Source organism: Triticum urartu, chromosome 3A (genome assembly GCF_056163025.1).
Source record: "Triticum urartu cultivar PI428250 chromosome 3A, HENAU_Tu73, whole genome shotgun sequence".
In the NCBI taxonomy this organism is placed as follows: domain Eukaryota; kingdom Viridiplantae; phylum Streptophyta; class Magnoliopsida; order Poales; family Poaceae; genus Triticum; species Triticum urartu.
This window is the reverse complement of record NC_141875.1, coordinates 483,586,573-483,730,751: the sequence shown is the minus strand read 5'-3', so window position 1 is coordinate 483,730,751 and position 144,179 is coordinate 483,586,573.

Below are 144,179 nucleotides of genomic sequence, written 5' to 3'. Positions count from 1 at the left end.
AAACAGTGTGGACTAAATTGTTTTAAATTGCAATGATGTGGAAAACTAAAAAGCCAATTTATTACATCACCAATAACATCAAAAGAGAAGTATTTGAACTGGCAACGAGGCTGAATATAAATTTGGAATTTGTATATGTTATGAAAATTTATATTCTTACATCTACTTTTTACCTGATCCCTTTTACTCAAAGGTAAAACATGCTACAAAATTTAGCATGTACATTTGCACATGCAGTTAGGGGCTAGGGGCAAGCTACAAAATTATTCAGTCTAGCTTTAGTATATATTCATCTAAACTATGATTCATTCACAACCACATCAATTTGTCATACTGAGAAAGAGAAAGCTCTAATGCTTAATGCTTATATTTCTGAAAAATTGGTGGTCCAACACAGCATGAAACAACGATACAAGATGTAACACGAGACAGAAATCAAGGTTCTCCCTTGCCATGCTATAAGCTCCATATGAAATTCATCAATGCCCATCAGCCTTATCCACCACAATATAGCCCTGACACACAAACAATAGAGATGCAGATTTAGGGATATGTCATTAGCACACACCAAAAGAATCTGTATTAACAAGTTCATTCAATCCCAACCGCCAATTCCCGAAGTCAACTTATCAAATCAAATCAGTAAGTTGGCATGCTCAATAACAAATTAGTAAGAGAGCCCGACGAACACGGCAAGCCAAAGAACAATGTGGACTAAATTATTTTAAATTGCAATGACATGGAAAACTAAAAAGCCAATTTATTATATGACCAATAACATCAAAAGAGAAGTAATTGAACTGGCCATGAGACTGAATATAAATTTGGAATTTGTATATGTTATGAAAATTTGTATTCTTACATCTAATTTTTACCTAATCCCTTTTACTCAAAGGTAAAACACGCTACCGAATTTAGCATGTACATGCACACATGCAGTTAGGGGCTAGGGGCAAGCTACAAAATTATTCAGTCCAGCTTCACTATATATTCATCTAAACTATGATTCATTCACAACCACATCAATTGTATGCTGAGAAAGAGAAAGCTTTGATGCTTAATGCTCATATTTCTGAAAGTTTGGTGGTCCAACACAACATGAAACATTACCGGTACAAGATGTAACACGAGACAGAAATCAAGGTTCTCCCTCGCCGTGCTATAAGCTCCATATGAAATTCATCAATGCCCATCAGCCTTATCCACCACAATATAGCCCTGAGACACAAACAATAGAAATGCAGGTTTAGGGATATGTCATTAGCACGCATCAAAATAATTTGTATTAGTAACTTTATTCAATCCCAACCGCCAATTCCTAAAGCCAAATCAGTAAGTTGGCATGCTCAATAACAAAATAGTAAGAGAGCCCGACGAACACGACAAGCCAAAGAATCTTCGAGAACTTGTCCACTTCTTTTACAGCCATCTCGCCCGACGGAGCTTCATACCTGATGTACCTTCCGCTTCGCTCCATCTGTTCGAGCTACGCCTGCCCAAGCATGACCCAACCTAGCTTCGCCTTATTACAAGGTGTGTCAGCGGATGGGAGACAACCACCTGAGCTGGGCGGATGAGAGGCCACTACTGGATATCCGGATGTCGTTACAAGCCTCTCTCCATCACCTCTCGTTGTTCCAAGATGCCACTGGATCCCGTTCCTCGGTTGCCGTGAGGCTGCCGGTGGAGGGACATGCAACGGCTAGGGCATCGCGGAAGGGGGCATGCTTAGGTTTAATGGTCGTCATGTGTTAGGCCGCCGGGGTCACCAATGGGGTGGTGGTCCATTTGGTGGGGGCGTCAGCATCACTGGCGTGGAGGCGGCGTGGCGGGGGTGGGAGAAGGCGGCGCTCCTTTTTTCTTTCACTCCATCGTGGATTGTTATGCAAAGAGATTGCATTATTACCCGAAAACGGGGAGATAATATGTCGATTATTCCATCAGGAGAGACCTGGGCGAAGGAAAGAGATCTGATGTACGATTGGAAGCGAAACAATCGAAACGAACGACGTACCATGACCTACCATCACGACCGCAGACTCCTCTTTAGGAGTAGAGATTGGGAGGCGGGGATGGGTGTGATAACCCACAAGTATAGGGGGTCAATTGTAGCCTCTTTCGATAAGTAAGAGTGTTGAACCCAACGAGGAGCTAAAGGGAGAACAAATATTCCCTCAAGTTCTATCAACCACCAATACAACTCTACGCACGCTTAACGTTCGCTTTACCTAGAACAAGTATGAAACTAGAAATACTTTGTAGGTGTTGTTGGATAGATTTGCAAGATAATAAAGAGCGCATGAATAAAAAGTAGGGGATGTTTAGATAAAGACACAACTAAGTTAGGTTTAGTAGAGAGTTTTTTGTCACACAAGAAACTTATTTGTCCCTAGGCAATCGATAACTAGACCGGTAATCGTTATTGCAATTTTATTTGAGGGAGAGGCATAAGCTAACATACTTTCTCTACTTCGATCATATGCACTTATGATTGGAACTCTAGCAAGCATCCGCAACTACTAAAGATCATTAAGGTAAAACCCAACCATAGCATTAAAGTATCAAGTCCTCTTTACTCCCATATGCAAACAACCTGCTTACTCGGGTATGTGCTTCTGTCACTCACGCCACCCACCATAAGCAAATCATGAACGTATTGCAGCACCCTACAGCGGGGATCCCTCATGCTTGCGTGACACGGAGAGCACCATAGGATAGCACCAATAATAAAACATGCAACTCAAACCAATCACGATCATCAATTAAAGCATAGGACAAAACGGATCTACTCAAACATCATAGGATAGCCATACATCATTGGGAAATAATATATAGCGTTGAGAACCATGTTTAAGTAGAGATTACAGTGGGTAAAAGAGGGGTTACACAGCTGCATAGAGGGGGGAAGAGTTGGTGATGACGGCGGTGAAGTTGTTGGTGAAGATTGCGGTGATGATGATGGCCCCGGCGGCACTCCGGTGCCACGGGAAGCGAGGGGGAGAGAGCCCCCCTCCTTCTTCTTCTTCCTTGACCTTCTCCCTATATGGGAGAAGGGTTTCCCCTCTGGTCCATGGTCTCCATGGTGTGGGAGGGGCAAGAGCCCCTCGAGATTGGATCTGTCTCTCTGTCTCTCTCTGTTTCTGCGCTCCCTGATTCTGCCCTTTCACCGTTTCTTAAATTCCCGGAGATCCGTAACTACGATTGGGCTGAATTTTGGACACGATCTCTATCCGGATATTAGCTTTCTTGCGGCAAAAGAAGGCACTAACTGCCTTACGGGGTGGCCACGAGGGCCCAGGGCGCGCCCCCTGCCTCGTGGCCCCATCCGGCATCGTCTCGCGTTGATTCTTCTTCCCAAAAATCACATATATTACAAAAAATTCTACGTCAGTTTTTATCCCGTTTGGACTCTGTTTGATATGGATTTTCTGCGAAACAAAAAACATGCAACAAACAGGAACTGGCACTGGGCACTGGATCAATGTTAGTCCCAAAAATAGTATAAAAAGTTGACAAAAGTATAGGAAAGTTGTATAATATTGGTATGGAACAATAAAAAATTATAGATACGACAGAGACGTATCAACATCCCCAAGCTTAATTCCCGCTCGTCCTCGAGTAGGTAAATGATAAAAAAGACAATTTTTGATGTGGAATTCTACCTAGCATAATCTTGATCATGTAATCTAATCATGGCATGAATATTAAGACACGAGTGATTCAAAGCAATAGTCTATCATTTGACATTAAGACAATAATACTTCGAGCATACTAATAAAGCATCATGTCCTCTCAAAATAACATAGCCAAAGAAGGGTCATCCCTACAAAATCATATAGTTTGGCCATGCTTCATTTTCGTCACACAAAATGCTCCCATCATGCACAACCCCGATGACAAGCCGAGCAATTGGTTCATACTTTCTAATGGGCTTCAGCCTTTTAAACCCTCACGCAATACATGAGCGTGAGCCATGGACATAGCACTATAGGTGGAATAGAATATGATGGTGGAGTTTGTGTGGAGAAGACAAAAAAAAGAGAAAGTCTCACATCGACGCGGCTAATAAACGGGCTATGGAGATGCCCATCAATTGATGTCAATGTGAGGAGTAGGGATTTCCATGCAACGGATGCACTAGAGCTATAAGTATATGAAAGCTCAAACTGAAACTAAGTGGGTGTGCATCCAACTTGCTTGCTCATGAAGACCTCGGGCATTTGAGGAAGCCCGTCATCGGAATATACAAGCCAAGTTCTATAATGAAAATTCCCACTAGTATATGAAAGTGATAACTCAATGAGACTCTCTATATGAAGAACATGGTGCTACTTTGAAGCACAAGTGTGGTAAAAGGATAGTAACATTGTCCCTTCTCTCTTTTTCTTTCATTTTTTTGTTTTTTTCTCTTTTTTTGGTGGGTTTCTTTGGCCTCTTTTTTTATTTGGGCTTCTTTGGCCTCTTTTATTTTGATAACCTCACATGGGACAATGTTCTAATAATGATGATCATCACACTTTTATTTACTTACAACTCAATATTACAACTCGATACTAGAACAAAGATATGACTCTATATGAATGCCTCCGACAGTGTACCGGGATGTGCAATGATCTAGTGTAGCAATGACATCAAAAAACGGACAAGCCATGAAAACATCATGCTAGCTATCTTATGATCATGCAAAGCAATATGACAATAAATGCTCAAGTCATGTATATGATGATCATGGAAGTTGCATGTCAATATATCTCGGAATGGCTATGGAAATGCCATGATAGGTAGGTATGGTGGCTGCTTTGAGGAAGATATAAGGAGGTGTATGTGTGATAGAGCATATCGTATCACGGGGTTTGGATGCACCGGTGAAGTTTGCACCAACTCTCGAGGCGAGAAAGGGCAATGCACAGTACAGAAGAGGCTAGCAATGATGGAAGGGTGAGAGTGCGTATAATCCATGTACTCAACATTAGTCATAAAGAACTCATATACTTATTGCAAAAGCTTATTAGCCCTCAAAGCAAAGTACTACTATGCATGCCCCTAGGGGGATAGATTGGTAGGAAAAGACCATCGCTCGTCCCCGACCGCCACTCATAAGGAAAGCAATCAAAGAACACCCCATGCTTCAAATTTGTCACACAACGTTTACCTTACGTGCATGCTACGGGACTTGCAAACCTCAACACAAGTATTTCTCAATTTCACAACTACCCACTAACACGACTCTAATATCACCACCTTTATATCGCAAAACTATTGCAAGGAATCAAATATATCATATTCAGTGATCTACAAGTTTTATGTAGGATTTTATGACTAACCATGTGAATGACCAATTCATGTCATCTCTCTAAATAGATATAAGTGAAGCAAGAGAGTTTAATTCTTTCTACAAAAGGTATGACCACGCTCTAACAAATATAAGTGGAGCAAAAGAGCATTCTATAAATGGCGGTTTTCTATGTGAAGAGAAACAGGCAATCCAAACTTCAAATGATATAAGTGAAGCACATGAAGCATTCTATAAAGTCATACTCAAAAGATATAAGTGAAGTGCAATGAGCATTCTATAAATCAACCAAAGACTATCTCATACCAGCATGGTGCATAAAAGAAAAGTGAAAACTAAATGCAAAAGATGCTCCAAGATTTGCACATATTGCACGAACGAAACGAATCCGAAAACATACCGATACTTGTTGAAGAAAGATGGGATGCCTTCCGGGGTATCCCCAAGCTTAGATGCTTGAGTCTCCTTGAATATTTACTTTGGGTGCCTTGGGCATCCCCAAGCTTGAGCTCTTGCCTCTCCTCCTTCTCCTCACATCGAGACCTCCTCGATCTTCGAACACTTCATCCACACAAAACTCAACAGAAAACTCGGTAAGACCCGTTAGTATAATAAAGCAAGTCACTACTCTAATATTGCTGCAAACCAATTCATATTTTGTTTTTCACTGTAGCTACTGTAATATAACTTCTCCATGGCTTAATCCACTAAAAGAAATCGATAGTTCCATCAAAACAAGCAAACAATGCATCAAAAACAGAATCTGTCTTAAATAGGACAGTCTGTAGTAATCTAAACATTCACCATACCTCTGGTACTCAAAAAATTCTTACAAAAATAGGAAAAATAAAAAATTTGTATATAAAGACAGTACAAAAAAATTTAGAACCGTTTGACATTCTAGTACAAAATTTAAAATCACGCACTACAGCCAAAGTTTCTGTTCTGCACCGCACAAACCAACAAGCAATGTAAACATCCTAAAGGCAAATCTTGGCACATTATTTTTATAATACAATGGAATTGTACAAGGGAATAATTATTTTTGTTGAAAAGTTTCTGTAATCAAGATTCACAAAGTTTCCGTGAGCATGAACAAAGTTCAAGGAGCTCCCCCACTTCAACAATGCTTGTCTCTCTCACTTTCACTTTCCTTTTTGAAAAGTTTTGGGTTCCCCTCTTTATTTTTTTGTTTTTAAACTATATAAAAGCACTCAAAAGAAATAAATGAATCTCTAAAACTTCTGGGTTGTCTCCCTGGCAGCGCTTTCTTTAAAGCTATGAAGCTGGGCATATAGTGCGCAAATAATGAATCCACCCGGATCCCAAGGTATATCAAAGCCAATTTTAATTAACAATGATTTGTAATTTAGTAGTGAGCACAAAGTAACATATATCATGCAACAACATAGTCTAACTCTCTTCCTATGCATGGCATGTCATAAAAGAACAATTCATGCACACATAGTAAAGGCCAATGCATAGTATAAACAGTTTCTTGCAATTTTATCATATTGGAAACATGGAGAGACGGATATGTAGTTCCTCTCTCATAATAATTGCAAGTAGGAGCATCAAGCACATGCATATTATATCTATCAAAATCATCATGTGTAGTAGTGAAACGCAACCCATCAATATAATCCTTAATAAGGGCAAACTTCTCCAATATAGTGTAGTCGGGAGAATTCAAAAAGATAATAGGACTATCATGCGTGGGTGCAATAGCAACAATTTCATGTTTAAAATAAGGAACTATAGCAAGTTCATCTCCATAAGCATAATTCATATTGCAATCTTGGACACAAGCATGGCAAGCATCATAAAAAAGGGATATTTCAAAAGAATCAACGGGATCATAACAATCATCATAGCATTCATCCTTCGGTAAGCACGAAAGAAAATTAAACAATGTATGAGTTGAAGAGTTAATCTCATTAGAAGGTGGGCACGTGTAGCTAATCCGCTCTTCCTCCTTTTGTTCTTCGCTCTCCTCATCATCTTTTTCATCCAATGAGCTCATAGTTTCATCAATTTCTTCTTCCATAGACTCCTGCAAAATATTAGTCTCTCCTTGGACAACGGAGGAGTCCTCAATATATGATTTAACATAGGCATTAGAAGCATAATTATCATAACAATATTTAATATGGCAAAATTTTCAGATTTGTAAAGAGTAGCATCATACTTTTCAATCAAATAAGCAATTTCATAAGCACCCTTAAAAGCAACAAATTCTTCAATTTGTTGAACATCATAGTAATTATAAACACCCTTAGCATACAAAGATACGATTCCATTATCACTAAACTCACATTGGTAGGGAAGGTGTTTCTTAGGGTTTTCAGAACAACAAGTAACATCATATATTTCACACAAATTCCAAGCATAGCATTGCAAACGATGAATTTGATCCAGTAAAAGTTTCCCTTTTTGAGATAAGTGATGTCGCACATAAGAAGCATGTTCATCTAAATATTTGCCATCAACTAAGCTAGTTGGGGTTTCAGCACGAGCACACAGGGATCGAAGATGATCCAAGTAAAAAGCTTCAGTAGTGTGATAGATTTTGAGTGGTTCTTCAACCATTGGTTTAGTAGGTACAACTAATTTTTTTGGTATTTTGCGTTTCCTACCCATAACTAAAGATATAAAACAACTAAGAACAACAAATAAAAATTACTTAGTGATAAAGCAAACAAGCACACATGAGAATAGTCACCCCATGCTATTGCTCCCCGGCAACGGCGCCAGAAAAAGGTCTTGATAACCCACAAGTATAGGGGATCAATTGTAGCCTCTTTCGATAAGTAAGAGTGTCGAACCCAACGAGGAGCTAAAGGTAGAACAAATATTCCCTCAAGTTCTATCGACCGCCGATACAACTCTACGCACGCTTAACGTTCGCTTTACTTAGAACAAGTATGAAACTAGAAATACTTTGTAGGTGTTGTTGGATAGATTTGCAAGATAATAAAGAGTGCGTGAATGAAAAGTAGGGGCTGTTTAGATAAAGACACAACTAAGTTAGATTTAGTAGAGAGATTTTTGTCACACAAGAAAGTTATTTGTCCCTAGGAAATCGATAACTAGACCGGTAATCGTCATTGCAATTTTATTTGAGGGAGAGGCATAAGCTAACATACTTTCTCTACTTGGATCATATCCACTTATGGTTCGAACTCTAGAAAGCGTCCGCAACTACTAAAGATCATTAAGGTAAAACCCAACCATAGCATTAAAGTATCAAGTCCTCTTTACTCCCATATGCAAACAACCTACTTACTCGGGTATGTGCTTATGTCACTCACGCCACCCACCATAAGCAAATCAACATGCAACTCAAACCAATCACGACCATCAATTAACCCATAGGACAAAACGGATCTACTCAAACATCATAGGATATCCATACATCATTGGGAAATAATATATAGCGTTGAGCACCATGTTTAAGTAGATATTATAGCGAGTAAAAGAGGGGTTACACCACTGGATAGAGGGGGGAAGAGTTGGTGATGACGGCGGTGAAGTTGTTGGTGAAGATTGCGGTGACGATGATGGCCTCGGCGGCACTCCGGTGCCACTGGAAGCAAGGGGGGGAGCCCCCTCCTTCTTCTTCTTCCTTGACCTTCTCCCTAGATGGGAGAAGGGTTTCCCCTCTGGTCCATGGTCTCCATGGTGTGGGAGGGCGAGAGCCCCTCCGAGATTGGATCTGTCTCTCTGTCTCTCTCTGTCTCTGCGCTCCCTGATTCTGCCTTTTCACCGTTTCTGGAGATCCGTAACTCCGATTGGGCTGAATTTTGGACACGATCTCTATCCGGATATTAGCTTTCTTGCGGCGAAAGAAGGGCACCAACCGCCTTACGGAGTGGCCAGGAGGGCCCAGGGCACGCCCGACCCCCTGGGGCGCGCCCCCTGCCTCGTGGCCCCCTCGAGCATCATGTCGCATTGATTCTTCTTCCCAAAAATCACATATATTCCCAAAAAATCTCCATCAATTTTTATCCCTCTTGGACTCTGTTTTGATATGGATTTTCTGCGAAACAAAAAACATGCAACAAACAGGAACTGGCACTAGGCAGTGGATTAATATGTTAGTCCCAAAAATAGTATAAAAAGTTGCCAAAAGTATATGAAAGTTGTATAATATTGGCATGGAACAATCAAAAATTATAGATACGACGGAGACGTATCAGGGTGCAGCCAACGAAGTCGCATAGGTCGTCATCTTCCAGGAAGACGGCGCCCCGCGGGAGGTCGGCATCGACCAGGAAGACAGCGGCGGCGCACAAGCCTAGCTTCTGAGCGGGCTGCCTATGAACGGAACCGTTCACTTGCCAAACAGGATGAAACAACCCGTGGACGAGGGTATTGGTGTGATGAAAAAAAAACGACAAAAAATCGCGAAACAAATAACAAATTAAATAGGTACACAAATGCTTTCATGATGAGGTTTATTTGTTTCTAGAAAACTCATTATTTGTTTCCTAAAATAAATTGCATTAATAATAGAGATCGATTGATTTGGATAAATTAGGAAAGTTTAGTCCGTGATTTTTTGCACGTTAGGAAAGTGCTGCTTTGCTAAAAAATGAAGGGAAAAATAAACCAACGTGGAGAGTGGTGGTGGGAGGGGAGATGAAAAAACTAGCGAAAAAAACGGTTGAAAGTGGCGGGACAAAAATAAACTGTACTATTCAACCAACTCAGATATTAGGAGTAGAGATAACAGAAGATACTAGATCAAATAGTACACCAGATAGATAGATAGATAGATAAATAGATGCTCCTCATGTCTAATATACCGTCACCAGAAAAGAAGAAAAATAATACTCCATCTAAACATGTTTACACCATCCACTACACCGTGAAAATGGAGTATATTTGCAAATGGACTAACAATAGTTCATCCACTATATTGCCATTATCTTTAGAACAAAACATAACTTGAAATTAACACTAGTTCATCCTCCTGCATCCACTACACTAGTACACCCTCCTACATATATTGCAACTAACTTTAGAACATAAATTAGCATTGTTCACCCTCCTGCATCCACTCCACTAATTTATCTAATCAAGCCACTATTAACTCCATTGTCATTAACTTAAGGATGAGAACAGTGGATGCACTAGTGGATTTACACTATGCAAATGGACTGGTTCATTGATAACCCACAAGTATACGGGATTGCAACAGTTTTCGAGGGTAGAGTATTCAATCCAAATTTATTGATTCGACACAAGGGGAGCCAAAGAATATTCTCAAGTATTAGCAGTTGAGTTGTCAATTCAACCACACCTAGAAACTTAATATCTGCAGCAATTGTTTAGTAGCAAAGTAATATGATAGTGATGGTAACGGTAGTAAAAGGTAACAGTAGCAAAAGTAATATTTTTGGTGTTTTGTAGTGATGATAACAATAGCAATGGAAAAGTAAATAAGCAAAGAACAATATATGGAAAGCTCGTAGGCAATGGATCGGTGATAGAGAATTATGCCGGATGTGGTTCATCATGTAACAGTCATAACCTAGGGTGACACAGAACTAGCTCCAATTCATCAATGTAATGTAGGCATGTATTCTGAATATAGTCATACATGCTTATGGAAAAGAACTTGCATGCCATCTTTTGTCCTACCCTCCCATGGCAGCGGGGTCCTAGCGGAAACTAAGGGATATTAAGGCCTCCTTTTAATAGAGTACTGGACCAAAGCATTAACACATAGTGAATACATGAACTATCACCGGGAGTGGTCCCGATTATTGTCACTTCGGGGTTGCCGGATCATAACACATAGTAGGTGACTATAAACTTGCAAGATAGGATCAAGAACTCTCATATATTCATGAAAACATAATAGGTTCAGATCTAAAATCATGGTACTCGGGCCCTAGTGACAAGCATTAAGCATAGCAAAGTCATAGCAACATCAATCTCAGAACATAGTGGATACTAGGGATCAAACCCTAACAAAACTAACTCGATTACATGATAAATCTCATCCAACCCATCACCGTCCAGCAAGCCTACGATGGAATTACTCATGCACGGCGGTGAGCATCATGAAATTGGTGATGGAGGATGGTTGATGATGACGATGGCGACGGATTCCCCTCTTCGGAGCCCCGAACGGACTCCAGATCAGCCCTCCCGAGAGAGTTTAGGGCTTGGTGGTGGCTCCGTATCGTAAAACACGATGAATCCTTCTTCTTTATTTTTTTCTCCCCGAACACGAATATATGGAGTCAAGGTTGAGGTAGATGGAGCTCCAGGGCGCCCACGAGGTAGGGGGGCGCGCCCAGGGGGCAGGCGCACCCCCCACCCTCGTGGCTAGGGTGTGGGCCCCCTGGCCCTGAAATTTTGCCAGTATTTTTTATTATTTCCAAAAATAATCTCCGTGAAGTTTCAGGTCATTCCGAGAACTTTTGTTTCCGCACATAAATAACACCATGGCAATTCTGCTGAAAACAGCGTCAGTCCGGGTTAGTTCCATTCAAATCATGCAGGTTAGAGTCCAAAACAAGGGCAAAAGTGTTTGGAAAAGTAGATACGACGGAGACGTATCAACTCCCCCAAGCTTAAACCTTTGCTTGTCCTCAAGCAATTCAGTTGACAAACTGAAAGTGATAAAGAAAAACTTTTACAAACTCTGTTTGCTCTTGTTGTTGTAAATATGTAAAGCCAGCATTCAAGTTTTCAGCAAATATTATGAACTAACCATATTCACAATAACTCTTAGGTCTCATGTTTACTCATATCAATGGCATAATCAACTAGCGAGCAATAATAATAAATCTCGGATGACAACACTTTCTCAAAACAATCGTAATATGATATAACAAGATGGTATCTCGCTAGCCCTTTTTGAGACCGCAAAACATAAATGCAGAACACCTTTAAAGACCAAGGACTGACTAGACATTGTAATTCATGGTAAAAGAGATCCAGTCAAGTCATACTCAATGTAAACTAACAGTAATGAATGCAAATGACAGCGGTGCTCTCCAACTGGTGCTTTTTAATAAGAGGATGATGACTCAACATAAAAGTAAATAGATAGGCCCTTCGCAGAGGGAAGCAGGGATTTGTAGAGGTGCTAGAGCTCGGTTTTGAAATAGAGATGAATAATATTTTGAGCGGTATACTTTCATTGTCAACATAACAACCAAGAGATGGCGATATCTTCCATGCTACACACATTATAGGCAGTTCCCAAACATAATGGTAAAGTTTATACTCCCCCTCCACCAACAAGCATCAATCCATGGCTTGCTCGAAACAACGAGTGCCTCCAACTAACAACAGTCCCAGGGGAGTTTTGTTTGCAATTATTTTGATTTGATTTGCATAAAGCATGGGACTGGGCATCCCGGTGACCAGCCATTTTCTCGTGAGTGAGGAGCGGAGTCCACTCCTCTTGAGAATAACCCGCCTAACATGGAAAATACAGATAGCCCTAGTTGATACATGAGCTATTCGAGCATACAAAACAGAATGTTTGTTTGAAGGTTTAGAGTTTGGCACATACAAATTTACTTGGAACGGCAGGTAGATACCATATATAGGTAGGTATAGTGGACTCATATGGAATAACTTTGGGGTTTATGGGATTGGATGCACAAGCAGTATTCTCGCTTAGTATAGGTGAAGGCTAGAAAAAGACTGGGAAGCGACCAGCTAGAGAGCGACAACAGTCATGAACATGCATTAAAATTAATCAACACAAAATGCAAGCATGCGTAGGATATAATGCACCATGAACATAAATATCGTAGAGGCTATGTTGATTTTGTTTCAACTACATGCGTGAACTTGTGCCAAGTCAAGCCACTCGAATCGTTCAAAAGAGGATACCACCCTATCATACCACATCACAACCATTTTAATAGCATGTTGGCACGCAAGGTAAACCATTATAAGCTCCTAGCTAATTAAGCATGGCATAAGCAACTATAATCTCTAATTGTCATTGCAAAGATGTTTATTCATAATAGGCCGAATCAGGAACGATGAACTAGTCATATTGACAAAAACAAGAGAGGTCGAGTTCATACCATCTTTTCTCATCTCAATAAGTTCATCATATATCGTCATAATTGCCTTTCACTTGCACGACCGAATGATGTGAATAATAATAATAGTGCACGTGCATTGGACTAAGCTGGAATCTGCAAGCATTCAATAAACAGGAGAAGACAAGGCAATATGGGCTCTTTTATCAGATCAACAATAATGCATATAAGAGCCACTTTAACATTTTAATTATGGTCTTCTCCTATCGACCCCCAAAGAAAAGAAAAGAAATAAAACTATTTACACGGGAAAGCTCCCAACAAGCAAAGGAAGAACATGAAATATTTTTGGGTTTTCTTTTTAATTACTACTACAAGCATAGAAATTAAAGCTAGCTAAAAGCTACAACTACTTTTTTTGGTTTTTCTTAAGGTTTATCAAACACACAAGAAGAAAGCATAAAAAGGAAATAAACTAGTATGGATGATACAATGAAAAAGTATGAGCACCGACAACTAGCAGTGAGTGTGTGAACATGAATGTAATATTGGTGGGAAATACGTACTCCCCCAAGCTTAGGCTTTTGGCCTAAGTTGGTCTATCGCCACGGCTGGCCTGGCGGATATCCAAAGTTGTAACTGGGGTTGTACTGTGATGCAGTAGTCATTGCATCGTGGGTTGCAGCTTGGAGGCGAGCTATCTCAGCCCTCGTCTTATACTCTTCCGCCTCCTCTCTGGTTATAAAATATCTCCCTTTTGCCTGAAAGTCAAAGAAAGTAGAAGAAGGGAGAGCGACGTGATAGGTGTGTCGTCTGTCAAAGATTAGTCGGTACTGACGGAACTGATCGTTCCTCTCAACAAAATGATGACGAACCATAGCCTCATAATCCAAATAAGCAGGAGGCAACTCAATATCATCCTCACGTATGGTTATACCAAGAAAATTAGCTATATGGGTTGCATAAATTCCACCGAAGAAATCTCCATTAAATCTATTATGATGCAACCTACGTGCAACAATGGCTCCCAAATTATAAGATTTATCTCCTAACACAGCACTCCTAAGAATACTTAGGTCAGGGACACACATATGGCATGCTTCATCTTTACCATTTATGCACCTACCTATGAAAGAGCAAAATAATGTATATCAGGAAAATGAATGCTCCCTATGGTAGCTTGTGCTATATCTCTAGATTCCCCCACAGTTATACTAGCAAGAAAATCTCTAAATTCAGATTTGCGAGGTTCACTAGCACTCCCCATTGTGGAAGTTTGCAAGAAGTGGTAAAATCCTCTAAGTCCATAGTATAAGAATTTTCATAAAGATCAAACAGGACAGTTTGAGAATTGCGTGAAGATGAAAATTCAAACCTCCTCACAAAGGAACTAGTGAGATAGTGGTACTGGCGGCACTTTTCCGCCTCGAAGCTCACAAGATCAGCTTTACGCAAATATGAGTTAAATTCTTCCTTAATTCCTACTCGATCCATGAAGTCCTCTAAAGGCCATTCACAAGGCCGCACTGGAGCGTCCCTTGGTGGCTCATCATCAGCATCACACATTGCAAGCCTGGGTCCTTGCTTCCTTGAAGAACCACCTTGGTACATTTTCCTAAACATATTTTTTCTTCTGAAAAATTTCTGAAATTTTTTAGTAACCTCAAAATAAAAGTAAACCAAACTCAACAAAATTGATAGCAACTACTCCTACAAGTGCCTAGAGCATATATCATGCATTAGAACTACTTGGAACCATATAAATTTGACATGCAAGCTCAAGAACATGGTCACCTAGGCAGCACAAATTTGCAATGAATAAAGTACTAGAACAAAAACTAATTGGACCAATGGAGGAGTCACATACCAAGGAACAATCCCCCAAAGCAGTTTTGTGAGAGGTGCTTTGAGCAAGGAGATCGAAAATCGCAGCAAAATGAGCTAGAACTCGTGCTTGAGCTGGATGGTGATTTTTTTGGGAGAAAGAAGTGTGTGGGTGCAGGAATAAGTGGAGGGGAGCCACCGTGGGCCCACGAGGCAGGGGGGCGCGCCCTGGACCCTCATGGCCAGGTGCTTGCTCCCCCTGCTGTGTTCTTGGTGCCAGATATTCTCAAATATTCCAGAAAAAATCATATTTAAATTTCAGGGCATTTGGAGAACTTTTATTTTTGGGGTATTTTTATATTGCACGGATAATTCAGAAAATAGACAGAAATTACTACTTTTGCTTTATTTAATATAAATAACAGAAAGTAAAAAGAGGGTACAGAGAGTTGCATTTTCTAACTTCATCCATCTCATGCTCATCAAAAGGAATCCACTAACAAGGTTGATCAGGTCTTGTTAACAAACCCATTCTGAATAACATGGAACCAGAGAAATTTCGAATAACACTAGGTTACCTCAACGGGGATATGGACATCCCCAACAATAAGAATATCATATTTCTTCTTGACAGTAGGTAGAGGAAATTCAAAACCTCCAAAAATAATCGATGGAATTTTTCCAATAGAATTGATACTGTGGACTTGAGGTTGTTTCCTCGGAAAGTGTACCGTATGCTCATTACCATTAACATGAAACGTGACATTGCCTTTGGTGCAATCAATAACAGCCCCTGCAGTATTCAAAAAGGGTCTTCCAAGAATAATAGACATACTATCGTCCTCGGGAATATCAAGAATAACAAAGTCCATTAAAATAGTAATGTTTGCAACCACAACGGGCACATCCTCACAAATACCGACAGGTATAGCAGTTGATTTATCAGCCATTTGCAAGGATATTTCAGTAGATGCCAACTTATTCAAATCATGTCTACGATATAAAGAGAGAGGCATAACACTAACACCGGCTCCAGGATCACATAAAGTAGTTTTAACATAGTTTCTTTTAATGGAGCAGGGTATAGTTGGTACTCCTGGATCTCCTAGTTTCTTAGGTATTCCACCCTTAAAAGTATAATTAGCAAGCATGGTGGAAATTTCAGCTTCCGGTATCTTTCTTTTATTAGTGACAATTTCTTTCATATACTTAGCATAAGGATTCATTTTGAGCATATCAGTTAATCGCATACGCAAAAAGATAGGTCTAATCATTTCAGCAAAGCGCTCAAAATCCTCATCATCCTTTTTCTTGGATGTTTTAGGAGGAAAAGGCATGGGCTTCTGAACCCAAGGTTCTCTTTCTTTACCGTGCTTCCTAGCAACAAAGTCTTTCTTATCATAACGTTGATTCTTTGATTGTGGGTTATCAAGATCAACAACAGGTTCAATTTCTATATCATTATCATTGCTAGGTTGAGCATCAACATGAACATTATCATTAACAATATCACTAGTTTCATGTTCATTACCAGATTGTGTTTCAGCATCAGAAATAGAGATATCATTGGGATTCTCAGGTGTGTCAATAACAAGTTCACTAGAAGCATGCAAAGTCCTATCATTTTTCTTTTTCTTCCTCTTAGAAGGACTAGGTGCATCTATATTATTTCTCTGAGAATCTTACTCAATTCTCTTAGGGTGGCCTTCAGGATACAAAGGTTCCTGAGTCATTTTACCAATTCTAGTAGCCACTCTAACAACATAGTCCTTATTCTTACTATTCAATTCACTGAGCAAATCATTTTGAGCTTTAAGTACTTGTTCTACTTGAGTGGTAACCATAGAAGCATGTTTACTAATAAGTTTAAGTTCACCTTTAACATTAGCCATATAATCACCCAAGTGTTCGAGCATATCAGCATTGTGTTTTATTTCTGTACCAAAATAAGCATTGAAGTTTTCTTGTTTAGCCATAAAGTCATCAAACTCAGTCAAGCATGGGCTAACAAACTTAGTAAATGGGATTTCAGCTTTATCATATCTATAGAGAGAATTTACCTTTACTACCTGTGTCAGGTTATCAAGACCATGTGTTCCTTCAATAGGCGGTAAATTAAGACCATGTATTTCTTCAATAGGAGGTAAATTCTTAACATCTTCAGCTTTAATACCCTTTTCTTTCATAGATTTTCTTGCCTCTTGCATATCTTCAGGACTGAGAAATAGAACACCTCTTTCTTCGGAGTTGGTTTAGGAATAGGCTCAGGAGTTGGCTCAGGAGCTGGCTCAGGAAGTGTCCAATTATTTTCATTTGTCAACATATTATTCAATAGAATTTCAGCTTCATCCGGTGTTCTTTCCCTGAAAACAGAACCAGCACAACTATCCAGGTAATCTCTGGAAGCATCGATTAGTCCATTATAAAAGATATCAAGTATTTCATTTTTCTTAAGAGGATGATCAGGCAAAGCATTAAGTAATTGGAGAAGCCTCCCCCAAGATTTTGGGAGACTCTCTTCTTCAATTTGCACAAAATTATATATATCCCTTAAGGCAGCTTGTTTCTTATGAGCAGGGAAATATTTAGCAGAGAAGTAATAAATCATATCCTGGGACTATGCACACAACCAGGATCAAGAGAATTAAACCATATCTTAGCATCACACTTTAATGAGAACGGAAATATTTTAAGGATATAAAAGTAGCGAGTTCTCTCATCATTAGTGAACAGGGTGGCTATATCATTTAATTTAGTAAGATGTGCCACAACAGTTTCAGATTCATAGCCATAAAAAGGATGAGATTCAACTAAAGTAATTATATCAGGATCAATAGAGAATTCATAATCCTTATCAGTAACAAAGATAGGTGAAGTAGCATAAGCAGGATCATATTTCATTCTAGCTTTCAGAGTTTTTTTTGTTTAAGCTTAGCTAATAATTTTCAGATCACTTCTATCATTGCAAGCAAGAAAGTCTCTTTTAGTTTCTTCATCCATAACATAGCCCTCAGGCACAACAGGCAATTCATATTTATTAGGAGAGCCTTCTTCATTACTTTCATCAGTATTATCAGTTTCAATCATTCATTCTCTCTAGCCCTAGCAAGTTGTTCATCAAGAAATTCACCAAGTGGCACAGTAGTATCAAGCATAGAAGTAGTTTCATCATAAGTATCATGCATAGTAGAAGTGGCATCATCAACAATATACAACATATCAGAATTAATAGCAGAAGCAGGTTTAGGTGTCGCAAGCTTACTCAAAACAGAAGGTGAATCAAGTGCAGAGCTAGATGGAAGTTCCTTACCTCCCCTCGTAGTTGAGGGATAAATCTTGGTTTTTGGATCTCTCAAGTTCTTCATAATGATAAGCAGATATAAATCCCAAGTGACTCAAAGAATAAAGCTATGCTCACCGGCAACGGCACTAGAAAATAGTCTTGATAACCCACAAGTATAGGGGATCGCAACAGTTTTCGAGGGTAGAGTATTCAATCCAAATTTATTGATTCGACACAAGGGGAGTCAAAGAATATTCTCAAGTATTAGCAGCTGAGTTGTCAATTCAACCACACCTAGAAACTTAATATCTGCAGCAATTGTTTAGTAGCAAAGTAATATGATAGTGATGGTAACAGTAGTAAAAGGTAACGGTATCAACAGTAATATTTTTGGTGCTTTGTAGTGATGATAACAATAGCAACAGAAAAGTAAATAAGAGAAGAACAATATATGGAAATCTCGTAGGCAATGGATCGGTGATAGAGAATTATGCCGGATGTGGTTCATCATGTATCAATCATAACCTAGGGTGACACAGAACTAGCTCCAATTCATCAATGTAATGTAGGCATGTATTCCAAATATAGTCATACATGCTTATGGAAAAGAACTTGCATGCCATCTTTTGTCCTACCCTCCCGTGGCAGCGGGGTCCTAGCGAAAACTAAGGGATATTAAGGCCTCCTTTTAATAGAGTACCAGACCAAAGCATTAACACATAGTGAATACATGAACTCCTCAAAATACGGTCATCACCGGGAGTGGTCCCGATTATTGTCACTTCGGGGTTGCCGGATCATAACACATAGTAGGTGACTATAGACTTTCAAGATAGGATCAAGAACTCTCATATATTCATGAAAACATAATAGGTTCAGATATGAAATCATGGCACTCGGGCCCTAGTGACAAGCATTAAGCATAGCAAAGTCATAGCAACATCAATCTGAGAACATAGTGGATACTAGGGATCAAACCCTAACAAAACTAACTCGATTACATGATAAATCTCATCCAACCCATCACCGTCCAGCAAGCCTATGATGGAATTACTCACGCACGGCGGTGAGAATCATGAAATTGGTGATGGAGGATGGTTGATGATGACGATGGCAACGGATTCCCCTCTCCGGAGCCCCAAACGGACTCCAGATCAGCCCTCCCGAGAGAGTTTAGGGCATGGCGGTGGCTCCGTATCGTAAAACGCGATGAATCCTTCTTCTTTATTTTTTCTCCCGAACACGAATATATGGAGTCAAGGTTGAGGTCGATGGAGCTCCAGGGGGCCCATGAGGTAGGGGGCGCGCCCAGGGGGGCAGGTGCGCCCCCACCCTCGTGGCTAGGGTGTGGGCCCCCTGGCCTTGATCTTTTGCTAGTATTTTTATTATTTCCAAAAATAATCTCCATGAAGTTTCAGGTCATTCCGAGAACTTTTGTTTCTGCACATAAATAACACCACGGTAATTCTGCTGAAAACAACATCAGTCCGGGTTAGTTCCATTCAAATCATGCAAGTTAGAGTCCAAAACAAGGGCAAAAGTGTTTGGAAAAGTAGATACGACGGAGACGTATCATTCATCCACTAGAATAGTACTCATGTTAACATTATCCTACTGATAACTTGCCATCCACTAGTACTATTAACTTGCAGTCGTTTGGAAAAAATCAGTTAACTAAAACTAACTAGCAAATATTCAGTTACTAGTAGACATTTCAGTTACTTGGAGTACTACAGTTAACTGAATTTTATAGTTTGGAGTATTGCAGTTAACTGAATTTTGGAGTAATGGTTAAATGAATTTGGATTGTTGGAGTATTTGCATTGTTGGAGTAAAGAAACTTGCTCCTTTTTCTCCTTTGAAGCTATTCAACGGCCAATAAGAAAAAAACTGCCAAATAAGCACATGCTCACTACATATATTGCTTTGAAAGTACTGAGCAAAGATGGAGAAGTTGAGAAAAAGGACAAAGATAAGGTTGTTGGCCTATTGCATACAAGTCTTAGAACTGTCGGGTCAATACAGAGACTTGCCCGTGATCGAATTGCACACGGCTCAGAAGTTGATGTCTCTAACCAAAAGAGAGGTAAAGCATGTCGCAAGAGAAAAGATCTTGACCTCCCTATGATATCTACAATTCCGCTAAATAGAAGGGAAACAAGTAGAGCTCTTTCTAGGTCTTTGGCTGTTATATAGCCCTTCACCAGCACCTTAAAGACTTATTGAAGCCAATTAACAAGATAGCTAGACTCAAGTTCTGCATATTCATGTTGGATCAAGCAACATTGGAGAATGCCAGGCCTAGATTCATTGATATGATCATAATTTTCCTCATTGATGAGAAGTGGCTTGATATGACTCAAAGGAAATGCACCTACTGAAAGTGCAATTATCACTCAATTATGATTTTTGGTGTTGATCACAATTCAATTTGCGAGAACTAATGTCGGTTATCAAGTTTATTATAACGCCCACGATGCGGCTATATCTCCCATGTGTCGAAGCACGACCTAGAGGCATAACCGCATTGTAAGCAATGTCGCAAGTGAGGTAATCTTCACACAACCCATGTAATGAATAAGAAAAGAGGTACATAGTTGGCTTACACTCGCCACGTCACACAATAGCATAAATAAATCATTACATTCATCCAGATACAATCAAGGTCCGACTACGAAACCAAAATGAAGATAAACCCAAATGCAACAATGTCCCTGATCGCCCCAACTGGGCTCCACTACTGATCGTCTGGAAAGGAAACATAGTATCGTCCCGAGTCCTCATCGAACTCCCACTTGAGCTGTTGGAAATATGCCCTAGAGGCAATAATAAATTGGTTATTATTATATTTCATTGTTCATGATAATAGTTTATTATCCATGCTAGAATTGTATTGATAGGAAACTCAGATACATGTGTGGATACATAGACAACACCATGTCCCTAGTAAGCCTCTAGTTGACTAGCTCATTGATCAATAGATGGTTACGGTTTCCTGACCATGCACATTGGATGTCGTTGATAACGGGATCACATCATTAGGAGAATGATGTGATGGACAAGACCCAATCCTAAGCCTAGCACAAAGATAGTGTAGTTCGTATGCTAAAGCTTTTCTAATGTTAAGTATCATTTCCTTAGACCATGAGATTGTGCAACTCCCAGATACCGTAGGAGTGCTTTGGGTGTGCCAAACGTCACAACGTAACTGGGTGGCTATAAAGGTTCACTACATGTATCTCCGAAAGTGTCTGTTGGATTGGCACGAATCGAGACTGGGATTTGTCACTCCGTGTGATGGAGAGGTATCTCTGGGCCCACTCGGTAGGACATCATCATAATGTGCACAATGTGACCAAGGAGTTGATCACGGGATGATGTGTTATGGAACGAGTAAAGAGACTTGCCGGTAAAGAGATTGAACAAGGTATCGGATACCGACGATCGAATCTCGGGCAAGTACAATACCGCTGGACAAAGGGAATTGTATACGGGATTGATTGAATCCTCGACATCGTGGTTCATCCGATGAGATCATCGTGGAACATGTGGGAGCCAACATGGGTATCCAGATCCTGCTGTTGGTTATTGGCCGGAGAGTTGTCTCGGTCATGTCTGCATGGTTCCCAAACCCGTAGGGTCTACACACTTAAGGTTCGGTGACGCTAAAGTTGTTATGGGAAATAGTATGCTGTTACCGAAGGTTGTTCGGAGTCCCGGATGAGATCCCGGACATGACGAGGAGCTCCGGAGGTGAAGATCAGTATATTGGACGAAGGGTATTGGAGTCCGGAATTGTTTCGGGGGTACCAGGTGATGACCAGTGTGTCCGAAAGGGGTTTCGGAGGCCCCGGCAAGCGTTGGGGGGCCTTATGGGCCAAGGGGAGAGGGCACATCAGCCCACTAAGGGGCTGAGCGCCCCTCCCACCCCATCTCACGTAACCAGGAGAGGTGGGGGTGCCACCCCTAGGGCAGCCGCCCCTCCCGGCTTGGGGGGCAAGTTTCCTAGGGGGTGGGGGCGCCCAAACCCATCTAGGGTTTCCCCTGTGGCCGCCGCCCCTCCCCTAGGGAACCCTAGGGCGCCTCCCCCTCGTCCCTTCCCCTATATATAGTGAGGGAGAGAGAGGGCAGCCGCACCCTTCCCCTGGCGCAGCCCTCTTCCTCCTCCAACACCTCATCCTCCTCCGTAGTGCTTGGCGAAGCCCAGCCGGAGAACCACGAGCTCCATCACCACCACGCCGTCGTGCTGTCGGAGTTTTCCCTCAACTTCCCCTCTCACCTTGCTAGATCAAGAAGGAGGAGATGTCTCCCAACCGTACTTGTGTTGAACGCGGAGGTGCCGTCCGTTCGGCGCTAGGATCATCGGTGATTTGGATCACGACGAGTACGACTCCATCAACCCCATTCACTTGAATGCTTCCGCTTAGCGATCTACAAGGGTATGTAGATGCACTCTCCTTCCCCTCGTTGCTAGATTACTCCATAGATTGATCTTGGTGATGCGTAGAAAATTTTAAATTTCTGCTACGATCCCCAACAGTGGCATCATGAGCTAGATCTATGCGTAGTTTCTATGCACGAGTTGAACACAAGTTGTTGTGGGCGTCGATTTTGTCAATTTTCTTGCCGTTACTAGTCTTATCTTGATTCGGCGGCATCGTGGGATGAAGCGGCCCGGACCGACCTTACACGTACTCTTACGTGAGACTGGTTCCACCGACTGACATGCACTAGTTGCATAAGGTGGCTAGCGGGTGTCTGTCTCTCCCACTTTAGTCGGATCGGATTCGATGAAAAGGGTCCTTATGAAGGGTAAATAGAAATTGGCATATCACGTTGTGGTTTTCGCGTAGGTAAGAAACGTTCTTGCTAGAAACCTATAGCAGCCACGTAAAAACTTGCAACAACAATTAGAGGACGTCTAACTTGTTTTTCCAGCATATGCCTTGTGATGTGATATGGCCAAAAGGATGTCATGAATATATATGTGATGTATGAGATTGATCATGTTCTTGTAATAGGAATCACGACTTGCATGTCGATGAGTATGACAACCGGCAGGAGCCATAGGAGTTGTCTTAATTTATTTATGACCTGCGTGTCAACATAAATGTCATGTAATTATTTTACTTTATTGCTAAAGCGTTAGCCATAGTAGTAGAAGTAATAGATGACGAGACAAATTCAAGAAGACACGATGATGGAGATCATGGTGTCATGCCGGTGACAACGATGATCATGGAGCCCCGAAGATGGAGATCAAAAGGAGCAAAATGATATTGGCCATATCATGTCACTATTTGATTGCATGTGATGTTTATCATGTTTTACATCTTATTTGCTTAGAACGACGGTAGCTTAAATAAGATGATCCCTCACTAAAATTTCAAGAAAAGTGTTCCCCTAACTGTGCACCGTTGCGAAGGTTCGTCGTTTCGAAGCACCACGTGATGATCGGGTGTGATAGATTCTAACGTTCGAATACAACAGGTGTTGATGAGCCTAGCATGTACAGACATGGCCTCGGGACACATGCGAAACACTTAGGTTAACTTGACGAGCCTAGCATGTACAGACATGGCCTCGGAACACGGAAGACCGAAAGGTCGAACATGAGTCGTATAGAAGATACGATCAACATGAGATGTTCACCGTTGATGACTAGTCCGTCTCACGTGATGATCGGACACGGCCTAGTCGATTTGGATCATGTTTCACTTAGATGACTAGAGGGATGTCTATCTGAGTGGGAGTTCATTAAATAATTTGATTAGATGAACTCAATTATCATGAACATAGTCTAAATTGTCTTCGCAAATATGTTGTAGATAAATAGCTCACGTTGTAGCTCCCTGTTTCAATACGTTCCTAGAGAAAGATTAAGCTAAAAGATATTGTAAGCAATGATGCGGACTAGGTCCGTAGTCCGAGGAGTGTCCTCACTGCTACACAGAAGGCTTACGTCTTTGATGCACCGCTCGATGTGCAAACCCCTACAACGTCATCTGTGGATGTTGTGAACACCTGACAGACACATCCTGATGACTACATGATAGTTTAGTGCACCATACTTTACGGCTTAGAATCGGGATTCCAATGACGTTTTGAACGCCATAGAACATATGAGATGTTCCAAGAGCTGAAATTGGGATTTCGGGCTCATGCCCGTGTTGAGAGGTGTGAGACCTCTGACAAGTTCTTTTGCCAACAAGATGGAGGAGAATAGCTCAGCTGATGAGCATGTGCTCAGAATGTCTGGGTGCTACAATCACTTAAAGCAGTGCGAGTTAAACTTCCAGATAAGATAGTGATTGATAGAGTTCTCTAGCCACTATCACTAAGCTACTAGATCTTCGTGATGAACTATGACATGCAAGGGATGGAGTTGATCCCGGAGCTGTTCGCGGTGCTTAAGACCGCAAAAGGTAGAAATCAAGAAGGAGCATCAAGTGTTGATGGTTTAACAAGACCACTGGTTTCAAGAAGGGCAAGGGCTAGAAGGGAAACTTCATGGATGGCAAACCAGTTGCCGCTCCAGTGAAGGAACCCAAGGTTGAACCCAAACCCGAGACTAAGTGCTTCTATTGTAAGGGGAACGGTCACTGGTGGCGGAATTACCCCAAATGCATGGTAGATAAGAAGGCTGGCAACTTCAACAAAGTATATACGTGTTATTAATGTGTACCTCACTAGTACTCCTGGTAGCACCTGGGTATTGGATACCGGTTCAGTTGCTATTATTGGTGACTTGAAGCAAAAGCTACGGACTAAACGGAGACTGGCCAAGGGCGAGGTGACGATGTGTGTTAGAAGTGTTTCCAAAGTTGATGAGATCACCATCGCACGCTCCATCTGCCTTCGGGATTAGTATTGAACCTAGATAAATGTTATCAGGTGTCTACGTTGAGCATGAATATGATTAGATCATGTTCATTGCAATACAGTCATTCATTTAAGTTAGAGAATAATGGTTATTCTGTTTACATGAATGATATCTTTCATGGTCATGCACCCTATGTGAATGGTTCATTGAATCTCGGTCGTGGTAATACACATGTTCACGCCAAAAGATGTAGAGTTAATAATGATAGTACCACTTTCTTGTGGCACTGCCGCTTAGGTCATATTGGCGTAAGATGCATGAAGAAACTCCATATCGATGGATGTTTGGAGTCACTTGATTTTGAATCGCTTGACACATGTGAGCCATGCCTCATGGGCAGGATGACTAAGACCCCATTTTCAGGTACAATGAAACGGGCAAGTGACTTGTTGGAAATCATACATGCTGATGCGTGTGATCCAATGAGAATTGAAGCATGCAGTGGATATCGCTATTTTCTCATCTTCACCGACGATTTGAGTAGATATAGGTATATTTACTTAATGAAGCACAAGTCTGAAACGTTTGAAAAGTTCAAGCGATTTCAGAGTGAAGTTAAGAACCATCATAACAAGAAGATCAAATTCCTACGATCTGATCAATGAGAATTTCTGAGTTATGAGTTTGGCAAACACTTAAGACATTGTGGAATTGTTTCACAGTTGAAGCCACCTGGAACACCACAGGGTAATGGTGTGTCCGGACGTCGTAATCGAACCTTATGAGATATGGTGCAATATATGATCTACCTCTATTATTTTGAGGTTATGCATAAGAGACAGCTGCATTCACTTTAGATAGGACACCATATAAGTCCGTTGAGACGACGTCGTGTGAACATTGGTTTGGCAAGAAACCAAAGTTGTCGTTTCCTAATGTTTGGGGCTGCGATGCTTAAGGCTTCAGCCGGAGAAGCTCGAACCCAAAGAGGACAAACACATCTTCATAGGATACCCAAAGGTGACAGTTGGGTATACCTTCTATCTCAGATCCGAGGGCAAATTGTTTGTCGCTAAGAACGGGTCCTTTCTCGAGAAGGAGTTTCTCTCAAAAGAATTGAGTGGGAGGAAGATAGAACTTGATGAGGTTGTCGAACCTTTACTTCAACCAGAGAGTGATGCAACACAGAAAGATGTTTTCTGTGGTGCCTACGTCTGTTGAATAGGAAGTTAATGATAGTGATCATAAAGCTTCGGATCAAGTTGCTATCGAACCTCGTAGGTCGACAAGGATATGTACTACTCCTGAGTGGTATGGTAATCCTGTCTCAGATATCATGTTGTTGGACAACAATGAACCTACGAGCTATGGAGAAGCGATGGTGGGCCCGTATTTCGACAAATGGTTAGAAGCCATGAAATCCGAGATAGGATTCATGTATCAGAACAGAGTATGGACTTTGGTGGACTTGCCCGATGATCAGTGAGCCTTTAAGAAGACGGACGTGGGCGGTAATGTTACCGTCTATGAAGCTCGACTTGTGGGAAAGAATCTTTTCACAAGTTCAAGGAGTTGACTATGATGAGAATTTCTCACCTGTAGCGATGCTTAAGTCCGTCGGAATCATGTTAGCATTAGCTGTATTTTTCGATTATGAAATCTTACAGATGGATGTCAAAACAATTTTTCTTACCAGTTTTCGTAAGAAAAGTTGTATGTGATACAATAAAAGGTTTTGTCGATCCTAAGGATGCTAAAAGGTATGCTGGCTCCAGCAATCCTTCTATGGACTAGAGCAAGCATCTCGGAATCAGAATATATGTTTTGATGGAGTGATCAAAGCTTTTAGGTTTATACAATGTTTGCTAGAAACTTGTATTTACAAGAAAGTGAGTGGGAGCACTACAACATTTCTGATAAGTATATGTGGATGACATATTGTTGATCCGAAATAATGTAGAATTTCTGGAAAGCATAAATGGTTGTTTGAAGAGTGATTTTCAAAGGAAGACCTGGATAAAGCTGCTTACATATTGGGCATCAAGATCTATAGAAATAGATCAAGACGTCTGATGATACTTTCAAAGAACGCACACCTTGACATGTTTTTGAAGGAGTTCAAAATAGATCAGTCAAAGAAGGGGTTCTTACCTGAGTTGTAAGGTGAAGTTGAGTAAGACTCGAAGATTGACCACGGCAGAAGAAAGAGGAAGGACGAAGGTCGTCCCCTATGCTCTTGTCATAGGCTCTATACGGTATGCCATGCTGAAGTACCGCACCTATTGTGTGCCTTGCCACATGTCTGGCAAGAGGGTACAAAGGTGATCTAGGAGTGGATCACTAGATAGCAGTCAAAATTATGCTTAGAGGAATAGGGAAATGTTTCTCGGTTATGGAGGTGATAAAGAGTTCGACATAAAGAGTGACGTCGATGCAAGCTTAACACCTATCCGGATAGCTTTGAGTAGAGATACCGGATACGTATAATGGAGCAATAATTTGGAATAGCTCCAAGTGGAACGTGGTAGCAGCATCTACGATATGACATGAAGTTTTGCGAAATACATAGGGATCTGAATATGGCAAGACCCGTTGACTACAACCTCTCTCACAAACATAACATGATCAAACCCAGAACTCATTGAGTATTAATCACATAGTGATGTGAACTAGATTAGTGACTCTAGTAAACTCTTTGGATGTTGGTCACATGGCGATGTGACCTGTGAGTGTTAATCACATGGCGATGTGAACTGGATTATTGACTCTAGTGCAAGTGGGAGACTGTTGGAAATATGCCCTAGAGGCAATAATAAATTGGTTATTATTATATTTCATTGTTCATGATAATCGTTTATTATCCATGCTAGAATTGTATTGATAGGAAACTTAGATACATGTGTGGATACATAGACAACACCATGTCCCTAGTAAGCCTCTAGTTGACTAGCTCGTTGATCAATAGATGGTTACGGTTTCCTGAACATGGACATTGGATGTCGTTGATAACAGGATCACATCATTAGGAGAATGATGTGATGGACAAGACCCAATCCTAAGCCTAGCACAAAGATCATGTAGTTCGTATGCTAAAGCTTTTCTAATGTCAAGTATCATTTCCTTAGACCATGAGATTGTGCAACTCCCGGATACCGTAGGAGTGCTTTGGGTGTGCCAAACGTCACAACATAACTGGGTGGCTATAAAGGTTCACTACATGTATCTCCGAAAGTGTCTGTTGGGTTGGCATGAATCGAGACTGGGATTTGTCACTCCATGTGACGGAGAGGTATCTCTGGGCCCACTCGGTAGGACATCATCATAATGTGCACAATGTGACCAAGGAGTTGATCACGGGATGATGTGTTACGGAACGAGTAAAGAGACTTGCCGGTAACGAGATTGAACAAGGTATCGGATACCGACGATCGAATCTCGGGCAAGTACAATACCGCTGGACAAAGGGAATTGTATACGGGATTGATTGAATCCTCGACATCGTGGTTCATCCGATGAGATCATCATGGAACATGTGGGAGCCAACATGGGTATCCAGATCCCGCTGTTGGTTATTGGCCGGAGAGTTGTCTCGGTCATGTCTACATGGTTCCCGAACCCGTAGGGTCTACACACTTAAGGTTCAGTGACGCTAGAGTTGTTATGGGAAATAGTATGTGGTTACCGAAGGTTGTTCGGAGTCCCGGATGAGATCCCGGACATGACGAGGAGCTCCGGAATGGTCCAGAGGTGAAGATCGGTATATTGGACGAAGGGTATTGGAGTCCGAAATTGTTCCGGGGGTACCAGGTGATGACCAATGTGTCCGAAAGGGGTTTTGGAGGCCCCGGCAAGCGTTGGGGGGCCTTATGGGCCAAGGGGAGAGGGCACATCAGCCCACTAAGGGGCTGAGCGCCCCTCCCACCCCATCTCACGTAACCAGGAGAGGTGGGGGCGCCACCCCTAGGGCAGCCGCCCCTCCCGGCTTGGGGGGCATGTTTCCTAGGGGGTGGGGGCGCCCAAACCCATCTAGGGTTTCCCCTGTGGCCGCCGCCCCTCCCCTAGGGAACCCTAGGGCGCCTCCCCCTCCTCCCTTCCCCCTATATGTAGTGAGGGAGAGAGAGGGCAGCCGCACCCTTCCCCTGGCGCAGCCCTCTTCCTCCTCCAACACCTCATCCTCCTCCGTAGTGCTTGGCGAAGCCCAACCGGAGAACCACGAGCTCCATCACCACCACGCCGTCGTGCTGTCGGAGTTTTCCCTCAACTTCTCCTCTCACCTTTCTGGATCAATAAGGAGGAGACGTCTCCCAACCGTACGTGTGTTGAACGCGGAGGTGCCATCCGTTCGGCGCTAGGATCATCGGTGATTTGGATCACGACGAGTACGACTCCATCAACCCCGTTCACTTGAACGCTTCCGCTTAGCGATCTACAAGGGTATGTAGATGCACTCTCCTCCCCCTCATTGCTAGATTACTCCATAGATTGATCTTGGTGATGCGTAGAAAATTTTAAATTTCTGCTACGATCCCCAACATGAGCTCAGTCGAATCTCCTGGAGCGGTATCATCGGTCCCTGCATCTGGTTTTGAAGTAATCTGTGAGTCACGGGGACTCAGCAATCTCACACCCTCGCGATCAATACTATTTAAGCTTATAGGTAGGGTAAAAGTAAGAGGTGGAGCTGCAGCAAGCACTAGCTTATATGGTGGCTAACATACAGAAATGAGACCGAGAAGAGAAGGCAAAGGCACGGCCGAGAATCTATGATCAAGAAGTGATCCTAGAACAACCTACGATCAAGCATAACACGAGACCGTGTTCTCTTCCCGGACTCCGCCGAAAAGAGACCATCACGGCCACACACCCTGTTGATTCATTTTAATTAAGTTTCAGGTTTTCTACAACCGGACATTAACAAATTCCATCTGCCCATAACCGCGGGCACGGCTTTCAAAAGATCAAATCCCTGCAGGGGTGTCCCAACTTAGCCCATCACAAGCTCTCACGGTCAATGAAGGATATTCCTTCTCCCAAGACAACCCGATCAGACTCGGAATCCCGGTTACAAGACATCTAGACAATGGTAAAACAAGTCCAGCCAAGCTACCCGAATGTGCAGACAAATCCCGATAGGAGCTGCACATATCTCGTTCTCAGGGCACACCGGATAAGTAATCCATACAACTAAAACCAGCCCTTGAGCTTCCCCGAGGTGGTGCTGCAAGGGGCTCTAGTTTGGACCAACACTCAGAGGAGCACTGGCCCGGGGGGGGGGGGGAGGGGTTAAAATAAAGATGACCCTCGGGCTCCGGAAACCCAAGGGAAAAGAGGCTAGGTGGCGAATGGTAAAACCAAGGTTGGGCCTTGCTGGAGGAGTTTTATTCAAGGCGAACTGTCAAGGGGTTCCCATTATAACCCAACCGTGTAAGGAACGCAAAATCAAGGAACATAACACCGGTATGACGGAAACTAGGGCGGCAAGAGTGGAACAAAACACCAGGCATAAGGCCGAGCCTTCCACCCTTTACCAAGTATATAGATGCATTAAAATAGACAAGATATAATAATTATATCCCAACAATAAAGATATTCCAACAAGGAACAAACTCCAATCTTCACCTGCAACTAGCAACGCTATAAGAGGGGCTAAGCGAAGCGGTAACATAGCCAAACAATAGTTTGCTAGGACAAGGTGGGTTAGAGGCTTGACATGGCAATAAGGGAGGCATGATAAGCAAGTGATAGGTATCGTAGCATAGGCATAGCAATAGAGCGAGCATCTAGCAAGCAAAGATAGAAGTGATTTCGAGGGTATGGTCATCTTGCCTGCAAAGTTCTCCGAGTTGACGTTAGCTTGATCCTCGTAAACGTACTCAACGGGTTCCTCGATCACGTACTCGTCTCCCGGCTCTACCCAAAGAAAGAACACAAGCAAAGGGATACACAATCAACCACGGTGCAATGCACAAGCAACATGATGCAAAACATGGCATGATATGCGGGATGTGATATGCGATGCATATGCATGTTTCGGAAAGGAAAGATTGAACATGGCCTCAACTTGGAAATCCAAGAGTGTCACTGGAAAGATGAGTTGATTTCGGTCGAAATTGATATAAAGATCACCGGAATCAGACGCACGGTTTGCAAATGACAAGCAAAACAAAATATGGCACCGATCTGACATTAACAGCACGAGGCCATCTAAATGCATCAAGAACAACAAGCTACTGCACTCTAACATAAGAACAAAACACATGGCAGGGATCCACTCAAGATGCTTGACAAAAGATGAACACTGATCTACGACTAATTCACTCAATAGCAGGTTCAAACAAGCATGGCAAAATTGCAAAAAATATCAGGTTACAGACTTAGTGAAAATAACATGTCAGGAATTTAACATCAGGAAGCAATGTTTAGAGCACAAAAACAACATGCTACAGGAACATAACATGGCAAATCAAGGAATGGCATGAAGCTACACAAAGCACATAACAAAAGTCCCTTACTGACCATAAGCCAAAAGGGATCAGAAAATACAATGGCAACCATGTGAACATAGCAATTATCGTTGACAGATTCAGACTTAGAAGAAAACTGGAACATGGCAAAACAGATATTAAGTAGGCATGTTAATGAGCTCGATGCACTCACCACAAGGCATTGCATGACAAACTAAGCATACACCCAGCAAGTAGACATGGCATAGAAGCTAAATATGGCAAGAACAACCTCATAGCATGCACGGATAAACTATAACAACCTCGGCAAAATTGCTTAACATGTAAACAATCTGCCAGGAACATTTTATAGCAAAAGTAGAGATCGATTGAGTCAAGCTAGGGTGCTCCATAATTACAAACAAAGACATGGATGGATAGAGCATAACATTATCTCAAAATGATCCTTACTGAACATGCTCAAAAGAGGTATGGATCATTCTGTAGCAACATGAATACATGGCATAAAAATATTAACAGAGCAAAGACTTAGAAGATTTCTAAGTCCCTGAAAACAGCAACATTACGAGAGCTACTTTGCATGCTTGTGCTAGTCACCACAAAGATCACAAAAATACATGGCATACACCCTTGTAAAGATGGCATGGCATACTTCAAAACTCATGTAGGGCTCAAGTTCATAGGAGGCACACATTAAACATGGCAAAAATGAAAAATGTCCAAATACTGATAAGAATCTGAAACTAATATAAACTAGCACTCTTGCAACAGCATTTAGGGCATCAAGATGAACTCAAATGAACATGGTGCAATGAGACGAAATGAAGTACTCGTCGAGGCGAACAATTCGACATGATACACGCCCAAAACGGAGCCACGGGTGCAGAGTTATGACACGATGAAAAATGCATAAAATATTGGGAATTAGGGCAAAATTCAACCCTAAACCGAACTAGATCTGGATCTGCACGTGGTTCGAGGCCGACCGGAGCTTCTCGCCGGAGTCGGCGCCGGAGTACGCCGTGGACTTGCCAGAGAGAAAAGGGGCGGCTGGCCGGAGCTTGGGACGACGCCGGGAAGGAGCTGCGTCCACTGCGGCGGCGAGCGGCGAGGGGGAGGACGACGGGCGGCGGCGACCAGTGATATGGTGGCGGGGACGGCGATGGCGAGGCGGTGGAGCAGTGGAGGTGCGGCACCGGGCGGCGGCGATCGAGGGCGCGGGAGACCCGGGCGGCGGGGCGGAGCGGATCGGGGGCGCGGGCCAGGAGGGCCGGCGGCGGAGGGAGGAGGCCGGGACAATGGGGAGGCGCCACGTGGCGGCGGCGGGGCAAGTCGGACATGTCCGGCCTGAAGCGGACGTGTCCGGCGGCGAGAGGTGGTAGGAGACTAGGTTAGGGTTGGAATGATCCGAAATTTCGGGGGGAGTGACCTTTTTATAGGTAGAGGGAGCTAGGAGGCTCCAAATTGAGCACGGTTTTCGGCCACGCGATCATGATCGAACGACATAGATGATGGAGGGGGTTTAGGTGGGTTTTGGGACACTTTGGAGGGGTGTTGGGCTGCAACACACACGAGGCCTTTTCGGTCCCTCGGTTAACCGTTGGAGTATCAAACAAAGTCCAAATGGCACGAAACTTGACAGGTGGTCTACCGGTAGTAAACCAAGGCCGCATGACAAGTCTCGGTCCAATCCGAAAGCGTTTAACACCCGCACACGAAAAGAGGTAAAAGGGGGCACCGGAGGACATAGGAGCGCCGGAATGCAAAACAAACAACGGGGAAAATGCTCGGATGCATGAGACGAACATGTATGCAAATGAGATGCACATGATGACATGATATGAGATGCATGACAAAGACAAAAACGAAACAAAGACAAAAAACCCGCCAACGAGGAAATAACATAACTTAGTGCCAGAAATGGCAAGAGTTGGAATACAAATATGGCAAGTTACATACGGGGTGTTACAACACTCCACCACTACGAAAGGATCTCGTCCCGAGATCTAGGACTCGAAAAACTCTAGGAATTCGGAACGGAGGTGGTCCTCGCGTTCCCAGGTGGCTTCACGGTCGGAATGATGTGACCACTTGACTTTCAGGAATTTGATAGACTTGTTGCGAGTCTTGCGCTTAGTTTCTTCAAGAATAGCAACGGGATGCTCATGATAAGGCAGGTCTTCCTGGAGATCAATCTCTTCGAAGTTGATGGTGCGGTCAGGAGTCTTGAAACACTTGTAGAGTTGAGACACGTGAAACATGTGGTGCACGTTTGCAAAGTTGGATGGAAGCTCAAGTTGATAGGCGAGATCACCTCTTTTGCCCATGATCTTGAAAGGACCCATGTATCTAGGGGCAAACTTCCCTTTGATACCGAAGCGATGAGTACCTTTCATTGGAGAGACGCGGAGGTAGACATGGTCTCCGATCTCAAAAGCCAAGTCACGATGCTTGCTATCATAGTAACTCTTCTGGCACGATTGCGCGGCTTTGAGATTTTCACGAATGACTTTGCACATTTCTTCAGCCTCTGTGACCAAGTCCTTGCCAAGAAGTTGGCGTTCACCAGTCTTTGACCAGTTAAGAGGAGTACATCACTTCCTGCCATAGAGAATCTCGAATGGGGCCTTGCCCGAACTCGCTTGAAAGCTGTTGTTGTAGGAGAACTCGGCATATGGAAGACAATCTTCCCACTTCATACCGAAAGAGATGACGCAAGCCCTGAGCATATCTTCAAGAATTTGATTGACTCGCTCGACTTGGCCACTGGTTTGAGGATGAAAAGCTGTGCTGAAGCGAATGTTGGTGCCCATGGCCTTCTGAAAAGAATCCTAGAACTTAGAGGTAAAGACGCTCCCACGATCTGAGGATATCAACTGCGGAATGCCGTGTAGAGAGACAATCCTGGAGGTATATAGCTCTGACAACTGAGCTACTGTGATAGATTCTTTGATAGGAAGAAAATGAGCCACTTTAGTGAGCTTGTCGATGACAACGAAGATAGCATCATTGCCACGCTTGGACTTTGGAAATCTAGTCACGAAGTCCATCTCAATATGGCAAACTTCCATTCTGGAACGGCAAGAGGTTGGATGAGACCAGCTGGTTGTTGGTGTTCTGCACTTGTACTTGGGTTGACTCTTGGCAATCCCAATCTTCACCTTCTTCACCATAGCATCAAAAAGTAGAGCCTCACGAATCTGATCTTCCAAAGTAGGAGAGACTTGGAGGTTGGCAAGGAATCCTTGAGGAACAACTTGGAGATTGAGTTTGCCTGGTTGGTAAGGCTTGATAATCAAACCGTTGCACTAAGCTTTCCCGCTCAATGCGTCAGCAATTACATTGGCCTTGCTTGGGGTATATTCAATACTCGGATTATACTCTTGAATCATTTCGACCCAACGAGTCTGCCTGAGGTTGAGGTTTGGCTGAGTGAAGATGTACTTGAGACTCTTATGATCAGTGAAGATGTCCACTTTTCTTCCCAATAAGAGATGTCTCCATGTTAAAAGAGCATGGACAACTGCTGCCAACTCGAGGTCATGAGTGGGGTAGTTCTTTTCATTGGCCTTCAACTGGCGAGAGGTATAGGCTACAACATTCTTCTCTTGCATCAACACTGCACCGAGACCTTGAAGGGAAGCATCACAGAAGACCTCAAACGGTTTGGGTTCATCAGGAGGAGTCAGAACTGGAGCAGTGACTAACTTCTCTTCCAGGGTGTTGAAAGCGATGTCACATTCAGGCGACCAGACGTACTTCACATGCTTCTGGAGAAGGTTGGAAAGAGGCTTCGTGATCTTTGAGAAGTTCTCAACGAACCTTCGACAATAGCTTGCGAGCCCAAGGAAGCCGCGGAGTTGCTTCGCATTCTGAGGTGGTTCCCAATTCACAATTGCAGACACCTTCTCAGGATTAACAACTATGCCCTTGGCGGAGATGATATGCCCAAGGTAGAGAACCTCATCGAGCCAAAACTCGCACTTTGAAAACTTTGCATAGAACTGATGTTCTCTGAGTTTATCCAGCACCAATCTCATGTGCTTGGCATGATCCTCCTTGTTCTTGGAAAAGACCAAAATGTCATCGAGATAGACTAAGACAAAGTCATTTGTGTAGGCGTTGAAGAAGAAGTTCATCATGCGAGAGAATGTTGGAGGAGCATTGACAAGACCGAAAGACATGACAGTGTATTCATATGAACCAAAGCTTGTTCTGAATGCTATCTTGGGGATATCTTCTTCACGAATGCGAATCTGATGATAGCCCATACGGAGATCAAGCTTGGAGAATACTTGAGCACCTTTGAGTTGTTCGAAAAGCTCATTGATGTTGGGAAGTGGGTACTTGTTCTTTATGGTCTTCTTGTTCAATGGATGGTGGTCGACACAAAGTCGGTCCGTTCCATCCTTCTTCTTGACAAAAAGAACACCACAACCCCATGGAGAAGAACTTGGTCGGATGAGACCCATACGCTCTTGTTCATCGAGTTGTTTCTTCAGCTCCTTCAACTCTTCTAGTCCAAGCTTGTAAGGACGTTTGCAAACAGATTCCGTGCCAGGCTCAAGATCGATGACGAATTCAACTGGCCGGTGAGGAGGCATTCCTGGAAGCTCTTCTGGAAAGATGTCTTGATATTCGCAAACGACTAGAATCTGAGAGATGGTATCCAACTCGCCCCTCTCATTGAGAGAAAATAGTCGAATGGTATCATCACGAGCGGCAAAGATGATTACATCCTTAGACGAATGTGTCAATTGAATCTGCCTGACAGCACAATCAAGCTGAGACTTGTGCTTAGAAAGCCAGTCCATTCCGAGAGTAAGATCAATATCCGAGTTATCGAGGACCATTGGAGATGAAAGAAACTTATAGTCGCCCAACGTGATAGAAACATCCGGAACCACGTAGCTTGCATGCAAGCATTTACCCGGTGAGACAACTGCTAACGGTCTATGCAAATCTTGGAAAGCCAACTCATGCTTAGATGCAAATGGTCTTGAGATGAAACAATGCGATGCACCAGTGTCAAAAAGAACTTTTACAGGAATATCGTTAACAGGAAGGTTACCCATTATCACATTTGATGAGTCCTCTGCCTGAGCTGCGTTCATCATGTTGACCTTGGCGTGCTTGGGATTATGCTTGACCACTGCAGTACTGGCAGATCTCACAGGAGGAGGAGGAGGAAGACGCCTCTGATTGAAGCATTTGTTGGCATAGTGACCTTTCTACTGACACATGTTTCACATGACCTCCGAGAGCGGACGGTGATACGGAGCACTTGATCTTGGAGCATGAGACGAAGTCTTGTTCTGAAAGCCTGGGTTGAGTGGGTGGGAAGATCCATTGCCACCTTTGCTCTTCTGCTGATAAGGATGATGGAACGGAGGAGGAGGCAACCAATACTTTTGCTGCTTAGTTGCCACTTGAGTTGAGGAAGAAGGAGTTGCATCCCTTACTCGCTTCTTGGAAGCCTCGCACTTGAGCTGAGCAGTCTCTTATTTCAGTGCCATGTTGTAAAACTCATCGTACTTCTTCAGCTCAAAAAGCACGAGAGCTAGTTGGAGATCTTCTGTGAGGCCACCTCTGAACTGATAAATCATGCTCTTCTCGTCAGGGACGTCTTGCTTAGCGAAACGAGCGAGCTTCTGGAACATGATGTTGTACTGGTAAACAGACAAGCTGCCTTGCTTCAGATTGCGGAACTCCTCACGCTTGCTCTCAACAACACTCTGAGGAATGTGGTGAGCTTTGAAGTCTTGATGGAATTCATCCCAGGTAGTCACACGACCTCCTATGGAATCTTTATATTGCTGATACCACTCTGCAGCTTGGTCTTTGAGTTGGAACGAAGCAAACTTGACAAAGTCCTCAGGTCTGACATTGCTGCACTCGAAATGTTTGCAGATATCCATGAGCCAATCATCAGCGTCTGTTGCCTTGACACAGTTACTGAAGGTCTTTGGCTGGTTTGCGAGGAACTGGTTGAGTGTAGCAAACTGATTCTGATTGTTGCCATGGCCTTGATTTCCTTGGTTGCGCTCTTGCAAGAGTTGCATAAGCATCTGCGTGTTGGCATTGGTAGCGGCCATCACAGCTTGCCATGCCTCCGGAGGTGGAGGTGGCGGTGGCGGTTCAGGATTCTAACGCATTGGAGGAGCCATCCTGAAGAGGGTGACATCCGTTAGCATCTTGACAGACATATATTCAAGCTGAATCAAATGGATCGAAATTGCAACATATAGTCTTAACATCCGAACAAAATGAACGAATGCATTCCAATTGAAATGGTCACACTTCCATAAATTGAGAAGCCACTTAGATAGAGGTAGATGAATAAAACAACAAGGTATGGACAAGAACAAATACTTGGTAAGGATTACCCAATCACAAACCAAATATTCGCGGATGAAATAATAGAGCTACATGAATTCCCACCTATGAAACTCCCGAAATTCTCCCGGTTATGCAATCAGGTGTTGGGGATACAGGGGAAGCATAATATCTCACCCAAAGCTAGCAAATCCTACATCCAGCTGTATCCATCCTTCAACACATAACCAAGAAACCTTCGGAAATCGTTTACCTCAACCTTCGAAAAGTATCTGTTATACGAGTTATGGCAATACTCCCGAACTCCCACCCCAGTACTGGGTGGCGTCGAGGTTATCTCACCAACAACTGCATAAAAGAGATTTTCGATGTCGGCGAAACTCAGGTATTCCAGAATTGCAACGATAAAATTGTGACGACAACACCTCAGAGCTCAACTCCCCGGGACACTACCACAACCCCTAAATGTCAGGAGGCACCAAGAACAATGTTCTCGTCACAAAACCATCGGAACGATTCCAAGATACCCAGCAAGTAGACATGGCATAGAGGCTAAATATGGCAAGAACAACCTCATAGCGCGCAAGGATAAACTATAACAACCTCGGCAAAATTGCTTAACATGTAAACAATCTGCCAGGAACATTTTATAGCAAAAGTAGAGCTCGATTGAGTCAAGCTAGGGTGCTCCATAATTGCAAATAAATACATGGATGGATAGAGCATAACATTATCTCAAAATGATCCTTACTGAGCATGCTCAAAAGAGGCATGGATCACTCTGTAGCAACATGAATACATGTCATAAAAATATTAACAGGGCAAAGACTTAGAAGATTTCTAAGTCCCCGAAAACAGCAACATTACGAGAGCTACTTTGCATGCTTGTGCTAGTCACCACAAAGATCACAAAAATACATGGCATACACCCCTGTAAAGATGGCATGGCATACTTCAAAACTCATGTAGGGCTCAAGTTCATAGGAGGCACACATTAAACATGGCAAAAATGACAAATGTCCAAATACTGATAAGAATCTGAAACTAATATAAACTAGCACTCTTGCAACAGCATTTAGGGCATCAAGATGAACTCAAATGAACACAGTGCAATGAGATTAAATGAAGTACTCATTGAGACGAACAATTCGACATGCTACACGCCCAAAACGGAGCCACGGGTGCAGAGTTATGACATGATGAAAAATGCATAAAATACTGGGAATTAGGGCAAAAGTCAACCCTAAATAGAACTGGATCTGGATCTGCACGTGGTTCGAGGCCGACCGGAGCTTCTCGCCGGAGTCGGCGCCGGAGTACGCCGTGCACTTGCCGGAGAGAAAAGGGGCGGCTGGCCGGAGCTTGGGACGACGCCGGGAAGGAGCTGCGTCTACCGCGGCGGCGAGCGGCGAGGGGGAGGACGACGGGCGGCAGCGACTGGCGATCTGGTGGCAGGGATGGTGTTGGCGAGGCGGCGGAGCGGCGGAGGTGCGGCGCCGGGCGGCGGGCAGCGTCGCTCGAGGGCGCGGGAGATCCGGGCGGCGGGGCGGAGCGGATCGGGGGCGCTGACCGGGAGGGCCGGCGGCGGGCTCGGCGGGCCGGCGGTGGAGGGAGGCGGCCGGGCCAATGGAGAGGCGCCACGTGGCGGCGGCAGGGAAAGTCGGACACGTCCGGCTCGAAGCGGACGCACCCAGCGGCGAGAGGTGGGAGGAGACTAGGTTAGGGTTGGAATGATCCGAAATTTCGGGGGGAGTGGCCTTTTTATAGGTAGAGGGAGCTAGGAGGCTCCAAATTGAGCATGGTTTTCGGCCACGCGATCGTGATCGAACGACCTAGATGATGGAGGGGGTTTTGGTGGGTTTTGGGCCACTTTGGAGGGATGTTGGGCTGCAACACACACGAGGCCTTTTCGGTCCCTCAGTTAACCGTTGGAGTATCAAACGAAGTCCAAATGGCACGAAACTTGACAGGCGGTCTACTGGTAGTAAACCAAGGCCGCATGACAAGTCTCGGTCCAATCCGAAAACGTTTAACACCCGCACACGAAAAGAGGTAAAAGGGGGCACCGGAGGACATAGGAGCGCCAGAATGCAAAACGGACAACGTGGAAAATGCTCGGATGCATGAGACAAACATGTATGCAAATGCGATGCACATGATGACATGATATGAGATGCATGACAAATACAAAAACAAAACGAAGACAAAAAAACCCGCCAACGAGGAAATAACATAACTTAGTGCCGGAAATGGCAAGAGTTGGAATACAAATATGGCAAGTTACATACGGGGTGTTACATTTATCTCAGGACATTGGCTTCTCCATTTGGTCTACGGACTTCGGTAACCCCACATATTCAAAAAGGGCAAAAGACGGTGTTCTTCGGTGTCTCGAAAAGTTTTCCGGTTACTTTTTGTGTCGTAGGAACATACATACTATGAACAGGGGTTGCAAAGATTAGGGACTTGGGAAACTCAATCAAATTCCATTTATACTTTTATCCCTAATTATTTCAGACTACAGAAGGGTTTCTCAAGTGTTATTGGAGTCCCACCCAGAGGACCGAGTACCCGCTCTTGTGGTCTGGGTGCCCGGAGGCACCAGAGGATTTTTCCTTTGCCTTGGACTTGTCAGGGTGCCTAAGGTCCCTGGACCCCCGGGTGCCCGGAGTATGTGCTCCAGCTCTGGATAGTCTGGGTGCCCAGGGTCCTGGACCCCCAGGTGCCCGGCCCTCTACAAGCTAGCGCAGCTGATCCGTTCGGGTGCCCGGCCCTCTGCATGCTAGCGCAACTGATCCGTTCGGGTGCCCAGGGTCTTTGACCCTCGGGTTCCCGGGGCAGGCCATGGCCTCTTTGGTGTGTCTGAGAGCCCGGACCCCTTTAGTCCGGGTACGCGGGGCTGCGGCTATGCAACGACTCCTTTCACTTGGAGGGTATAAGTAACCCCCTTCTTCCACCCTTTAATCCTAATCTACCTCAAGTTTTTCCCCTCCATTGCCAAACCAGAAAAAGCTCAAGATCTACTTACCCAACCACTCAAGCTCTCTCATACTTTGGGGATAGGAGGAGATTCACCCGATCTACATTCCTACCCAAACGACTTGTGTTCCTCGGCTCTTTCATCTTCATCAACTTGTTACTCTTGAGGTGTTTGGGTACCCTAGATGGAAGAGGTCACCGTGGAGCCACATTTATTGTGGTGATGTTGGGAGCCTCCCATTTAGTTATGGAGACTGCCTCAACCATTTGCAAAGTTCCCATTTCTGCCTTCAAGGCACACTAGTGGATTCACGACATCTTTCATTATGTGATTGTGAGGAGAATAGGGTGAGTACTTGGGATGCTCGGGGAGCATTGTGCTTCCACACCTCTTCAACAAAGATGTATCACATCCAAAGAAGGTGTGGGATCGAGAAGATAGGTCTAGAGGAGGGGGGTGAATAAACACTAACAAGGCAAAATGTGCAGTTTTTAATTTCCTTAGAGCTTAGGCAGGTTTTAGCACAAGGCAGTGACAAGCAATACAATCTACACATGCATATCTAAAGTATAGGCAGCGGATACAAGACAACATGCAAGTGCAAGAAAGTAAAAGGCGTAGAGTTTGGAAGATCAAATGCAATGAAGACATGGTGATTTTTGGCATGGTTTTGATACGTGGTGTTATCATACGTCCACGTTGACGGGGACTTCAACACACGAAGGGTAACGACTGTGCGAGTCCACGAAAGGCTCCACCCATGAAGAAGCAACCTTGTCTATGCCATCATGGCTTCTGTCCATGAAGGACTAGCCTTACTCGGGGTTGATCTTCACGAAGTAGGCAATCTCCTTGCCCTTACAAACTCCTTGCTTCAACTCCACAAGCTTTGGAGGATCCCAAGTGATACCCAACCAATCCAGGAGAAACCACTCTCCAAAAGGTAATAGATGTTGTTGTTGATGATGAACTCCTTGCTCTTGTGCTTCAAAAGATAGTTTCCTCAACACTCAGTCACTCTCTCACAGATTTGGCATCGTGGTAGGAGAAGGATTGGAGTGTAAAGAAACTTGAGGGGGCATTCAACACACATGTAGGTGGTTCTCTCTCAAAAAATGTATATGGGAAGTGGTAGTTTCGTCCTGGTTGTTCTCTCAAAAAGTTGGTGGAATGGGTGTGGTATATATAGGAAACACCAAAAACCTAACCGTTACACACCTTTATGTGCAATTCGATGGGACAGGATGGAATCACTCAGTGAGACCGATTAGTGCAAAAGGTTTGAACTTTAGGCTTTTCGGTGAGACTCGATGGAACAACTTGGAGAGACTAATGGGTGATGATCTAAGCACTTTCCACACTTCGGTGAGACCGATCGAAACCACTCGGAAATTCCGAGATGAAATTGATAGGTAACAGGAGGTTGGCACATGCACTCCGGTGGGATCGAATGTCATCTCGGCGAGGCTGAGTTGCTAGGGTTTAGGCAGTGGCTGTGTCAAGTGTATCTCAGTGAGTCTGGGTAGATGTGTACCAGTGGGACCGAGTTTAACTTTAGATTTTTGGACAGAGAAGAATGAGAGGGTGTGCCTGAGGGTTTTGGAGCAATATCTTTAATCACTTTGAGCAAATAGTCCATAATCAAAACCTTATGCCCTTTTAATAGTATTGGCTTTCCTATGCATGGACTCAATGTGATCTTGGATCACTTAATAAAAAATGTAGAGTCTTGAAGATTTGCCGAACATTGTTCTTTAGTAGCTTGAGGGGTCCACATCTTCATCCACATACTTGCCTAAGTTGAACTTTTCCTGAAATATACTAGAGGAAAACATTAGTCCAATAATATGCATGTTGACATGAATTACCAAAACCACCAGGGGAGCAATTGTGCTTTCAATCTCCCCCTTATTGGTAATTGATGACAACATACATCAAGGCTTTAAATAAGAACTAGCAAACATGCCCGTGCGTTGCAACAGGAGAAAAAACATCACACTCTTCTAACCCAGTAAGCATGACATAAGACCATTGCACACATACATAGTCTACATTCTCTATTTCAACATGGCATCCCATTCGTGTCGCCGCTTATCTTCTCTCTCCCTCTGTGCATCTGTGATGTAGTTGCAATGAATGACAACACATTATGTGCTAAATTGATAAAGATTACGAATCTTATTTGCAATACAAATACCAGTGTTACGATATATTAAATTTGCACATATATTGTATGTTTTGAGACATCCAAGTGCATATTAGGTATGTTCAAATGAGCGTTCTAGTATACTTATTAGAGAACAAGAGATTAATATTAATTTGCATAAAGATTTAATAACACAGTCATGCAAAACAACCATATATCAGCCGTTGCATCAAGAAAGAAGTGTTGAACTGGCTATGAGACCAGATAAAATTTGGAGGTTGGTACTTGTTAATAATGTATGCCAATTTATATTCCTCGATATATTTTCTTTTCCCTCTCGTTTGGGTATCATAGATTGAAGATGCAACCCTGCCTCAACTTAGAAGAGAACCTGACCGCCTGATATTATCAAGCTCACTTCTCAAGGGAATCTGTTCCAGTTTGGTGCTTGAAGAATTCTTCATTTTTTTTTCTGGAAGCAAGTCTTTTCGCCTTTTTTTGCCGAGTAGGATGCTGAAGAAGGTGGTTTTGATCCTTTTGCTACTGCTGCAGAGGTGCTAGTGCTACTCCTAAACCTATTTTTTGCGGGAAGTTACTCCTTGAACCTGATATGACTTCAGACTGAAGCGAGATGAGCTAGGAGCCCGAGACCTGATAGACATGTTCTACCACTGGACTAAGAATTCAGTATTTCCATGTAAATAATCAAAAGATATACATTAACGCAGCAGTGTTTGATGGCACAAAAATAGAATATACAAAGGGAAAATAGACATGCACAATAGGACCTTTAAGCCCAAGATATGCATCCATCATCTCGTCAGATATGCATGCATATCTAATCAGCTACTTCCTCCTTTACTAAATTTAAGTCCTTTTAGAGATTTGAATGTGGATATACATATGGATGTATATAGACATATTTGGAGTAGAATATAGCCAGAGCATTCAGCAAGCAATTAATTGGTGGGAATGAAACATGCGCAACAAGATACTTCATACAAGTCCGCACACTGTTGCATAATCAACATCGATCAAACATAAACATCACCTATGCTCAATTCTGAAGACATATGAAAACTTCTATATTTACCTTGGCAAAGCACCATACATCAGAGGTAGACTTGATCTGGGTCCTCGAGGTCCCGGATGAGGCTGCCGACCCTGCCCTCCAACACGGCCAGCCTCATCCGGACCATCTAGATGATGATCTTCACCACCATGTACGCGCAGTCGTCGAGGAAGCGGTTCTTCCTGAGCGTGCCGTGCCCTATGGTCTCCAACTCTCCACCGTGACATGCGTCTTCACGCCGTCCGCGTTGACTTGCACGCCCTTGTCGACCAAGTTGCCGTAGCCGCCACCCGCTCCTTGCCTCGATGAACCGCGTGAGCCCGTCGCCCGACCACGTGTCCGTCACCACCATTGTCCCCGGGTGCTCCCCCAGCACGATGGTGGAGATGAGCGCGATGATGCGGCCCCGAATGATGGCAGCCCCCGCGCCGTCCACCATGCCGCTTCGGTCCAAGCCCGTGTCGAACACCACGCCAAGGTCGGCGCCGCGGGTCAGCACCACACGGCGGGTCAGCAATATGGCCTCGCGTTCTCCGGGTTGGGCATATGGTTCGGGAACATGCCGTCTAGCTCCGGGTGCAGGCTGTCGGTCGTGTTGGTGCCTAGCTTCTCCAGCATGTCCCACGCAAAGAACGCACCGGAGCTGTTGCCGACGCTCACGATGACCTTGAAGCCCTTGAACTGGGTGTCGTAGTGTGTCGGGTGGGCCACACACTCCTTGATGATGTCCCGGAGGTGCTGCACGTAGGCGCTCATCAGGTGGATGCACATGACCATTGGAGGCATGCCGAGGCCAACACCGGCAAGGCCCAGGTTCCTCGCGACCACTACCTGAATAAAGCTCTAAGACGACGTCCTATTCTATGGCGACAGCTTTTTTGGGGCTAATGGCATAGACCGAGATATGCCGACAGCATAGGGAAAGCCATACTTGCATGCCGCGTGACCACAGATCGAAGTAAAACTTGCAACGGCACGCCATGACCGCAAGGCCGGACACAAACATTCGGCCAAACGATTCGCATGGGGTTGGCACTGAGGAGCCGCCCAGGTCGAACTCGTGCCTGGCCCACGGCAACGGCACAGACGGCGCACCGACGGCGTGGCAGTACCACGCGGTTGTGTCGCCCGACTCTGACTCTTATTAGCCGAGAAAGACCTTCGTGCACCGGGTCTTTCCAGGTGAATCTTGATGGTGTCAATTTTTCCATCGTGATTTTGTGAAGGCGAGCGAGGGCCCATCAAAATTGGTCAAAGACCAGGCAAAAAAGGAGACATGCTTCTATTAAATCTTAGCCGTTAATCTTTGTGGTAAACGTAAAATCAACGGATACAAAGGGATTACGTATGAAGAATTATGAAAGCTTCCTCCCTTTAATATTAGTAAATAAGAATATACCATAGAAGTACATGAAAATTTTGAAAAACATGTAACATGTATAAGCTCCCCCTCCCCCCCCCCCCCCCCCCCGGCCCGCCCACAAGTGTACATATTTGAAATTTTGTTTTTGGAATGCAAGTGCACACTTGAATAGGAAGACTATATATGTGTCGCGTGCATCTTGGCTATATGCGTCAAAGCAAAAGATATGAATGAAAGTGTTCATGCGTCCATGATGATTTCTTGCAAACAAGTATGTGCAATAAGCAAAAATTCATCATGCGCATTGATGTCTGCTAGACTACGTCGGTATTTCCCCAAAGAGAAAGGAATGATGCAGCACAGCGAGGGTAGGTATTTCCCTCGGTGATGAGACCAAGGTTATCGAACCAGTAGGAGAATCAAGCAACACTACGTAAACAGCACCTGCAAATAAATAACAAATACTCGCAACCTGACGTGTTAAAGGGGTTGTCAATCCCTTTCGGGCAACGACGCCAGAAATTGGCAAACGGCCATGAGAGAGTTGTAATAATTGATAGATCGAATGCTAAATAAAATAAAGTGCAACAAGGTATTTTTGTATATTTGGTTTAATAGATCTGAAAATAAAAGCAAATAAAATAGATCGCAAAGGCAAATATATTAAATAAGAGATCGGGGGGCGTAGATTTCACTAGTGGCTTCTCTCGAGAAAAATAACAAACGGTGGGTAAACAAATTACTGTTGGGCAATTGATAGAACTTCAAATAATCATGACGATATCCAGGCAATGATTATTATATAGGCATCACGTCCAAGATTAGTACACCGACTCCTGCCTGCATCTACTACTATTACTTCACACATCGACCGCTATCCAGCATGCATCTAGTGTATTAAGTTCATGGAGAAACAGAGTAATGCAATAAGAACGATGACATGATGTAGAAAAGATCTATTTATGTAGAAATGGACCCCATCTTGTTATCCTTAATGGTAATGATACATACGTGTCGGTTTTCCTTCTGTTACTGGGATCAGGCACCGTAAGATCGAACCCATCACAAAGCACATCTTCCCATTGCAACATAAATATATCAAGTTGGCCAAACAAAACCCAAATATCGGAGAAGAAATACGAGACTATAAGTAATCATGCATATAAGAGATCAAAGAAGACTCAAATAACTTTCATGGATAAAAAGATAGATCTGACCATAAACTCAAAGTTCATCTGATCCCAACAAACACACTACAAAAAGAGTTACATCATATGGATCTCCAAGAGACCATTGTATTGAGAGTCAAACAAGAGAGAGGAAGCCATCTAGCTACTAAGTACGGACCCGAAGGTCTACAAAAGAACTACTCACGCATCATCGGAGAGGCACCAATGGACATGATGCACCCCTCCGTGATGGTGTCTAGATTGGATCTGGTGGTTCTGGACTCTGCAGTGGCTAGAATTGATTTTCGTCGACTCCCCTAGGGTTTCTGAAATATTGGGGTTCTTATAGAGCAAAAAGTCAGTTCAGGAGGCACCCCCAGGCGCTTCTCCAGCCCACTGGATGTCTTCTGGTCCAAAAAAATCCATAAAAAGTTTCGCCGCGTTTGGACTCCCTTTGGTATTGATTTCCCGCGATGTAAAAAACATGCAGAAAACAGCAACTGGCACTTGGCACTATGTCAATAGGTTAGTACCAAAAAATGATATAAAATGATTATAAAACATCCAAAAATGATAATATAACAACATGGAACTATCAAAAAATATGGATACGTTGGAGACGTATCAGCATCCCCAAGCTTAATTCCTGCTCGTCCTCGAGTAGGTAAATGATAAAAACAGAATTTTTGATGTGGAATGCTGCCTAACATGTCGTCTCATATTCTTTTCTTTATAGCATGGACATTTGGACTTTTATATGGTTCAAAGCAATTGTCTAGTTTTGACATGAGACTTAAATACTCAAGCATATCAACAAGCAACCATGTCTTTTAAAATATCAACGCTAAAATAAGTTATCCCTAGCCCATCATGCTCAATCATTGAGCCATTCATGAAACACACTCGCATATTAGCTACACCCAATGCTCAAGTATGATCATAGTGCCCCCTAGTTGGTGCTTTATAAGAAAAGATGGTGACTCAAATTAAAAATAAAAATTACATAAAGTAAAATAAAGGCCCTTGGCAGAGGGAAGTAGGGATTTGTAGAGGTGCGAGAGCTCAAATCGAAAATTGAGAGATAAAAACATTTTGAGAGGTATACTTTTCCCACCAACGAAAACGACTTAGAGCTCCCAACACTTTCCATGCTAGATATATCATAGGCGGTTCCCAAACAGAAAATAAAGTTTATTCCTTTTTCCACCATACTTTCACTTTTCATGGCTAACCGTATCCATGGGTGCCCTCCATACCAACACTTTCCAAGGAATTTATTATTTGACAACATAAAGTAAATTCATTTTTCATTTCGGGATTGGGTATCCCTAATACCTTTGCCATACTCTCGTGCAATGACAAGTGAATAAACAATCATTGTGAGAATAACACATCTAGCATGGAAACTACCACCCCTCACCGCCTCGCAAGCGGTATGAGCACACAAAAGAGAAAATTATTTTGAAAATTAGAGACGGCACATAAAAATTTGCTTAGAACGGCAAAAGAATATCACATATATGTAGGTATAATGGACTCATGTGGCAAAACTGGTTTAAAGGATTTTGGATGCACAAGTAGTGATCATACTTAGTGCAAAATGAAGGCTAGCAAAAGATTGAGAAGCGACCAACCAAGAAACGAATAATCTCATAAGCGAGCATTAAGCATAATTAACACCGAATAATGCACCACAAGTAGGATGTAATTTCATTGCATGACTATTGACTTTCTTGCTTGCATAGGGAATCACAAAACTTAACACCAATATTATTACTAAAGCATAATTACTCATCAACATGACTCACATATCATATCATCATATCTCAAAATATTACAAGGAATCAAGTTTATTTTGTACAATGATCTTCATGAAAGTTTTTATTATGTCCTTCTTGGATATCTATCACTTTGGAACTAATCTTCATGTGTTGCTTTTGATAAGCTCAAACAAATATAAGTGGAGATCATGAGCATAATATTTCTTTTTCCCAAATTAATTTAAGTGAAGCAAGAGAGAATTTCTTGAAAATTTAACTAACTCTCAAATAAATCTAAGTGAATCAAGAGATCATTTCTTCAAAAATACTAAAGCACACCGTGCTAAAAAAGATATAAGTGAAGCACTAGAGCAATTCCATAGCTCATAAAAATTTAAGTGAAGCATAGATAGCAATTCTAACAAGTCATGGCATAATTTTGACTCTCTCAAATAGGTGTGTCCTTCAAGGAATCAAGACTTGAAACAAAAAGAAAAACAAGCAAAGACTCACGTCGTACAAGATGCTCCAAGCAAAACTCATAGTATGTGACGAATAAAAATATAGCTTCGAGTAAAATTCCGATGGTCGTTAGAAAAAAGAGGGGATGCCACTCGGGGCATCCCCAAGCTTAGTTGCTTGCTTCTCTTTGGATAATAGCTTGGGATTCCATGGGCATCCCCAAGCTTAGGCTCTTCTTACTTCTTATTCCTTCATTCATTGTAACATCACCCAAAACTTGAAAACTTCAATCACACAAAACTCAACAAAACCTTCGTGAGATCCGTTAGTATAAGAAAGCAAATCACTACTATAAGTACTGTCACAACCCATTCATATTTTATTCCTGCATTATATCTACTGTATTCCAACTTTTCTATGGAAAAAAATCTTCAAAGAAAACCATAGAATCATCAAAATAAGCACATAACACAAAGAAAACAGAATCTGTCAACAAAAGAACAGTCTGTAGTAATCTGGATATTTCGAGTGCTTACGAAACTCCAAAAATCCTGAAAAATTTGGACGATCTGAGAAATTTTTATATTAATCTTCTGAAAAAATAATTGGTATTTTATCACGCTCTGGTTAAAAATGAAAATTATTTTCGTGAGCGCGAAAGTTTCTGTTTTTCAGCAAGATCAAACAACTATCAGCCAAGAAGATCCTAAAGGCTTTACTTGGCACAAACACTAATTAAAACACAAAAAACACAATCATAACAGTAGCATAATTGTGCAAACACTCAAGAATATAAAGTGAAAGACAAAAATAAATTTTATTCATTGGGTTGCCTCCCAACAAGCGCTATTGTTTCACGCCCGTAGCTAGGCATAAAGCAAGGATCTAAGTTTTGTCATCCTTCTTCTTAATTTCCTTAGAGGTGTTCTTGTCATGGGGTTTTGTAAAAACACCATAAAATATATTATCCATAGATCATCATGCATATCATATTTTATTTTGCATTTTGGTTGATCCTAGAAATTCTACGCAACTCAATGACCCACGGAGAGAGTTGGGGATTTCGTTATTTTCATATTGAGTTCTCTCAAATTTTGAGAATAGGATCATTTGATTTTATTTATTTTATCATCAATTATTTCTATTACAAAAATATGAGAGAGGGAATAAAATGACTTTCCCAAAATAAAGAAATATTGAGGATTTAATAAAAAAATCAAATAAGATTTTATTTCGGAGTTTTTCAGTGTTTTATTTGAATTGAGGAAAAAAGTGCGTTTTTCAAAATTGCATTTAGGGCCCAAATAAATGTTCACCTTGTGCGGCTTGATTTTAGAGGCCCGTGAAAATTTATTTCGGAATTTTTGGAGTCCGTTTAGTATTTATTTTTTATTTTTCTTCCGAGCGGGATAATTAAAAAAACGAACCGACTTCGGGCCATACCCGAGCGGGACACCGCCCGGGGGCAGCCTTTAAATAGCGCCGCCCCAGCCCATCAGCCCCGCTTCGATCCGCGCGCGCCGCCGGAGCCGCCGCCGCCGACGATTCCGCCGCCCGAGGTTCGTCGCGCCTCGTTTTCCGTGCCAAAAAAAGGAAAAAAAAATTGGCGTTCGTTGTTTTTATTTTTCTCGGATTAAATCCGCGATTTTTGTGATCGCGATTCCTAATCCGATTTTCGTTTTAGTTTAACTTTTCGCTCGTTTATCGGAATCAGGCGATTCAAGCGCCTAGAGTTTCGTCTCGAAACCCTCTATCCGTTTAACCAACTTAAACAAGATTTTGCTACTGTAAAATTTGCCCTAGATCCAGATTACTAGAACGAAGTTGTTTTCTTTCGCCGTTTGTCTTTCGTTGCTTCGTTCGATTTGATTCGTTTTGCCAACCGGAGTTCTTAAGTTGAACCTTCTGGTTAGATCTCTTATTTGAGTTTTACCTATGCATTAGATGAGTAATTATTGTATGCTTGTTTGTTTGTCTGCGATAGAATACCCGAAGTGCGCCGCCTGTTACTTCGAATCGTTAGGTTTCACGGATCATCAGCAAGGCAAGTAACACTTTGATCATACCTTTTCTACTACCCAGTTTTATTGCATTAGATCAATCCTCACACATTACATGATTAGGATCTAATTAAATTGTGGGATGGGAAGTAGATGAGGTAGTACCTATTACCTGTTATTACCAAACCTTTGGGAGTTACTTCTACGTTTGCTTATTATGCCATGCTATGCTAGTAGAAGTGGATTGGGTGAGTGATATCCATGACAGATGTGAGATTGTTAATTAATGGTTTATCTAAGGTGGCAACTTAAACACACATCTGGGTGGATTGAGGCACCTGGGTATTCCAGGACTTGCCTGTTTTCTTTTGGACCGCCACCCAGGCTCAAAGGGATCATGAGACTATTCATACTAGAAACTTCCGTGTGCAGCCACAAGCTATTATGGGCTCTAGCATAGTTGATTAAGTTGTGCGAACTCTTACAGTGGTAGACTAGCAGATGTAGGGGATGTAGGTGGTATGGTCTACCCGATCGTAAGGTGCTAGCACTTCTGAAAGACTATGTCTCGGCCATCTGTCTTCTCAAACACCATGTAGTGCGAGAAACCAAACGGAGGCGATCAAGTCTTGTGGGGAAAAGCGCGCAAACCTCTACAGAGTGTAATAAACTAATCATGGTTAGCCGTGTCCCCGGTTATGGACATCTTGAGTATCTAGTACTTGTATTTTCATGTGAATCTCAACATGTTACTCTAAATAAATTTTGTTGGGTTATGTTTAATGATGATGCTTAATTGGGATTGAGAATGCTATCAACCATTCTCAATGTTTAACAACCACCATGATAGTAATTAAATTTTATTCCTTTGAAGTAGGGAAAAATTGGCTTTACACAAAACAGTAACCATAGAGCCTTTCCACCAGCGAAATATGCATATAGTATAGCTGTTTCATTCCATTACTCTCTATGTGTTACCTTGCCAGCATATTCCATGTGCTGACCCGTTTTCGGGCTGCAACGTTAATGTTGCAGGCTTTTCAGACGACGATTAAGGAGTTTTTAGGTCGTGGTCCTATACTCAGTGATGCCGTTGGAGTTGATGGACTCACTTATCTTCCAAGCCTTCCGCTGTTATCGTTATTAGATGGCCTTAAGCCATATTTATTGTAATAAGTTCTCTTTTGAGACACTTGATGTAATAAGTGTGTGATTGCTACTCTATTATAAATCCTCCGAGTACTGTGTGGTGTCAGCACTACTGATCCAGGGATGACACCGGAGCACAGAGATCAGACTGTTTGAGGTCTGGTCGCTACAGAGATGGTATTAGAGCACACGCTGACTGTAGGACACGACCACTAAGCACAAGACCTGGATCACTATTCACTCTCTTCTCTTCTGACCTCTCATCTTTTCTACTCTTTAGGATGGCGGATGCAAGGAACAAGTTCACACAACCGGATGAAGATACACCCTTTGGACATCACTTGATGGAAGTCACTAGATACCTGAATATAGGAGTACCAAGCTTCACAGGAACCTACAACGCCACTTTACCTGAAGAAGAGCGCTGGATGATTCAAGTTCAAGTTCCAGGAAGGACGTTCATGCCAGTCACTGAGCCCATAGAGTTTTCTTTTGATACACCAACTTGGAGTCTAGGAAAGAGCATGGCAGCTCACATCGCCATGGGACGCATTGGAGAAGTCTACCGCAAGGATCTCAAGGATACTATCTACCAGATTTGTGGGCGCCGAGATGAACACTGGGAGATGATCAGCACCAGGAAGGATAGATCAATCACAGCTTTTATCCAGGAGCTAAACTAGCACATTCGACGACAGGAGAACCAGATGTGCGCCGACATGATAGACCTGAAGAAGGCAAAGACTAGAATCAAGGAACTGGAGGAAGAACTCAAGGCTACACGTGAAGATTATGAAGAGGAAATTGAAGTATTGGTGGATAAGAATGACGACCTAATCAAGAAGATTGGAATATTTATGGGAGGCCCTACGCCAGTAGATGAAGATGAAGAACCTCATGAAATTAGCTCGGAAGACTACATCATCATCGACGGCACCGACTCGGAAGCAGATAGTAGTGATGATGACTATGTTGATGAAGCTGGAGCAGATATTATGGAGTCAACGACCATAGAATATTTCTAGTAGACCACCTCATCAGTAGTAGTAGTCCACCATGTAAATATAGTAGTCCGAGCACTTTTGCGATAGATAGATCGATTGTATGCCCTTGTTTGATTGATTGAAGTGAATTGTTTGCTTTTGCCTCATGTGCATATGGGTAGTGTTTTCTCTTTAGACCCCCTCTATTCTTATATCTCATCTTTTCTAAACCCTCAGATGCCTCCGAGACGTGACGCCGGATTTGCCTTTCCACCGGAGCTCACCCAGTTGATCCAGCAGCAGAACACGTTGATGCAGTTGCTAGTCCAGAATCAGAATCAGGGGAACAACAACAACAACCCACCACCACCACCACCTGTTGACCACTCAGCCCGTTTTCTTAGGCTGAATCCGCCGGTGTTTTCCAGTAGCACCGAGCCGATAGTAGCAGATGATTCGCTCCGCAAGACAGCTAGGGAGTTGACCACATCAGGATGCACAGATGCAGAGAAGGTGAAGTTTGCCGCACATCAGCTAGAAGGACCAGCAGCATCATGGTGGGAGAATTTCACAGCCACTTTCCCAGTAGACACTATCACATGGGACCAGTTTCAGCAGGCTTTTCGTACTGCACACGTTTCAGCAGGAGCTATGGCCATGAAGAAGCGTGAGTTTCACAACTTGCGCCAAGGAGGAAGGACAGGTGGCCAGTATGTGGAGGAATTTAGTAAGCTAGCACGTTATGCCCCAGATGACGTTGCTACGGATGCAGCTAAGCAGGAGAAGTTTCTAGAAGGACCGAATGATGAGTTGAGCATGAAGTTGATGGTAGCCACCTTCAACAACTACCAGGAGTTGGTAGATCGTGCTCTTATGATTGAAGGGAAGCAGCAGCAAATTGAGAAGCGCAAGAGGAAGTATGGACAAGGAAAGTACAATTCAGGAGCTCAGCAGAAGCCATGTTTTACCCCTAGACCGGGAGGACATTTTCAGCATACCCATGGAGGAGGTAGCTCGCACAATCACAATGGCACCAAGAATGGTAATGGCAATGGAGGAAGCAACGGCCAGAACCGCACCAACCCATCAACCCCAGCCAAGAAGGACCTAAGCCAAGTCACTTGTTTTAAGTGTCGGAAGACCGGACATTATGCCAATGAATGTCCTGAAGGCCAAAATGGCAATGGAAGTTCTGGGAAGAAGCCGAACCCTTTTAACAGGGGACAAGTGAACCACGTTAGCGTGGAGGAGGTTGAAGCTCAGCCCGATGCAGTAATAGGTAAGTTTTTGGTTAAGTCATTTGCTGCACTCGTTCTTTTTGATACTGGTGCATCGCATTCATACATCTCAAGGGGATTTGTGGATAAGTATAACCTACCAACCCAAGCCCTTAGGTCACCCATGTTAGTAACCTCGCTCGGAGCAGAGTATGTGGCTAGTCTATGATGTGATCGGTTACCATTAAGGATTGGTAACTATGTTTTTCCCTCAGACCTAATAGTATTGGAATCTCAAGGATTGGATGTGATATTAGGAATGGATTGGTTATCAAAGTATGAAGGGAATATTGAATGTGCTAGTAAGTCAATTTTGCTTACCACACCAGAAGGGAGAAGGATCAAGTATGTATCCCGACATGTGCCAAAGAGGACTCAAGTAAATTGCCTAACAGGAGTTGTGCAGGAGGAAGTACCAGTGGTAAGGGATTTCCCTGATGTATTTCCGGAAGAGTTGCCAGGCATGCCACCGGATAGAGATATTGAGTTTTTGATTGAGCTATTGCCAGGCACAGGGCCAATATCAAAGAGACCATATAGGATGCCAGCAAAGGATTTGGTGGAAATTAAGAAGAAGATTAAGGAGTTACTGGATAAAGGATATATTCGCCCAAGTTCTTCACCTTGGGGATCGCCAGTACTTCTAGTGGAGAAGAAGGATGGATCGTTAAGGATGGTTGTTGATTATCGAGGATTGAATGAAGTAACGATCAAGAACAAGTACCCACTACCAATGATCAATGATCTGTTTGACCGATTGCAAGGAGCTAAGGTATTTTCCAAGATCGATCTGCGATCAGGATACCACCAGTTGAAGATTCGAGAACAGGATATTCCGAAGACAGCTTTTACCACCAGGTATGGGCTGTACGAGTATACCGTTATGTCATTTGGTCTAACTAACGCACCTGCCTATTTTATGAACATGATGAACAAAGTGTTTATGGAGTTCTTGGATAAGTTCGTCATAGTGTTCATTGATGATATCCTGGTTTATTCGAAGAATGAGGAGGAGCATAAGGAACATTTGCGTTTGGTACTTGGAAAGCTCAGAGAACATCAATTATATGCCAAGTTCAGCAAATGTGAGTTTTGGTTGAAGGAAGTAGGATTTCTCGGACACGTTATATCTGGAGAAGGTATAGCAGTAGATCCCGCTAAAGTTGAAACCGTGACCAAGTGGGAAGCCCCAACAACAGTTGGAGAGATCCGGAGTTTTCTTGGACTCGCAGGATACTACCGGAGATTTATTGAGAATTTCTCAAAGATTGCGAAGCCTATGACTGAGTTGTTGAAGAAGGATACCAAGTTCATATGGACAGAGGAGTGTGAGGCTAGTTTCCAGGAGTTGAAGAAACGTTTGGTTACCTCACCAGTGTTGATTTTGCCAGACCAGACCAAAGATTATGAGGTGTATTGCGACGCTTCACGCCGAGGACTTGGAGCAGTGCTTATGCAGGAAGGCAGAGTTGTTTCATATGCCTCAAGACAACCGAAGCCTCATGAGCTGAATTATGCTACACATGATTTGGAATTAGCAACCGTAGTGCATGCTTCGAAAACATGGAGACATTTCCTCATTGGAAATCATTGTGAGGTGTACACGGATCATAAGAGTTTGAAGTACATTTTCACATAGAAGGAGTTAAATCTCAGACAAAGGAGATGGTTGGAGCTTATCAAGGATTATGATATGAAATTGCATTATCTTCCTGGAAAGGCTAATGTAGTAGCAGACGCATTAAGCCGCAAGAGCCATGTTAATACGTTAATGACGGGAGAAATACCAAGGGAGTTAGCCGAAAATCTTCGTGAACTAAGTTTGGAAATAGTTCCGAGAGGCTATGTAGCAGCATTGGAGATTCGGTCAACTTTGATGGATAGAATCAGAGAAGCTCAAAAAGCTGACAAAGAGATTGCCGCTATAAAGGAGAAACTGAGCAAAGGAAAAGCTAAAGGATTTCGTGAGGATGAGCACGACACCCTATGGTTTGAAGACCGCATTTATGTGCCCAAGAACCCGGAGATCAGGAAGTTGATTTTGCAAGAGGCACATGACTCACCGTATTCGATTCACCCAGGAAATACCAAGATGTATTTGGATTTGAAGGATATTTTCTGGTGGACCGGAATGAAGAAGGATATTGCGGAGTATGTAGCAGTTTGTGATGTATGTCAGAGAGTAAAGGCAGAGCATCAGAAGCCAGCAGGATTGTTACAACCATTGCCGATACCCGAATGGAAGTGGGATAATCTAGGCATGGATTTTATCACGGGATTACCCAGGACTCGTTCAGGCTATGACTCGATTTGGGTTGTAGTTGATCGATTGACGAAAGTAGCTCATTTCATCCGAGTAAAGACCACTTACACCAGTGCTAAGTTGGCAAAGATATACATGACCAAGATCGTATGTCTGCATGGAGTTTCGAGGAGTATCGTATCAGATAGAGGAACCCAGTTTACCTCAAAGTTCTGGAAGCAGTTGCACGAAACTTTGGGAACCATGCTAGAATTCAGTACAGTTTTTCATCCACAGACAGATGGACAGACCGAGAGAGTCAATCAGATTTTGGAGGATATGCTGAGAGCTTGTGCGCTAGATTACGGATCTAGTTGGGACGATAATTTGCCATATGCAGAGTTCTCTTACAACAACAGTTACCAAACCAGTTTAAAGATGGCCCCTTTCGAAGCTTTGTACGGAAGGAGGTGCAGGACACCATTGTCGTGGGACGAAGTTGGAGACCGCCAGTTGTTTGGACCTGACTTGATTAAAGAGTCTGAACAGAAGGTGAAGTTGATTCGTGATAGGCTCAAGGTAGCTCAGTCCAGACAGAAGAGTTATGCAGATTCTAAACGCAAGGAGACAGTTTACGAAGTTGGGGATAGAGCTTATCTTCGAGTATCTCCACTTCGAGGAACAAAGCGTTTTGGAGAAAAAGGAAGTTAGCGCCATGATTGCAGGACCCTATCGAGTTTTGGAGCATATGGGAGAAGTGGCCTACAAGTTGGAATTGCCCGAAGGATTGTCAGGAGTGCATGATGTGTTCCACGTTTCTCAGTTAAAGAAATGTCACACGGAGATGGCTGACATACCGTTGAAAGACACAATGCCTTTGGAAACTATTCAGTTGGATAACGATTTGACCTACGAGGAGAAACCAGTCAAGATTCTCGAGTTTGCCAGTCGAGTCACTCGCAACAAGGTTATCAAGTTTTGCAAAGTTCAGTGGAGCAACCACATGGAGGATGAAGCCACCTGGGAGCGAGAGGAAGATTTGCTCAAGGACCACCCTCACCTATTTTCTAGCCAACCCGAATCTCGAGGGAGAGATTCATCTTAAGGGGGGTAGGTTTGTAACATCCCAAATTTTCAATTTGGAATATTATACATTAGATCATCATACATATCATATTTTATTTTGCATTTTGGTTGATCCTAGAAATTCTACGCAACTCAATGACCCACGGAGAGAGTTGGGGATTTCGTTATTTTCATATTTGAGTTCTCTCAAATTTTGAGAATAGGATCATTTGATTTTTATTTATTTTATCATCAATTATTTCTATTACAAAAATATGAGAGAGGGAATAAAATGACTTTCCCAAAATAAAGAAATATTGAGGATTTAATAAAAAAATCAAATAAGATTTTATTTCGGAGTTTTTCGGTGTTTTATTTGAATTTAGGAAAAAAGTGCGTTTTTCAAAATTACATTTAGGGCCCAAATAAATGTTCACCTTTTGCGGCTTTATTTTAGAAGCCCGTGAAAATTTATTTCGGAATTTTTGGAGTCCGTTTAGTATTTCTTTTTATTTTTCTTCCGAGCGGAATAATTAAAAAAACGAACCGACTTCGGGCCGTACCCGAGCGGGACACCGCCCGGGGGCAGCCTTTAAATAGCGCCGCCCCGAGCCGCCCCAGCCCATCAGCCCCGCCTCGATCCACGCGCGCCGCCGGAGCCGCCGCCGCAGCCGCCGACGATTCCGCCGCCCGAGGTTCGTCGCGCCTCGTTTTCCATGCCGAAAAAAGGATAAAAAATATTCGGGTTCGTCGTTTTTCTTTTTCTCGGATTAAATCCGCGATTTTTCTGATCGCGATTCCTGATCCGATTTTCGTTTTAGTTTAACTTTTCGCTCGTTTATCGGAATCAGGCGATTCAAGCGCCTAGAGTTTCGTCTCGAAACCCTCTATCCGTTTAACCAACTTAAACAAGATTTTGCTACTGTAAAATTTGCCCTAGATCTAGATTACTAGAACGAAGTTGTTTTCTTTCGCCGTTTGTCTTTCGTTGCTTCGTTCGATTTGATTCGTTTTGCCAACCGGAGTTCTTAAGTTGAACCTTCTGGTTAGATCTCTTATTTGAGTTTTACCTGTGAATTAGATGAGTAATTATTGTATGCTTGTTTGTTTGTCTGCGATAGAATACCCGGAGTGCGCCGCCTGTTACTTCGAATCGTTAGGTTTCGCGGATCATCTGCAAGGCAAGTAACACTTTGATCATACCTTTTCTACTACCTAGTTTTATTGCATTAGATCAATCCTCACACATTGCATGATTATGATCTAATTAAATTGTGGGATGGGAAGTAGATGAGGTAGTACCTATTACCTGTTATTACCAAACCTTTGGGAGTTACTTCTACGTTTGCTTATTATGCCATGCTATGCTAGTAGACGTGGATTGGGTGAGTGATATCCATGACAGATGTGAGATTGTTAATTAATGGTTTATCTAAGGTGGCAACTTAAACACACATCTGGGTGGATTAAGGCACCTGGGTATTCCAGGACTTGCCTGTTTTCTTTTGGACCGCCACCCAGGCTCAAAGGGATCATGAGACTATTCATACTAGAAACTTCCGTGTGCAGCCACAAGCTATTATGGGCTCTAGCATAGTTGATTAAGTTGTGCGAACTCTTACAGTGGTAGACTAGCAGATGTAGGGGATGTAGTTGGTACGGCCTACCCGATCGTAAGGTGCTAGCGCTTCTGAAAGACTATGTCTCGGCCATCCGTCTTCTCAAACACCATGTAGTGCGAGAAACCAAATGGAGGCGATCGAGTCTTGTGGGGAAAAGTGCGCAAACCTCTGCGGAGTGTAATAAACTAATCATGGTTAGCCGTGTCCCCGGTTATGGACATCTTGAGTATCTAGTACTTGGATTTTCATGTGAATCTCAACATGTTACTCTAAATAAATTTTGTTGGGTTATGTTTAATGATGATGCTTAATTGGGATTGAGAATGCTGTCAACCATTCTCAATTTTTAACAACCACCATGATATTAATTAAATTTTATTCCTTTGAAGTAGGGAAAAATTGGCTTTACGCAAAACAGTAACCATAGAGCCTTTCCACCAGCCAAATATGCATATAGTATAGATGTTTCATTCCATTACTCTCTATGTGTTACCTTGCCAGCATATTCCATGTGCTGACCCATTTTCGGGCTGCAACGTTAATGTTGCAGACTTTTCAGACGACGATTAAGGAGTTTTTAGGTCGTGGTCCTATACTCAGTGATGCCGTTGGAGTTGATGGACTCACTTATCTTCCAAGCCTTCCGCTGTTACCGTTATTAGATGGCCTTAAGCCATATTTATTTTAATAAGTTCTCTTTTGAGACACTCGATGTAATAAGTGTGTGATTGCTACTCTGTTATAAATCCTCCGAGTACTGTGTGGTGTCAGCATTACTGATCCAGGGATGACACCGGAGCATAGAGATCAGACTGTTTGAGGTCTGGTCGCAACAAAACTTTAGCATTTTTAAATTGCTCATCATCATAACCCCTTTGACTTCTGTCAACAATCAAAGAATAATGTTGATTAACATTATTGAAAACTTGTTGGATTACATCTAGAATGGGGAATTCCTTTTTAAGATTCTCATCAAAGATTTTATTATCCCCAAGCAAATGTCTTAAAACATACTCCCTCCGTTCCAAAATAGATGACTCAACTTTATACTAAAGTTAGTACAAAGTTGAGTCATCTATTTTGGAACGGAGGGAGTAATAACTATTGTAAAAAAATCATCTATCATGGGATTTTCACGATTCATACCATAAAAATCAAAGATTTCCCTAGCTTCCCGTATTATGTAGTCAAACTCATTCGTAAGAACGAGAGTGGCCATCTTTTTAGCCTTAGGATTCTTTATAACGGGAAGCTCAAAAAACAATCTTTGCAAAGTAGGATGAGTACGGATAAATTTACTCTCAAGTTTTAGAACTAGTGCTGAAATAGCATCCACATAAGATCTAGTATTTCTGAGTATAGGAGCATCATCAAGACTTAAATTTCCAACACAATTGAAAAATTCTTGAATACGTTCTTTTCCCATAACATTCCCTTGCCCCAAGATAAAAGTTTTAGCATCCAGATTGCCCATACGTCCAATCTTAGGAGTTAGGCCATCATCTATTGCCGCCATACTGAAATCACTCATGATTGCAGGCAAAAGAATAGATCCGTCAAGAAAATGACGAACGAAAAAGAGGGCGAATAAAACGGCAAATTTTTGTGAAGTGGGGGAGAGGAAAACGAGAGGCAAATGGAAAATAATGTAAATTGCGAGGAGATGAGATTTCTGATTAGGAACCTGGTAGATGTTGATGATCCTCCCCGGCAACGGCGCGAGAAATTCCTTTTGATGTCTACTAGACTATGTTGGTACTTCCCCAAAGAGGAAGGAATGATGCAGCACAACGACGGTAGGTATTTCCCTCAGTGATGAGACCAAGGTTATCGAACCAGTAGGAGAACCAATCAACACTATGTAAATAGCACCTGCACACAAATAACAAATACTCGCAATCCGACGTGTGATACCTCCAACGTATGTACTTTTCCTAACGCTTTTCCTCTTGTTTTGGACTCTGATTTGCATGATTTGAATGAAACTAACCCCGGACTTACACTGTTTTTAGCAGAACTACCATGGTGTTGTTTTTGTGCAGAAATAAAAGTTCTCGGAATGGAACGAAACTTTGCGAGGATTTTTTATATCAATAAAGAGAATTTCTGGAGCCAAGAGTCACTTGAGGGAGGCACCCGGGTGGGCACAACCCACCAGGGCGCGCCTGCCCCCCAAGCTATAAAATCCTATTTTTCCAGAAAAAAATCAGGGAGAAAGAATTATCGCAATCCACGAGACGGAGCCACCGTCACCTCCTGTTCTTCACCGGGAGGCCAGATTTGGAGTCCGTTTGGGGCTCCGGACAGGGGGATCTTCGTTCTTCGTCATCACCAACCCTTCTCCATCGCCATTCCATGATGCTCCCCACCGGGAGTGAGTAATTCCTTCGTAGGCTCGCTGGTCGGTGAGGATTTGGACGAGATTCATCATGTAATCGAGTTAGTTTTGTTAGGTCCTGATCCCTAGTATCCACTATGTTCTGAGATTGATGTTGCTATGACTTTGTCATGCTTAATTCTTGTTATTTTGGGCCCGGGTGCCATGATTTAAGATCTGAACTGTTTATGTTATCACAATTATATCCATGTTCTAGATCTGATCTTGCAAGTTATAGTCACCTACTATGTGTTATGATCCGGCAACCACGGAGTGACAATAGTCGGGACCACTCCCGGTGCTGACCGTAGTTTGATGAGTTCATGTATTCACCGTGTTAATGCTTTGTTCTGGTTTTGTATCAAAAGGAGGCCTTAATATCCCTTAGTTTCCAATCGGATCCCGCTGCCACGGGAGGGTAGGACAAAAGATGTCATGCAAGTTCTTTCCATAAGCACGTATGACTATTTACGGAATACATGCCTACATTATATTTATGAACTGGAGCTAGTGCCGTATCACCCTAGGTTATGATTGTCACATGATGAATATCATCCAACGATTTACCGATCCAATGCCTGCGAATTTATCTTATATTGTTCTTGCTAAGTTACTACTTCTATTGTTACTGTTGCACTTGCTACAAAATTACTGCTATCACTATTACCGTTACTATTGTTGTTGTCACTACTGTCAAAACTATCATACTACTTTGCTACTGATCACGTCACTGCAGATAATTAATATCCAGGTGTGGTCGAATTGACAACTCAGCTGCTAATACCTTCAAATATTCTTTGGCTCCCCTTGTGTCGAATCTATAAATTTAGGTTGAATACTCTACCCTCGAAAACTGTTGCGATCCCCTATACTTGTGGGTTATCAAGACCTTTTTCTGGCGTCGTTGCCGGGGATCATAGCTATATTTGTTGAGTCACTTGGATTATTATCAATTTATCACCATGAAGAATCTGAAGGATTCTAAGACTAAGATTTATCCCTCTAAGACGAGGGGAGGTAAGGAACTGCCATCCAGATCTGCTTTAGATTCACCTTCTGTTATAAGTAAACTTGCAACACCACCACATGCTATTAATCCTGATATGTCGCAAGTTATTGATGATGCTACTTCTGCTATGAATGATACTTATGATGATGCCAGTACCTTGCTTGATGATAATGATGTGCCACTAGGTGACTTTCTTGATGAACAAATTGCTAGAGTAAAACAACATGATGTTGTCGAATCTGATGATGAGCTTGAAACTAAAAATCTTGAAACACCTACTAGAACTAGCCCTCCTAGATATGAATTGCCTAAGGTACCGAAAGGTTATGTTATGAATGAAGAGATAACTAGTGACATTCTTGCTTGTAAGGATAGAGATGATCTAGGAAATTATTGTGCAAGTATAAATAAAAAATCTTTGAATGCTAGAATGCAATATGATCCTAAGTACTTCACCTATCTTTATTGACGATAAGGATTATGAATTCTCTGTCGATCCAGAGTTAATCAGTTTGGTTGAATCTGATCCTTTCCATGGTTATGAAACTAAAACTGTTGCGGCACATCTTACTAAGTTGAATGACATAGCCACCCTTTGTACCCATGATGAGAAGACTCGCTATTACTATATTCTCAAATTATTTCCATTCTCATTAAAGGGTGATGCTAAAGCTTGGTACAATACTGTTTCTCCTGGTTGTGTGCATAGTCCCCAGGATATGATTTATTACGTTTCTGAAAAATATTTTCCTTCTCATAAGAAACAAGCCGCCTTACAAGAAGTATTTAACTTTGTGCAAATTAAAGAAGAGAGTCTCCCACAAGCTTGGGGGAGGCTTTTCCAATTACTTAATGCTTTGCCTAATCATCCTCTTAAGAAAAATGAAATACTTGATATCTTCTATAATGGACTAACCGATGCTTCTAGGGATTTCCCAGATAGTTGTGCTGGTTGTGTTTTCAGGGAATGAACCATTGGGCAAGCTAAAGAATTATTGAATAACATATTGAAAATTATGATGATTGGACTCTTCCTGAACCACCGCTTAAACCCACTCCGAAGAAGAGGGGTATATTATATCTCAGTCCTGAAGGTATGCAAGAGGCAAAGAAATCTATGAAGGAAAAAGGTATTAAAGCTAAGGATGTTAAAAATTTAACTCCTATTAAAGAAATACATGGGATTAATACACCACCATTGCCTAAGGTGGTAGAGGTAAATTCTCTAATGAAGTTCAATGATAATGACAATCCTCACAATATGCACCCTAGCCAATGCCTTTATGAGTTTAAAAACTACATTAGAAAACAAGATCACTTCAATGCAAATGTTATGAAACGATTGAAATACAACTCTGATATGATTGCTCGCTTGAGTGACTTGTTATTTAGAATACAAATGATGTTAGAGGCATTGGAAAGCCTGCTTCTATGGTTCAAACTCAGTTAGAACAAGTTGCTAAATCTCAAAGAGAGTTTCTTGATGAAATGAACAATAACACACATGACTTTGCTGTTAGAATAGCAACTAGAGGAGGTAAAATGAATCAGGAACCACTTTATCCCGGGGGACACCCAGAAAGAATTGAATAAGACTCTCAAAGAGCTAACACTGATGCACTAGTCCTACTAAAAAAACAAGAAAAATGATAGGACTTTGCATGCCTCTAGTGAACCCGAAGTAGAAAAACCTCCTGATAATGATAATGAAATTTCTATCTCTGATGCTGAAAATCAATCTAGTAATGAACACTCACCTTCTGATAATGAAAAAGATAATGATGATGTTCATGAAGACACTCAAACAAATAATAAAGAACCAGATAATGATGTTGAACCACCTGTTGATCTTGATAACCCACAACCTAAGAATAAAAGATATTATAAAAGCTACTTTATTGTTAGAAAACACGGTAAAGAAAGAGAACCATGGGTTCAAAAACCTATGCCCTTTCCACCTAAGTCAACTAAAAAGAAATATGATGAAGAATTTGAACGCTTTGCTGAAATGTTGATGCCAGTCTTTTTGCATACTCGTTTGACTGATATCTTGAAAATGTCTCCTTATGCAAAGTACATGAAAGACATCATCACCAATAAGAGAAAAATACCAGAAGCTGAAATATCCACTATGCTTGCTAATTATACTTTTAAAGATGGAGTACCTAAGAACTTGGAGATCCGAGAATACTAACTATACCTTGCTCTATCAAAAAGAACTATGTGAAAACTGCTTTATGTGATTTAGGAACTGGTGTTAGTGTTATGCCTTTCTCTTTGTATAAAAGACTTGATTCGAATAAACTCACACCTACTGAAATATCTTTGCAAATGGCTGACAAATCAAATGCCATACCTATCGGTATTTGTGAGGATGTGCCCATTGTTGTTGCTAATGTTACTATTTTGACTGACTTTGTTATACTTGAGATGCCCGAGGAAGACAATATGTTGATTATCCTTGGTAGACCCTTCTTGAATACCACAGGGGCTGTTATCGATTGCAATAAAAGCCAGGTCACTTTTCATATCAATGGTAATGAGCATACGGTGCACTTTCCGAAGAAACAATTCCAAGTGAATGGTATTAATGTTATTGAAAAATCTCCGACAATCACTATTGGAAGTTTTCAAATACCTCTACCTACTGTTAAAAAGAAATACGAAATGCTTATTGTTGGGGACATTCATATCCTCGTTGAGGTAACTTAGTGATTTACGAAAGTTCTTCGGTTTCATGCTAATCGGAAGTGGTTATTAGTAAGACCTGATCATCCTTATTAATGAATCATTTTTGAGAGGTATGAAGTTGATGAATTTAGTAAGCACTACCTTCTGTCCGTACCTTTTGTTTTTTGTTTTTATTAGCTAAATAAAATAAAATGCCATGTTTTGTCTGTTTTCTGAATTTCCCGTGCAATAAAAAATGACTGAAAAATAAAAGTTCTGAGAATGCTCTGAAAATTTAATTTGATTTTTTCTGAATATTTAAGAATTTCTGGTGCAAATAATATCAGAGGGAGGTGGACCAGGTGGGCACAACCCACCTGGGCGCGCCAGGACCCCCAGGCGCGCCCTGGTGGGTTGTGGTCCCCATGTGGGCCCCCTCACTTATCTCTTCACACCACATCATCACCTACCTTCAGAAAAAAATGCTCCATTGCTCTCTCTCTCTCTCTCTATCTCTATCTATCTCTCATGTTCTTGCTCTCAAACCCGCGGATTTCGATCTCTTTGCTCGAAGCTCCGTTTCTGAAACTGTTTCGGGGGATTGTTGCTTGGTATGTGACTCCTCCATTTATCCAATTAGTTTTTTGCTTTAGTGGTTTATATTTTGAATAATTAGCTACTCTTGGTGCTGCCGTAGATGAGCTTGCATGTTGAATTCTTAGAGTTCTAAGTAGTTTGAATGCTTGCTATGGCCTCTATGTATCCCTATGAGTAGTTGCTATCAATTGTGTAAAGTTTTGTTGATGAATTTTTATCACCCAAAAAAATTTCAGAAAATTGTACGCGAACATGATGAACTTATTTGGAAGGAGTTCTTCGAGGAGGAGATCCTCGGGGGCATCTTCTAGTGACAACTCCGCTTGCCAGTCTTATGTTGAATCAAGTGAAAGTTCAATTCGAGATGCCGTCACCAAAACATGCCTATGGCCATGCGATGATTATATGGTGCATGTGGGCATTAAGGAGGAATTTGAGCAATATGTTCACAATGCCGGTCTCGGTCCCTACATTTCAGATAAGTGCGATCAACACCACACTCTAACTGAATCATTTGTCAAAGGATTTAAATTTCATCCACGTGAGTCTAGGGTGTCATTTAAACTATATGAAAATCCATTCACCATATAACTACAGAGATTTGCTCACTGTCAGTGTCAAAACCAACCGATCTCGAGTAGGGGTCCCGAACTGTGCATCTGAGGATCGAAGGTAACAGGAAACGGAGGACACAATGTTTACCCAGGTTCAGGCCCTCTTAATGGAGGTAAAACCCTATGTCCTGCTTGATTATATTCGATGAGTATAGGGGTTGCAAGAGTTGATCTACCTCGAGATCGTAATGGCTAAACCCTAGATATCTAGCCTATATGATTTGTGATAGCCTCTACAGACTAACCCCTCCGGTTTATATAGGCACCGGAGGGGGCTAGGGTTGTACAAAGTCAGTTTACAGAGAAAGGAAACTACGCATCTGGCCCCCAAGCTTGATGTCCACGCAAAGGAGAGTCCCATCTGAACATGGGGGAAGGTCTTCTATCTTGTATCTTCACGACCCATCAGTCCGGTCCATGACACATAGCCCGGCCAGCCGAGGACCCCTTAATCCAGGTCTCCCTCAGTAGCCCCCAAACTTGCCTTCAATGATGATGTAGTATCCGACTTTATGTCTTCGGCTTTGCAAGGCGGGTTCTCCATTATACTTCAGACTGATGATAGTTCGGCTCCACATTAAATACCATATTGTATTGCCATTGCCTCGGCTTCCATGTGTTAAACGAATGCGAACGGTCTAGGTGTTTTTTTACAAATAACCCCTTGACCATGCAGCGAAGGCATCTATTTAAGGACATTAGATCTCAGACGCCATTCCACACCACGTGAAAATCCTTAGAACTCGCCATAGAAAATCATCCAAGCATGGTCGTGATACGTCCATTTTGCATCATGTTTTCTTGCTGTTATTTATAATGTTTTTATCCATAATAATGCTTTTGGAGTAATTCTAATGCCTTTTATCTCATAATTTGCAAGGAACACACCAAGAGGGAGAATTCCGGCAGATGGAAATCTGGACCTGGAAAAGCTACGTCAGGCCACCCATTCCGCACAACTCCAAATGGGTTGAAACTTCACGAGGATTTTTATGAATTATTTAAGAAATACTGGAGTCAATAAACACCAGAGGGGGGACACCAGGAGGGCACATCCCACCTTGGCGCGCCAGGTCCCCCTGGCGCGCCCTGGTGGGTTGTGGCCTCCTCGGCCCACCTCCGGTGCCCATCTTTTGGTATATAAGTCATTTTTACCTGGAAAAAAAATCAGGGAGGGACTTTCGGGACGAAGCGCCGCCGCCTCGAGGCGGAACTTGGGAAGGAGCACGTTTGCCCTCCGATGGAGCGATTCTGCCGGGGGAACTTCTCTCCCGGAGGGGGAAATCATCGTCATCATCATCACCAACAACTCTCCCATCTTGGGGAGGGCAATCTCCATCAAAATCTTCAACAACACCATGTCCTCTCAAACCTTAGTTCATCTCTTGTATTCAATCTTGTTACCGGAACTATAGATTGTTGCTAGGGGGTGACTAGTAGTGTAGATTACATCTTGTAGTTGATTACCATATGGTTTATTTGGTGGAAGATTATATGTTCAGATCCATTATGCATATTAATACCCCTCTGATCATGAGCATGTTCACCATTTTTGAATAGTTACTTTTGTTCTTGAGGTCACTGGAGAAATCATGTTGCAAGTAATCATGTGAATTTGATATGTGTTCGATATCTTGATAGTGTGTGTGTTGTGATTCCTTAGTGGTGTCATGTGTGTTGGGGAACACAGTAATTTCAAAATTTTGCTATGCACATGCAAGATCTATCATGGTGATGCATAGCAACGAGAGGGGAAGAGTGTTGTCCACGTGCCCTCATAGACCATAAGCAGAAGCGTTATGACAACGCGGTTGATGTAGTCATACGTCTTCACGATCTAACCGATCCTAGTACCAAAAGTACGGCACCTCCGCGATCTGCACACGTTCAGCTCGGTGACGTCCCACGAACTCACGATCCAGCAGAGTGTCATGGGAGAGCTTCGTCAGCACGACGGTGTGATGACGGTGATGATAAAGCTACCGGCGCAGGGCTTCGCCTAAGCACTACGACGATATGACCGAGGTGGATTATGGTGGAGGGGCACCGCACATGGCTAAGAGATCAATGATCAACTTGTGTGTCTGTGGGGTGCCCCCTGGCCATGTATATAAAGGATGGAGGGAGGAGGAGGCCGGCCCTCATAGGGCGCGTCCAAAGTGTGGAGTCCTACTAGGACTCCCTAGTCCTAGTAGGATTCCACCTCCAACATGGAATAGGAAAAAGGGAAGGGAGAAGTAGAAGGAAGGAAGGGGGCGCCCACTTTCCCTAGTCCAATTCGGATCAGTCCATGGGGAAGGGGCGCGGCCACCCTTAAGGCCCTTCTCTCCTTTCCCATATGGCCCATTAAGGCCCAATACAAATTCCCGTAACTCTCCGGTACTCCGAAAAATACCCGAATCACTCGGAACCTTTCCGATGTCCGAATATAGCCTTCCAATATATTGATCTTTACGTCTCGACCATTTCGTGACTTCTTGTCATGTCCCCGATCTCATCTGGGACTCCGAACAAACTTCGGTCATCAAATTGCATAACTCATAATACAAATCGTCATAGAACGTTAAGCGTGCGGACCCTACGGGTTCGAGAACTATGTATACATGACCGAGACTCATCTCCGGTCAATAACCAATAACGGAACCTGGATGCTCATATTGATTCCTACATATTCTACGAAGATCTTTATCGGTCAAACCGCATAATAACATACGTTGTTCCCTTTGTCATCAGTATGTTACTTGCCCGAGATTCGATCATAGGTATCTCAATACCTAGTTCAATCTCGTTACCAGCAAGTCTCTTTACTCGTTCCGTAATGCATCATCCTGCAACTAACTCATTAGTCACATTGCTTGCAAGGCTTATAGTGATGTGCATTACCGAGAGGGCCCAGAGATACCTCTCCGATAGACGGAGTGACAAATCCTAATCTCGATCTATGCCAACTCAACAAAAACCATTGGAGACACCTGTAGAGCATCTTTATAATCACCTAGTTACGTTGTGACGTTTGATAGCACACAAGGTGTTCCTCCGGTATTCGGGACTTGCATAATCTCATAGTCAGAGGAACATGTATAGGTCATGACGAAAGTAGTAGCAATAAAACTGAACGATCATTATGCTAAGCTAACGGATGGGTCTCGTCCATCACATCATTCTCTAATGACATGATCCTGTTCATGAAATGACAACACATGTCCATGGCTAGGAAACTTAACCATCTTTGATTAACGAGCTAGTCAAGTAGAGGCATACTAGGGACACTCTGTTTGTCTATGTATTCACACATGTACTAAGTTTCCGGTTAATACAATTCTAGCATGCATAATAAACATTTATCATGATATAAGGAAATATAAATAACAACTTTATTATTGCCTCTAGGGCATATTTCCTTCAGTCTCCCACTTGCACTAGAGTCAATAATCTAGTTCACATCGTCATGTGATTTAACACGAATAGTTCACATCTTTATGTGATTAGTTCACATTTCCATGTGACTAACACCCAAAGGGTTTACTAGGGTTGATAATCTAGTTCACGTCGCTATGTCATTAACACCCAAAGAGTGATCTATTTTGCTTGTGAGAGATAGTCAACTGGTCTGCCATATTCAGAGCCGTATGTATTTTGCAAATTTTTTATGTCTACAATGCTTTGCACAGAGCTACTCTAGCTAATTGATCCTACTTTTAATATGTATGTAGATCGAGACTTAGAGTCATCCTGATTGATGTCAAAGCTTGCATCGACGTAACTCTTCACGACGAACTCTTTGTCACCTCCATAATCGAGAAACATTTCCTTATTCCACTAAGGATATTTTTGACCGCTGTCCAGTGATCCACTCCTGGATCACTATTGTACCCTCTTGCCAATCTTATGGTGAGGTACACAATAGGTCTGGTACACAGCATAGCATATATTATAGAACTTATGACTGACGCATAGGGAATAACTTTTCATTCTCTTTCTATTTTCTGCCGTGGTCGGGTTTTGAGTCTTTACTCAACTTCACACCTTGCAACACATGCAAGAACTCCTTCTTTGACTGTTCTATTTTGAACTACTTCAAAATCTTGTCAAGGTAAGTACTCATTGAAAATATATCAAGCGTCTTGATCTATCTCTATAGATCTTGATGCTCAATATGTAAGTAGGTTCACCGAGGTCTTTCTTTGAAAAACTCCTTTCAAACACTCCTTTATGCTTTCCGGAAAATTCTACATTATTTCAAATCAACAATATGTCATTCATATATACTTATCAAAAATGTTGTAGTGCTCCCACTCACTTTGTTGTCAATACAGGCTTCCCCGCAAGTCTATATAAAATCATATGCTTTGATCACTTTATCAAAGCATATTTTCCAACTCCGAGATGCTTGCACCAGTCCATAGATGGATCGCTGAAGCTTGCTCACTTTGTTAGCACCTTTAGGATTGACAAAACCTTCTGGTTGCATCATATAGAACTCTTCTTTAAGAAATCCATTAAGGAATGCAGTTTTGACATCCATTTGCCAGATTTCATAAAATGCGGCAACTGCTAACATGATTTGGACAGACTTTTAAGCATTGATACGAGTGAGAAAATCTCATTGTAGTCAACACCTTGATCTTGTCGAAAACGTTTTGCGACAATTTGAGCTTTGTAGATAGTAACACTACTATCATCGTCCGTCTTCCTCTTGAAGATCCATTTATTCTCAATGACTCACCGATCATCGGGCAAGTCAATCAAATTCCATACTTTGTTCTCATACATGGATCCCATCTCAGATTTCATGGCCTCAATCCATTTTGTAGAATCTGGGCTCATCATCGCTTCCTCATAGTTCGTAGGTTCGTCATGGTCTAGTAACATGACTTCCAGAACAGGACTACCATACCACTCTGGTGTAGACCGTACTCTGGTTGACCTACGAGGTTCGATAGTAACTTGATCTGAAGTTTCATGATCATCATCATTAGCTTCCTCACTAATTGGTGTAGGAATCACTGGAACTAATTTCTATGTTGAACTACTTTCCAATTCGGGAGAAGGTACAATTACTTCATCAAGTTCTACTTTCCTCCCACTCACTTCTTTTGAGAGAAACTCCTTCTCTAGAAAGGATCCATTCTTAGCAACAAAATATCTTGCCTTCAGATCTGTGATAGAAGGTGTACCCAACAGTTTCTTTTGGGTATCCTATGAAGACGCACTACTCCGATTTGGGTTTGAGCTTATCAGTTTGAATCTTTTTCACATAAGCATTGCAACCCCAAACTTTAAGAAATGATAGCTTTGGTTTATTGCCAAACCATAGTTCATACGGTGTCATCTAAAAGGATTTAGATGGTGCCCTATTTAACGTGAATGCAGCTGTCTCTAATGAACTCTAAAACGATAGTGGTAAATCGGTAAGAGACATCATAGATCGCACCATATCCAATAAAGTATGATTACAACGTTCAGACACACCATTATGCCGTGGTGTTCAGGTGGCGTGAGTTGCGAAACTATTCCAAATTGTTTCAAATGAAGAACAAACTCGTAACTCAAATATTCGCCTCCGTGATCAGATCATAGAAACTTTATTTTCTTGTTACGATGATTTTCCACTTCACTCTGAAATTCTTTGAACTTTTGAAATGTTTCAGACTTATGTTTCACTAAGTAGATATACCCATATCTGCTCAAATCATCTGTGAAGGTCAGAAAATAACGATACCCGCCGCGAGCCTCAACACTCATCGGATTGCATACATCAGTATGTATTATTTCCAATAAGTCTGTTGCTTGCTCCATTGTTCCGGAGAACGGAGTTTGAGTCATCTTGCCCACAAGGCATGGTTCGCAAGCATCAAGTGATTCCATCAGCATGGAGTTTCTTCATGCGCTTTACACAAATATGACCTAAACGACAGTGCCACCTATAAGTTGCACTATCATTATTAACTTTGCATCTTTTGGCTTCAATATTATGAATATGTGTATTACTACGATCGAGATTCAATAAACCATTCACCTTGGGTGTATGACCTCAGAAGGTTTTATTCATGTAAACAGACTAATAATTATCCTTGATTAAATGAATAACCCTATTGCAATAAACATGATCCAATCATATTATGCTTTACGCAAACACAAAATAACATTTATTTTAGGTTCAACACTAATCCTGAAGGTAAAGGGAGTGTGCGATGGTGATCTTATCAACCTTGGAATCATTTCCAACTCACATCATCACCTCGCCCTTAACTAGTCTCTGTTTATTTTGCAACTCCCGTTTCGAGTTACTACTCTTAGTAACTGAACCAGTATCAAATACTGAGGTGTTGTTATAAACACTAGTAAAGTACACATCAGTAACATGTATATCAAATATATACTTTGTTCACTTTGCCATCCTTCGTATCCGCCAAGTATCTAGGGCAGTTCCACTTCCAATGACCATTTCCTTTGCAGTAGAAGCACTCAGTTCCAGGCTTGGGTTGAGCTTCTTCATGTGAGTGGCAACTTGCTTGCCTTTCTTCTTTGAAGTCCCTCTTTCTTTCCCTTTGCCCTTTTCTTGAAACTAGTGGTCTTGTTAACCATCAACACTTGATGCTATTTCTTGATTTCTACCTTCACCGATTTCAGCATCGCAAAGAGCTTGGGAATCGTTTCCGTTATCCCTTGCATATTATAGTTCATCATGAAGTTCTAGTAACTTGGTGATAGTGACTGGAGAACTCTGTCAATCACTATCTTATCGGGAAGATTAACTCCCACTTGATTCAAGTGATTGTAGTACTCAGACATTCTGAGCACATGCTCACTCATTGAGCTATTCTCCTCCATCTTGTAGGCAAAGTACTATCAGAGGTCTCATACCTCTTGACACGGGCATGAGTATGAGATACCAATTTCAACTCTTGGAACATCTTATATGCTCCGTGGCGTTCAAAACATTTTGAAGTCCTGGTTCTAAGCCGTAAAGCATGGGGCACTAAACTATCAAGTAGTCATCATATCGAGCTTGTCAAACGTTCATAACGTCTGTATCTACTCCTGCAATAGGTCTATCACCTAGCGGTGCATCAAGGACATAATTCTTCTGTGCAGCAATGAGGATAATCCTCAGATCACATACCTAGTCCGCATCATTGCTACTATCATCTTTCAACATAGTTTTTCTCTGGGAACATATCAAAAAATAAACAGGGATCTACATCGCAAGCTATTGATCTACAACATAGATATGCAAATACTATCAGGACTAAGTTCATGATAAATTAAAGTTCAATTAATCATATTACTTAAGAACTCCCACTTAGATAGACATCCCTCTAGTCATCTAAATGATCACGTGATCCAAATCAACTAAACCATGTCCGATCATCACGTGAGATGGAGTAGTTTTCAATGGTGAACATCACTATGTTGATCATATCTACTATATGATTCACGCTCGACCTTTCGGTCTCTAGTGTTCCGAGGCCATATCTGCATATGCTAGGCTTGTCAAGTTTAACCCGAGTATTCTGCATGTGCAAAACTGGCTTGCACCCGTTGTATGTGAACGTAGAGCTTATCACACCCGATCATCACGTGGTGTCTCGGCACAAAGAACTGTCGCAACGATGCATACTCGGGGAGAACACTTATACCTTGGAATTTTAGTAAGGGATCATCTTATAAAGCTATCGTCGAACTAAGAAAAATAAGATGTATAAAAGATAAACATCACATGCAATCAAAATATGTGACATGATATGGCCATCATCATCTTGTGCTTTTGATCTCCATCTCCAAAGTACCGTCATGATCTCTATCGTCACCGACATGACACCATGATCTCCATCATCTTGATCTCTATCAACGTGTCATCACATGGTCGTCTCGCCAACTATTGTTATTGCAACTATTGCTATCGCATAGCGATAAAGTAAAGCAATTATTTGGCGCTTGCAACTTATGCAATAAAGAGACAACCATAAGGCTCCTACCAGTTGCCGATAACTTTAACAAAACATGATCATCTCATACAACAATGTATATCTCATCACGTCTTGACCATATCACATCACAACATGCCCTGCCAAAACAAGTTAGACGTCCTCTACTTTGTTGTTGCAAGTTTTACGTGGCCGCTACGGGCTGAGCAAGAACCGTTCTTACCTACGCATCAAAAAACAACAACGTGGTATAGTGATTGCTTTTTGATCTTCAGAAAGAACCCTGTTCATTGAATCCGATTCAACTAAAGTTGGAGAAACAGACACCCGCTAGCCACCTGTGTGCGAAGCACGTCCGTAGAACCAGTCTCGCGTAAGTGTACGCGTAATGTCGGTCTGAGCCGCTTCATCCAACAATACCGCTGAATCAAGAATCAACTAGTGACGACAAGCAATATGTATATACCCACGCCCACAACTCCTTAGTGTTCTACTCATGCATATAACATCTACGCATAGACCTGGCTCGGATGCTACTGTTGGGGAACGCAGTAATTTCAAAAAGTTCCTACGCACACGCAAGATCTATCATGGTGATGCATAGCAACGAGAGGGGAAGAGTGTTGTCCACGTACCCTCGTAGACCGTAAGCGGAAGCGTTATGACGACGCGGTTGATGTAGTCGTACGTCTTCACGATCCGACCGATCCTAGTACCGAAAGTACGGCACCTCCGCGATCTGCACACGTTCGGATCGGTGACATCCCACGGACTCATGATCCAGCAGAGTGGCGAGGGAGAGATTCGTCAGCACGGCGGCGTGATGATGGTGATGATGAAGCTACCGGCGCAGGGCTTCGCCTAAGAACTACGACGATATGACCGAGGTGGATTATGGTGGAGTGGGCACCGCACATGGCTAAGAGATCAATGATCAACTTGTGTGTGTATGGGGTGCCCCCCAGCCACGTACATAAAGGATGGAGGGAGGAGGAGGCCGACCCTCATAGGGCGCGCCCAAAGTGTGGAGTCCTACTAGGACTCCCTAGTCCTAGTAGGATTCCACCTCCCACATGGAATAGGAAAAAGGGAAGGGAGAAGGAGAAGGAAGGAAGGGGGCACCCCCTTTCCCTAGTCCAATTCGGACCAGTCCATGGGGAAGGGGCGCGACCACCCTTAAGGCCCTTCTCTCCTTTCCCGTATGGCCCATTAAGGCCCAATACGAATTCCCGTAACTCTCCGGTACTCTGAAAAATACCTAAATCACTCGGAACCTTTCCGATGTCCGAATATAGCCTTCCAATATATTGATATTTACGTCTCGACCATTTCGTGACTTCTTGTCATGTCCGCGATCTCATCTGGGACTCCGAACAAACTTCGGTCATCAAATCACATAACTCATAATACAAATCATCACAGAACGTTAAGCGTGAAGACCCTACGGGTTCGAGAACTATGTAGACATGACCGAGACTCATCTCCGGTCAGTAACCAATAACGGAACCTAGATGCTCATATTGGTTCCTACATGTTCTACGAAGACCTTTATCGGTCAAACCGCATAACAATATACGTTGTTCCCTTTTTCATCGGTATGTTACTTGCCCGATATTCGATCGTAGGTATCTCAATACCTAGTTCAATTTCATCACCGGCAAGTCTCTTTACTCGTTTCGTAATGCATCATCCCGCAACTGACTCATTAGTCACATTGCTTGCAAGGCTTATAGTGATGTGCATTACCAAGAGGGCCTAGAGATACCTCTCCGATAGACGGAGTGACAAATCCTAATCTCGATCTATGCCAACTCAACAAATACCATTGGAGACACCTATAGAGCATCGTTATAATCACCCAGTTACATTGTGACGTTTGATAGCACACAAGGTGTTCCTCCGGTATTCAGGAGTTGCATAATCTCATAGTCAGAGGAACATGTATAAGTCATGAAGAAAGCAGTAGCAATAAAATTGAACGGTCATTATGCTAAGCTAACGGATGGGTCTTGTCCATCACATCATTCTCTAATGATGTGATCACGTTCATCAAATGACAACACATGTCCATGGCTAGGAAACTTAACCATCTTTGATTAACGAGCTAGTCAAGTAGAGGCATACTAGGGACACTCTATTTGTCTATGTATTCACACATGTACTAATTTTCTGGTTAATACAATTCTAGCATGAATAATAAACATTTATCATGATATAAGGAAATATAAATAACAACTTTATTATTGCCTCTAGGGCATATTTCCTTCAATGTGAACATCGACTACATGACACTTCACCATATTTGGGCCTAAGGGAATGCATTGTGTAGTAAATAGATGGTGGGTTGCGAGAGTGACAAAAACTTAAACCCCAATTTATGCACTATTCCGTAAGGGACTGATTGGATCCTAGAGTTTAATGCTATGGTTAGGATTTATCCTTAATACTTTTCTCGTAGTTGCGGATGCTTGCGGGAGGGTTAATCATAAGTAGGAGGTTTGTTCAAGTAAGAACATCACCTAAGCACCGGTCCACCCACATATCAAATTATCAAAGTAGTGAACACAAATCAAACCAAGATGATGAAAGTGACTAGATGAAATTCCCGTGTAACCTCAAGAACGCTTTGCTTATCATAAGAGACCGTTTTGGCCTGTCCTTTGCCTCAAAAGGATTGGGCTACCTTGCTGCATACCTATTGCTACTATCAATACTTGCTCGTTACAAATTATCTTGCTATCAAACTACTCACTACTTACAGTTTCGGCACTTGCAGACATCACCTTACTGAAAACTACTTTTCATTTCCTTCTGCTCCTCGTTGGGTTTGACACTCTTACTTATCGAAAAGAGCTACAATTGATCCCCTATACTTATGGGTCATCAAGGCTATTTTCTGGCACCGTTGCCGGGGAGTGAAGCGCTTTTGGTAAGGAAACATTTATATAGTGTGCTGAAATATATTGTCACTTGTTACTATGGAAAACAATTCTTTGAGGGGTTTGTTCGGGGTATCTTCACCTCGTCCGGAACCACAATTAATTGCCCCTCAACCTACTGCACCTACTGAAAATATTGAATATGAAATTCCTTCGGGTATGATAGAACAACTGCTCGCTAATCCTTATGTAGGAGATGGAACCGAACATCCTGACATGCACTTAATACATGTAGAAAAAATTTGTGGATTGTTTAAGCTTGCAGGTTTACCCAGGGATGAAGTTATGCAAAAGGTTTCCCTTTATCTTTGAAGGAAAAGCATTGGCATGGTATAGGCTATGCGATGATATTGGATCATGGAATTGGAATCGTTTAAAATTGGAGTTTGACCAAAAAAATATCCTATGCATCTAGTTCATCGTGATCGGAATTATATATATAATTTTTGGCCTCATGAAGGAGAAAGTATCGCTCTAGCTTGGGGGAGGCTTAAGTCAATGTTATATTCATGCCCCAATCATGAGCTCTCAAGAGAAATTGTTATTCAGAATTTTTATGCTCGGCTTTCTCGTAATGATCAAACCATGCTGTATACTTCTTGTGCTGGTTCCTTTATGAAGAAAACTATTGAATTCCGGTGGGATCTTTTGGAAAGAATTAGACACAACTCTGAAGATTGGGAACTCGACGAAGGTAAAGAGTCAGGTATAAATCTTAAGTATGATTGTGTTAAATCTTTTTATGGATACCGATGCTTTTCAAAAGTTTAGCACTAAATATGGACTTGGACTCTGAGATAGTAGCCGCCTTTTGTGAATCATTTGCTACTTATGTTGAACTCCCTAAAGATAAGTGGCTTAAATATCACCCACCTGTTAAAGAAGAAATTAAAGAACTGGTACCAGTTAGAGAAGAAACTATACTGTATATTGTTGATCCAGTTGTTCCTACTACTTATATTGAGAAACCTCCTTTTCCTGTTAGGATAAAAGAACATGCTAAAGTTTCAACTGTGGTTAACAAAAGCTTTGTTAGAACACTTAAACTAGATGAACAAATTATATTTGAACCTAATATTGCTATGGTTAAAGATCTCTTAGAAGAAGATGTGGATGGGCATGTTATCTACTTCTGTGCAGAAGCTACTAGAATTGCCAAACCCAAAAAGGGATAAAAATGGACCAGTTGTTGGTCTGCCTGTCATTTCAGTTAAAATAGGAGATCACTGTTATTATGGTTTATGTGATATGGGTGCTAGCATGAGTGTTATTCCTTACAAGTTATATCAAGAAATTAGGGAAGACATAGCACCTACAGAGATAGAAGACATAGATGTTACTATTAAACTTGCAAATAGAGACACCATATCACCTTGTGGGATTATTAGAGATGTTGAAGTCTTGTGTGGGAAAACAAAATATCCTACCGAATTTCTTGTTCTTGGTACCCCACCTGATGACTTTTGTCCCATTATTTTTGGCAGACCTTTCTTGAACACAGTTAATGCTAGGATAGATTGCCAGAAACAAACTGTGGGTGTTAGCTTTGGTGATGAGTCTCATGAGTTTAATTTTTCCTTGTTTAGTAGAAACCATCATGAAAAAGAATTACCTAGTAAGGATGAATTAATTGGTCTTCCTTCTTTTGTTGTGCCACCTACAGATCCTTTAGAACAATACTTGCTAGACCATGAGAATGATTTGCATATGCATGAAAGAAATGAAATAGATAATATTTTCTTTGAACAACGTCCTCTATTTAAACACAATTTGCCTATTGAAACTCTAGGAGGTCCCCCTCCACCTAAAGATGATCCTGTGTTTGAATTAAAACAAATGCCAGACACTTTGAAATATGCTTATCTAGATGAAAAGAAAATATATCATGTTATTATTAGTGCTAACCTTTCAGAACATGAAGAAGAAAGATTATTGAAAGTTCTAAGGAAGCACTGAGCTGCTATTGGGTATACTCTTGATGATTTACAGGGCATTAGTCCCACTCTATGTCAGCACAAAATTAATATGGAACCTACTGCTAAACCCGTTGTTGATCACCAACGTCGGTTAAATCCAAAGATGAAAGAGGTGGTAAGAACGGAAATATTAAAACTTCTGGAAGCAGGTATAATCTATCCCATAGCTGATAGTAGATGGGTAAGTCTTGTTCATTGTGTTCCTAAGAAAGGAGGTATTACTGTTGTTCCTAATGATAAGAATGAACTTATTCCACAAAAAATTGTTACAGGCTATAGAATGGTAATTGATTTTAGAAAATTAAATAAAGCTACTAGAAAAGATCATTACTCTTTGCCTTTTATTGATCAAATGCTTGAAAAATTATCTAAGCACACACACTTTTGCTTCCTTGATGGATATTCTAGTTTTTCACAAATACCTGTATCTCAACCGGATCAAGAAAACACTACTTTTACTTGTCCTTTTGGAACCTATGCTTATAGACGTATGCCTTTTGGTTTATGTAATGCACCTGCTACCTTTCAAAGATGCATGATGGCTATATTCTCTGACTTTTGTGAAAATATTGTTGAGGTTTTCATGGACGACTTCGCTGTTTATGGGAAATCTTTTGATGATTGTTTAAGCAATCTAGATCGAGTTTTGCAGAGATGTGAACAAACAAATCTTGTCTTGAATTGGGAGAAGTGCCACTTTATGGTTAATGAAGGCATTTTCTCGGGTCATAAAATTTCTGAAAGAGGTATTGAAGTGGACCAAGCTAAGGTTGATGCCATTGATAAAATGCCATGTCCAAAGGACATCAAAGGTATTCGTAGTTTCCTAGGTCATGCTGGTTTCTGTAGGATATTTATCAAGACTTCTCTAAAATTTCTAGGCCTCTCACTAGTATTTTGCAAAAGGACGTTCCTTTTGTTTTTGATAATGATTGTTTAGAAGCCTTTGAAACACTCAAGAAAGCTTTAATTTCTGCACCTATTGTTCAACCACCTGATTGGAACTTGCCTTTTGAAATTATGTGTGATGCTAGTGATTATGTTGTTGGTGATGTTCTAGGACAAAGGGTTGATAAGAAATTGAATGTTATCCATTATGCTCGTAAAACTCTAGACAGTGCTCAAAGAAATTATGCTACTACTGAAAAAGAATTCTTAGCAGTGGTGTTTGCTTGTGATAAGTTTAGACCTTATATTGTTGATTCTAAAGTAACTATTCACACAAACCATGCTGCTATTAAATATCTTATGGAAAAGAAAGATGCTAAACCTAGACTCATTCGTTGGGTTCTCTGGTTACAAGAATTTGATTTGCATATCATTGATAGAAAGGGAGCTGAGAATCCCGTAGGTGATAACTTGTCTAGGCTTGAAAATGTGCTTGATGACCCACTTCCTATTGATGATAGTTTTTCTGATGAGCAGTTAGCTGCAATAAATGTTGCTAATATTACTCCTTGGTATGCTGACTATGATAATTAAATTGTTGCTAAATATTTGCCACCTAGCTTTACATATCAGCAAAAGAAAAAATCTTCTATGATTTAAGACATTACTTTTGGGATGACCCACATATTTATAAAAAGGAGTAGATGGTATTATTAGACGTTGTGTACCTGAGCATGAACAGGGACAAATCCTACGAAAATGTCACTCCGAACCCTATGGAGGGCATCATGCTGGAGATAGAACTGCTCATAAGGTATTGCAATCTGGATTTTATTGGCCTACTCTCTTCAAGGATGCTCGTAAGTATGTTTCATCTTGCGACGAGATCCAAAGAATAGGTAATATTGGTAAGCGTCAAGAAATGCCTATGAATTATTCACTTGCTGTTGAACCATTTGATGTTTGGGGATTTGATTACATGGGACCTTTTCCTTCCTCTAATGGGTATACACATATTTTGGTTGTTGTTGATTATGTTACTAAATGGGTAGAAGCTATTCCAACAAGTAGTGCTGATAACAACACCTCTATTAAAATGCTTAAGGAAGTTATTTCCCAAGATTCGGAGTCCCTAGATATTTAATGACTGATGGTGGTTCACACTTTATTCATGGTGCTTTCCGTAAAATGCTTGCTAAGTATGATGTTAACCATAGAATTGCATCACCCTATCATCCTCAGTCTAGTGGTCAAGTTGAACTTAGTAATAGAGAAATAAAATTAATTTTGCAAAAGACTGTTAATAGGTCCAGGAAGAATTTGTCTAAGAAATTAGATGATGCACTTTGGGCTTATAGAACAACATATAAAAATCCTATGGGTATGTCTCCTTATAAAATGGTTTATGGAAAAGCTTGTTATTTGCCTCTTGAGTTAGAACATAAAGCATACTGGGCAGTTAAAGAACTCAACTATGATTTGAAACTTGCAGGTGAAAAGAGGCTATTTGATATAAGCTCATCAGATGAATGGAGAACCCAAGCTTATGAAAATGCAAAGTTATCCAAAGAAAAAGTTAAAAGGTGGCATGATAAAAGAATTCAAAAATGTGAGTTTAAAGTCGGAGAGTATGTTCTTTTGTACAACTCTCGTTTCAGATTCTTTGCAGGCAAACTCCTCTCAAAATGGGAAGGCCCCTATGTCATTGAGGAGGTTTACCGGTCTGCAGCCATCAAAATAAATAATTTCGAAGGCACTAACCCGAAGGTTGTCAACAGGCAACGAATAAAGCATTATATCTCAAGTACGCCTATTAATGTTGAAAGTAATATTATCCAAACTTTGACACCGGAAGAACACGTAAAAGAGTCCTTCCGGAACACTCCAAAATCGTAAAAATAAGGAGGTACGTAGTACGGTAAGTAAATAGACTCCAAAAAATCTGCAAAAATATTTTTTGTCAGTTTTGGAATATTTTAGCATTTTGGGAATAAAGAAACTTCCAGGAAGCGTCCCCTGGTGGGCATAATACACCAGGGCGTGCCCAGGTGGGTTGTGCCCATCTGGGACACCTCCCGTACTTCGTTTTTATTCCATATACTTGTCTTGCAAGATAAAAAATCTATATATACTTCCCGAACCTGTTAACCACCGTATGGCGAAGAAATCCTCTGTTCTCTTTTCTTGCTGTTTCTGGTCAGATTTATCAAGCTAGGCATCATGTCTTCCTGCTCCTCCAACCACATGGAAGAAGATGCTTGGCTGATGAAGATTGAGACAAAGAGGGAGGAGCCTACGATCGCTTCATCACCTTATTCACCACCAAAAGGAGAACTGGGTATCGGGTATGGGCACTCCCCTTGGCTTCTGCCAAGCTTGGGGGAGGTGCCCCGTTATCGTATCCTCCTAATATCCTTTTGCTTTTACTTATCTTAGTTCGATCTTTTTGCGTTAGATGAAATAAAGTTTAGTTTGATCCTTTCTTATTTCAGAGTTTGCGTAGTGATCTCTCATTATAATCATGTGCAAGTTATAGTAAAGTTTAGTTGAGTTTTTGTTTTCTTAACTCTCATGTTGCAAATAAAGGAAAGAAAATAAACAAGAAAGAAAGAAATAGAGAAAGGAAATAAATAAAAAAGAGGGGAATAAATCAACATGATCATATACTAATCCTATGGTAGGTGATAGCACCACATAAGGAAAAGTATAAGTAAGAAAATTTTATTAGAGATTGACAAACATAGCATTAGTCAATGATGCAACTCATGAAATAATTAATAAGGGAAGAGAAGATTCACATGTAAATATACTATCCTAGAAATCTTTTGTGATTGTGAGCCCTCATCAAAATATTATATGCCAAAATTGTTGACGTTGGACAAGGAAGACAACTTAATGGTTTATGTTTGTTTATATTCACATAGAAGTCATATTGTCATAGATCCTTCAACATGTGGTGCTTGCCCCTATCTTTGCTAGCCAAAAACCGCACTAAGTAGAGATACTACTTGTGCATCCAAAAACCCTTAAACCCAAATCTTTTTCAAGTGTCCACCATACCTACCTAGGGATTGAACAAGATCCCTCAAGTAAGTTGTCATGGTGCAAAAAGGCAATAAAATTGCTTCTAAATATGTGAGATCGTTTAGTGTAAGAGAAAATTGAGCGTTGTACGAACTTGGATGACAAAGAATAAAAGCGACAGACTGCATAATAAAGGTTGTCATCTTAAGGGGTAATACAACGTGACGTTCTTTTGCACTAAGGGATTGAGCATGCAAACAAATAAGTGCATGGCAACCTCTGCTTCCCTCTTCGAAGGGCCTATCTTTTACTTTTATGTATTTACTTTCATGCAAAGAGTCAAAGTTTTCTCCCTATTCCTTTTTTATTTTCTCTTTGGGCAAGCATCATGTGGTGAGGAAAGATCTAGGCGCATGTGTCCAGTTGAATATAGATAGCATGAGTTATTATTGTTGACATCACCCACGAGGCGAGTATGTTGGGAGGCGAAACTAAAAGCCCCTATCTTTCTGTGTGTCTGACTGAAACATTTTGTTCATGGGTACTAGGTGAGTGTTAGAAATAATAGAAGACTATATGATACTTGAGTATGTGGACTTGCTTAAAAGGCTCTGACACGTGACTCTTCCTAAAAAGATGATGAATTGTAGTTGCAAAGTTGACTGAGAACATAGTTTGCTGGTTTCTAATAGAGTTTTGGCTTCATACTTCGATTGTGTGATGAACTGTTACTTATTCATGGGAAGTATATGATGCAAGTTCTACGATAAAGTCCTATGTTAAAAATTTGTTGCTGTTATAATAATCAACATCATGCTTCTATGTCTATATTTTGTTTTTAGCAACACCTCTCTCTCAAAGCATGTGGACATGTTTCTCGATTTCGGTTTTCACTTGAGGACAAGCGAGGTCTAAGCTTGGGGGAGTTGATACGTCCATTTTGCATCATGTTTTATTGCTATTATTTATAATGTTTTTATCCATAATAATGCTTTTTGGAGTAATTCTAATGCCTTTTCTCTCATAATTTGCAAGGAACACACCAAGAGGGAGAATTCCGGCAGCTGGAAATCTGGACCTGGAAAAGCTACATCAGGCCACCTATTCCGCACAACTCCAAATGGGCTGAAACTTCACAGGGATTTTTAATGAATTGTTTAAGAAATACTGGAGTCAATAAACACCAGAGGGGGGCCACCAGGTGGGCACAACCCACCTGGGCGTGCCAGGCCCCCCTGGGGCGCCCTGGTGGGTTGTGGCCTCCTCGGCCCACCTCCGGTGCCCATCTTTTGGTATATAAGTCATTTTGACCTAGAAAAAATCAGAGAGGGACTTTTGGGACGAAGCGCTGCCGCCTCGAGGCGGAACTTGGACAGGAGCACTTTTGCCCTCCGGCGAAGCGATTCTGCCGGGGGAACTTCTCTCCTGGAGGGAGAAATCATCGTCGTCATCATCACCAACAACTCTCCCATCTTGGGGAGGGCAATCTCCATCAACATCTTCAACAACACCATCTCCTCTCAAACCCTAGTTCATCTCTTGTATTCAATCTTGTTACCAGAACTATAGATGGTTGCTAGGGGGTGACTAGTAGTGTTGATTACATCTTGTAGTTGATTACTATATGGTTTATTTGGTGGAAGATTATATGTTCAGATCCATTATGCATATTAATACCCCTCTGATCATGATCATGTTCACCATTTGTGAGTAGTTACTTTTGTTCTTGAGGTCACGGGAGAAATCATGTTGCAAGTAATCATGTGAATTTGATATGTGTTCGATATCTTGATAGTGTGTATGTTGTGATTCCCTTAGTGGTGTCATGTGAATGTCGACTACATGACACTTCACCATATTTGGGCCTAAGGGAATGCATTGTGGAGTAGTAAATAGATGGTGGGTTGCGAGAGTGACAGAAACTTAAACCCAGTTTATGCACTATTCCGTAAGGGGCCGATTGGATCCTAGAGTTTAATGCTATGGTTAGGATTTATCCTTAATACTTTTCTCGTAGTTGCGAATGCTTGTGGGAGGGTTAATTATAAGTAGGAGGTTTGTTCAAGTAAGAATAGCACCTAACCACGGGTCCACCCACATATCAAATTATCAAAGTAGCGAACATAAATCAAACCAACATGATGAAAGTGACTAGATGAAATCCCATGTACCCTCAAGAACGCTTTGCTTATCATAAGAGACCATTTTGGCCTGTACTTTGCCTCAAAAGGATTGGGCTACCTTGCTGCATACTTATTTCTACTGTCGTTACTTGCTCGTTACAACTTATCTTGCTATCAAACTACTCGCTACTTACAGTTTCGGCACTTGCATACATTACCTTACTGAAAACTACTTGTCATTTCCTTCTGCTCCTCGTTGGGTTCGACACTCTTACTTATCGAAAAGAACTACAATTGATCCCCTATATTTGTGGGTGATCAGGCCGGCGCTCCTAGCTCTTCCTCACGTCCCCACGGCCCTCAAAAAGGCGACTACGAAAGTTGCTCGGTGTCCCACGCCCATCTGAATAAACTTCAGACGCAAGGATATCTTCCTCCCACGGATCTAGTCTCTGTTAGGGCTGGATTAACTTCCCTCAAAGGCGGAGCCCTGGCGGAGAATTTCCCCAATCCTTCGAAACAGGAGCGGGTGTGCTTCATTTCCTTCCTTTTGAGAGGCGTAGGATTTTCTATCCACCCCTTCCTCAGAGGTCTCCTGGAGTATTATGGCCTCCAACTGCACAATCTGACGCCATGCTCCATCCTGCATATCGCGGGCTTCGTTGCTCTTTGCGAGCTGTTTCTAGGCTGTGAGGCTCATTTCGAGCTATGGCGGAAATTTTTATGCCTCATCCCCGACTCCAAAAAGGGATCTATATTCGAGGTGGGCGGTGCCGAAGTATGACGCATAGCCGGGACAGGATACCTATCCGGCACTCTGCTACCTCTTGAGCATGCATTGGTTTTCCCTTGAAGAGGAAAGGGTGATGCATAAAAGTAGGGTAAGTATTTCCCTCAGTTTTTGAGAACCAAGGTATCAATCCAGTAGGAGATAACACGCAAGTCACCTAGTACCTGCACAAACAATCAAGAACATCGCAACCAACGCGATAAAGGGGTTGTCAATCCCTTCACGGTCACTTACGAAAGTGAGATCTGATAAAGATAATAAGATAAATATTTTTGGTATTTTTTTGTATAGATTGTAAAGTAAGGATTGCAAAATAGTAAACGAGATGCGATAATAAAAGAGATGCAATATAATAAGAAAGAGACCCGGGGGGCATAGGTTTCACTAGTGGCTTCTCTCATGATAGCAAGTATTACGGTGGGTGAACAAATTACTGCCGAGCAATTGATAGAAGAGCGCATAGTTATGAGAATATCTAGGCAATGATTATGAAATATAGGCATCACGTCTGTGTTAAGTAGACCGAAACGATTCTGCATCTACTACTATTACTCCACACATCGACCGCTATCCAGCATGCATCTAGAGTATTAAGTTCATAAGAACAGAGTAATGCTTTAGGTAAGATGACATGATGTAGAGGGATAAACTCAAGCAATATGATATAAACCCCATATTTTTATCTACGATGGCAATAATACAATACGTGCCTTGCTGCCCCTACTATCACTGGGAAAGGACACCGCAAGATTGTACCCAAAGCTAAGCACTTCTCCCGTTGCAAGAAAGATCAATCTAGTAGGCCAAACTAAACCGATAATTCAAAGAGACTTGCAAAGATATCAAACCATGCATATAAGAATTCAGAGAAGAATCAAATATTGTTCATAGATAAACTTGATCATAAATCCACAATTCATCAAATCTCGGCAAACACACCGCAAAAGAATATTACATCAAATAGATATCCAAGAACATCGAGGAGAACTTTGTATTGAGAACCAAAGAGAGAGAAGAAGCCATCTAGCTAATAACTATGGACCCAAGGGTCTGTGGTAAACTACTCACACATCATCGGAGAGGCTATGGTGTTGATGTAGAAGCCCTCCGTGATCGATTCCCCCTCCGGAAGATCGCCGGAAAAGGTCCCCAGATGGGGTCTCACGGGTACAGAAGGTTGCGGCGGTGGAAAAGTGGTTTCGTGGCTCTCCCTGATGTTTTTAGGGTATAAGAGTATATATAGGCAAAAGAAGTACGTTAGTGGAGCTCCATGGGGCCCCGAGGGTGGGGGCACGCCTACCCCCCTAGGCGCGCCCCCCTACCTCGTGGCCGCCTCGTTGCATCTCTGACCTCCACTCCAAGTCTCCTGGGTTGCATTTGTTCCAAGAAAGATCCTCGCGAAGGTTTCGTTCCGTTTGGATTCCGTTTTATATTCCTTTTCTGCGAAACACTAAAATAGGCAAAAAAAACTGAAACTGGCACTGGGCCTCCGGTTAATAGGTTAGTCCCAAAAATAATATAAAAGAGCATATTAAAGCCCATTAAATATCCAAAATAGATAATATAATAGCATGGAACAATCAAAAATTATAGATATGTTGGAGACATATCACACTCCGAAGAAGGCATCTGAAGAGTGGCCCTCGGAATGGTTTTATATTGAAGACGTCGTTCTTCCGGACCCAATCCGGCGCGGTCTTCCTGAATTCTCCAATGCTCCTTCAAAGAAGCGCGCCAACTGGCGTCCCCGATGCTTCGAGGAAGAAGACAGTGCGGAGGTTAAGATGCTAGCAAACAAGATCAGAGTACTTGCGAACTCTGGACTGTCTATAATCGAGGTAATGGCGATTTCAATAACACGATGCGTTCATCCACTCTAATCTATAGGTTTTCCTATGTGGAATTACAACGGGGAGGATGATACATCCCGTTGTCTACGCAAGGGTCCAGACAATTTTGCCGCCCTAGCCACCATCTTAGCCGACCTTTACAAAGGGGAGAAGGAAGACTTCACTCACTTGAATTGTCGGGAAGGTTTTTCCATGTATAACCCCATCGACTGGGTGAGTTTTTTGATTATTGGCCACACTCAATCTTTTTCCAGAGTTATGCTAGTCGAAGTTAATCCGGCTACTTTTAATAGGAGTGGACAAAGGTCGTCGAGGGGGTCTACAGCCCCGCTCCATAGCCAGAGGACCATGTTCGAGACCTGGATCCTGGATATGAAGAAGATCCGGATATATTTACAGAACTTAAGGAGGGGGTCTTTTATCAGGCGAGCTACGATGGCACGGAAGTGGCCATTATAGCCGATTACCCCGGCCTTCTCCCCTCCTCCCGTGTAAGTAACCAGGAGATGTCTCCTCCAAAAGAGTTTTCCCATTGCGCCTCACCCACTGCACTGTCTCATGCTCCAAAGGGGCAGAGCTCGTCTCACCGAGCTGTATCAGAGGCGTCCTCGAAGAAGGCGATAACCGCGCAGGGTGAGTCTTTGAAAAGAAGGGCAAATGGTGATACTACCAAGACCCCACCTTCACCAAAGAGGTACATTTTTTAACATGCATTCCGCGGATAGACCGGATTGTGATGTTTCCTACCGTGCCATATTTTAGGAAGAGCATACGCTGGACTGTATCTGGGGACCTCGTCAGCCATGCATCGACCAATCCGGCCTCGGACCCTGCCACAAGGACTAGGGTTGATACGGGCGTAACACCGGATTGTCATCTCCAAGAGGATTCAGATAATGTATCTGTCACCAATTTCGAAGTGGAGAGCGCGATGAATCATAGGCGGCGGAAAGAGGCCATGCAAGACCCAAGTTTCACCGAAGAAGCATTCAACGCCCTCAGCTCTGCGGATGCATATATCCGAGCTGCATGGGATGGACTTGCCGGAGCCACTCACCATCTTTCAAAGGATATGCGGGTAAAAACTTTGAGTAGATTCAATAATCATCTGCCAGTAGGCCCCGAGACTTGAAGCAGTTGGCCCAACTGATTTAAGGGTCATTATATCATCAGGTACTTACGACAAAAAATAACACGTTGTCCAAGGAGCTTGAAGAATGTCAGACCAAGCTAACTGTTGTTACTGCCGAACTGGAAAATTTGAAGAAATCCCAGAAGGCACCTGATGGTAAGCACAACAGTATCCGGAAAATATGATTCCGCGCCAACAATGATTTTTAAATATGCATTGCTTTGTTTACGGCTGCAGGATCAACAGACCAGTTGGAGGAGATGCTGAAAGCTGCCCAGGTGGACAAACAACATGCCGAAGGGCAAGAAGCCACTGGTCAACGTGTATTAACATGGACCATTGATAGGTCTCCGTCGTATCTATAATTTTTGATTGTTCCATGCCAATATTATACAACTTTCATATACTTTTGGCAACTTTTTATACTATTTTTGGGACTAACATATTGATCCACTGCCCAGTGCCAGTTCCTATTTGTTGCATGTTTTTTGTTTCACGGAAAATCCATATCAAACGCAGTCCAAACGGGATAAATACCGACGGAGATTTTTTTGGAATATATGTGATTTTTGGGAAGAAGAATCAACGCGAGACGATGCCCGAGGGGGCCACGAGGCAGGGGGTGCGCCCTGGGCCCTTGTCTCCACCCCGTAAGGCAGTTGGTGCCCTTCTTTCGCTGCAAGAAAGCCAATATCCGGATAGAAATCATGTTAAAATTTCAGCCCAATCGGAGTTACGGATCTCTAGGAATATAAGAAACGGTGAAAGGCCAGAATCTGAAACGCAGAAAGAGAGAGAGACAGAGAGACAGCTCCAATCTCGGAGGGGCTCTCGCCCCTCCCATGCCATGGAGGCCATGGACCAGAGGGGAAACCCTTCTCCCATCTAGGGAGAAGGTCAAGGAAGAAGACGAAGAATGGGGGCTCTCTCCCCCTCTTTCCCGGTGGCGCCGGAACGCCGCCGGGGCCATCATTGTCACTGCAATCTACACCAACACCTCTGTCATCTTCACTAACGTCTTCATAACCTTCCCCCATCTATCTACAGTGGTCCACTCTCCCGCAACCCGCTGTACCCTCTACTTGAACATGGTGCTTTATGCATCATATTATTATCCAATGATGTGTTGCTATCTTATGATGTCTGAGTAGAATTTCGTTGTCCTATCGGTAATTGGTGAATTGCTATGACTGGTTTAATTTGCTTGTGGTTATGTTGCTGTCCTTTGGTGCCCATCATATGAGCACGCGCGTGGATCACACCATAGGGTTAGTTGTATGTTTATAGGACTATGTGTTGGGGATATTACTATCAGTTGAGACCCGCCCAGGAGGGGCCGGGTCATCCCCAATGGCGGGTCACGCAAGAAGCCCAGTAAACATTCAAGATTGTAGTTTATTAAGTTTTATAGAAGTCCCAAAGGCCTAAAGGCGGTTTAAGGCCTGATATTATGAACCGCCATATGTAAGGAAAGACTTGTAAAGAAAGGCATGTAAAGGAAGTCACCGAGCCAGACACAATTATGAGCCGTCCGAGACTCTGTAGGCCAGCAGGCGTCAACCCATGTATATAAGGGGACGACCCGGTGGCGGCTTAGGGCAAGAAACAACAAGTCGATAACCAAGCCGGCGAGTTGAGCCTCTTGGTGATCGAGACCTCAGCAATACCAATCCCAACTAGACGTAGGCTTTTACCTTCATCGTAAGGGGCCGAACTAGTATAAAACTCTCTCGTGTCCTTTGTCCCGATTAACTCCTTTAAGCTTCCTAGTGCGATGGCCCTATGACTAAGTCCTTGCTCTAGGACATCTGCCGTGACAATTCCATGACAGTTGGCGCCCTCCGTGGGGCCAGCGCACGGTGGATTTGAGTTCTTGAAGGGCAGCTTCGAAGGGCTCAAAGGATACGCTGTGGGCCGAATGACCAAGAGTCGTCGCGGCAAGCTCTACATCGACGACGAAGGCTGGGGCCCCGAGGCCGGCTCAATTGAGTACGGGTACCGGGTCCCCTTCAGCGGAATTCACGTTTTCATCGGCCGGATCGGCGAGTCAGGCCCTGAGCCAGACGTCCACACCAACCTCATCGAAACGGCTCAGCGCGCAAGGACCACCCGTGTTCAATCTGTCGTGAAGCATGCCTTTGTAGGCTGCGTCCACGGCGGTGAATACTCTGAAGGATCGGTGGAGGGCGGTGAGATAGCCGTCTGTTCTGACACTGCATCATCAATGGGTGAGACGAACTCTTTGTACCAGCTGCAAGACGGCATGCTCGGGGGCTGTTCCGATGGCAACTGTATTCCGGACCCTCTTGAGCCGCCGAATTGGGCCGGAGTCTTCATGGCAGGGACACAGCCCGGGCAGAACTCTACAGCAGCGGCAGCAACAGCTACCGAGTCGGCTGTAGCCAGGCCAGGAGACCCCACGCGCCCCCCGGCTCAGATTCTAATGGACCTCATGGATAAACTGACGATTCTGTTGACCCCCGTGGTAGAGCCGGCGGATAAGGCCCAGCACGACACAGAGGTGGCACGCATACGTGAAGAGATGGTGCAAGCTAAGGAAAATCTAGCCACAGAGGAAGCCATGATGGCAGCAGAACGGACGGCTTTGGATGTCCGTGCTCAGCAGCTTCAAGCGGAGACCTTCCGGCTCTCGACGGATCTTAACGCGTCAAACGAGGTCATGAGAAGGAGGCATCAGAAAACTCAGTCACGTCTACCTCTGATGCTTGATCCTAGGAACCTATTCCATACACCCGGGGCTAGGGGAAGCAACCCGCCGGAGGCAAACCGGATCATGACACCCGACGCACCGGTTCAGCCGCGTGCCATGGAACCACCTCGTATAATTACCGCTCCACCTCATTATGCACCAACACCGCCGGGTCACTTCTCTAGCCCTTTGGAAAACCTCATCGCATCATCGGCTCGTTTGGCGGCTCTCTCGGTGGAAGGCGACTCACCGGCGGTGTGTGCAGAATTGTCTTCACGATCAAATTGGGCGTAATGTTCATGCTTATGTGGATGATATAGTGGTAAAATCCAGGAAAGAGGAAACCTTGGTCACAGATCTGAAAGAGACTTTTGATAATCTCCGGGTTTACAAAATGATGCTTAACCCAGCCAAGTGTGTTTTTAGAGTCCCAGCCGGCAAGCTCTTGGGTTTTTTGGTGTCCAACCGAGGTATTGAAGCTAACCCGAAGAAAATCAAGGCAATTACATCCCTATCCAAACCAACATGCATCAATGACGTTCAGCGGCTGGCGGGTCGAATTGCTGCTTTGAGCCGGTTCATAAGCCGGTTAGGGGAGAAGGCAATGCCTCTGTATCAGATGATGAAGAAAACAGATGCTTTTGTTTTGAGGGATGCTGTGAACTCTGCTTTTGAGGATCTGAAGACACAGCTTGATGAGCCGCCAGTCCTTGCTGCTCCAGTTGAAAAAGAGCCGCTGTTATTATACGTGGCCGCCAACTCACGAGCTGTTAGTGTGGCTATTATGGTGGAGCGCAAAGAGGCTGGCAAGGAACATCCGGTTCAACGGCCGGTTTATTACGTTAGTGAGGTGTTGATTGAATCCAAGCAACGATATCCGCATTGGCAGAAACTCGTATATGGGGTGTTCATGGCAAGCCGGAAGCTTAAACATTATTTCCAGGGTCACCCGATCATTGTGGTCAGCTCTGCTCCTTTGGGAGATATCATTCAAAACAGAGAAGCCACCAGACGAGTCGCCAAGTGGGCAATTGAGCTTGGGTCTCATGGGTTGAAGTATGTGCCACATATTGCGATCAAATCTCAAGCACTGGTTGACTTCATTAATGAATGGACAGAGATGCAGATGCCAGAAGAGAAACCAGAAAACACATATTGGACTATTCATTTTGATGGGTCCAGACAATTGGAAGGCTCGGGGGCTGGAGTTGTGTTAACTTCTCCGCGAGGTGACAAATTTTGTTATGTGTTACAGTTGATGTTTCCTTGCACTAACAACGCAGCAGAGTATGAAGCCTTGCTCCATGGTCTTCGAGTGGCAAAGGAGATGAGTTTGAGCCAAGTTAGATGTCTTGGCGACTCAGATCTAGTAGCTCAATAGGTATCTGGCAAGTGGGATTCCAAGGACCCTCTCATGGCGGCTTATCGTCGGGAGGTTGATACGGTTGCAGGGCATTTTAAAGGTTATCAGGTGGAGCACATTGATCGTCGAAAGAACGAAGCGGCTGATGCCTTAAGCCGGTTGGGGTCTCAGCGTAAGCCGGTGCCACCTAACACCTTTTTGGATGTTTTGCATAACCCCTCTGTCAAGTTGCCCACAGAAGAAGATTTAGTTGTTCCTGACCCGGAGGCGCAGTTGGTGGCGGCTCTTCATGTCATCCCAGATTGGGCAGTACCGTTCTTGGCTTACATGACCCGGGGAGAGGTGCCAGCAGATGAGACCCTGGCTCGACAAATAACCCGGCGGTCTAAGTCAATGACGATTTCAGATGGAGAGTTATACCATCACAGTGTTTCCGGAGCGTTTCAGCGGTGTGTTTCCCCTGAAGAAGGTCAAGAAATCCTTCGTGAGATCCATGAAGGCGATTGTGGTCATCACGCCGGGTCAAAATCTTTGGTGGCCAAGGCGTTTCGTCACGGTTTTTACTGGTTGACAGCTCACACTGATGCAGAAGATCTGGTCAGTAGATGTGATGGATGTCAAAAGTTTGCACGACGAGCGCATGTGCCGGCTCAAGAGCTCCAGATGATTCCAATCACTTGGTCGTTTGCGGTCTGGGGGCTTGACATGGTGGGACCTTTCAAAAGGTCTAAGGATAAAAAGACACATCTCTTGGTGGCAGTTGATAAATTCACCAAGTGGGTTGAGGCAGAGCTTGTGAGTAAGTGTGAGGCGGACACGGCGGTTCAGTTCATGAAAAAGGTGATCTTCCGTTTTGGTTTTCCACACAGCATTATCACTGACAATGGCACTAATCTGTCCCAAGGGGCTATGGAGGAGTTTTGTCAACGAGAGCACATCCGGCTTGATGTTTCTTCTGTAGCTCATCCTCAATCCAATGGTCAAGCTGAGAGAGCCAATCAGGAAATTTTGAAAGGGCTCAAACCCCAGCTTATGGTTCCTTTACAGCGAACGTCGGGTTGTTGGGTAGAGGAATTACCCTCGGTGTTGTGGAGTATCAACACCACACCTAACAGGTCTACAGGTTACACACCTTTCTTCATGGTTTATGGAGCAGAAGCAGTGTTACCTAGTGACATCCGTCATGACTCACCCCGTGTGGCGGCTTATGTTGAAGCTAATAACGAACAAGCCAGACAGGATGCACTTGACTTGTTGGATGAAGAAAGAGACTTAGCAGCGGCCCGGTCAGCAATTTATCAATAGGACCTGCGCTATTATCACAGCCGCCGGGTTAAGTCCAGGACTTTTCAGGAAGGCGACTTGGTGCTCCGGCTCATCCAGGATCTTTCAGATGCACACAAGTTATCCCCACCTTGGGAAGGACCCTTTGTGGTCAGTAAGAACTTAAACAACGGGTCATATTACCTCATTGACATTCGAGAGCACAAAGACTCACATAAGTCGGAGGAGGAGACCCGCCGACCGTGGAACATTGCTCAACTTCGGCCATACTACACCTAAGCCACCGGCTCTCATCATGTACGTACTTTAACATTGTGTATACCATGATAAGCAATAAAGTAAGACCATCAGTCTCTTTTCTTTTCAAAGATTATGCATCTTTGTTATTTCTTATTTTCAAATGACTATTAAGGAGCTGATCATATTTGAATCAAGTTTAACCTTTTTGGGTCCAGCTTATGATCGTATCCGAATCTAGCTGCAAATCTCATGGTCACTTGGGGGCTTCCTGTTTAAACATAGGTCGTATTCGAACCAAAGAGAACATAGCTGTCGTAACCCTCTTGATCGGCTCAAGGCCAAACTCACTTGGGTGCTTCTTGATCGTATCTGAATCATAGCTTAACCCCTTTTGGGTCCGACTTGGATCGTATTCGAATCAGGGTCGTTAAAAACCTCTCAAGGTCATTTGGGGGCTTCCTGTTCAAACATAGGTCATATTCGAACCAAAAAGAACATAGCTGTCGGTACCCTTTTGATCAGCGCAACGCCAAAGCCACTGGGGGCTATATGGTCATATTCGAACCTTAGCTTAACCCCTGTGGTCCGGTTTACTGATCATATTCAAATCAGAAACCCCCAACCTTTTGAATACATGGTTAAATTATGCTTATTATATGTTTCTTGCCTTTTAGTTTTTTGTTGTTTCAATATTACAAATAATTAGCCTGGTCTTCTTCACCGTCTCAACTATTGGACAACACAGCTGCCCGGGTCATTCAATCTGGTGGTTCAAGGATCAAAAGGTACGAGCTACTAAGGTATAATGATTATTGAGTATTCAAGAAACATTGACTTTTTCATGAAGATTGAATTTTTAAATTCATCACCCGAGTTATTCAAATTGGCAGTCTAAGGATAAAAAAAGTACAAGGTATGGTTATTACTTATACACAATTACTTGCTGCATTAACTAAAGAGTTAGTCTCAGCCCTTGTCCTTTATTTATATCTGTCTTTGGTTCCTATATGGTAAACATATTGGCTATAAACTGGGTGTTTTAACCCGTTTGGTTCTAAGCCGCCAAGCCAGTCTTTTCTTTGTATTTACAGGAACAGAGTTCAAACATTGCAGAAACAAACATTAAATACGATGCATACATTGGCATCAGGAAACACAGACTCACATAAAAGTTTTTTATGCGCGATGGCATAAGCAAAGCATACAGTGTTTTCACAACTAAGTTATTACAAGGCTTCATAAGCCCATGAAGATGATCATTGTTCCTCCCTCGCCGGTTCACCACCTTCTGTTGGCTAGAAGTTGGGTTTTGACCAGTCAAAACCGTTAACGGCGACAAATTTGGCTTCATCGTCGATCAGGCCGACCGGGTCAACTTCCGGGGCAAATGTGTCTTCTCTCACTGGTGGGATCAAATCTGTTACCTTGTATGAGGGAGTGGCCATCTTCTTATTCTCACCATCAAAACCCGGCTGGTATTAACAACATTGGTATCATCTTCAAGGGTAGTTGCCTGAGGCCGGACTCCGCGCACGCAAGCCATGAAGTCATCCTGATCAAAAGGAGACCCGTCTTCCTTCACGGTGGGATAGCCTCTGGCCACGTCCGCCGGGTCTAGGTCTAGCACCCAAGCCTTGGAGTGGCTCAGGGCAGTCAAAGCTCCGGCTCGCGCGTAGGAGTGTTTTACTTCTTGAAACCTGGCAGGAAGGATTGATAGTTTCTTCAGGACGTCGCTGAGCCGGTTGGGTCCCTGATTAGCAGGAGAGATGGCGGCCAGAGCCCGCCGTGCGCCAATATACAGTTGTTCAACCAAAGCATATACTGCCTTCAGTTTAATCAACGGGTCTTGGCTCAGATTTTTGCTTCGAGGGCCTGCATAAATTTTATACGCAAAGTCAGTTGGCGGATTATACTCCGGATCGGCAAAAAGCACACAAAAGTTAAAGTCAGACGGCTTACCAAAGATGGCAGCTACCATTTGAGACATCCGGCCCTTTAACCCGTTCAACTCTGTTGAAATCTCTTTCAGAGCTGTTTCGGCTGTCTCAGCACGTTGGGTCAGAAGCGTTTTTCCTCTTCCCAAGTTTTCTTCTTGGCAGCGAAGCTGGTCTTTAAATTTTCTGTTGCAGAGAGACTTATTTGCAGTTTGGAGTTAGCGGATTTGATTTCTGTCTCCTGACTCACTAGTCGGGTCTTCGCGTTAGTCAATTGAGAGTTCAATTCAGATAAGGCATTCTACAAAACATTCAGATGAGTCAAGATTTGGTTTTGAGTTCAAAAATCAAGATTCAAGTCTCAAGTACTTTACAAAAAACCACTTGACACTTGGGGGCTAATGTATGACAAATCAAATTTCTACGACTCTACAGACATATTTAAGTCCCAAGTACCTTACAAAATAACATCACTTGGCACTTGGGGGCTAATGTATGCAGTTCAGCAAGTTTCTCAAAGGTTAAGCCGGAATATTAAGTCCTTTGAATACGGTACCAAACAATTTAAAAGTACCAGTTCATTTATGATCAAAATGAACCGGCCCTTGGGGATTACAGGTGAAGCTTTGTTCTATTAAAGTCAAGAAAAGTTTCAAAGGTAAAGGTCTCGGCCTATATTTAAAGTCTACAGGTCATTCCGGTTCTCTCATAAACTGAAGACTTGGGGGCTGAAGGAATACAGATAAGCCGGAAAAACATACCTCGTATTTCAACTGCAGTTGTTTGACCATTTCAATCTCAGAGTCACGGCTGGAGTGTACAAGGTTAAGATAATCGGATAAAATATCATTGGCATTTAGACGGTCATAGTTGGCAACGTCAAAGCGAACTTTCTGCCTCTCCAACGCCTCTTGTTTTGTTGTACACCGAGCCAGTACGGTTGGGTTCCCCGGTTCAATAAAGCGGCTCCCGGTAATCTGAACATCTTGTGCAGACGGAGACGGCGGGTTGGCTGAGCTTGATGGTCCGGTTGTGGAAGGGTTCACAATGGTTTCGTCAAATGACGGCTCAGGAGGATTTGCTTCGGTGTCAACAGGCGGGTCTTCTGGAGCGTCAGTTAAGGGAGAAGAAGGCCTAGCCGGGTCAGATCCCAGCACCGGCGGGTCTTCCGCCAGCTTAGCTGCCTTCGCCTTCTTGGACTTAACTTGGCCACTAAGAAAAAATGTTGCAGGATTGTCAGTATAAAGATACAATTGAACAACCTGAAAGAAAAGAGGATTTCTGATTACCCGGGAGCAGTCTTGAAAGCCGGGAATTGCATCTGCGATGAGTCGCCAGAAGAGCGAGACACCTCCTGAAAGGATAAAATGGAGTTAAAAAGAAATACAAGGAGAAGGATCCATTAAACAGAGTTAAAGACAGAAATAAGTAAACCTCATTCGGACGTTTCCGAGGAATTTGTTGAAGAACGACAGCCGATTCATCTTCAATCCCAGCTTGACGGTGGCTTTCATGTTGCTGCTTTTTCAAACTAAAGTTGGGATCCAAGTGAGCTAAAGGGTTAGAAAACCTTACTTTACGGATCACTCGTCAAACTTTTTGTCTTGGTAAGGGCTCTGAGTCGGAGGAAATGATAGTTACCTCTGCTTCCCCAGCCTGCCTAGTCCCAGTGTCATCCTGGTAATGATCAGTGTCAATAAGATTGTTAAAAATTGGCAAGGGAATCAAGGGCTACCTCCGAGTCAGATGAATCATCAAGCTTCATCAAGTCTTCAGCAGTACTCTTTTTCTTCTTTTTCGACCTCCGGGTCGTTTTCTTGGCGTTTATGGCGGCGGCTTTCGCTTTCTTGGCCGCCTTGTGGTCATACTTAACTTTCCAGAAGTCGGAATTGGCCTGTTGACAGGTAAAAACAAGGTAAAGAGTCAGGCAAGTATTAAAACATTACGGCTGGAAAAATACAAAAGAGAGAAATAATGACATCCTTACTTCTGGAATCGGGTTAAGCTGGCAGAAGGGGTTTAACCAGACGACACTGCAATCTTCATATTTCCCGTTCACCAAAAGAGTTGACATTGAGACAATATCTTTTTCTATCAATTGAACGGGGCTGTGACGAAGGGAGTCATCCAGGCCTCCACCATACTCATACATCAGCTTTGACCGGCAGCTCAAAGGGATGACCCGCCATGAGATCCAGCAGCGGGTCAGATCAACTCCAGTTAACCCGTTCCCCAACAGAGCATTGATCCTTTTGATAGACGGCATCAGCCTCTTGCGTTCAGCAACGGTAAGCTTATCAGGAAGCGTGAACTTGGAGTCAAGACGATCGGGGCGGTAACCCGACAGGGGCTTCTCGTTTGCTGGCGAAGTGTCCTGGCAGTAGAACCAAGTCTGGTTCCAGTCCTTTGGGTGACTTGGTAAGACAATAAGGGGGAAGACGGCACTCTGCCGGCGCTGAATTGATATGCCTCCAAGCTCTAAACTAAGGCCGTTGGTGCACTCATTCTGCCGGTTCAGATAAAAGTATTCTCTAAATAACTCCACGGTCGGCTCTTGTTGAAGATATACCTCACAGAGCACTTGGAAGTTACAGATGTTAGATATGGAGTTGGGCCCGATATCTTAAGGGTGGAGCTTGAAAAAATGGGGGACCTCTCTGAAGAACTTTGAGCCGGGCAGTGAGAAGCCACGGTTCATGTTGTCAGTAAAAACGATCACCTCACCATCTCTCCGATTGGGCCGTTCTTCTTCCGGGTCAGGGGCACGGTAAGACATGACGGCTTTCGATGGCAGAAATCCTATGGTGAAGAACTCTTTTAAACGTTCCTCAGTTATGGTTGAGGGAACCCAGGTACAGATGGTTGGCATTTTGGACGGCATGATGTGCAGGGAACTGAAAAAAGCAACATGCCGGTTTAGTTTAACGGTGAGATTAACAGTTAAGGAATGAAGATGCAAAACAAGTAATGGCGGCTTAACTAAGGGCTAATGACATATAAGGAAAAGAAAGCCGGTGCGGTAAGCCGCCATGACTATAGATTTTTTCAGAAAGCGGATTCAGCTAAGTGTTGGGACAAACAAGTTTCCCAAAATGCTTGATATTATTTCAGATCAAATGGATGTTCAAAAGGGAAAATTTCTAGACCTAAAAATACAGCCCAGAGGAGTTCATCAGATCTAAATATAGCTCTTGTACCAGAAAAAGGAGTCTGTTAGTATCAAAAGGAGGCACCAAAAAACTACTGCATGAACATACATTTCTTTTGGATCAGAAAGAGGAGGTAGTGAAAGAACTATGAAGAACTATGATGAACTACGAAGAACACGCAGGAGCTTGGAAACCCTAATGAAGATCTGAGACACGAAGGAAAGAAAACTTACAGTTGCAGGTCTACTGCGGAGGTCGCCGCGGGTTCTCTGGATCGGTTCAGGTTGATGCAGCGGCCAGAGTCGATGACGGAGATGAGGCGCGGCGGCGGTGAAGCTCGAGCAGTGGCAGAGTCGCGAGAGGAAGAAGAAAGAGAGAGAGAAGAATGAGGAAGGCCGGGGCGAGCCTATTTATAAGGAAAGATGCGAACAGACGGGCGCGGAAATCAAGGGAGAACCGAATAATGGTTATCCAGCTATATAGGCGCCTCGATTCTTGGGAAACATTAAAGATAAAAGATCCATTGGAAGATGATGTCATGAAAGTTTTTTGCGTTTTCAAGAGATGACGTCACGACGGGTTACAAGGAAATTTCAGTAAAGATAAGAAGATGGATTTTTAGCTAAGTATGGAAGATTGACAAAGAACAAAGTTCAAAGTCAACCTGGGGCCTAATGTTGGGGATATTACTATCAGTTGAGACCCGCCCAGGAGGGGCCGGGTCAGCCCCAATGGCAGGTCACGCAAGAAGCGCAGTAAACATTCAAGATTGTAGTTTATTAAGTATTATAGAAGGCCCAAAGGCCTGAAGGCGGTTTAAGGCCTGATATTATGAACCGACATATGTAAGGAAAGACTTGTAAAGAAAGGCATGTAAAGGAAGTCACCGAGCCGGACACAATTATGAGCCGGCTAGGACTCTGTAGGCCACAAGGCGATAACCCATGTATATAAGGGGACGACCCGGTGGCGGCTTAGGGCAAGAAACAACAAGTCGATAACCAAGCCGGCGAGTTGAGCCTCTTGGTGATCAAAACCTCAGCAATACCAATCCCAACTAGACGTAGGCTTTTACCTTCATCGTAAGGGGCCGAACTAGTATAAAACTCTCCCGTGTCCTTTGTCCTGATTAACCCCTTTAAGCTTCCTAGTGTGATGGCCCTACGACTAAGTCCTTGCTCTAGGACATCTGCCGTGACAATTCCACGACACTATGTATTGGAGGGCAAGAGTGACAGAAGTTTCAACCTAGCATAGAAATTGATGCATACGGGATTGAAGGGGGGCCAATATATCTTAATGCTATGATTGGGTTTTACCTTAATGAACATTAGTAGTTGCGGATGCTTGCTAATAGTTCCAATCATAAGTGCATAGAATTCCAAGTCAGGAATGACATGCTAGCAGTGGCCTCTCCCACATAAAACTTGCTATCGGTCTAGTAAAGTAGTCAATTGCTTAGGGACAATTTCGCAACTCCTACCACCACTTTTCCACACTCGCTATACTAACTTTATTGCTTCTTTAGCTAAACAGCCCCACTTTTTATTTACGCGCTCTTTATTATCTTGCAAACCTATCCAACAACACCTACAAAGTACTTCTAGTTTCATACTTGTTTTAGGTAAAGCGAACTTTAAGCGTGTGTAGAGTTGTATCGGTGGACGATAGAACTTGAGGGGATATTTGTTCTACCTTTAGCTCCTCGTTGGGTTCGACACTCTTACTTATTGAAAGAGGATACAATTGATCCCCTATGCTTGTGGGTTATCAAGACCTTTTTCTGGCGCCGTTGCCGGGGAGTTATAGCGTGGGGTGAATATTCTCGTGTGTGCTTGTTTGCTTTATCACTAAGCAGTTTTTATTTGCTGTTCTAAGTTGTTCTCTATCTTTAGTTATGGATATGGAACACGAAATACCAAACAAAATAGGTTAACTTGCTACTCATGGAGATGGGCAACCTCCTAAAACCCTCGATGCTCATTATGTGAAAGACATTATGTACTACTTTGATAATCCTAAGAAAACCCCATTCAATTATATAATGGGAGACATGTTGGATCAACGTGAATACTTTAGGGATTATCGCTTGACTCAAAAAGGAAACTATTATGGGATCAAATTTATATGTTGCATTGGTATGCTCGGCAACTATGCTTGAGATATGATTATACTAGTTGCTCTTGGATGAAGGCTCCACACCTTCCCTTTTCGTGCAATTTTAATGATAATGAAACCTTAGCTTCTTATGCTAATGGTATATATGGTTACTATGATATGGAATGAATAGAAGAATTTGTTGCTTTTAAGGGTGCTTGTGAAATTGATTCTTTGTTTAAAGAGTTTGAAGATTTTGATGATTCGGTTTATAGACCTGAAAATTTAGCTATCCTTAAATACTGTGATGAGAATTGTAAATACAATTATGATATTGATGAATTTATTGAGAAAGTCTCCGCTGTCCGAGAAGAGACTATTATCTTGCAGGAGTCTATGGAAGAAGAAATTGATGAAACTATGGGCTCATTGGATGAAAAAGATGATGAGGAGAGCAAAGAACAAAAGGGGGAAGAGAGAATTAGCTACCCGTGCCCACCTTCTAATGAGAGTAACTCTTCAACTCATACATTGTTTAATTTCCCTTCGTGCTTACCGAAGGATGATTGCTATGATGATTGTTATGATCCCGTTGATTCTTTTGAAATATCCCTTTTTGATGATGCTTGCTAAGCTTGTGGCCAAGATGCCAATGTGAATTATGCTTATGGAGATGAACTTGCTATAGTTCTTTATGTTAAACATGAAATTGTTGCTATTGCACCCACGCATGATAGTCCTATTATCCTTTTGAATTCTCCCGACTACACTATATCGGAGAAGTTTGCCCTTATTAAGGATTATATTGATGGGTTGCGTTTTACTACTACACATGATGATTTTGATAGATATAATAAGCATGTGCTTGCTGCTCCTACTTGCAATTATTATGAGAGAGGAACTACATCTCCGCCTCTCCATGTTTCCAATATGATAAAATTGCAAGAAACTGTTTATACTATGCATTGGCCTTTACTATGTGTGCATGAATTGTATTTTATGAGATGTTGATGCATAGGAAGAGAGTTAGACTTCGTTGTTGCATGATATATGTTACTTTGTGCTCACTACTAAATCACAAATCATTGTAATTAAAATTGGCTTTGATATACCTTGGGATCCGGGTGGATCCATTACTTGAGCACTATATGCCTAGCTTCATGGCTTTAAAGAAAGCGCTGCTAGGGAGACAACCTGGAAGTTTAAGAGAGTCATTTATTTATGTTGTGTGCTTTTATAAAGTACAAATCCATTGTATCATAAAAATAATGTGCCAAGATTTGCCTTTAGGATGTTTACATTGCTTGTTGGTTTGTGCGGTGCAAAACAGAAACTTTGGCTGTAGTGCGCGATTTTACATTTTTACTGGAATGTCAAACGGTTCTGAAACTTTTTGCACTGTCTTTCTATACAAATTTTTTATTTTCCTAAATTTTTCAGAATTTTTGGACTACTAGAAGTATGGTGAATGTTCATATTACTACAGACTGTCATGTTTAAGACAAATTCTGTTTTTGATGCATAATTTGCTTGTTTTGATGAAACTATCGATTTGTATCAGTGGATTAAGCCATGGAAAAGTTATATTACAGTAGCTACAATGCAAAAACAAAATATGAATTGGTTTGCAATAGTACTTAGAGTAGTGATTTGCTTTATTATACTAACGGATCTTACCGAGCTTTCTGTTGAGTTTTGTGTGGATGAAGTGTTCGAAGATCGAGGAGGTCTCGATGTGAGGAGAAGGAGGAGAGGCAAGACACAAGCTTGGGGATGCCCAAGGCACCCCAAGTAAATATTCAAGGAGACTCAAGGGTCTAAGCTTGGGGATGCCCCGGAAGGCATCCATCTTTCTTCAACAAGTATCAACATGTTTTCGGATTCGTTTCGTTCATATGATATGTGCAAATCTTGGAGCATCTTTTGAATTTAGTTTTCACTTTTATTTTATGCACCATGCTGGTATGAGATAGTCCTTGGTTGATTTATAGAATGCTCATTGCACTTCACTTATATTTTTTGAGTATGGCTTTATAGAATGCTTCATGTGCTTCACTTATATCATTTTAAGTTTGGATTGCCTGTTTCTCTTCACTCAGGAAACCGCCATTTGTAGAATGCTCTTTTGCTTCACTTATATTTGTTAGAGCATGGTCATATCTTTTGTAGAAAGAATTAAAACTCTCTTGCTTCACTTATATCTATTTAGGGAGATGATAGGAATTGGTCATTCACATGGTTAGTCATAAAATCCTACATAAAACTTGTAGATCACTAAATATGACATGTTTGATTCCTTGCAATAGTTTTGCAATTAAAGGTGGTGATATTAGAGTCATGCTAGTTGAGTAGTTTTGAAATTGAGAAATACTTGTGTTGAGGTTTGCAAGTCCCGTAGCATGCACGTATGGTAACCGTTGTGTGACAAATTTGAAGCATGAGGTGTCTCTTTGATTGCCTTCCTTATGAGTGGCGGTCGGGGACGAGCGATGGTCTTTTCCTACCAATCTATCCCCCTAGGAGCATGCGCGTAGTGCTTGGTTTTGATGACTTGTAGATTTTTGCAATAAGTATCTGAGTTCTTTATGAATAATGTGGAGTCCATGGATTATACGCACTCTCACCCTTCCATCATTGCTAGCCTCTTCGGTACCGTGAATTGCCCTTTCTCACCTTGAGAGTCGGTGCAAACTTCCCCGGTGCATCCAAACCCCGTGATATGATACACTCTATCACACAGAAGCCTCCTTATATCTTCCTCAGAACAGCCACCGTACCTACCTATCATGGCATTTCCATAGCCATTCTGAGATATATTGCCATACAACTTCCATCATCATCATATACATGACTTGAGCATTCATTGTCATATTGCTTTGCATGATCGTAAGATAGCTAGCATGATGTTTTCATGGCTTGACTGTTTTTTGATGTCATTGCTACGCTAGATCATTGCACATCCCGGTACACCGCCGGAGGCATTCATATAGTCATACTTTGTTCTAGACATTGAGTTGTAATATTGAGTTGTAAGTAAATAAAAGTTTGATGATCATCATTATTAGAGCATTGCCCAAGTGAGGAATTGATGATGGAGACTATGGTTCCCCCACAAGTCGGGATGAGACTCCAGACTTAAAAAATAATAAAAGAGGCCAAAGAATCCCAAATAAAAAAAGAGGCCAAAGAAGCCCACCAAAACAAAAACAAAAACAAAAAATGAGAGAAAAAGAGAGAAGGGGCAATGCTAGTATCATTTTACCACACTTGTGCTTCAGAGTAGCACCATGTTCTTCATATAGAGAGTCTATTGAGTTATCACTTTCATATACTAGTGCGAATTTTCATTATAGAACTTGGCTTGTATATTCCAATGATGGGCTTCCTCAAATGCCCGAGGTCTTCATGAGCAAGCAAGTTGGATGCACACCCACTTAGTTTCTAGTTTGAGATTTCATACACTTATATCTCTTAGTGCATCTATTGCATGGCAATCCCTACTCCTCGCATTGACATTGTTTGATGGGCATCTCCATAGCCCGTTGATTAGCCGCGTCGATGTGAGACTTTCTCCCTTTTTGTCTTCTCCACACAACCTCCATCATCATATTCTATTCCACCCATAGTGTTATGTCCATGGCTCGCACTCATGTATTGCGTGAAAGTTGAAAAAGTTTGAGAATACTAAAGTATGAAACAATTTCTTGGCTTGTGATCGGGGTTGTGCATGATGAGAGCATTTTGTGTGACGAAAATGAAGCATGGCCAAACTATATGGTTTTGTAGGGATGAGCTTTCTTTGGCTTTGTTATTTTGAGAAGACATAATTGCTTGGTTGGTATGCTTGAAGTATTATTGTCTTAATGTCAAAAGATAGACTATTGCTTTGAATCACTCGTGTCTTAATATTCATGCCATGATTAGATTACATGATCAAGATTATGCTAGGTAGCATTCCACATCAAAAATTATATTTTTTATCATTTATCTACTCGAGGACGAGCAGAAATTAAGCTTGGGGATGCTGATAGGTCTCCATTGTATCTATAATTTTTGATTGTTCCATGCCAATATTATACAACTTTCATATACTTTTGGCAACTTTTTATACTATTTTTGGGACTAACATATTGATCCAGTGCCCAGTGTCAGTTCCTGTTTGTTGAATGTTTTTTGTTTCATAGAAAATCCATATCAAACGGAGTCCAAACGGGATAAAAACTGACAGAGATTTTTTTTGGAATATATGTGATTTTTGGGAAGAAGAATCAACGTGAGACGATGCCCGAGGGGGGCACGAGGTAGGGGGGCCGCCCCAGGGGGTCAGGCGCGCCATGGGCCCTAGTGGCCACCCCGTAAGGTTGTTGGTGCCCTTCTTTCGCCACAAGAAAGCCAATATCCATATAGAAATCGTGTTAAAATTTCAGCCCAATCGGAGTTACGGATCTCTGGGAATATAAGAAACGGTGAAAGGCCAGAATCTGAAACGCAGAAACAAAGAGAGACAGAGAGACAAATCCAATCTCGGAGGGGCTCTCACCCCTCCCATGCCATGGAGGCCATGGACCAGAGGGAAAACCCTTCTCCCATCTAGGGAGAAGGTCAAGGAAGAAGAAGAAGAAGGGGGGATCTCTCCCCTTCTTTCCCGGTGGCGCCAGAACGCCGCCAGGGCCATCATCGTCAGCGTAATCTACACCAACACCTCCGTCATCTTCACCAGCGTCTTCATAAACTTCCCCCATCTATCTACAGCGGTCCACTCTCCCGCAACCCGCTGTACCCTCTACTTGAACATGGTGCTTTATGCTTCATATTATTATCCAATGATGTGTTGCCATCCTATGATGTCTAAGTAGAATTTTGTTGTCCTATCGGTATTTGGTGAAATTCTATGATTGGTTTAATTTGCTTGTGGTTATGTTGTTGTCCTTTGGTTCCCATCATATGAGTGCGTGCATGGATCACACCATAGGGTTAATTGTATGTTGATAGGACTATGTATTGGAGGGCAAGAGTGACAGAAGCTTCAACCTAGCATAGAAATTGATGCATACGGGATTGAAGGTGGTCCAATATATCTTAATTCTATGGTTGGGTTTTACCTTAATGAACATTAGTAGTTGCGGATGCTTGCTAATAGTTCCAATCATAAGTGCCTAGAATTCCAAGTCAGGGATGACATGCTAGCAGTGGCCTCTCCCACATAAAACTTGCTATCGGTCTAGTAAAGTAGTCAATTGCTTAGGGACAATTTCGCAACTCCTACCACCACTTTTACACACTTGCTATACTAACTTTATTGCTTCTTTACCTAAACAGCCCCTACTTTTTATTTACGCACTCTTTATTATCTTGCAAACCTATCCCAAAACACCTACAAGGTACTTCTAGTTTCATACTTGTTTTAGGTAAAGCGAACATTAAGCGTGCGTAGAGTTGTATCGATGGTTGATAGAACTTGAGGAAATATTTGTTCTACCTTTAGCTCCTCGTTGGGTTCGACACTCTTACTTATCGAAATAGGCTAGAATTGATCCCCTATACTTGTGGGTTATCAACCATTAACGAGAAGAACAAGCTACAGGATGCAAACATCAAGCAAGTTGAAGAGCTAAAGAACGTAAGAGACCAACTGTCGGATGCCCTGAAGGAGAACAAAAAGCTGAAAGGTGGCATATTCAGTATGTCCTTTAACCTATCTTTCATACAGTCCCCTGATGGAAAGGTTTACGTGATTGTTCCTGTAGGTGTGTTAACTGGGCAGCCCGAGGGAGAAGTGTCCGGATTTCAAGGCGACTTACTACAAGAGCGATCCAAAGTGCACGAGCGAGCTCGGAAAGCCATGGGGAACATGGCTAAAGCTTTATGGCCAGCCAATTCTCCTCCAGAAATTATGGAGGAGCTCGTGAATTTATTCAAGGGAGCTTGATGCCGCTTTGAACTATGGAAGGCATCAGCATGTCGAGAAGGCGCATGAGAAGCCTGGGCCATGGTGAAAACGCGGTATACCGGACTTGATCAAAATCATATGGCCCGAGTCGGACCTTGGGGACCAGATGGACAAGAAATTCCTGTTAGCCTGGTGTATGACTAAGTAAAGGCAGCTGCCAAATTTTCACAACAGGACTGTAAACTAGACAGCCTGATAGATGGTATAGATAAAGAGTAGGCGTGTGATTCCATGTAACAATACATTTTATCATCAAACTTATCTCCGGCTGAATTTTTAAAAGATTGTCATGGCAGACCTTCCGCTTTGACCTCTGAAACCCGAGGGTTGGAGTGTTTCCAAATACCATACATGTGGTAAACATCAAGTATGTTCGGAAAACAGGCTATCCGGTCATAGTTGCTTGAACAGACAAGCTATATTCGAGGAGTTATGTTATATTACTTTTTAACATAAGAAACATCTTCCAGAGAGAATAGTTCTATTAGGGGTTCCTTTCCCTGGGTCAGCATGCTAATTTGCACATTCCTAAGCCTTGATTAAAAAGGCTTAGTGTCGGTGTCAAAACCGGCGGATCTCGAGTAGGGGGTCCCAAACTGTGCGTCTAAGATGGATGGTAACAGGAGGCAAGGGACATGATGTTTACCCAGGTTCGGGCCCTCTTGATGGAGATAATACCCTACGTCCTGCTTGATTGTTCTTGATGATATGAGTATTAAAAGAGTTGATCTACCATGAGATCAGAGAGGCTAAACCCTAGAAGCTAGCCTATGGTATGATTGTATGTTGTCCTACGGACTAAAACCCTCCGGTTATGTAGACACCGGAGGGGGCTAGGGTTACACAAGGTCGGTTACAAAGGAGGAGATATACATATCCATATTGCCTAGCTTGCCTTCCACGCCAAGTAGAGTCCCATCCGGACACAGGACGAAGTCTTCAATCTTGTATCTTCATAGTCCAACAGTCCGGCCAAAGGATATAGTCCGGCTGTCCAGACACCCCCTAATCCAGGACTCCCTCAGTAGCCCCTGAACCAGGCTTCAATGACGATGAGTCCGGCGCGCAGTGTTGTCTTCAGCATTGCAAGGCGGGTTCCTCCTCCGAATACACCATGGAAGAGTTTGAATGTAAGGATAGTGTCCGACCCTGCAAAATAAGTTCCACATACCACCGTAGAGAGAATAATACTTCCACAAATCTAATCTGCTGACACGTTTTGACAGTATGACATCACTTCATGGCCCGGTTATTATTCACACCGCTTTTCTTAACCAGCTCCGCACTTATCGCGAGGCGGTTTTCTTGACACGTCTTGTCAAAGCAGAGATCGTGTTCCCCTTATCACGGGATTCTCATCAATACGGACGTGGGTAACCCAACCGTGCCATCAATTACGGCGCCTGGGGAATAAGCGATTTTGCCAGGCAAGTGGGGAGACTCATTGCCTCCTACGCCCTTATAAAGGGACAAAGATTTACATTTTTCACCCACACCTTCTTCCTTCTCGCTTACCCATTCCCGCACACCCGAGCTCTAGCGCCCAAGCTCGTGTTCTTCTTCTCGAACCACTCCAATCATGTCCAGAGCAGGAGGCAAGTGGATGGTCTCCTCCGTCATGGAGGAGAACATCAAAAAGTTACGGGAAGCCGGATGCCTAGTTGCGAATATCGCGCACCGGCTGCCGAATGCGGGGCAGATCGTCCCAACGCCCAACCTCATGAGAGGGTAGTTTTTCTTACCCATTTCATCCGCGGACTGGGATTTCCTGTCCACCCGTTTGTCCGCGGGCTCATGTTCATGTTCTACTACGGGCTGGATTTTCAAGATCTTGCCCCCAACTTCATCCTCAACATCTCGGCGTTTATCGTCGTGTGTGAGGCCTTCCTCCGCATCAGGCCCCACTTCGGCCTATGGCTGAAAACCTTCAGTGTCAAACCGAAGGTGGTGGGTGGCCAGCAAGCAGAGTGCGGAGGCGCCATGGTGGGGAAGATGCCTAATGTCACCTGGCTCGAGGGTACCTGTGTGGATACCATAAAGGGGTGACAATCGGGGTGGTTCTACATCACCGAGCCGCGCGACTCCAACTGGGTGGCGGCCCCCAAATTTTGATCCGGAATCCCCACGCGGCTCACCTCCTGGAAAAAGAAGGGCCTGTCCTGGGGTTCTTCGGTAGAGCTGACCGGACTCCAGACCTGCATCCAGAATATGACGAACAAGAAAATCAAGCTCGTCAACGTGGTCCAGGTTATGCTCTTCCGTCGGATCCTTCTGTGCCAACGATGAGCATTTGTTTTGTGGGAGTTCGACTCGCCCAGCACCAGACGCCGCGAGAGCTCTACGACACGATGCACGAGGATGTTTGGAGGGTGCTGTTCAAGGGCGCCGAGATGCCTCCCTCCCTCACTGAGGACCACGGACTCAGCGCAAAACGTCGCGCCCATCCGGTAGGATTTTATATCTCTCAGGGTATTTATTTGCCCTGGTTTAGTTATGTGCTGGATCTAAGCTTTCATGTCATTAACAGGACTAGATAAAGACAGCGGAGCAGCTTGATTGCCCAGCCCCCCTGCCCAAAGATCCTGCAAACGCTCTTCTAACGAAGATGCTGACTCCAGCACCTTACGAGGTGCCGGAAAAGAAGGCCAATAAGAAGGCCATGGGGACCCGAAAGGGTCTCCGGTGCAAGGTTATATCGGACTCATCGTCTGATGAGTTCGACGCGCACTCCTCCCACGGAAACGAGGAGGAGGAGAAAAGTCCCCCCCCCAGCCAGGGGAGACAAGAAAAGGAAGGCCGACCCATCCGGGGAGGCCAAAGGGTCCAAGAAGGGAAAGACCCTCCCTCCGGACTGTGCCACGACGACCGCCGATAGCGGCGACGAGTGGATACCCAGGGACAAACCCCTGGCGAAGTCGTAAGTGTCTAGACACCATAGTACTTCATGGTATGTTTTATTGTACGGCCTTTGCTCATGCCGAACATGATTATGCAGTCCGGCCCGAGCTCAGCTCGACTTACCCTCGTCGAGCGGCTCTTTGGGCTCATCGGATATGAACATCGGTTCTCCTCCGATGGCTTCCACCCCTCGCCCTACGGACAACGCCGAGGTGTTGTCTCAAAAGGCACCGAGCCAAGGGGAGGTGATCCTGGGGGCGCCTCACGGCGACCTCCCGGACCCTGGGTACCAAAGGAGCGAGGCTCCTACAGGCTTCGAGTTCGGGCCCCAGCCGGACACTGCGTCAGAACCTTTGATGGTTCCGGACTCCGGCAGGCGGTCCCCCATTAAGGGGGGCCAACCATCCGTGCCGGTGTCCTCTGTCCAACCAGAGGCATCGGACTACTTGCTAGAAGCGCTTCACAGCGCTTCCATCGATGAAGAGAACCGCACTATCATGAGTGCAGTGGTCAAGAAGGTTCAGTCCGCCAAAAACAGACTGGCCGAAGCTTGCGCCAACCTCCTAACAGGCTTTGAGGTAAGCATTCAAAATATAAGAAAATATTACCTCATAGATAGTAGCCCCTGATGCTCTGTTCGGCGTTCGCGAAGAAAAGCCGAATAGAGTATCAAATGATAATGCAGGAGTCTAATTAGAGTATGTCTATGTGTATGTGCAGGCTTCCCTGCTGGCCGCTGCCGCACGTATTGCGGAGGTCTCTGCGCTGAAGCAGTCCCTGAAGCAGTCCAAGGACGAGCTCGGCCTTACCAAGGGGCAGCTCAAAGAGAGCAAAGGTAAGATATACCCTAGTTTATATAGTTAAAAAAGAAGTTCGGTGTAAAGTAATAGGATCATCACGAATTTGTCAGGGGCCACGACCGAGGTGGAGACCCTGAGGAAGGCATTGTCTGAGGCCGAGGACAAAGCGGCCAAAGAACGCATTGAACGGGAGAAACAAGAAGCCCGAGTGGGAGAGGTGCAGCAAGAGCTCGAGGCTCTTGCCAAAAAGCACGAGTCCTTGGAGCTTGACTCCAAGACGCGAGAGTCCGAGCTCGCGCAGGCGCTTGAAAGCGTCCGGAGCGCCAAGGCCGAAGCCCACAAGGCCCTCCAGGAGATTGATGCGCCAAAGAAGATAGCAGCGGGTAAGGCATTCAATATGCAAAGCAAGCATGTGAAGGAGACTTTCCTTTTTCTTACCCGAGTTCGGAGCTCTGCAGGAGCGTTTGCAGATCTTCCCCGCAGTGTGCTGGATGCCGTGGAGTTTTACCGGGCTGAGGAGGGGAGCTCAACGGAGAAGTTGTTCTAGTCTCAGTATACTGGGACCGAACACCCCGTGTCCTTGAGCGACCAGCTGAAGCAGTTGGTCGAACTTCACAAGGCGGCCGAACAGGCCATGAGGGGCCTTATAGTCCGGATGTGGCCTAGCGAGCCCCTGTCCGGCAGCTACTTCGGTCTGGTGAGGCGACTGGTGGAAGCCTGCCCATGGCTTGAAGTCATCAAGCGGTCCGTCTGCATCAAAGGTGCACGCAGGGCTTTTGCCCGGCCAAAGGTGCACTGGGCGAAGCTAGACGCCGTGAAGCTTGTGAAGGAGGGGCCGCCGGAGGGCCAGGAGCATCGCTTCCCTGAGAATTACTATGAGAGCGTCCTGAAGGGTTCCCGCTTAGTGGCGGATGAGTGTGCCAAGGATGTAATTTTTTAATGAACATGCCCATGTGATCTCGTAATATGAAACGATTTCTTTTGTGCCATGCGACGCTTCCTTAATTTAAAATACTACCTTCTGTGTGGCCGTTTATAAAATCTGAGAGTTGGCCAGTCGTCGGCTTCTACCCCCATGTAACTAGTACTGGGGTGTTCGGGGTAAATCTGAACACTCTTTACCCCAATTTTGGGTCCTTTTAGGGAAGTGTTCAGCGCAACGAACCAGGCAATCGGACTATAATGCTTTATCACTCTCACTTAGCCATAGAAGTCTATGATTTTAAATTTTTGGCGAAGCCCCTGGTATTCGGATTGCCGAATTTGGGGCGCTATACACGCCTAAGCCGGACAAGGCTGACTCCTCGCCCGAAGCGGAAAAAGTCTTTAAGGACTTGAGACCTCTCGAATAGCAACCAGTCTCTCGCCTTATCATGACAGTCAGTTTTTGGCTTTCTCTACTGAGGTGCTCGTCCGGAAGAACCGGGACACAATCGCAGTAGTTCTCCCACCGCTACCTTAGCTGATATAGTGGAACGTAAGGTACCAAAGCATGGGAGCCGGGCGACCCAACATTTGACCAAAGACATGATTCAGAGCTGATGCATATAATGCTATAAGTTCGGGGTGCCGCACTGTCGAAAGTGTTGGGACTTCTTGCATCGTATTGTGGGGTAAACGAGAGCCCCTCGCGTACTGACCGTACCCGAACGTGCGGGTGCGGATTGTCGTAAATGGACATGTAAGAGAAAGAGAAAAACTTAAATAATGCAATGACAGATTAATGATATGCATTGTTATTTGAATAATACATCGAATCGTACTGGTACAAGTAGTGCAATAAGCATAAAGTAGGATAATTCGAAATGTCCTATCCCAGGGCAAGCTACGCATAAATAGTGAAAATGGGGTATATCAAGTATTACTAGATACCACATGGCGGTTCCCGTGTTCAACTTAGCTTCTTGTCGCCTTGGTTGTTGCTTCCGGAATGTGTCCGGCAATCGGACTGCCGGAAAGGGCTTCCAAAGAGTTAGGCCCTGAAAGAGAAAAGAAATGTCAAAGGTATACAGCCCCTGGTGTGGTTAATCCACAACGCGGGGCGTGTCCTGATTGTGCCCCCGCCTATGTCCATGGTATTTTCAATGCGTAGTTATGTACGCGCGGCATGAATTTCGTCACTGCACTGGGACTGGGACGGGGGCCGGATTGCTAGGCGAGCTCTGATCGGGCCAGGCGATCCTGTTGCAGATTGTTCTGGACTCGCTTGAAGGTGTCCGGGGGCTGTAACGCCGAATGAGTGGTCTGCCTGAACAGGCTGCTTTGTGCCTCTGCTCTAAGGGCCGCAGTGTGCTCTTCCGTACAGAGCGAGCTTTCTATGTTTCCATTTACCGTTATGACCCCGCGGGGTCCTGGCATCTTGAGCTTGAGGTATGCGTAATGCGGCACTTCATTGAATTTTACAAATGCTGTCCATCCGAGCAGTGCATGATAGCCACTGCGAAACGGGACGATGTCAAAGATTAACTCTTCGCTTCGGAAGTTATCCGGTGATCCGAAGACCACTTCCAGTGTGATTGAGCCTGTGCAATGGGCCTCTACACCTGGGATGACGCCTTTAAAGGTGGTTTTGCTGGGTTTGATTCTCGAGGGATCGATACCCATTTTTCGCATTGTATCCTGATAAAGCAGGTTCAGACTGCTGCCGCCATCCATAAGGACTCGAGTGAGGTGAAATCCGTCAATGATGGGGTCTAGGACCAGTGCGGCGGATCCGCCATGACGGATGCTAGTGGGGTGGTCCCTGCGATCGAAGGTGATCGGACAGGCAGACCATGGGTTGAATTTTGGGGCGACGGGCTCCATCGCATAGACGTCCCTTAGTGCATGCTTCTGCTCCCTCTTGGGAATGTGGGTTGCGTATATCATGTTCACCATCTTCACTTGTGGGGGAAACCCCTTCTGTCCTCTTGTGTTCGGCGGCCGGGGCTCCTCCTCGTCATCGCTATGCAGCCCCTTGTCCTTATTTTCGGCATTTATCTTGCCGGCCTGCTTGAACACCCAGCATTCTATGTTGGTGTGATTGGCTGGCTTGTCAGGGGTGCCGTGGATTTGACACGAGCGATCCAGTATGCGATCCAGACTGGACGGAGCCGGAGTATTTCTTTTAAATGGCTTTTTCCGCTGACCGGATCTAGAGCCTCTGAATCCGGCATTGTGACGCTTTGGTCTGTCACAACAATGCCTACCGTTATCATCTTTGGTATCCGAGGTATCCGGATTCCTTGATGTGTTGTTGCTGCGAGCCAGCCAGCTATCATCGCCCGCGCAAAAGCGGGTCATGAGTGTTGTGAGGGCTGCCATAGATTTCGGCTTTTCTTGGCCGAGGTGGCGGGCGAGCCACTCGTCGCGGATGCTATGCTTGAATGCCGATAGGGCCTCTGCATCCGGACAGTCTACAATTTGATTTTCTTAGTCAGGAACCGTGTCCAGAATTGTCTGGCCGATTCCCCTGGCTGCTGGGTTATGTGGCTTAAGTCATCAGCATCCGGTGGCCGCACATAAGTGCCCTGGAAGTTGTCAATAAATGCATCTTCCAAATCCTCCCAACTGCCAACGGAATCTGCTGGCAAGCTATTCAGCCAATGCCGAGCTGGTCCTTTGAGTTTTAGTGGGAGGTACTTGATGGCATGTAAATCATCACCGCTAGCCATGTGGATGTGAAGGAGGAAATCCTCAATCCATACAGCAGGATCTGTTGTGCCATCGTATGATTTGATATTTACAGGTTTTAAACTCTCTGAGAATTCATGATTCATAACTTCATCAGTGAAGCATAGGGGGTGTGCGGCACCTCTGTGTCGGGTTATATCCCGACGTAGTTCGTATGAGTCTTGTCTGCTGTATTTGGCCCGGCCACATTTGCTCTTGGTGTATCCGACGCGACGATCATCCACGGGCTCCGGATTGATGGACGGAGTAGCTGCGGATGCGATCTCCCGAACACTATCCGACGACAGAGTTATGTCTTGCTCGTCGTGACTGCGCGGCACGTCCGGCATGGGCTTGAATCCGTCGAAGATCAAGTCTCCACGGATATCAGCCATGTAGTTCAGGTTTCCAAATCTGACCTGATGGCCAAGGGCGTAGCTTTCGATCTGCTCCAGATGGCCAAGCGAATTGGCCCATAGTGCGAAGCCACCGAATACGAAGATCTGTCCGGGGAGGAAAGCCTCACCCTGGACCGCATCGCTAGCGATGATCGGAGGAGCCATCAAGCCTTATGGTGACGACACAGTGGAACTATCAATGAAAGCACCAATGTCGGTGTCAAAACCGGCGGATCTCGGGTAGGGGGTCCCGAACTGTGCGTCTAAGGCGGATGGTAATAGGAGGCAAGGGACATGATGTTTACCCAGGTTTGGGCCCTCTTGATGGAGGTAATACCCTACGTCCTGCTTGATTGTTCTTGATGATATGAGTATTACAAGAGTTGATCTACCACGAGATCAAAGAGGCTAAACCCTAGAAGCTAGCCTATGGTATGATTGTATGTTGTCCTACGGACTAAACCCTCCGGTTATATAGACACCGGAGGGGGCTAGGGTTACACAAGGTCGATTACAAAGGAGGAGATATACATATCCGTATTGCCTAGCTTGCCTTCCACACCAAGTAGAGTCCCATCCGGACACGGGACGAAGTCTTCAATCTTGTATCTTCATAGTCCAACAGTCCGTCCAAAGGATATAGTCCGGCTGTCCGGAGACCCCCTAATCCAGGACTCCCTCACATAGGAAACTTTGTCCTTTGGGGGTTTGTATTGGCACAAAGGCAATTTGTCGTCTGTCTGCCGACCAATTATTCTCTTAAAAATGCTAGCTTTCGGCTTCACCCATCTGAGGTACATACCTGGATAACCCAGTTGTAGCAATCGCAGAGGTGCTCCTTTTATGCCCTAGCCAAACAATCGGGAGCATAGGGCATAAGCACAGGAGCCAGGCAACCCAGCTTGGCAAAAACTTAAGTCATAGAGGTGCATATAATGGCAAAGAAAGACGTATATGAGCAAACGACACATATATATGGTGAGCTCTAGGGTTAGTAGAATAGTAAGTGTCGGCGTTCTGGGAACGGGGGTCCCCAGACTTGCCTGCCTGCGGCGTGGCTCAAAGGGGGGCCCAGCACGGCCCATCTTCACCAACACAAACCCAAGACCCTCGCGAGGGGCCAAGCCTCGCGGGGTGGATGACGCGGAGCTTCCTCAGGCACGGCCTCGTTAGGCTGGCTCACGAGGAGGCGGAGAGATCAAGGCAGGGTACCTCACGAGGTGCCCATGACGCAAGCCATGACTTGCCGGTAAGTGTCTGGTAAGAGGAAAGGAGGACGCTGCGCGGGCTGGCACCTGTTGGCGAACGTTGCAGAAAACAAAAATTTTCCTACGGTTTCACCAAGATCCATCTATGAGTTCATCTAGCAACGAGTGATCCGATTGCATCTACATACCTTTGTAGATCATGCACGGAAGCGTTCAAAGAACGGAGATGAGGAAGTCGTACTCGACGTGATCCAAATCACCGGAGATCCTAGCGCCGAACGGACGGCACCTCCGCGTTCAACACACGTACGGTCAGCGTGATGTCTCCTCCTTCTTGATCCAGCAAGGGGGAAGGAGAGGTTGATGAAGATCCAGCAGCACGACGGCATGGTGGTGGATGCAGGGGTCACCGCAGCAGGGCTTCGCCGTTCTACTGCGAGAGGGAGAGGTGTAGCAGGGAAGAGGGAGGCGCCAAGACTCAAGGGTGCGGCTGCCCCTCCCTCCCCCCCTTTATATAGGCCCCCTAGGGGGTGCGCCGGCCCTAGGAGATGGGATCTCCTAGGGGGGGCGGCGGCCAAGGGGTGGAGTGCCCCCCAAGCCAGGTGGGGCGCCCCCCACCCTAGGGTTCCCAACCCTAGGCGCATGGGATGGGCCAAGGGGGGCGCACCAGCCCACTATCGGCTGGTTCCCCTAGCCACTTAGCCCATGGGGCCCTCCGGGATGGGTGGCCCCACCCGGTGGACCCCCGGGACCCTTCCGGTGGTCCCGGTACAATACCCGTGACCCCCGAAACTCTCCCGATGGCCGAAACTGCACTTCCTATATATAATTCTTCACCTCCGGACCATTCCGGAACTCCTCGTGACGTCCAGGATCTCATCCGGGACTTCAAACAACTTTCGGGTTACTGCATATTCATATCTCTACAACCCTAGCGTCACCGAACCTTAAGTGTGTAGACCCTACGGGTTCGGGAGACATGTAGACATGACCGAGATGGCTCTCCGGTCAATAACCAACAGCGGGATCTGGATACCCATGTTGGCTCCCACATGCTCCTCGATTATCTCATCGGATGAACCACGATGTCGAGGATTCAAGCAACCCCGTATACAATTCCCTTTGTCAATCGGTACGTTACTTGCCCGAGATTCGATCGTCGGTATCCCAATACCTCGTTCATTCTCGTTACCGGCAAGTCACTTTACTCGTACCGTAATGCATGATCCCGTGACCAGACACTTGGTCACTTTGAGCTCATTATGATGATGCATTACCGAGTGGGCCCAGAGATACCTCTCCGTCATACGGAGTGACAAATCCCAGTCTTGATCCGTGTCAACCCAACAGACACTTTCGGAGATACCTGTAGTATACCTTTATAGTCACCCAGTTACGTTGTGACGTTTGGTACACCCAAAGCACTCCTACGGTATCTGGTAGTTACATGATCTCATGGTCTAAGGAAAAGATACTTGACATTGGAAAAACTCTAGCAAAGGAACTATACGATCTTGTGCTATGTTTAGGATTGGGTCTTGTCCATCACATCATTCTCCTAATGATGTGATCTCATTATCAATGACATCCAATGTCCATAGTCAGGAAACCATGACTATCTGTTGATCAACGAGCTAGTTAACTAGAGGCTTACTAGGGACATGTTGGTGTCTAAGTATTCACACATGTATTACGATTTCCGGATAACACAATTATAGCATGAATAAAAGACAATTATCATGAACAAGGAAATATAATAATAATCCTTTTATTATTGCCTCTAGGGCATATTTCCAATAGTTTCCCACTTGCACTAGAGTCAATAATCTAGTTACATTGTGATGAATCGAACACCCATGGAATTCTGGTGTTGATCATGTTTTGCTCTAGGGAGAGGTTCAGTCAACGGATCTGCTACATTCAGTTCCGTATGTACTTTACAAATATCTATGTCTCCATCTTGAACATTTTCACGAATGGAGTTGAAGCGACGCTTGATGTGCCTGGTCTTCTTGTGAAACCTGGGCTCCTTGGCAAGTGCAATAGCTCCAGTGTTGTCATAGAAGAGTTTGATCGGCCCCAACGCATTGGGTATGACTCCTAGGTCAGTGATGAACTCCTTCACCCAAATTGCTTCATGCGCTGCCTCCGAGTCTACCATGTACTCCGCTTCACATGTAGATCCCGCCACGATGCTCTGCTTGCAACTGCACCAGCTTACTGCCCCACCATTCAAAATATACACGTATCCGGTTTGTGACTTAGAGTCATCCAGATCTGTGTCGAAGCTAGCGTCGACGTAACCCTTTATGACGAGCTCTTCATCACCTCCATAAACGAGAAACATTTCCTTAGTCCTTTTCAGGTACTTCAGGATATTCTTGACCGCTGTCCAGTGTTCCTTGCTGGGATTACTTTGGTACCTACCTACCAAACTTACGGCAAGGTTTACATCAGGTCTGGTACACAGCATGGCATACATAATAGAACCTATGGCTGAGGCATAGGGGATGACACTCATCTCTTCTATATCTTCTGCCATGGTCGGACATTGAGCTGAGCTCAATTTCACACCTTGCAACACAGGCAAGAACCCCTTCTTAGACTGATCCATATTGAACTTCTTCAATATCTTATCAAGGTATGTGCTTTGCGAAAGACCTATGAGGCGTCTTGATCTATCTCTGTAGATCTTGATGCCTAATATATAAGCAGCTTCTCCAAGGTCCTTCATTGAAAAACTCTTATTCAAGTAGGCCTTAATGCTGTCCAAAAGCTCTATATCATTTCCCATCAAAAGTATGTCATCTACATATAATATGAGAAATGCTACAGAGCTCCCACTCACTTTCTTGTAAACGCAGGCTTCTCCATAAGTCTGCATAAACCCAAACACTTTGATCATCTCATCAAAGCGAATGTTCCAACTCCGAGATGCTTGCACCAGCCCATAAATCGAGCGTTGGAGCTTGCACACCTTGTCAGCATTCTTAGGATCGACAAAACCTTCCGGCTGCATCATATACAATTCTTCCTTAAGGAAACCATTAAGGAATGCCGTTTTGACGTCCATTTGCCATATCTCACAATCATAGTTGCGACAATTGCTAACATAATTCGGACGGACTTCAGCTTCGCTACCGGTGAGAAAGTCTCATCGTAGTCAACCCCTTGAACTTGTTGATAACCCTTAGCGACAAGTCGAGCTTTATAGATGGTCACATAACCATCCGCGTCTGTCTTCTTCTTAAAGATCCATTTATTTTCTATGGCTCGCCGCTCAATGGGCAAGTCAGTCAAAGTCCATACTTCGTTTTCATACATGGATCCTATCTCGGATTTCATGGCTTCTAGCCATTTGTCGGAATCCAGGCCCGCCATCGCTTCTTCATAGTTCGAAGGTTCACCGTTGTCTAACAACATGATTTCCAAGACAGGGTTGCCGTACCACTCTGGTGCGGAACGTGTCCTTGTGGACCTATGAAGTTCAGTAGCAACTTGATCTGAAGTTTCATGATCATCATCGTTAACTTCCTCTCTAGTCGGTGCAGGCACCCCAGGAACATTTTCTTGAGTTGCGCCTTTTTCCGGTTCAAGAGGTAATACTTCATCAAGTTCTACTTTCCTCCCACTTACTTCTTTTGAGAGAAACTCCTTCTCTAGAAAGGATCCATTCTTGGCAACAAAGATCTTGCCTTCGGATCTGAGGTAGAAGGTATGCCCAATAGTTTCTTTAGGGTATCCTATGAAGACGCATTTTTCCGACTTGGGTTCAAGCTTTTCAGGTTGAAGTTTCTTGACATAAGCATCGCATCCCCAAACTTTTAGAAACGACAGCTTAGGTTTCTTCCAAAATCATAATTCATACGGTGTCGTCTCAACGGATTTCGACGGAGCCCTATTTAAAGTGAATGTGGCAGTCTCTAAAGCATAGCCCCAAAATGATAGTGGTAAATCAGTAAGAGACATCATAGATCGCACCATATCTAATAGAGTGCGATTACGACGTTCGGACACACCATTACGCTGAGGTGTTCCAGGCGGCGTGAGTTGTGAAACTATTCCACTTTTTCTTAAGTGTGTGCCAAATTCGTGACTCAAGTATTCTCCTCCATGATCTGATCGCAAGAACTTGATTTTCCTGTCACATTGATTCTCAACCTCACTCTGAAATTCCTTGAACCTTTCAAAGGTCTCAGACTTGTGTTTTATTAAGTAGACATACCCATATCTACTCAAGTCATCAGTGAGGGTGAGAACATAACGATAGCCACCGCGAGCCTCAACACTCATTGGACCGCACACATCAGTATGTATGATTTCCAATAAGTTGGTTGCTCGCTCCATTGTTCCTGAGAACGGAGTCTTGGTCATTTTACCCATGAGGCATGGTTCGCACGTGTCAAATGATTCGTAATCAAGAGACTCTAAAAGTCCATCTGCATGGAGCTTCTTCATGCGTTTGACACCTATGTGACCAAGGCGGCAGTGCCACAAGTATGTGGGACTATCATTATCAACCTTACATCTTTTGGTACTCACACTATGGATATGTGTAGCATTACGCTCGAGATTCATTAAGAATAAACCATTCACCATCGGAGCATGACCATAAAACATATCTCTCATATAAATAGAACAACCATTATTCTCGGATTTAAATGAGTAGCCATCTCATATTAAACGAGATCCTGATACAATGTTCATGCTCAAACTTGGCACTAAATAACAATTATTGAGGTTCAAAACTAATCCCGTAGGTAAATGTAGAGGTAGCGTGACGACGGCGATCACATCGACCTTGGAACCATTCCCGACGCGCATCGTCACCTCGTCCTTCGCCAGTCTCCGCTCATTCCGCAGCTCCTGCTTTGAGTTACAAATGTGAGCAACTGCACCGGTATCAAATACCCAGGAGCTACTACGAGTACTGGTAAGGTACACATCAATTACATGTATATCACATATACCTTTCGTTTTGCCGGCCTTCTTGTCCGCTAAGTATTTGGGGCAGTTCCGCTTCCAGCGACCACTTTCCTTGCAATAAAAGCACTCAGTCTCGGGCTTGGGTCCATTCATTGGCTTCTTCCCGGTAGCTTTCTTGCCGGGCGCGGCAACTCCCTTGCCGTCCTTCTTGAAGTTCTTCTTACCCTTGCCTTTCTTGAACTTAGTGGTTTTATTCACCATCAACACTTGATGTTCCTTTTTGACTTCTACCTCTGCTGATTTCAGCATTGCAAATACTTTAGGAATGGTCTTTTCCATCCCCTGCATATTGAAGTTCATCACAAAGCTCTTGTAGCTCGGTGGAAGCGACTGAAGGATTCTGTCAATGACCGCGTCATCCGGGAGATTAACTCCCAGCTGAGTCAAGCGGTTATGTAACCCAGACATAGTGAGTATGTGCTCACTGACAGAACTGTTTTCCTCCATCTTACAGCTGAAGAACTTGTCGGAGACTTCATATCTCTCGACCCGGGCATGATCTTGAAAAACCATTTTCAGCTCTTCGAACATCTCATATGCTCCGTGTCTCTCAAAACGCTTTTGGAGCCCCGGTTCTAAGCTGTAAAGCATGCCGCACTGAACGAGGGAGTAATCATCGGTACGTGTCTGCCAAGCGTTCATAACGTCTTGTTCTGCAGGGAGAACAGGTGCGTCACCTAGCGGTGCTTCTAGGACATAATATTTCTTGGCAGCTATGAGGATGATCCTCAGGTTCCGGACCCAGTCCATGTAGTTCCTGCCATCGTCTATCAGCTTGGTTTTCTCTAGGAACGCGTTGAAGTTGAGGACAATGTTGGCCATTTGATCTACAATACATGTTGTAAAGATTTTAGACTAAGTTAATGATAATTAAGTTCATCTAAATCAAATTATTCAATGAACTCCCACTCAGATAGACATCCCTCCAGTCATCTAAGTATAACATGATCCGAGTAAACTAGGCTGTGTCCGATCATCACGTGAGACGGACTAGTCAACATTGGTGAACATCTTCATGTTGATCGTATCTTCTATACGACTCATGCTCGACCTTTCGGTCTTCTGTGTTCCGAGGCCATATCTGTACATGCTAGGCTTGTCAAGTCAACCTAAGTGTTTGCATGTGTAAATCTGTCTCACACCCGTTGTATGTGAACGTTGGAATCTATCACACCCGATCATCACGTGGTGCTTCGAAACAACGAACTGTCGCAATGGTGCACAGTTAGGGGGAACACTTTCTTGAAATTATTATGAGGGATCATCTTATTTACTACCGTCGTTCTAAGTAAACAAGATGCAAAAACATGATAAACATCACATGCAATCAAATAATAATAGTGACATGATATGGCCAATATCACATAGCTCCTTTGATCTCCATCTTGGGGCTCCATGATCATCTTGTCACCGGCATGACCCCATGATTTCCATCATCATGATCTCCATCATCGTGTCTCCATGAAGTTGCTCGCCAACTATTACTTCTACTAATATGGCTAACACGTTTAGCAATAAAGTAAAGTAATTTACATGGCGTTTCTCAATGACACGCAGGTCATACAAAAAATAAAGACAACTCCTATGGCTCCTGCCGGTTGTCATACTCATCGACATGCAAGTCGTGATTCCTATTACAATAGCATGAACATCTCATACATCACATATATATCATTCATCATTCATCACAACTTTGGCCATATCACATCACAAAACACTTGCTGCAAAAACAGGTTAGACGTCCTCTAATTGTTGTTGCAAGTTTTACGTGGCTGCAATAGGGTTCTAGCAAGAACGTTTTCTTACCTACGTGAAAGCCACAACGTGATTTGTCAACTTCTATTTACCCTTCATAAGGACCCTTTTCATCGAATCCGCTCCAACTAAAGTGGGAGAGACAGACACCCGCCAGCCACCTTATGCAACTAGTGCATGTTAGTCGGTGGAACCGGTCTCACGTAAGCGTACGTGTAAGGTTGGTCTGGGCCGCTTCATCCCACGATACTGCTGAAGCAAAATAAGACTAGTAGCGGCAAGAAAGTTGACAACATCTACGCCCACAACAAATTGTGTTCTACTCGTGCAAAGAGAACTACGCATAGACCTAGCTCATGATGCCACTATTGGGGAACGTTGCAGAAAACAACAAATTTCCTACGGTTTCACCAAGATCCATCTATGAGTTCATCTAGCAACGAGTGATCGGATTGCATCTACATACCTTTGTAGATCATGCGCGGAAGCGTTCAAAGAACGGAGATGAGGAAGTCGTACTCGACGTGATCCAAATCACCGGAGATCCTAGCGCCGAACGGATGACACCTCCGCGTTCAACACACGTACGGTCAGTGTGACGTCTCCTCCTTCTTGATCTAGCAAGGGGGAAGGAGAGGTTGATGAAGATCCAATAGCACGACGGCGTGGTGGTGGATGCAGGGGTCACCGCAGCAGGGCTTCGCCGTTCTACTGCGAGAGGGAGAGGTGTAGCAGGGGAGAGGGAGGCGCCAAGACTCAAGGGTGCGGCTGCCCCTCCCTCCCCCCTCTTTATATAGGCCCCCTAGGAGGTGCGCCGGCCCTAGGAGATGGGATCTCCTAGGAGGGGCGGCGGCCAAGGGGTGGAGTGCCCCCCAAGCCAGGTGGGGCGCCCCCCCACCCTAGGGTTCCCAACCCTAGGCGCATGGGGTGGGCCAAGGGGGCGCACCAGCCCACTATGGGCTGGTTACCCTACCCACTTAGCCCATGGGGCCCTCCAGGATGGGTGGCCCCACCCGGTGGACCCCCGGGACCCTTCCGGTGGTCCCGATACAATACCGGTGACCCCCGAAACTCTCCCGATGGCCGAAACTGCACTTCCTATATATAATTCTTCACCTCCGGACCATTCCGGGACTCCTCGTGACTTCCAGGATCTCATCCGGGACTCCGAACAACTTTCGGGTTACTGCATATTCGTATCTCTACAACCCTAGCGTCACCGAACCTTAAGTGTGTAGACCCTGCGGGTTCGGGAGACATGTAGACATGACCGAGATGGCTCTGCGGTCAATAACCAACAGCGGGATCTGGATACCCATGTTGGCTCCCACATGCTCCTCGATGATCTCATCGGATGAACCACGATGTCGAGGATTCAAGCAACCCCATATACAATTCCCTTTGTCAATCGGTACGTTACTTGCCCGAGATTCGATCGTCGGTATCCCAATACCTCGTTCAATCTCGTTACCGGCAAGTCACTCTACTCGTACCGTAATGCATGATCCCGTTACCAGACACTTGGTCACTTTGAGATACCCGTAGTATACCTTTATAGTCACCCAGTTACGTTGTGACGTTTGGTACACCCAAAGCACTCCTACGGTATCCGGGAGTTACACGATCTCATGGTCTAAGGAAAAGATACTTGACATTGGAAAAACTCTAGCAAACGAACTATACGATCTTGTGCTATGTTTAGGATTGGGTCTTATCCATCACATCATTCTCCTAATGATGTGATCTCGTTATCAATGACATCCAATGTCCATAGTCAGGAAACCATGACTATCTGTTGATCAACGAGCTAGTTAACTAGAGGCTTACTAGGGACATGTTGGTGTCTAAGTATTCACACATGTATTACGATTTCCGGATAACACAATTATAGCATGAATAAAAGACAATTATCATGAACAAGGAAATATAATAAAAATCCTTTTATTATCATGAACAGGTGCCAGCCCGCGCAGCGTCCTCCTTTCCTCTTTGGTGCAAAGGGGGCTAGCGCGGCCGCGGAGTACTGAGGCATCAGGCAAAGGTTGCCATTTCGGTGCAACCAGACCAAGACCAGGAGGACTACGAGGCGGAGGTCACCGTGGAGCCCAAGACGGCGTCATCACCAGAGCTTTGCGCAGGCGAAGACTACTTTTGTCAGGATAGCTGATACTTGATGTCCCCCTTCAAATTAGCCTGCCATTGTTGGCTCCCTTTCCACTCGATATTTGGGAAGAGGACTAGGGCCTCCATAAATAGTACCAGCCACCCACAGAGCGAAGGGGAGGTCGAAAGGGTTTTTCGGTCGGTTGGTTGAGAGAGAGAGAGAGAAAGGTGACTGAACTCCTCCCAACAGTTCATCGCCCCGGCCAAGAACAGACCCTCGCGAGGCTGTTCTTCCTTGTATTGTTCATCATCATCAGCCCGAGAGGCAATCCACCACACCACACACTGGAGTAGGGTATTACACCACAACGGTGGTCCGAACCAGTATAAACCTTGTGTCTCTTGCGTTGTTCTTTCCGTAGTTTAGATCCAAGCATGGTGGAGGGGTGCAGGTAGGTAGGAGGCGAAATCTCCACGCGCACCCCAGTGTTCGAACCTCAAGGGTCTGCCGGAACCCAAAATCCGACATTTGGCGCGCCAGGTAGGGGTGCACCGGAATCCACCTTCTACCGCTTCGTGCCCCGTCGCGTCATCGTCACCATGTCCGGCGACCACGCGGGCAACCCAGACCCATGGGCGGCATGGCCCGACCACGCAGAGCCGCTCGCCTCGGGCGACCCTGTGCCCCAGGCAGCTTGCGGTCCGCAGGGCGCTGCGGGCCACGGGCGACGCGGACAGGCTTCGACAGCTCTCACACCATGGCAGGCGTGGTCGGCAGCAAGGGCCTCCAATCACGCCGCGACCACGACACCATACACCCGCCGGGAGCAAGTGAACTCGAGGGCCGCGCTCACGGTGGCCCGAGAGCTGCTGCAGTGCAGACTGCTGGAGGGCGGCCGTGACGTGCTGCTGGAGCGGGTGGCAGAGCTCCTGGGCTTCGCCGCCTCGGGGGCTCACCCCTTCTGCACCCAGCTCCCATCTCAAGCCCAGGGCGGCCCGCGCGGGGGCTCCGCGCGCGCCCGCGGGCTCCAAGGCTACTCCAACACCAACGAGGCTGTCAGCACCGGACCGGCGGCGGCGCTGCCCCCACTCCTGGTCCGCGAAGAAGGACTCGACGCGACCCGCGGCCCCAGTGGACAGCTGCGCTGCCAACCCACGGTAGGCGCATTAGGCAGGACCGCGTGGCACGCAGAGCACTACGACGTGGCCTTCGGGATGACGGCGCCAGAGGAGTACGTGCCCCTCATGATGGACCAAGGACACCCACACGAGGGCGAACAAGGCTCGCTCCTCAGCCCAAGCTGAGGGGACGAGGCGCCAGAAGCTGAGCCCTTCCAGGAGTCTCGGGATGGTCCCATTGGGCACGCTAGAGGCAACGATTATCGGGTACCGCTAATTCTTCAGCAGGCATACGCTAACCATGGATCGCAGGAGGTGCAGGTTGCCACGGCGGGCAGCTGCCCCGCTCCCACAGTCTCCTACCCCTCGGGAGGAGGGCGCAGGGGGCTGAAGGAGAGGGGCAGGGATTCAACATCACCACCGCGGCGTTCGGAGCAAGGCATCCTCAGGAGGTAGGCCCTCCGCTGGGGAGGTGCCCCAGGGCCTGCCCCCGGCGGAGGACCCATGGTCGTCGGGGGAACCGCTGGCGACCGCTCTACCCCATCGGCGGCGTCCTGGTTTCCGGTCATCGTTGATGGCACTAGAGTGTGGCGCAAGGTGGGGCCCTCATCTAGCGATATGAAGCAAGCCAGTACCTGTGAAGAAGGCCCAGTGCCTGTGAAGCTCGCCGCCCCGTGACACTCTCACGTAATAATGAGTGGGGCTGTACATGCCCCGGAGTCTCAGGGGTGCCGGCCTCAGGCCCTTGGGCTCCCTCCCACGCCCAGTGGCAGCACTTAGCTCCACGCTGGTGAGAAGACGTCCAAGACTAGACTAGGTGCCGGACGCGGCCTTTTGTTTTCTTTCGTTGCTCTTCCCCTTGGTTGTCGCTTTCCCCCACTGGATTCAAGTTGGATTCGAATTTGAGATTTGCGTGTGTTTGGGGAAGGGGTGCTTAGTCTTGTTCGAGCAATTTCTCGCGTTTTGGTTACCACTTCGCCTCAGCCGCCTCCCCTCGCGAGCCCCTCGCGAGCCGGGTCAGGCCTAGCTTGCGCGTAGCCCAGACTGCCGCCGCCGCGTCCTCTCAGGAGGGTGTTTTACTGCAGATCCTACGGATTCAATCAGGGGACACTCAGGACACCACAACCCCCTGCGGGCTGCCTCAGGGCCAGCACGGAACAAAGGTAAACTAGCCGACCAGCGCGTCGCTCAAGCCAGTCACTTGGCGCGGGCGCATGGGCGATGTAGCTTCTACTAATACGATAAACACAAGTTTTACATGAGGGGCTTCCCCTCCAAAATGCTCTCACAGCTATCAGGCCAAAACCTGAGTTCTATTCATGCAGGGTAAGGAAGCAGGAACGATGCACAATCAGTCGGATGAATCCCCCAATGCGTCCTCAGGAGCACCACCAGAGCCGTTGCTGGCGTCGTTGAACTCGCCAACACTGTCCGCATTGCCGCCAGCGGCATTAGAGCCGTCCATCACACCGCCCTCGTCAGCCGCCACGATCATGTCGTCGTTGTCCGAGGCGAAGGCCCTGATAAGAGCGTCCACATTGTCTTCCACCCAGTGCGCTAGCTCGCCTCGGACGGCCTGGGGGACTGGGGCGATGGCGGCGTCAAAATCAAAGTGGGGATCCATGTTCCGGAGGTGGCTGAAGACGCGAGAAAAGGCGCGCCTGAGCAGGGCGCGGCTCCTCTCCTCCACCAACCTGTCAGCCCTGATCGACCGCGCCTCCAGCTGCATCACCACGTCAGTGAAGAACTGAAGATTGCCAGCATAGTTGACTGCGTGCGGCTCGCCGACGGCCTCCTCACAGATGTTGCCCAAGGCCGCATTGCCTCTCTCCCGGAGCGTGGTGAGCATGGGGCCGTGCTCATGCTCCAGGATCCGCCGCTGACTTATCTCGTCCGCATTCTGGCGCGCGACGGCCTCAGCCTCCTCCACCCGCTGGCGAAGAAGGAGCACCTTGGCCTGGGAAGTGGTTAACTCACCTTGCGCCACCTCAAGGGCAGCCCGGGAAGCATCGGCCCGCCGCGTCACCTCCTCCAGCTTGGCCCTCAAGGCGGCAGTCCTGCCTTCAGCTTCGGCCCGGATCAACCCCATCTTCTCCTTGAACTCGTGCTCGAGGTTCAAATGCGCCATCGCCACCCGATGTCCGACCTCCTCTAGGACACGGGCTTCCTGTGCAGCGACATCGTCCTCCGCCTGCGTCACCAAGCGCTCCCTCGTCTCCAGGCGCTCGTACTCGCGGGTATGTTCGGCGGCTTCCAGCGTCAGCGCCTCCTCACGCTTCTGGAGCTCTGCTGAGTCACCAGAGGCCACCTTCATCGACGCGAGGGCTGCCTCGCACAGCTCCACCTGCTCCTCCAGCGAGTGGCACCAGGCCAGGAGCTTCCGAGCCCGCTCCTCCGCAGCCGTTCGCCGCCGGTCAGCTTCCCGAGCCTCCTCAGCGGCCAGAGACCGGGCCTCCTGAGAGGCCACCAACGATGCCTTGGCCTCTGCTTCATCAAGATCACGCTGACGGTGCGCAAGGGCGATGGCGCCCTCCAACTCGCGCCTCTCTGCAGCCAGGCGCAGGCCCTCGGCCTCAAGGCGCGCGTCTTCATCAGCAAGCTCCTCACCAAGTAGGCTCACTACGTCAGTCGCCCTTCGAAGGAATCCTTGGCGGAGAGCGCGACGCTCCCGAGCACGCTCGAGAACGTCTTCCACACCATCATCTGCCCCAAGCAAGCGTCGGGAGCCGTGAGTCAGCGCTCCCCCTCCGGGCTGGGGGCTGGGGGCTGGCACCCTCGCGACGGCCGGGCACGCCGCGTCAGAAGCCCGGCCTGGGGCCAGCCCATCCTCAAGAGAAGAGCGCAGGAAGCGCCTCAGCCAATCGCAGTCCATGACCAGGCGAGAAGCCCATGGCAGGCTGGCTATGCCACGAGAAGGCCCGCGAAGGAGGATCGCGAGGTGCGCGGGGCCACAATACACCTCGGGATGGTTCGCCTCTTCGATCGCCCTCACCACAATGGCTCCGCTGCTCGGAGCGCTCGAGGACGATGGAGGGGGCGAAACCAAAGGGAATGTCTCCTCAGCCGTCTCTGCATGCTTGGCTGGAAGAGGCCTCCGGAGCAAGGGTTAGTACAAGTAACAGAAGGATCGGGAGCTGGGAAAGGAGAAGGCTCACTCATCAGTGGCGAAGTACTTCCTACGCTTCAACATGCGACAAGGGTAATCGTCGCCCAGGGCCTCCCTTCTCTTCCGGAGAGCCCCAAAGTCCACGCGGAACCAGCCCAAGAGTTGGGCGCATGGATCAACCTTCGACGAAGACGGAGCGCCAAGGCGATCTGCGGCAGGGGCGCCTGCCTGATGTGTGCTGGCAATCGCCTCCCCAAGAGAAGCAGCTGGAGCCTCAGGGGCCCCAGTCGCAGGCACTGAGGGCAGCTGCTCGTCACCCTCAGCCTCAGCGGCACGGGCCCTGAGAGCTGCTTCCTCATGAGCCTTTCCCGGCGCTGTCACCGCGCCGAGAGCCCCCTCGGCCTCTGGCGCCTTGTGCCTCCCTGCTCCGCCAATCGAGGATGAGTCGCCTTGGTCGACTGGAAGGGCAGTCACCACCACCGGGTTCTCGCGTGGCCCCTGAAGGCCGGCGGGGCACGGCCCCCACTCATCAAAGACAGGCATCTGCTTCACAAAGTCGCCCCTGCTCTGGCAGAGGTACAGCAAGGCCCCTCCCTGCCGGACACTGCCGGGGTTGGGGTCCCCAGCCAGGGTCAAGAGCGCCATCCTCAGCACCTCAGGAGCCAGGTCCTCTTCCTGGAGCCTCATACGATCCTCGCGCCCACGGAAGGCCCACATCCGGCGAGAGTGGCATTGAAGAGGGGCAACACGGCATAGCAGGAACTCCTTCACCACATTGGGCGCTGTCACGCCAAGCGACCTCAAGAGCGCTAAGTGGCGCCAGACGAAGACGAGCCGGGGGCTCTCAAGCGTCTCCTGGCCCCAGCCCGAATTGGGGATAGCAGGCGAGGTCAGCTCCGATAGCAGGGGGCTGGGCACCCCTGCGTCCACATACAGCCACCGCTCGCGGAACCCAACCGCGGGCAGGGGGAGCTTGAATTCAATCCCAGAGGTTGCAGTCTCAGACGTGGCAACGAAGCTCACGCAAGCCCAGCATTGGGTAGGGTCGACAAGATGCAACGAGAAGAAGTGGCGCAGCAAGGCAACTGAAGGAGGGATGCCCACCATAGCTTCGCAAACGAAGGCGAAGACCGAAAGGGGGGTGATGGATTCAGGACTCAGATGCATCATGTGGATCTGGTAGCGGGAAAGCACGGCGTTGAAGAAATCAGAAAAGGGAGGAACCAGACCCGCCCACAGGGCGTCGGCAAGATACGGGACTTTGGTGGCTATCTTGTCGATGGAGAAGTGGGACGCGGGCCAGGCCATCGTCCTCCCGCATTCATTGAAGATGGTGGCCAGAGCCAAGCTGACCTTGCCCAAGCCCTCGGCGGGGGCCGCCAACGGCGGCGGGCAAGGCGGAGACACGGGTTTCTTCCCTCTCCCCTTCTCCGTCGGAGCCATGGGGATGGGAAGGGGGGAAGGTTCGAGATCAGGTTGAAAACAGAAGCCGGAGTTCGAGCGGAGGAAGGACAGAGGGAACTCGAGCAATAGAAAAGGGAACGGCTGTGTACGACTACGGGTCCGCCTAGCGTGGTGCAAAATAAGGAGGGCGTGGGGGAACAGTGCCACCCACGACCAATCAACCGCCGCGCGGCGCCTAAGGCCGCAGGTTGTTAGGGCCCGCGGCGCTTCGCTCTTGCCCTTCTGCCTCCCTGCACGGCCAAGTCCGGGCGCGCCTTGGGCCCAGGGGCTACTATCGGCGTTCTGGGAACGGGGCTCCCCAGACTTGCCTGCCTGCGGCCTGCGGCGTGGCTCAAAGGGGGGCCCAGCACGGCCCATCTTCACCAACACAAACCCAAGACCCTCGTGAGGGGCCAAGCCTCGCGGGGCGGACGACGCGGAGCTTCCTCAGGCACGGCCTCGTCAGGCTGGCTCACGAGGAGGCGGAGAGATCAAGGCGGGGTACCTCACGAGGTGCCCATGACGCAAGCCATGACGACCAAGGGCGCCAGGCAGGTGCCAGCCTGCGCAGCGTCCTCCTTTCCTCTTTGGTGCAAAGGGGGCAAGCGCGGCCGCGGAGTACCGAGGCATCAGGCAAAGGTTGCCATTTCGGTGCAACCAGACCAAGACCAGGAGGACTACGAGGCGGAGGTCACCGTGGAGCCCAAGACGGCGTCATGACCAGAGCTTTGCGCAGGCGAAGACTACTTTTGTTAGGATAGCTGATACTTGTTGTCCCCCTTCAAATTAGCCCGCCATTGTTGGCTCCCTTCCCGCTCGATATTTCGGAAGAGGACCAGGGCCTCTATAAATAGGACCAGCCACCCACAGAGCGAAGGGGAGGTCGAAAGGGTTTTTCGATCGGTTGGTTGAGAGAGAGAGAGAGAAAGGTGACTGAACTCCTCCCAGCAGTTCATCGCCCCGGCCAAGAACAGACCCTCGCGAGGCTGTTCTTCCTTGTATTGTTCATCATCATCAGCCCGAGAGGCAATCCACCACACCACACACTGGAGTAGGGTATTACACCACAACGGTGGCCCGAACCAGTACAAACCTTGTGTCTCTTGCGTTGTTCTTTCCGTAGTTTAGATCCTAGCATGGCGGGGGGTGCAGGTATGTCGGAGGCGAAATCTCCGCGTGCACCCCAGTGTTTGAACCTCAAGGGTCTGCCGGAACCCGAAATCCGACAGTACGCTTCTATTTGGCGAAGCCCCCAGTCATGGTGGGGCATATACATTTAAAGACGTGTGCCTCTCAAGTGTTCAGCTGACCCGAACATATACTGGGGATCATATAAAAACTAAAAAAGAAAAACTAAAAAGGAGAAAAAGGGACGAAATAAAAAGGAGTATGTCTGGACTTATGCGTAGAATCTTCGGAGCCGGGCAGCATTCCAAGGGTTCGGCTCAAGGCGATTATCCAATGCATTGCGAAGGCTGTAGGCTCCTCCAATGAGAACTTCATCTATAATGAAGGGACCTTCCCATTTAGGTTTGAGCTTGTCCTTTTTCTTCTTTGGGAGGCATAAGACAAGCTCACCGACATTATATGTCTTTGCCCGCACTTCTCTACTTTGGTATCTCCGAGCCTGTTGTTGGTAGAATGCGGAACGGGCTTTTGCGACATCGCGCTCCTCCTCCAGTCCGTGTAGATCGTCCTGCCGATCGAGCTCGGCTTCTCTCTCTTCCTACATGCACACTCGAGGTGAGTCATGAATAATGTCACAGGGCAAGACAACCTCTGTGCCGTACACCATGAAGAAGGGTATGTATCCGGTCGTGCGATTGGGCGTGGTTCGCAGCCCCCAGAGTACGGAGTCGAGCTCCCCGACCCAGTATTTATCCGACTCCTTTAGGGATCGCACTAGTCGGGGTTTAATGCCACTCATTATCAGGCCATTGGCCCATTCAACCTGACCGTTTGTTTGAGGGTGGTATAGGGAGGCATAATCGAGTTTGATGCCCAGATTAGCACACCAATTTTTCACCTCATCGGCTGTAAAGTTAGAGTCGTTATCAGTAATGATGCTGTGTGGGACACCATAACGGTGTACAATACCAGAGATAAAATCTATCACCGGTCCGACTTCAGCCGTTTTTACTGGTTTGGCCTCTATCCACTTAGTGAATTTGTCTACCATAACCAGTAAATATTTCTTCTTATGGCTTCCCCTTTGAGGGGTCTGACCATATCTAGCCCCCATACCACGAAGGCCTAGGTAATGGGGGTTGTTCTTAGGGCTGTGGGCAGCATATGGCTTTGAGTGGCAAAGAGCTGGCACCCGACACACTGTTGTACAAGGGCCTGTGCATATGATCAGGCCATGGGCCAGAAAAAACATGTACGGAAGGCCTTGCCTATGAGGTCCTGAGCTACGGCGTGATGGCCGCCTAGGCTAGCGTGTATTTCGGCCAAGAGCTATCGCCCCTCCTCTTCAGAGATACATCATTGAAGAACTCCAGTAGTACATTTCTTGTAGAGTTCTCCTTCATGAACTTTGTAGGCTTTCGAACGTCGAACTATTCGACGGGCCTCATTCTGGTCATCAGGGAGCTCCCGCCTATTAAGGTAGGCCAGGAAGGGTTCGGTCCATGGGGCAATGACAGCCATGATTACATGGGCAGAAGGCATTGGTTCGGTGCCCGAGCCCCGATGATATCTGAATCGAGTTCGGCATCCGGTGGTGTGATCGGCATCAGGCTGGTATTTCCGCTCTCGTCCTGCCATACCACAGATGGCTTGAAAAGCCTTTCCACAAAGGTGTTAGGCGGGACAGGGTCACGTATAGCGCCCATTCGAGCAAGGATGTCCGCTGCTTGATTACTGTCTCGGGCCACATGATGAAACTCGAGCCCCTTAAACCGAGTTGACATTTTGAGTACGACGTTGTGGTAAGCTGCCATATTTGGATCTTTTGCATCGAATTCTCCATTTATTTGGGATATTGTGATGTTCGAATCCCCACACACCTCGAGGCATTGTATGCCCATAGAAACAGCCATCTGGAGACCATGCAGTAGTGCCTCGTATTCGGCTGCGTTATTGGAGTCCGTATACATTATTTGTAATACATAACGGACTGTGTCCCCTGTAGGGGATGTTAGGATGATACCAGCCCCCAATCCGGCTGACATTTTGGAGCCGTCAAAGTACATCACCGAGTTGGAGTATGTGTCGTACTCTTTAGGGAGTTCGACTTCTGTCCATTCGACGACAAAGTCGGCCAACACTTGAGATTTAATAGCTCGGCGTGGCTTGTATGTTATTTCAAATGGTAAGAGCTCAATGACCCATTTGGCAATGCGGCTGGTGGCGTCTCGATTGTTTATGATGTCGTTGAGTGGTACCTCGGAGGCCATCGTAATCGAGCACTCTTGAAAGTAGTGCCTTAGCTTCCGAGATGCCATGAAGACTGCGTACGCTATCTTTTGATAGTGCGGGTATCAGGATTTGCATGGTGTGAGGACCGCCAATACATAATATACTGGTTTTTGGAGTGGGAATTTGTGTCCCTCCTCTTGTTCGACGACGAGCACAGCGCTCACCACCTAGTGAGTTGCAAATATGTACAGCAACATAGGTTCACCGATGCTTGGTGTGGCAAGGATTGGGTTGTTTGCTAAAAAAGTTTTTATTTCTTCCAACCCGGATGTGGCCGCGTCCGTCCACTCAAAGTGGTTGGTACGTCGGAGCAGGCGATAGAGAGGCAGTGCTTTCTCTCCCAATCTGGAGATAAAGCGGCTCAAGGCTGCCATGCACCCTGCTAGTTTCTGGACCTGCTTTAGGTCTGTTGGTGTTGCCAATTGTGACAGGGCTCAGATTTTGGCCGGATTTGCTTCGATTCCTCTATTGCAGACAATAAACCCGAGTAGCTTTTCGGCCGGAACACCGAAAACGCATTTTTCCGGATTAAGCCGTATGTCGTATGTTCGGAGGTTGTCAAATGTAAGGCGTAAGTCATCCACCAATGATTCGACATGTTTATTCTTGATGACTACATCGTCTATAGATGCCTCCACCGTCTTACCTATTTGTTTTCCAGGCATGTTTGAATCATGTGTTGGTAAGTGGCGCCGGTGTTTTAAAGTCCGAAAGGCATAGTGTTGAAACAGAAAGGCCCATACAGAGTAATGAATGCCGTTGCAGCCTAATCGAATTCCTTCATCTTAATATGATGGTATCCAGAGTATGCATCGTGGAAGCACAGTGAGTCGTGCCCTGCAGTTGCATCAATGATTTGGTCAATGCGGGGCAATGGGAAGGGGTCCTTAGGGCATGCCTTGTTGAGGTATTTGAAATCGACAAAAAGGCTCCAGGATTTGTCCTTCTTTGGCACCATGACCAGGTTTGCTAGCCAATCTGGGTGTTTGATCTATTTGATGAACCTGACTTTGAGTAGTTTGGCTAGCTCCTCCCCCATAGCTTCTCGCTTGGGTTCGGAGAATCGCCGCAGCGTTTGCTTGACTGGCTTGAACCCCTTTATTATCTTGAGGCTATGTTCGGCCAGTCTGCGTGGGATTCCTGGCATATCCGAAGGATGCCAAGCAAAGATGCCCCAATTCTCGCGCAGGAATGCTCTTAGAGCAGCATCGACCGTCGGATCTAGCTGTGCTCCAATGGCTGCTGTTTTATTAGGATCCGTCGGGTGAACTTGAAATTTGACTATCTCGTCCGCTGGCTTGAAATAAGTGGACTTAGGCCTCTTATCGAGGATTGCGTCGTCTCTGTCCACTGTAGAACACAGAGCGGTGAGCTCCTCGGCCGCAAGGGCCTCGGATAGTGCCTCGAGGGCCAGGGATGCGGTTTTATTTTCAGCGTGGAGTGCTATGTCCGGATCACTAGTGATAGTGATAACTCCGTTGGGCCCGGGCTTTTTGAGCTTCATGTACCTGTAATGGGGTATGGCTTGAAAGCGTGTGAATGTGTCTCGCCCCAACAGGGCGTGATACCCACTGTTGAAAGGTACCCACCTATAATTCTCTGGCGTGCCGAATACTACATCAAGTTTGATTTCCCCCGAGCATCGCGCTTCTCGGCTGGGGATAATGCCTCAAAAGGTTGTACTGCTTTTCTCGATGCGGCTTTTGTCCATCTGCATTTTATCGAGCGTGTCCTCATAGATGAGGTTCAATCCTCCGCCGCCGTCCATGAGCACTTTAGTAAACAGAAAGCCGTCCACGATTGGGTTTAAGACCAAAGCGGCTGGTGCGCGGACTGAGCGAGCCCTTGGTTCGTCGTTGGCAGGGAAAGTTATCGCTATATCATTCCAACGATTTGCTACGGCTACTTGGTTGACTTCGGCAAGGTCACGGAGCGCCCTTTTATGCTTATTATTTGAAGAAAAGGTCTCGAAGACTGTAAAGACATTGAGATCGTCGTCCTCCGAAGAGTATTTTTTTGAGGTCGTGTTGGTGAGGATAGCCTCACCGCTGTTAGCCACCTGCCGGAGTACCCAACATGCCCGAAGCTTGTGCGTTGGTCCGGAATTCGGCATCATGTGTATCGGATAGGGCTTGTCGAGCCATTCATCAAGGACAGTTCTATGTCCCGTTAAGGGCTTAATTTTCTTGTCCGTGGGATGACGATTGGCTGTCCCGTGAGGGTGCATCCTTTTTGCCCGTCTGGTGGGTGGCTTAAAGGCAGGCGATTCCCACCGGGTTGTCTGGGCTTTCCAGCTGCTTTCCATTGCGCAATACTTCTGTACTATGTGTGCTAGATCTGCAAAGTGCAATATGCGGCGTCGGTTGAGGGCATTAAGGATCCCCTCGTCCGTATAGTTGCAGCAGAATACTGAAACCGCTCGTTGTCGCAGCAATCTTTGATATTGTTTTTAACAAGGAGGAATCTGTCCCAAAAGCGGTGGACTGTTTCCTGAGGTTGCTGCCGCACATACATTAGGTCGCATATGTCCGGAGGACCGGAATTGCTTGGTGAGTATTTGTGGTGGGTGGGTGGGTGGGTTTAAATCCGAACCCTGACCCACTGTGGAATCCGGAGCTTGAAGAATTTCTGAGGTCACTAGCCCAGGATCCGCAATGTCCTGGGAGTTCTCAGGCTCAACGCCTGGTTCTATGTTCGGAGGACTCAGGGTCTCTTCCCGAAGATGGGTATCCGGCTCGCAGGGCTCGGAAATCTGAACATAGTTTGTTCTCAGCATAGGGCGGGAGGTATCTTCGGCTTGTTCCTCCACAACCGTTACCAGATGGGTGACCGGCGGAGACGTGATTTCCCTCTGATCGGGTTTAAGCCCAATCCGATCATAGTCTGTTGTAACCCCTAGAGCGGCAATGCGATCTAGCAGTTCATTCAAGGACGAGACATCTGTCGGATTCATCTTATGGGAATTTTCGAGGCTGATGCGGAGATGATTTTTTGGCAATTTGGGGGATCGCCTTTGGCTTAACGGCCGAGCAGGCACCCATGGTAAAACTGCCGAGCTGGAGGATCTGCCCAGGAACTAGGGCCCTTCCAGAGGTGATTTTGTCATTGACAACAAGGCGAGCCATTGAACCTTCTACTGACGACATAGAGGAGCTCTCAATGAAAGCACCAATGTCGGTGTCAAAACCAGCTGATCTCGGGTAGGGGTCCCGAACTGTGCGTCCGAGGATCGAAGGTGTGTGTAACATCCCAAATTTTCAATTTGGAATGTTATACATTAGGTCATCATGCATATCATATTTTTTTTTGCTTTTGGTTTTGATCCTAGAAAATCCTAAGCAACTCAAGGACCCACGGAGAGAGTTGGGGATTTCGTTATTTACATATTTGAGTTTTCTCAAATTATGTAAACAGGATCATTTGATTTTATTTATTTTATCATCAATTATTTCTATTACAAAAATATGAGAGCGGGAACAAAATGACTTTCCCAAAATATAGAAATATTGAGGATTTAATAAAAAAATCAAATAAGATTTATTTCGGAGTTTTTCGGTATTTTATTTGAATTTAGGAAAAATGCGCGTTTTTCAAAGTTGTAGTTTGGGCCCAGAAAAATGTTCACTTTTTCGGGCTTGATTTTAGAAACCCGGGAAAATTTATTTCGTGATTTTTGGAGTCCGTTTAGTATTTCTTTTTATTTTTCTTCCGAGCGGAATTATTAAAAAAACGCGGAACCGACTTTGGGCCGTACTCGGCCAGGACACCGCCTGGCCGGGGCCTTTATAATGCGCGCCAGAGGCCCGAGCCGAGCCAGCCCATCACCGCCGCCCTAACCCTAGCCAGCCGCCGCCGCCGGAGCAGCGAGCCGCCCGAGGTTCGCCGCCGCCTTGTTTTCCGTGCCGTTGAAAAAAAATCTGTTCGTCGTTTTTCTTTTTCGTCGGATTTTTCGCGGTTATTTTCTGATCGCGATTTCTGATCCGATTTTCGTTTTAGTATAACTTTTCGCTCATTTATCGGAATCAGGCGATTCAAGCGCCTGGAGTTTCGTCTCGAAACCCTCTTTCCGAATAATCAACTTAAACATGTTTTTGCTACTGTAAAATTTGACTTAGATCCAGATTACTAGAACGAAGTTGTTTCTTCCGCCGTTTGATTTCTTTTGCTTCGTTCGATTTGATTCTTTTTGCAAACCAGGGTTCTTAAGTTGAACTTTCTGGTTAGATCTTCTATTTGAGTTTTACATGTGCATTAGATGAGTACTTATTGTATGCTTGTTTGTTTGTCTGCGATAGAATACCCGGAGTGCGCCGCCTGTTACGTTGAATCTCTAGGTTTCACGGATCATCAGCAAGGCAAGTAACACTTTGATCATACCTTTTCTACAACCCAGTTTTATTGCATTAGATCAATCCTCGCACATTGCATGATTAGGATCTAATTAAATTGTGGGATGAGAAGTAGATGAGGTAGTACCTATTACCTGTTTATTATCAAACCTTTCGGAGTTACTTCTACGTTTGCTTATTATTCCATGCTATGCTAGTAGACGTGGATTGGGTGAGTGAAATCCATGACAGATGTGAGATTGTTAATTAATGGTTTATCTAAGGTGGCAACTTAAACACACATCTGGGTGGATTGAGGCACCTGGGGTTTCCAGGACTTGCCTGTTTTTCTTTTGGACCACCACCCAGGCTCAAAGGGATCATGAGATTATTCATACTAGAAACTTCCGTGTGCAGCCACAAGCCATTATGGGCTCTGGCATAGTTGACTAAGTTGTGCGAACTCTTACAGTGGTAGACTAGCAGATGTAGGAGATGTAGGTGGTACGGTCTACCCGATCGTAAGGTGCTAGCGCTTCTGAAAGACTATGTCTCGGTCATCCGTCTTCTCAAACACCCCGTAGTGCGAGAAACCAAACGGAGGCGATCGAGTCTTGTGGGGAAAAGTGCGCAAACCTCTGCAGAGTGTAATAAACTAATCATGGTTAGCCGTGTCCCCGGTTAGGGACAATCTTGAGTATCTAGTACTTGGATTTTCATGTGAATCTCAACATGTTACTCTAAAGTTAATTTTGTTGGGTTTAATGATGTTACTTTAATTGGGATTGAGAATGCTGTCAACCATTCTCAATGTTTAACAACCACCATGATAGTAATTAAATTTATTCCTTTGAAGTAGGGAAAAATTGGCTTTACGCAAAAACTGTAACCATAGAGCTTTCCACCAGCCCAATATGCATATAGCATAGCTGTTGCATTTCTTTACTCTCTATGTGTTACCTTGCCAGCATATTCCATGTGCTGACCCGTTTTCGGGCTGCAATGTTAATGTTGCAGACTTTTCAGACGACGATTAAGGAGTTTTAGGTCGTGGTTCTATACTCAGTGACGCCGTTGGAGTTGATGGACTCACTTATCTTCCAAGCTTTCCGCTGTTATCGTTATTAGATGGCCTTAAGCCATATTTATTGTAATAAATTCTCTTTTGAGATACTCGATGTAAGAAGTGTGTGATTGCTACTCTGCTATAAATCCTCCGAGTACTGTGTGGTGTCAGCATTACTGATCCAGGGATGACACCGGAGCACAGAGATCAGACTGTTTGAGGTCTGGTCGCTACAGAGATGGTATCAGAGCACACGCTGACTGTAGGACACGACCACTAAGCTAAAGACCTAGATCACTACTCACTCTCTTCTCTTCTGACTTCTCATCTTTTCTACTCTTTAGGATGGCGGATGCAAGGAACAAGTTCACACAACCAGATGAAGATACACCCTTTAGACGCCACTTGAAGGAAGTCACTAGATACCTGAACATAGGAGTACCAAGCTTCACGAGAATCTGCAACGCCACTTTACCTGAAGAAGAGCGCTGGATGATTCAAGTTCAAGTTCCAGGAAGGGCGTTCATGCCAGTCACTGAGCCCATAGAGTTTTCTTTTGATGCACCAACTTGGAGTCTAGGAAAGAGTATGGCAGCTCACATCGCCATGGGACGCATTGGAGAAGTCTACCGCAAGGATCTCAAGGATACTATCTACCAGATTTGTGGGCGCCGAGATGAACACTGGGAGATGATTAGCACCAGGAAGGATAGATCAATCGCAGCTTTTATCCAGGAGTTAAACCAGCACATTTGACGACAGGAGAATCAGATGTGCGCCGACATGATAGATCTGAAGAAGGCTAAGACTAGAATCAAGGAACTGGAGGAAGAACTCAAGGCTACACGTGAAGATTATGAAGAAGAAATTGAAGTATTGGTGGATAAGAATGCCGACCTAACTATGAAGATAGCGGTATTTATGGGAGGCCCTATGCCCATAGATGAAGACGAAGAACCCAAGGAGATTAGCCCGGAAGACTACATCATCATTGACGGCACCGACTCGGAACAAGATAGTAGCAATGATGACTATGTTGATGAAGCAGGAGCAGATATCATGGAGTCTACAACCGTAGAATATTTCTAGTAGACCACCTCATCAGTAGTAGTAGTCCACCATGTAAATATAGTAGTCCGAGCACTTTGCGATAGTTAGATCGATTGTATGCCTTTGTTTGATTGATTGAAGTGAATTGTGTGCTTTTGCCTCATGTGCATATGGGTAGTGTTTTCTCTTTAGACCCCCTCTATTCTTATATCTCGTCTTTTCTAAAACCCTCAGATGCCTCTGAGACGTGACCCCGGATTTGCCTTTCCGCCGGAGCTCACCCAGTTGATCCAGCAGCAGAACACCTTGATGCAGTTGCTAGTTCAGAATCAGAATCAGGGGAACAATAACAACAACCCACCACCACCTGTTGACCACTTAGCCCGTTTTCTTAGGCTAAATCCGCCGGTGTTTTCCAGTAGCACCGAGCCGATAGTAGCAGATGATTGGCTCCGCAAGATAGCTAGGGAGTTGACCACAGCAGGATGCACAGATGTGGAGAAGGTTAAGTTTGCCGCACATCAGTTAGAAGGACCCGCAGCATCCTGGTGGGAGAATTTCACAGCCACCTTCCCAGTCGACACTGTCACATGGGTCCAGTTTCAGCAGGCTTTTCGTACTGCCCATGTTTCAGCAGGAGCAATGGCCATGAAGAAGCGTGAGTTTCGTAACTTGCGCCAAGGAGGACGGACAGTTGGCCAGTATGTGGAGGAGTTTAGTAAGCTAGCACATTATGCCCCAAGTAACGTTGCTACGGATGCAACTAAGCAGGAGAAGTTTCTGGAAGGACTGAATGATGAGTTGAGTATGCAGTTGATGGTAGCCACCTTCCACAACTACCAGGAGTTGGTAGACCGTGCTCTTATGATTGAAGGGAAGCAGCAGCAAATTGAGAACCGCAAGAGGAAGTATGGACAAGGAAAGTATAATTCAGGAGCTCAGCAGAAGCCACGTTTTACCCCTAGGCCGGGAGGACATTTTCAGCATACCCATGGAGTAGGTAGCTCACACAATCACAATGGCACCAAGAATGGTAATGGGAATGGAGGAAGCAATGGACAGAACCGCAACACCCCATCAACCCCAGCCAAGAAGGACTTGAGCCATGTCACTTATTATAAGTGTTCGAAGCCAGGACATTATGCAAATGAATGTCCTGAAGGCCAAAATGGCAATGGAAGTTCTGGGAAGAAGCTGAACCCTTTCAACAGGGGACAGGTGAACCACGTTAGCGTGGAGGAGGTTGAAGCTCAGCCCGATGCAGTAATAGGTAAGTTTTTGGTTAAGTCATTTACTGCACTCATTCTTTTGATACTGGTGCATCGCATTCATACATCTCAAGGGGATTTGTGGATAAGTATAACCTACCAACCCAAGCCCTTAGGTCACCCATGTTAGTAACCTCGCCAGGAGCAGAGTATGTGGCTAGCCTATGGTGTGATCGGTTACCATTAAGGATTGGTAACTATGTTTTTCCTTCAGACCTAATAGTATTGGAATCTCAAGGATTAGATGTGATATTAGGCATGGATTGGTTATCAAAGTATGAAGGGAATATTGAGTGTGCTAGTAAGTCAATTTTGCTTACCACACCAGAAGGGAGAAGGATCAAGTATGTATCCCGGCATGTACCAAAGAGGACACAAGTAAATTGCCTAACAGGAGTTGTGCAGGAGGAAGTACCAGTGGTAAAGGATTTTCCTGATATATTTCCCGAAGAGTTGCCAGGCATGCCACCGGATAGAGACATTGAGTTTTTGATTGAGCTATTGCCAGGCACTGGGCCAATATCAAAGAGACCATATAGGATGCCAGCAAAGGATTTGGTGGAAATTAAGAGGCAGATTAAGGAGTTACTGGATAAGGGATATATTCGCCCAAGTTCTTCGCCTTGGGGATCGCCAGTACTTATAGTGGAGAAGAAGGATGGATCGTTAAGAATGGTTGTTGATTATCGAGGATTGAACGAAGTAACGATCAAGAACAAGTACCCACTACCAATGATCAACGATTTGTTTGATCGGTTGCAAGGAGCTAAAGTGTTTTCCAAGATCGATTTGCGATCAGGATACCACCAGTTGAAGATTCGAGAACAGGATATTCCGAAGACAGCTTTTACCACCAGGTATGGGCTGTATGAGTATACTGTTATGTCATTTGGTCTGACTAACGCGCCCGCCTATTTTATGAACATGATGAACAAAGTGTTCATGGAGTTTTTGGATAAGTTCGTCGTGGTTTTCATTGATGATATCCTGGTTTATTCGAAGAATGAAGAGGAGCATAAGGAGCATTTGCGTTTGGTACTTGGAAAGCTTAGAGAACATCAATTATATGCCAAGTTCAGCAAATGTGAGTTTTGGTTGAAGGAAGTAGGATTCCTCGGACACGTTATATCTGGAGAAGGTATAGCGGTAGATCCTGCTAAAGTTGAAACCGTGACCAAGTGGGAAGCACCAACAACAGTTGGAGAGATCCGGAGTTTTCTTGGACTCGCAGGATACTACCGGAGATTTATTGAGAACTTCTCAAAGATTGCAAAGCCTATGACGAAGTTGCTGAAGAAGGATACTAAGTTCAAATGGACTGAGGAGTGTGAGGCTAGTTTCCAGGAATTGAAGAAACGCTTGGTTACCTCACCAGTGTTGATTTTGCCAGATCAAACCAAGGATTATGAGGTGTATTGCGACGCTTCACGTCGAGGACTTGGAGCAGTGCTTATGCAGGAAGGGAGAGTTGTTTCATATGCTTCAAGACAACTGAAGCCTCACGAATTGAATTACGCTACTCATGATTTGGAGTTAGCAGTCGTAGTGCATGCATTGAAGACATGGAGACATTTCCTCATTGGAAATCATTGTGAGGTG